Source organism: Manis pentadactyla, chromosome 15 (assembly GCF_030020395.1).
Source record: "Manis pentadactyla isolate mManPen7 chromosome 15, mManPen7.hap1, whole genome shotgun sequence".
Lineage (NCBI taxonomy): Eukaryota > Metazoa > Chordata > Mammalia > Pholidota > Manidae > Manis > Manis pentadactyla.
This window is the reverse complement of record NC_080033.1, coordinates 37,321,054-37,465,232: the sequence shown is the minus strand read 5'-3', so window position 1 is coordinate 37,465,232 and position 144,179 is coordinate 37,321,054. Positions and strand designations below refer to the sequence as shown.

The 144,179-nt window shown below is 49.5% G+C and overlaps 1 protein-coding gene across 2 annotated transcripts; it reads right to left on the bottom strand.

The window, feature by feature from the left end:
* Window positions 1-22,765: 22,765 nt before the first annotated feature.
* Window positions 22,766-103,770, bottom strand: NKD1 (NKD inhibitor of WNT signaling pathway 1). Of its 2 annotated transcripts, XM_036881005.2 has the most exons (10): window positions 103,563-103,770; window positions 103,401-103,433; window positions 102,574-102,707; window positions 49,495-49,561; window positions 35,700-35,806; window positions 32,218-32,313; window positions 26,970-27,117; window positions 26,377-26,461; window positions 25,007-25,134; window positions 22,766-24,319 (listed from the first exon to the last, which is right to left on the bottom strand). In XM_036881005.2, the coding sequence occupies exons 1-10, from the start codon at window positions 103,585-103,587 to the stop codon at window positions 23,733-23,735; spliced, it is 1,410 nt and encodes a 469-aa protein (XP_036736900.2). In that variant the 5' UTR covers window positions 103,588-103,770; the 3' UTR covers window positions 22,766-23,732. The 2 variants fall into 2 exon arrangements, with proteins under 2 accessions (XP_036736900.2, XP_057348645.1); XM_057492662.1 differs by lacking the exons at window positions 102,574-102,707; window positions 103,401-103,433; window positions 103,563-103,770 and adding an exon at window positions 58,034-58,109.
* Between the last annotated feature and the right edge of the window lie 40,409 nt (window positions 103,771-144,179).

Sequence of the window (144,179 nt, the reverse complement as noted above, 5' to 3'; positions counted from 1 at the left end):
GCCACTAGAATAGAATTGTTCGGGCATCAAATTTCAGCACCCAATTTATTGCTTTGTCATAGTTAACTTTGGGTCCATTGGGACCCTGGACCCTCCTGGACATTTTTTCCTGAGATAATCTCCCTTGACTCCTTTCCCCTCACCTCACTGCACAGTCCTTGTGTAGCCAGCTCCCTGCAGAGCAGCTGCTCCCTAGTGAAGCGTTTCCTGGTATCTTCACAACCTCCTCTACCTCCTGGGGTGGTGTATGGGCTGCAGGTGTCTGCAGAAGTGAGAAAATGCTCCAGAACATTCCCCAGGTCCAGGAGGAACCAGAGAGGCCAGGAAAGGAGCTGTGAGTCATGCCCTGGGTGGTTCTGGGTTTCACCTGCCTGGCTCCTGGAAACAGCCTCTGGCTATCGTCCTTTGGGGAGCCACCTTCCCTGATCCCCATCCATGTCGTTTGGATGGACTAGAGCACTGGCTGCCCTGGGGACAGCTCCTCCATTTATTGGGTCTCAGTTTCTTGCTCGTAAGTTGTATTCATTTCCTAGGGATGTTGTACAAATAACCACAAACTGAGTAGTTCAAACAACAGAAATTTATTGCCTTACAGTTCTGGAGGCCAGAAGTCTGAAATCAAAGTGTCAGCAGGACCATGCTCCCTCTGAGGTTCTAGAGAAGAGCCTGCACCATGCCTCTCTCCCTCAGGCTTCTGGAGGCTTCTTCAATTCTTAGCATTCCTTAGTTCATAGATGCATCAGTCCAGTCACTGCCTCTGTCTTCACATGGCCTTCTCCTCTTTGTGTGTGTCTGTGTCCAAATTTCCCTCTTCTTACAAGGACATTAGTCATTGGATTGGGGCTCATCCCAACAATATGACATCATCTTAACTTGATCACATCTGCAAAGACCCTATTTCCAAATAAGGTCACATGCACATGACCAAGGGTTAAGATTTGGACATACCTTTTCATGGGACACAATTCAACATAATAGATTGGTGTGCATAGTGGGTAGTGTGCAAGGTGCATGGCCACATGATATCCTGGGATTTTGTAAAATAAATGGTCTCAAGGATTGAACTACATGATAGTTTATCCAGTTTCATCCCTTCTAGGCCTAAGGTCAAGTTCCAGCCTCTCACAGGACCCAATAGCAAGCTGTGTGGGCCACCTGGAAAGTGTGGTTTCTACATCCTTCCTGGTATTCGATGAGGGTGGGTCTATTTCACCCTTATGTCATCCTGGGCACCTGGGTCCACACCTTGGGGGGAAGTGAGCAGACACCAGACCTTGTGTCCATCTCTGAATCCTTGTGTTCAACCTCCAAATATGCCCAGGCCCCCCTGCCCCATCCCCACTCTGCCCCCACTTCCAGCCTGGCCCCAGCACCCTGAGTTCTCCCCTTGACAACTCTAACACCTCCTTCACTGCTGTCCCCGCCTTCTGACTTGCCTCGTCCAGGGCTTTCTCCACACAGTTGCCAGAGACCTTTCGAGACAGTGGCTGGATCTCCTCACTCCCCAGATCAAAGCTCCCAGAGTATCCAGCTGCTTCTTAGTGGAAAATCCACACTCCTCTCCTTTCCCTGCACACCCAGCCTGTACAGCCCCACACCCTTCTCCCACCTCATTTTTGCCCTCTCTCCTCCACCGCTCCAGCCCCCTTGATCCGCAGAAGCACCCACATCTTTCTTGCATCTTTCTTTGCTCCTGCTGGGCCCTCTGCTTGGAGGGCTCTCCCCCCAGCCAGGCCCTCAGGAGGTGCTCCCTGATGCCTCTCTATCTCATGGGCTTGCCTCTTTAATAGCCCATATCCACAGGGAATCCCCCTGGAGTCAGCTCACGGTCTCACTCCCTCTATGACAGGGAGTCCCCTTGGGGCACAGCTTACCAGGCACCTGCCTTTGGTACCTAGAATAGTGTCTGGCAGGCTGGGGTAGGATGGGGGCTTGATGTCTGCAGTCACACAGGGCCCAGGCTTGGTTTAGTGCTCTACTGTCACAGTCTTGGAATTCTCAATACTTTCTGAACAAGGGTTCCACATTTTCATTTTGAACCAGACCATGTAAATTATGTGGCCTGTCCTGGTGCCTGGCAGATAGAAACACGAGACAGAGGGCACTCAATGCATAAACATTGAATGGTGCCACAGCATCCCTTGCAGAGGCAAACCCTGTACCCTGCCTCCCCCCCATATCATCTGATGGGCTGGGCCAGGATCCCAGCCAAGCCCAAGTAGAGAAGCAGAAAGGGGGAGAGTACAGGGCAGGGTGGGCTGGGTGTGAGGAAGGAGACCAGGCCCACCTGCCTTTGTCCCTGGGTCCCTGAAGATACTCAGAAGCAGTAGCAGCAGAGCCTGGGGCCAGGAGGTGCTGAGGGGCCAAGGGGAGAAAGAGACAGGCTGCAGGAACATCCCTGCTCCTCCCTCAACTCAGGACCTGATGTGATGAACTCACCGACTCCTTGGGGCCCACCTGAATGGCCAGGTGCACACCTGGGAGGGGGCTTTAGCTCATCGGGTCCAGTCTATCCCCCAGTAGGGGTACAGCGCACCCAGTGAGCTCATCCCTTAAACTGCCCATCCCAGAGTAAGGCATCAATCCTTTTTCTCTTCTAATTGTGGCCAGAAGAAAGACTCCCCCACTGCCCCCGGGTACCCAGGACACCGCTCTTAACAGTCTCTGAGTTTAACCAAGAGGGAGATGGTCTCTTCTTGCTGCTTCTGGTGGCAAAGAACGTTCTCAGGCTAGAATGTTGCTTTTCACTGTATTTATTTTGGGGGTATTTTTCTTAGTATGGATCTGATATTGCTTCATTTTTTCCCATTTATGCTGTTGACACAAATGTTCCTTATTCAATCGAATGCATTTAGGTTAGGACAGGGGAATCTTTGTGAATAATGGCCAGGTAATGGTGGATATGGCAGAAATTTTAGGGGGTCCTGAGGGAAAGGGGAAGGGAATTTCAAACTCTGTTCTAGGCCCTGAGGCAGAATGGGAGCTGAGCCTCTAAGCGTGAAGGGGATGTGTGTGGAGTCCCTTGGGGCCGGTGGTGATACCACTTCCACAGACTCCCAGCCCGGCGCTCTGCTCCAGCTGACCATTTGGCCTTAATGGTCTGTGATTCATGATGAATCGAAGGCTGAGACGCAGTTTCCCTCCCAGAAATCCCCTTCTACCAAGTCCCTCGGGGACGTCCTCCCAACTTCAGGGTTCCTTGGCCCATTTAAAAACTCAAGCTCCTCCTTAATGGTCCTCAGACAAGCCAAGTCTGGATACTGAAATAATGTTTCTGCTTTGAAAACTGCCACTGATTGCCTTTCCCACCTTCTGCTCAGCAAATCTTCACAGGCTGTGTTTTAAATACTCTTCCTTCTTTTGCTGTGATCAAAGGACTTGCTTATTCCCCTGATAGGTGACAAAAGATATAAGAGAGACTAATGAGAGACTGTGGCCGCCACCCTCCTCCTTTCTCCTGGAGGAAGGAGGATCACAGGGCAGGGTGTCCAAGCCTGGGTGGCCTTTCAGACTGGGGGAGGGGTGCAGAGATCAGGGTGGAGTCTGTAGGCAGGGATCGAGGAGGGGACTTCAGGCAGAAAGGCTGCTAATTTGGTGTCAGAGAGCGACATCAGTTAGGTGAGCGTCCCAGCATGCATTTCCCTTCTTCTGGGCAGAGCATCCCAGTTTTGCTTTAGGATAACTACCCTTCCTTCAATTTCATCTGGTTCTGCAGGTGTTGTCTCCAGCTCCAGCTGTGGGCTGTGTGTGTGTGAGTCAGACCTGGCCGGGGAAACTTTGTATTCTCCTGGGCCCAGTGACTGGTTTGGAGGTGAGCATGCGAGCCAATCAGAACCAAGGAGAAGTAATCTTGGGGCTCTGATTGGACTAGGCACTAGGAGAATGGACAGCTCTTCTAGCTGGTGTCGTTGGGGTAGGAATGTAAGCCTGGAGCTGCCAGGGAGTTTGTCTCTAAGGAAATAGAGCCAAAAAATGGAGGGAGTAATGGACAGACACTGAGTCATGACGATCTTAAGCTCCTAGATCAAATTGCACCTGAATATGGAAGCCATAAATTCCCTCTATCACTTAACCTGTTGAGGTTTTTCTCTCAGTGTGACAAAAGGCATCCATTTCATGATCATCTTTTGTCACCTGAACATGTCTTCAGGCCCCTCACTTCCTACAGTGACTTGTTCCTATTCCCACAGACCTGCCAAATATAATTTCCTCCATTTGTCACATTTCTAGGCACAATTCCAGGCTTCTCCCAGGCTCATCACACACCAACACTGGAAGAATCTGTTGAGGGCACAAGTCCAGATGGGGAAACTGAGGCTCACTCAAGTGGGGCGCCACTTGGAGAATTCCTGGGAGGGGTCACACCTCTGGCGTTGTCTCCGCCTCGGTATCTTCCCATCCAGGAGATAGCTCAGAGGAATGGATCAAAAGCCCTCACAGCCCTGTGACTCCCTCAACCTCTAGCGCTATCACTCTCCTTGAACTTGATAGTCCTATTTTACAGGCTCAGGGACCAAGGCAGCAGGACAGGGGCCACCTAACACTCCTACTCGCATCTCCTCAGCCTAACAAACACTCAGCACTTAAAATTCACCCCCCTTGCAGCTAGGAGAGAGGAAGACTCAGTGCTGACAACATTGATTGTGCTCCTGGATCCAGCCATACCTGAAGGCCCAAGATCTATCTCTTGGATCTTTTAAGAGCCAATAAATCTTTTAGTTCTAAGCCAAGTTGAGTTGGGATTCTGTCGCTTGCAACCAAAAGAATCCTGATTATATAGCTGCCTTCAAATCTCTGAGGGGCCAGCCAGGGGAACAGCTCTACCCAGCCAGCCCCAGAGGTCATGAAGACCTGTCACAGGAAGCTCAGGCATTTCATGGACCTCCCCAGTTATTTAATGGGGTTAGAGTCCCTGGAAGCAGTGGGAGGAAGGCTGGCAGTGTGGGGACATGGTGGAGACCAGCATACATAGAATGGACACAAATGCCAGGATGTCCCAGGGAGCCCCAGAGGGGCTTGTCTTCCAAACACTGAGGCTATAAATGCCGCAGACCAATGGCTTTCAAATTGTTATGTCCAGACTGGCAATTAGTGTTACTTGGGAACTTGTTAGAAATGCAGGATCTCAGGCCCTGCCTCAGATCTACTGAATCGAAAACTGGGTATGGGGCCAGCAACCTGTAGTTAACAAGACTTCCAGGTGATTCTGATGCTGAATAAAACTTTAAATATGCTCAGTGACAGGAGGAAATTATTTGCTATTGAGAAGAGATGTGGGAAGCTCAGAGCCTAGCTGTTGAGATTTCCTACAGCTATCTCAGGGACCCTCAGCAGCTACAGACGCTGATACAGTGACCCCTCTGCCTCCTCCATGGCCCCACACCAAGCAAGGGGGCAGGGCAGGGGATGGCCACCACGTCTAAGACCCTCCAAGTCCATTTGCCTCAGCCTCCTCCTGAGGGCCTCCTCCACCGAGGAGACCACTATGCCACAGCCCCCAGGCCTGGCATACAGCAGGCAGCGAATGGCCACAGGGTGTGAGTGTCAGCCAGGGGTTGACCTGATGACATTTAGCCCAGCAAGTGAGGATCATATGCCAGCCAGATCCCTGACATGCAGCCCTGTCCATGGCTCAAGTTCAGTATGAGGCTGGGTTATGGAGTGGTAACAAAATCCCTGACATCTGAGCGGCTTACTACAGCACATGGTACTTTCTTGTTCTACGAAGTCCAGAGCAGGTTGGGTGACTTTCCAGGACATTTTTCTTCCATGCAGTGTCTCAGCAAACCAGGCTGCTCTGCTCTTACAGCTCTGCCATCGTAACACAAGGCTTCCAGGGCAGGGAGAACCAGAAGGACATGCACAGGCTCTTAAATCCTCCTACCAGGTCATCTCACTTGCAACCCACCAGCCAGAACTAGCCTTGTGCCCCCAAGAAGCTTCAAAGGGGCTGGGACACATGGGGAGCACATGGAGAGCTGGTGTCAATAGAAATTTCTGCTAGGTACCTGTTGGACACCTCCAGCTGCCACCGCCATGGGATCACCCATTCCCTCCCCAAACACCTACTGGGACCGACTCAGAGCCAGGCATCACGAGCAGCTCTGGGACTACCACTATAACAGGACAGGAACAATCACAGTCCTTAAGGAGCTCATGGGGGGGTGGGGCGGTGGAAGATCAAGCACATCCTCACCAAATTCCCCAGGCCCCCATTTCTGTGCACCATCCCCCACTTTGTTACAGCATTACCATCCTTCCTGACCCACCAGCTAAGTTTAGCCAGGCCTCAACCCCAGACTGAAGCTTGGTTTTCTCATCTGTACAATGGGGATAATAAGAGACTAACAGAAGTCAACCAATAATAATGAGAAAAGTTAGTGTCAGATGGGTGAGGCCTCACAGCCGTGGGCAGGGGAACCAGGATTCAAATGCTGTCAGTCAGATTCGATGATTCAGGTCTCTTCAGTGGCCCTTCCTCTTTCTCCTCGGGTAAGTAGCTGCGGCAGTTTCCCTCAATCTTTTAAGGTTTCTATAAAAAGGAGGGGTTCTGAGAACCCAGCCACCCAGCCAGAGCCACAGTTAGCCACTCTCGGCCTTGAGCAGGTTTGGTCTCCTGAAGGCAACTTGAGCCCCACCTGCCCTCAGGGCAGCCCTGCAGTCCGCTCTGGCCCAGGCCATCCCAGGAAGGCCACAGCAGCAGACCCCCACACGGCCAGCGCTAAGCCCCTCACCCCCACCGCCCTTTCTCCAGACTTAGATGTGGTTGAAAAGCTTACCACGGGACCAGCGAGGCCACCACCGCCACCATTAGAAACCTGATCCCACTTCGCTGATTAAAACCAGGAGGGGGTTTTAATCAGCCAGGGCCATATGCTATTTAACTGAAGATGAAAGTACAAATGATAAGCATCATCTCGAAAAGGATGTCGTTAAAGGAAGAGCAGAACAGCAAGTGGCATCTTTTATCATTACAGCAGCCCCTCGCAAAGCTCTCGTTAGGGGCTTCGAGGACCATCTGGGCCCTGTCTTCATTATGCAGCGCTTACAGTGTCATTGTGTTTGACGAGGGCTCCCAAGCCGACGCCTCGCTAAACTTCTAAATATACAATTAATGCCTATTAATTATAGTTTTCAAACCAGCAAAATGATCCTTCATTAACTTAATCGCCTCTTCTATTTTATCAGGAAATTGTACTCTCTCTTTTCATAATTCCTGCATCTGAAGCCACCCGTTGGCAGGAGGCACATGATGCTTGGCTGTTTATGGGAAGGCCTGCCTGTCCTCCAGCCATCTCGACCATCCCCACCCCACCCCACCTCACCCCACCCGCACCCCGCCTTCTACCATGGGACTGGAAGCCCCTGTGGGCCTCTGGAGCACTCCACCGGGTTGTCTGAGCAGGCATGGGGGCCTGCAGGGAAGCAGAAGTGAGGCGGGGCAGCCATCATCTGTGGAACCCAGTCAAGAGGGGCCCCACATCAGATAAAACTGGATTTAAATCAATGTGTGCGGGGAGGGAGGTAGAGAGGAAACTAGGGTCCTCCCCTTGGCTCACTCTCAGCTGTGTGCGCCCCCTCCTCACTGTCGGCAGCCTTGGAGGCCACCCTTCCAGTCGCCTAGCCTGCAACTTACGGTATTATTAACCATAATAAAATATGCAATTGCAGAGATGGGAAAACTAAGACTCACAAAGGAGAAATGATTTTCTCAAGACTGCAAAGCAAATCGGCAGCCAAGCTAGGACTTACTCAGTTTGTCTAACTACCAAGAGTGGGCATCACCCTGAGTTTGCCCATGTAATAGATGGCATTTTTGCCCAGCAGATTTTCATGTCCCTCACCCCCCTTAGAGGAGGGGTGTTTTCCTGCCTTTGGGCTTGGCCATGTGACTTGTTTTGACCAATGGGATGGGAGCTGATCTGATGCCCACCACAGCCCCTGCTTCATGGTGATTGGGAGATGATGCTGGGGAGGGAAGCGGGGAGGGACGTGGGGAGAGGGAGAGAGAGAGAGAATGCCACGGGGTGTGAGCTTTGAAACCTGACTGGGTCAAATGCCTAAGAAATTATACAACCTTTCAGCCTTACCTTTCTCATCTATAAAATGGATGTGATAGAAAACCTGCCCCCCAAAGTTGCCATGAGGATAAATGTGTAGCACTTTGCCTAAAGGGTCGCTTTGCCTTCAGTGAGACTCTGGAACCACGGCATCTCAGAGGGCTGTTTCCTCACGCCGACTGCATGGGTTCTCAAGCCCGTCCAAACTCCGTTAAAGCCCTATTACAGCTTTCTATAAACCTAAAGCATCTCTACATTCTTCTCCCTCTGCTGCAACTTTGTTTCCACAGCCTTACTTAAACCCCATCATCTTCTCTCCTTTGTGCCTTAAAGTAGTTTACAGACAAGCAGGGGAGACAGACAAGCAGTTGTGGTGTGGGGGTGTGAGAGAGGACCAGGAGGGGGGTCAAGGAGGACTTCCTGGAGGAGCTGTTCTCAAAGTAAGAGTGGGGCAGATGTGGTGCAGACCCAGGGCCACCTGCAATTTCAGCTGTGGCTGCAGGGACAGTCCAGCAAACACAGCCTCACCTTGCCTTAGCAGGATCACAACCCACGCCGTCCCTTGTCTTCCTGCAAATTCCCAGGGCCTGCCCCAGCCCTGCAGGAGCCAGCTTGCAAGCACACAGCCTAGAAGTGAGGAGATGCCAACATCTCTGGAAAAGTCCCTCTGAGACACAGGCAGTGACCAGGAACAGGCTCCATCCAGCCTTTTGTCCTGCAGGTAGACACTTGGAGAACATTCTGGACACACCCCCGAGGTCCACTGCCTCCAGCGGCAACCTTGTGCCGACTTGTCCAGCTCACTCTCTGGCCTCCCCCATCCTGGCATCACTCCACCAAAATACCATCTGCCCTCACATCCTTGTCTTAGGCTCCGCCTAGGGGAAACCAGGGCAAGAACAGGCTCTGCCAGGAAAGGCGGCCACCCTGGGAGACAGAGGGGAAGCAGATGTCTCCATTGTTCAAGGCCCATGAGGAGGTACATCACGACAGGGCTGAGAGGGAAGGTAGGAGGTGTCGGGAGGCGAGGCGGGAGGTGGGCAGAGGCAGCCCCCTGAGGGCCCAGTCTGCAGGGCTGTGAGTTGGGCCCTTGTCCTGATGGCGGGGGTGGGTGTGCAGCAGGGAAGCAGCATGGTCAGACTGGTGTTGGAAAAAGTGCTTTCTGTCTGCAGTGTGGGAACTGACAGGAAGGGCAAGGCTGGAAGAGGGGCTGCCTGGGCCAGGGGACAGCTGACAGGGCCCTCTCCCCGGGCTCGGTGCAGCTAGGATGGAGGGCTATGGAGAGGTGAAATATCTTTAGGAGGCAGAACCAAAAGGTCTCAGGTTTGGGCTTCTGGCTTGGGCTACTTGGGGGGTTGTCTTGTCATTTACCCAGCGCAGAACAAGTTTTGGGGTAGGATGGGAAGTTTGTTTGGAACTCCTTGCCAACAGCCTAGAGATGGTCATCAAGGCCATTGTAGTGGAGGAATCTCAGGAAGTGAGTCTGTGAAGACAAGGGGGCCGGGACTGAGATCAGAGCAACACTGCCATTTAAAAATTTCTTTTTATTTTGTAACACTTACAAATTCTGCAAAGATAGTACAGAGGTCCCATGCACTATCCAATTTCAATGCTGCAATTTTTAAGGAGGATTAAGCAGAGCTGACTGCTAAAAGTGCTCCAGAGAGACTAGAGAAAATCCAACAGGACTTGTTATTAGGAAAGTGACTTCACTGAGGATTTAGTTTGGCTGCAAGTGAGAGCAGTTTAAACAAGTGAGAAGTTGATTTCTTCCTCATTTAATAGTCCAAATGAAGGTGTCCAGATCTGGAATAGAAGCCCTCTTCCTCTAAGCCCTCAGGAACACAGGCTTCTCCCAGCCACTCCATCATCTTTAGGGTATTGCCCTTGTCCTCATGGTCCAAAATGGTGGCTAGAATTCCAGCCATTTCACTCACATCTGCTTTCCATGGAGCAGAATAGAAGCAGGGATGGAGAAGAAAAGGGACAACAGGAACAAACAAGCTGTCTCTTAAGGAAGAGTCTCAGGAGCTGCCACATGATACTTCCTGCTGACTAGAATTTAGTTACAAAATTTAGTTGCAAAAGAATCTGCGAACTGTAGTCTTTATTCTTGAACTCAAAATCAGAGGCTCTATTATCAAGAAGAAAGGAAGAGTGGAAACAGAGGAGCAACTAGCAGCCTATGCACAGAATCCAAGGGCAGAGAGTGTTCTGAAAGGGAGAATATGGTCACCATTATGAAATACAGCCAAGGGGTCAAGAAAGGTAGCTACTGAGACACCCACTGGATTTAGGGACAAAAAAAGTCAGTAGCAACTTGGTGGGATTAATGACAGCAGTTCTTCTGACTCCAGAGCCCTTGATCCTGAGTGCTGTATTTTTTCCAGAGTTGGCTTCTGTCAGATGGGTGGGGCAGAAAAGACAGAGGTGATAGTGTTGAGGATATTGGACAGAGAATGGTGGAAATCCAGATCAGGGCTACTGTAGAACAAGCAGAAAGTGGAGATGAGGGAGGGAAAGAAAGTTGATGGGAAGAACCACGAGGGACTATGAGGACAGGGAAGTGACACTTTTTGTGGCTTCCAAGGTGAGGCGCTTCTGGGTCCACAGTGGGTCCAGGAGCAGATGGCTAAAGAAAAGAGAAAAAGGAGGGATTTGATGGTGATGGTGGGGAGGGTTTACAAAATGGAGAGACTGGCCAGGTGAGAGCTGAAATCCCCTGCAATGCTGGCAGGATGTCAGGTAGACAGGATGCTGAGCTTCCTTAGAGTAATCCCAGGTACCTCCAACCACTCTACACTCTTTAATGTTCTCACGCTCATCATGAGGACGCCTGCCCAAAACCTTCAATGGCTCCCCATGGATTCCCAGGAAAATGTCCAAACCCCTGACCTTTTCCTTCAGTCCATCAACCAAAACCTGGCCTGGATTAGGATGCCTTCAGCATCAGAAAATCCAAGGAGCAAACGATGCCAGGTCTTTGAGTCCCCTGCATGAAGCACTTCTGAATGCCAGGCCATTTTCCACATGCCAGTGCCTAAAGCTCTGTGGAAGGCTCTGGCCATCAGGCCTTGCTCTGCCTGTGGGTGGGAGCAGCCTTTGGCCAATGACTGACATGAATGGGTGGGATTCAAGCTCTCTTGCCCTGTGGGTGGGTTCCCAGGGTTCCCAGCAGGAATAAGCTCTAGTTGCCCATGGTTGCTTCCCTTCCATCTCACTTCAAAATAACAACTTTCTCTCAGATCCTCATCTCAGGATCTTCTCTTGAGAAAAGTCAAACCACTGCACAGCAGATGCTAACAAGCTGTCAGGTACTACAGGAGCCGTAGCTCAGTGACATCCTCCAGGACCCGGGCTCTCTCGTTCGGTGCTCTGTGATCTCAGACTGGTGGCGAGATGGCTGCCACAATGACGTCTTACAAGCCCCTCAACAGACTTTCCCTTCAGATCTCATTGGCCAGAATAGGTCACATGACCTTTCCTGACCCAGTCATGGAGATGGCTTTGCCAAGACTGATTTAGACAAAATTAATAGAGACTGCTTCTGCTTCTGTGAATTTGCTGAAAGAGGAAGAAGTGTAGAAGGTGAAAGAGAGTGGACAGAGAGAGAGAGAAGAAGAGAAAAAGAACCCACATTTATAATGCAAATAAAAACAACTTTACAAGCTCAAAAATTCATGTTGTATATTTGAAAACCAAACTATAATAATAAAAAAAAAAGAACTGGCCTAGACTGCTCACCTAGGGGCAGAAAGGACAATGGGGTCAACCATAAGGACTGAAACCCACCCCCTCTTCCCTTCCAGCCTGAATTTTCCACCACAGACATGTGAAATGATGAAAAGAAGGGGCTGGTTGCCCCTGCATGCCATTCATTCATTCATTCCTTCCACAAGTATATATACTGAGTGTTTACTATGCTGGGGGTGGGGGTGGGGTGGGGGAGAAGAGCATAGAAGGCTGACTGTTGGGGGGACTGCATGGCAGAAACATAACCAGGGGAGTTCCCTGATTCAGCTGTTTCACCAGCTAGAATGCCCTCCAACCTCCCAGTATGGTGCCTACCCCTAAAGCCACTCTCCCCCAGGAAGCCTTTCCTGATTTCCCCAGGCCTGCAGGCTCCACCCTGCCCATGAGCTCCTTGGACCTCAGATGGACCAGGGCTGACACTGCCTTGGCTGGCTCTGAAATGTCTGTGTCCGTTCGTCTTGGCTTCCCCACTAAGGGTGAGGAGCCCTAGAGAGAGGAGACTGTGTCCCTGCGGCTGACCTGCCAGGCTGCGATCCCAGCCCCCGTGCCTGCCTCGTGTACTCCTCCTTCTCTCCCTGTCTCCCAGCAATTTCTTATTTCATAAAAATCAATTTCTGTTCCCCTTTTGCCGTGTACATAAAAGACTGTGGCATCAATTAGCCTTCGTTTTCTCTCTCTCTCCATCTCTCTTTTCTTGGTCTTTTTTGGAAACCTCTTTGTAGGGAAAATCTCATATTTCAGCAATTTGCATTATCCACACACTCAGCTTTGAAGTTCTAAGTTATGGTTAAGAAAAGGACCCACTTATCTGCCCATAAAAAATGTTCAAAGCTTATAAATTCCCTGAAACAGATGTACATTATCATTGGATTTGCCTTTCTTTTTGCTAGAGCATGCCTAATAGAGTTTCGGCCGCCCCTTGGCCCCCTTCCCCCGCCTCTGTTAGCATCTTGTCTCCACAGAAGCCCGCTCCCCACTGGGCCAGACTGACTTCAAAGGTCCCAGGCTGTCTGTTAGAAGCAAAGCACAAAGTGGGAACATAGGGGCCTTTTAAATCCCCCACGTTTAAGTCAATATCATGCCTCTCTTCTTTCCCCTCTCCTGGCAGAGGGACCTAAGTCAGCCATTCCTTTCCTGCCTTCACGGGTGCCAATTCAGCAAGTACCAGAGAGAGGAAATCAAGTCCTCTTTCTCTCAGTCTCTGTCTTTGCCCTCTCTTTTTCTCCAAGTTTATTTTTTGTTCCTTCCCCTACTTAAGATGTTGTCAACAGCAAGGAAGGTATTGCTGATCTGCAGTGCAGACAAGTGGATCCTTAGCACTTTTATATGTAAGACTGTCATAGGTAACTTCTATCCTATGATGAGAGAGCCCCCTCTCCAGTCTGCTGTTTCTAATCCTTTCTCCACTAAGTGCCAGATGGTCACATCCTGTCCCATACTCCCTGCTGACCCTCCTTCTAAATGTGTCCTCAGGGTAATGAGCAAACTCCCCACCTTGGCCCCCCAGGCCCTGTCCACCCTTGGCCTCCCCCTTGCTGTCTGTACTCGGCCACACTGGCTTCCATCAGTTCATCCAATGGACTGCCCTCTCTCCCACCCCGGGGCATTTACACAAGCTATTTCCTCTAAATTTTCACTTGGCTAATTCCTCCTCATCCTTGAAGTGGCCACCTAAATGTGTCTTCCTGGAGAGGCCCTGTCCAATCCCCAAAGTCAAACATGTCCCTTCTGTTCTTCCCTCACAGGTCTCCCCATAAGTTATCACAGTTGGTAACAGCACAGTGTTTGTGTGACAGCTGTCCCTACTGGACTGAAAGCTCTGTGAAGAGAGGGAGGTGTCTGTTTTATTCAGTGCTGAGCATGCCTGACACATAGTAGTTATCAGTTAATATTTGAAAGTATGGATGCATAGAGGAATCTGGAGATGAACTTGGGACAGGTGTGGTCCAGGCAAAGGCCAGCTGACCCTGAGAAATACCTCTCCAACAGTGAGTATCAAGTTTGGGTCACCCTTTTCCCTGCCTAAGCCTTGACCAAGCTTGATTTTGGCAGCTCCCTGTCACTAGGAAATGGTCAGACACCAGAAACTGACTTGCAGTAGCTAAACTGCACAGTAAAGCCGAGTGAGATATGTAAATACTGAACTCTTTCTCCACCATGAAAGAAGGAGGCAGGTAGGGAGGAAGGAGGTTAAAAAAAAGGTCACATGGACCACACAATTCTGGCTAGGAATTTCTGAACAAATCACAATCAGATGCTGCTTTTTGAGGATGGAGTCAGAGGAAATGGAATCAGGTAAACTTGGCTAAAATAGCCAGGGGCCCCTCTCCATCTGAAGAAGATCTGGCCAGGGAACTGAGCCACTCAAGGTCAACCAGGACCTGTGTACCTGGACTGTGTGAGAGCCCACAGACCAAGCCCCTGCCTCTGCACTATGCAGAGCCTCCCCAGTACATTCCTGGTCTTCAGTCTGTCCAAACGCTGCTGTTCTTCCCTGGCTGCAAAATCAACACGTTAATGAGCTGAGCAGACCCTGAGAGAGGAGATACTCCCTTCCCGTCTGTCTTTATGGATCCAATCAACAGACATGTGTTAAGTGCCGAAAGAAGGCCATATGCTAGGTCTGGCTTGGGGCCCTGTGGGGAGGCCAGAAAGGCACTGTCGTTCAGTTACGCCGCAGATATCTCACAAACTCCTATGGTTGGTGGGCCTTTGGAATTACAAAATAACCTTTGGTGAACAAGGTAGTGCTTTAGTGGGAACGGATGTTAACCAAATAATCAGAGGCACAAACACGTATACACAGTTGATCTGATTATTCACAGATTCTTTATTTATGGATTCATCTACTCACTAACATTTACTTGTAACCCCAAAAAATCAATACTAACGGCACTTTCACAGTCATGCGCAGAGCAGCAAAAAATTTGAGCCACTAGACAGATGTGTGTGTTCCCAGCTGACCTAAAAGCAACACTTTGCCGCCTGGTTTCAGTTCTCATTTTACAAACAGGTGTTCTTTTTTGTAGTCTACTTAGTGCCATGCTTTTTGCATTTTTGCACTTTGTGTTGGTGATTTCACTGTTTAAAATGCCACCCCCCCACCCCAGCACAGTGTGGCAGTGCCGTCCAGTGTTCCTAAGTGCAAGAGGCTATGATGTGCATTACGGAGAAAATACATGTTAGATTCGCTTCATCCAGGCTTGTTATACTACCACTGGCCATGAGTTCAATGTTAATGAATCATTATCCTATAGTAAATCAGGTATCTTTAAACAGAAACACAAACAAAACCAGGTTATGTATTGACTGGTTGGTGAATATGTTGTTACTAGAGGCTCAAAGGAACCTAACCATGTATTTCCTCCAGGAGCAATGGTTTGGTATTCACTGATTCAGTGTTAGCGGTGACTTCATAGAACATAGTGAGATTCGACTGTAGTTACAAGTGTGACTGGCACTGTGCGTGAAGGGGGCCAGCAGGACACCGTCTTGCTGCACCAGCGCCTCGGGCTATGCCAGCAGCCCCACCTCGTGGCATTTCCTTCACTCACATTTCCCAGGACTTGGCTGGGTGATGGTAGAAGAAGGTGTAGGATGGTTAATCTTTTTCTTTTCCCAATCTTTGTCAATGTCCAAAGGCTCCTGGGAAGGGAAGGTCAAGTGGCTAACAGCTTGTCCCCATGGACAGGAGTCACGCTGTGTTTAACACCACGACAAATTAACCATGGCCTTGGAAAGTCATTTAGCTGAACTGTAACAGTTTCCTTTCATTTCCTCACAAGGCTGTTCTAAGGATGTCCAAAAATGCATGCTGAGCATACAGTAGGTGCTCCATAATGGAAGATAAGGCAATTTAGACACCTCAGTAATCCTAGGGCTCACAGCCTGGTGCCAGATTCCTTGAGGACAAGGAGAGTCCCAGATTCAGGGCAGCCAAGAACTGTCCAGAGGCTCCCCCTGCCCCCCCACAGGGTGGGGGAAGGAGCCTCTGGACATGGCTTTTAGGGTACCGGTCCCACCATGGCCCCACCATTTTAGGGCACAGAACTGCCACCCCAAGGCCTAGCTTGTCAGAGCCACCGGCAATCTCATTAAGCCAAAACTGGATTTAAGACCCAGAGAGGGTGAGCCTGCCAAGTTCACACTGCGAGTCAGGTCCGGAAGGAATGGAGCGAACCTGGCGAGTGTGGAAGAGGAAAGCAGCCGGGCAGGTAGCGTGGCCCTTAAGCATGCAGTAGTGGTATGCCACAAGAGCTGACCCACGGGGCTCTGCCGCTGGGATGGCAAGAGGGCACCCTGAAGGACTGCACCTCCTTCTCCACGAGCCCTGTGGGGTCAGTCTCCTCCTAACAACAGCTACCTACTCTGGACTTACACTGCTTCAGGCTCTGACCTAAACACTACACGTCCTTTGGATCATTTAATCTGATTCTCACAACAGCCCAGTGAGGTGGGCACTCTGATTAGCCCATGTTACAGAGAAGGAATCAGAAGCAGAGAGGTCAGGTACTTGTCCAAGGTCACACAGCTAGGAAGTAGCAGAATCTGGACTCAGTTAGGGTCTGCCTGACTCCAAAGTTCATACTCTCCACCACAAGCCAGTCCGCCCTCTGAGCCAAACCCCCAAGCCTGCATTCTGTGACCTGGCTGATAGTTCCCAACACCTCCTCAAAATCCATCCCCCAAACTAGACATGCAGGATCCAGGACATCAGGCAGGTCCAGAGATTTTGGAGTCACATTCTCCTGGATGTGCAGATGGGAAAGGGCCAAATTCTCACCTGAATGGCAGCCAGGAGAGGCAGGAGTCACAGCCAGAGCCAGGCCTGGACAGGGTAGTGCTGGGCTTCCCCACGTGCCCACCCTGAGATCCCTCCACATCAGCAGCCTTTCGGCTCCCCTGCCCAAGAGAGCTGGGGGTGGGGGGGTTTGTTCAGGGAATTTGATGTGTAAGAATCTCCTCTTGGCATTTCTTGCCTTGCTTACATCTCCAAAGACCTCAGAGCTGAAGCAAAGCAGGCCCCATTGGGCCCACTTTATAGAAAAGCACATGGAGCCAGCAGCTCAGTCGCAGAGCCAGACGGGATCCAGCCTGAGTCTTTTGAGTTGGGGCTCCTTCCAGCCAATCTACCTCTTTAAGGGGTGACAGGCAAAGTCTCACCGCCCCCGTCCGCCCACATTTCATTAGCAACCTTCTCTGTTAAATTCTGCCTTGAACAGGCCCAGGTTTTAATTGGTATTGCTGCCCCCCGGAAGGGCTTGAGCATCTTTGCGGTCATAAGTTGAGATGCTGGGGGGGTAAGCCAAGGAAAGCATGTGGGCCCTGGAGAACATGAGCCATCCAAGGGGCCGGACCCTATTCTCTCCCACAGAATGCTGCCACGTGGGAGCACCTTTTTTTATTTTTATGAGGAAAGTTAAAAATCTAGACAGGTGAAACCTTTGGATTTGGGAAATTTAAAAGTTTTGAAACCCCAGATGGGTCAAACATGACACGTTGGTGGGCCGTGCCAGGTAAGGTCCTAGGGATCAGAGGAGCTCTTGGAGGCTCAGAGTGGACGGGGAGTGGGGGAGGGCAGGAGTTTACAGGGAGTGTGGCTCTGAGTCCCACACAACCCGTCTGCCACACACCGGGAGGCACCACACTTGGACAGTGGCCGGACTGGCTGTGACAGGCCTGGAACACTGTGGCTGCAGCTGAGCCCTGATGACACAAGCAGGGCCACCACCATGGTCCCTGCAGAGTCGCTGGCCAGTGACTGAAGCCATGGAAACCCCCCCACCACCAGACATCATAGATGCCAGCCTGTCCCGTGTCCTCTGGCAGGCAGCTAAGGCCACAGACTGGACAAGGGACCTCGGCTTTTGGAAGAAGTGTCTCAGTTCGGCCTCAGCTCTCCGGTCTCTAAAATGGGGAGAGTGAGTCCTGCCCTACCACACCTGATTGTTCAGGAGCACAGCAAACATTTGGCCAGATTTTCACTGGTTTTCAAGGGGGTGAAGAAGACAACACAGTGAGGTTTTTTTCTTTTTAAATAAAGCTAAATCATATCCTTTGTTTTTTTTGTGTTTTTTTTTAAACAGTAAGAGACTGCAGTTTTTTTCTTTTTTACCTTCTTATTTAGCAAAATTAAAAGTTGGTGATGCTATTTTTTTCTTCCCCAGATTCTTTTTTGAAATGTTACTGCTTTGTAAACCTCCACAGCCAAGGCCTCACAGGAGTATGTCATAGACCCTCCTGATGAGTAAAGGAAGCGAAATTCTCAGTCCTCTACCTCACACCCTCCTTAATCTCACATTCCTTCTTTTCCATTTGTTGAGCACCTACTGTGTGCAGCCCTAGGAAACAGCAATACAGAAGCCACTGCCTGTGCACTCTGAAGTTAGGTATTTCCCTTAAAGGGCTCCACTGAGATTCCCTGAGGGAAGCACAAAGCTCTGGGTTCTCAGCCTAGCTGCAAACAGTCACCTGGGCGCTTGAAACATCTTGATGCCTGGCCACACCCCAGACCAACAAATCAGCATCATGGAGGTGTGGCCCAGGCACTGGTATTTTTAAAAATCTTCCCAGAAGCACTTGTAGGATGAGAACTACTGGGTGTGAGCATTCCACCCTGCCCTCCACCACCCTCTGCCAGCAGGTTGGTCTATGCCAAAGTCATTTCTAGAAGGTCTCAAGTCAAAGTAGAAACCCTCCTATCCGTGAGGCTCATGGACCGAATGTGCCAGGATTCTTCCACTTAGTGGGCAGAAAGTAGAGGGGGGAGGAAACCCATGGGTCAGTCACAGGAGATGGGGAGTCTAGGCCAGGATGTTGGCCATTTTCTCTTCAAGGTCACATTCTGGTACTAGAAAATGGGTCTTGCACCCATTCCCCCTTCTCATGCTAAAGGTTGGTGCTGGATACAGAAAATGTAATGGACATACATTAATCAGTAAGGCCTTTAAAGAATGTGGGCCCCTGAGAAGAGAGGTCAGGTTCAGAGGTCTGCTGGTTTAGGAGGTGACAAGACCAAAAATCAGATCAGAGCCCCAAACAGGGGGTGTGACTAGGAAGTGATAAAACGTTAACGATAGGAGAAAGGTGCTCTTGGCACAGCTTTAGGAGTCCATACACGTTTGGCTGAACCATATTGGCTTTGCAAAACAGCCCTGTGCATCTTAGGAGAAGGGGTGAGGCTAGGGCTGTGCCCCATGGCTTTGGGGAGCAAAGGCAGGGCTGGGAGGCCATGCTGGGCCCTGGACAAGAGCAAGGCCGCCTTGGGGTCCTCTGGGGCATGCTGTCTCCAAGTGGATTCTGGGTGAAGCCCTACCTTCAATGAGGAGGTGAAGGCGGGGAGGAGACTGTCACAGCCTGCTGGCACCAGGCACCTCTCAGGGGTCCCTTCCCATTCCGAGGGTGCTGACAGGCCTCACAGAAGCTGGGGTTATTAGTGCCGGTGTCTGACAGAAATGGCACTTGGGGTGCAGGCAGCCTTGCCCCGCCTCCTGCCACCTCCAAGGCTGCCTTCCCTCTGGCTCAGTAATGAGCTGACATCTAAAGGCCCAGGAAAAGGCATAGGGAAGCAAATGAAATTGCTCCTGGCTGTCTCCGCTGCCGAAAAGTGTAATTGGCACAGCCGGGAGTGACGTGCACAGCCCCCCAGGCGCAGGGCCCCGCACTCCCCGGGGATGAGAGCAGGCACAGCAGCTTCCAGCCTCACCTCGGCAGGCCACTGCCTAACACACTGGACTCCTCGGGGCCCAGTGACAGGTCAGCAGGAAACCGGCATCCTGGCCACCAGCGAGTGCTTGTGCACACCTGCACGTGAGGCCGGCAAACCTCTCCACACCCCAGGGGGGCCCGGGGCCCAGAGCTCCGGGTCCCGGGGAAGCTGCATCAGCTCCTCTGCAATGGGTGTTATGACTGGCAAACAAGACAAAACGTGCCCACATCAGCCTGCCGGGAAATGTGCCCCGAGCCCCACCAAGAAGCATGGCTGACCCCTTCTAGTTTGCTTTTCCTTCCCTCCCTCCCTCCTTCTCTCCTCCCCTTCCTTCCCTCATTTCACCCTCGGTTCTTCCTTCCCTCCTCCTACCCCCACTTCCTTTCCCTTTTCTCTCCCTTCCTTCAACTCTCAATTCTTCCGTACAACTGCTTTTAGAGGTCATTTACAATCACATTAAAATTGCAATCACACATGCTCTTGAACTCAGCCACTCCACACTGGCACCATCACTGGGGCTCCGGTGGTGGGCGCGGAGATGAGTCACCCACAAGGGTCCTCAGGGCAGCGTGTCTGCCATGGCCGAGGACCCAAGGCCCACGGGCCTGCCAGGAGGGGACGGGGCAAGTCCGTGTCAGAGCCGCCACCCCGCAGAAGAAGGCTGAGCAGCTGTTAGAACAGAGGGGCCAGAGCTCTGTGACCAAAGAGGGAGATCTCCAAATACACTGGGTCACCAGGAAAAGGGGCCTAAGTATGAATACTATGCTACTCATCGGGTAAAAATAAGAGCGGGGTGGGAAGGGGATTAAGTGGTCAAGTACAGTGTTTTCTTTCTTAAAAATAGATCTGAAAGAAATATTGCAAAATGTCAGCATTTGTAAAATCTGGGTGGCAGTTGGCAGTTACTGATACAATTTTGTTTCAAACTTTGAAATATTTTTAAAAAATAACAAAACTGAGGATGGGGGAGAGAGGAACAGATAGATCCCCGAGGAATTTTAGGGCAGTGAAACTACTCTGTATGTTATCATGGTGGGTATTTGTCATTACACACTTGTCCATAAGATGGAATGTACGCCATCAGGAATGAACCCCCAGGCAAACGCTGGACTTCGGGTGATTATGATGTGTCACTGTAGGATCCCCTTTGCAAAAAACTGTGCCCTTCTGGTAAGTGATAATTGATAATGGGGGAGGCTGTGCATGCGCAGGGCCGGGGGTATGTGGGAAATCTCTGTACTTCCTCTCAATTTTGTTATAAACCTAAAACTGCTCTGCAAAATATTGTCTTTTTAAAAAATTAACAAAATTTAAATGGGAAGGTATCTCATATAAATGGATTTATTCTCGTAAATAATACAGCTAACGCTTTCATATTTCATAGCACTCCAATGGGCCAATTTTAACTTGCTGAATTCTTCCAATAACCCTTGGGATAGGCTCGTATGATCCCCCTTAGTAAAGGGGAAAGTGAGGCTGGAGAGGTCCAGCCTATCACATGAAGCACAAAGCACTGAGAGGAAGGCAGGCAGCCTGACGCCACAGTCTGTGCTCACAACCACCACCCCACACTGAACAGCCCTAGAAGGCGCCCAGGCTGGGGGAGTCAGGGATGCTGCAGCGAAGTGTACTTCTGATTGTAAACCTTTTGGGACTATTTAAACCTTTACATGTCCACATGTTATTATTTTACAAAATTATTTTTTAAATAAATCCCACTTACCAAGAAATAATAGAATCCTACATGCATGAGCTGGGGAAGACAGCTCGGAACCTTCTGGCAGAGGCTGACGAATTACTCTAAATTCTGTGTGAACCCAGTGCTTGGTCTGTTTCCATGGCAGCAGCAATATTCGCGGCCTGGGGCACCATTAGTCCCATCAGCTCAGGGCCCTCCTCTCCTTCCCCTTGCTGCAGGTTGGACAGGTGACCTCATGTGGGCCATGGCGATTGGTCCAGTGAGGGATACCTAGTGGAGGATCTTTTTTCTCTCTGGTTGGGCAACACAGAGTGCCAGCAGCCCACACATCAAGACAAAGCCTGTTGAGGTAGAAGTATAAATCCAGGGACGGGGCAGGCAAGAACTAGGGAATATCAGCTTCATTCACACTATGGATCCTGACACCTCAGAGCCAGTCCTCTCTCTGCTTTACTTATATTCCCATCTGTTTGATTTGGATGCTGACAAAAGCCCACAGCTCAAAACAAGGGAAACCCAAACCCAGAGAGTAGGTAGGCCCTTCAGTGGTTAAGGGATCATGGGAAAAACTAGAATGCTAGCTCTGCCACCTGCCGTGTGACCCCAAGCAAGTTATTTAACCTCTGGGCCTGATGTTCTCTCTGGGCTCCCATTGGCTGCTTTAGGATTGTCCCGAGGATTATTAAGCCAGTCGCAGGCACTCCAGTATCTAAAACAATTACTAATTTGGTGACAACTAAGCTCCCTTGTTCAAAAATAACTCCTTACCAACCACATTAAACCAAAACCAGAGGCTCTAGAAAATGGGATGCCAGCAAGAAGACCAAACAGCAGAAAGGCAGGAAGCTGAAGTCAGTCTTTCTTCCTGTGTTCCCTCCATACTCACTCTCCACTCCTCTGCCCTGGAAGTATGCCTGTGTGATCCTCATCAGCAGCTCCCTTGCCCTCTGGCTCCCAGTGGCTTTAGCCAATGGGGCCTCCACAGGATGCTGGGCCAGCAAGAGAGTGAGGCCAGAATATCAATTTCCCTGTAGGGTCCCCACAGGCTGGCTCCTTCAGGTGACCACCTAGCCCCACCCGTCTGCTGAGATGCATCCCTCCCTCCCCCTCCACCGCAAGGCGGGAGCAGCACCACACAGTGCTAGCCCAGACTTTTCTTTCAGGCAGCTTTGCCTACACTTCATAAATACTTCCTTTATTAAACTCCTCAATTTACCCAGTTTGAATGTCATCTCTTTTTCGCAAGGTCCCCAACTGGTTGAGTATCCTTTTCCTGGTCTCCCCAAGCCCTCATTCAACAAAATCCTGCTCTTCCGAGGAAATGCCTCCAGGGTCCCAACTCTGGCCACAGACCCCATTTTCTTCCAAGCTCCTGTATCCCAGCAGGCCTTTCTAAATCTGTCAGACCCCAACACCGAGGAAGGACCCCTGATGTAAGAGGCTGTTTGCATCTGATGGGCAGTGGCCCCAATGGGAGGCACCCGGGGTCATGTATGGGCTCAGGAAATGTCTAGAGAAGCAAACTATTGATTTCTGCACACCAGAAAAGGTACCTGAGAGTGTATATTTATAGAAAGATACATAGAAATGGACAGGTGGCATCGAGCTATAGATACAGAAAGTTCTGTTAGAGAACCATGTAAGTATGTATATATTTGCCAATGGTAAAACATGAGGTTTCCACATCTTCGGTCACAACCAGCACACAATTGCCTGATCCTGGGAAACCACGCTTGTTTATGTGGTTGGTGCCCTCTCTGGAGGTTTCCAAAACGAGAAGGCTGGTTTCAGGGCCAGTCTTTCGATATGTGTGTGTTATCTTTCTAAAGAAGAGAAAAGGAGGGGAAGGAAGAGAAGTGTATTTCCATGTTGTGCACGGCAAAAAGGTGGGACTGGTTTTGGGCAAGGGCGCGATCCCACTGGGAAGGCATGAACAACAACTCCAGAAAGATGGTAAAGTTTCTAGGTTGGGACATAAAAACACAATGGCCAGGAAGGTCGGGCGTCTGCAGTCCGCGAAAATCCCTTGTAGCACATTACAATCAGTTAAGGGCAAAATAAAGTCAGAATAATACTAAGAGGTAGCAGCTGTTTATCTTCTCGGAGATTTCGAGGGTCTCTGGAAGCCGGGCCAGGTAAGGGTGCTCTCCTGGAAGACTGGGGTGGGGCAGAGTCCTGGCCGAGGGCTCCCCAGGGCTGGGAAGGGTGTGAGCCAGCCTGCGTGGAAATGCTGCTCTGGAGCCCAAGGGAGCCTCCGCCATCTACAGGCCGCTTCCAAACCCAGAGTCATTTCTTGGGTAAGTTATGCAGTCCCCACAACATATAAATAAAAGTTTAGATCTGTGTTTCCATATATCTTCTACATGGAGGCTAGCTGAATATTAGTGGAGTAACAATAATAATTAATAACAATAATCGTCATAATAACAATAATTAATAGAATAATAATGCCTTGGGGGCGGGGAGAGGAGGGTCCTTCATATGGCGGGGATGGGGGCCCTGGGGAGGGGCTCTATGTCTGGTAAAAGTGGTGGTAATGGTGGTGGTGTTCGTGGTGGTGGTGATGCTCATGTCTTTGGACCGCCTGGCCAGCCTGGCTCTCGTACACCACAACGGCGGGCAGCTCCCTCACGTGGTCCCGCCCCATGACGCTGCCCATGGCCAGAGGCGCCTGCAGGCCCCGGCACGCCTGCTGGCTCTCCTTGGCTCGGTGCTTGTGCTTCTTGTGCCCAAGGGGCGCCAGCGTGGGGAAGAGGGCTGGGCTGGCGGCCAGGTGGGTGGACGGGGACACCACAGGGACAGCAGGTCCCAGAGGGGGTTTGCTTCTTGCCCCTCTAGCCACATGGCCCACACCCACACTCTTGCCCTGGGGCTTGGGGGACCTCACAAAGTGCTTGCTCCCGTCCTGCGTGCCCCGGAGCCGCTGTTGGACCTCTGAGACCTTGGCGAATGGGGTGTCAAGGAAGTGGAAGGAGCCCGGGTCCACGCCTTGGGGCTTGCGGTGTGGGACGTGGATGGCTTCTGGCTCATGGGAGCGAGATCGAGTGGGGTTGGAGGTGCGGGGGGGCAGTTCTGACTTCTGGGCCACTGATGGGGAGCCTAGGAACCAATTCAAGATATTTAATGAGCACCTACTGTGTGCTGGTGCTGCACTGTGCCCCAGAAATCACCCCCATCCCAGTTCTCCAAGACCGTTATGGGCCAAATGTTCTTTATGAGAGCTCCCGCCCCACCCTGATTTAATTATTAATTAAAATAATTAATTCTGCTTCCAAAAGAGAGCTGAGAAAGAAATAGAGGCACTTTGGTAATTGTCTGAGGTCATGGGAGCATGAAGGAAATCTCTAGGCATATTCTTTAACATACAAAGGTAACCCAGTGAGGAATTAAACATAGTAGGAGGAAGAGGAGAAGATAGTCGGTGGGGGGAGTGGTGAAATGAAGTGGGCAGCATCTTCATTTATCGTAGCAAGAGGTCAAGAGCTGATAAAGAGAGAGCTGCACACTTTGCTTATAGAACCAGGCAACAGGGTGGGGTGGGGCACGGAACTCTTGTTTTTGTTGTATTATAGGCCCTCAGATATGATTTTACTTTGTTCAACTTTGCACATGTATTACTTCAATTTTTTAAATGTTTTTAATGTGGTCTCCTCCAAGAAGACTCTTTAACCTATCCGATAAAAGCTCCGCCGTCCCCCAGCCCAAGGGGAACAGTGAATGACATCTGGCCTGGCAGCCCAGCCATGCCCTCCCTTCCCCTGCCTCGCAGGTGCAGAGCTGCCTTACCGGGCCCAAACTGGGACGTGTAGTTTTCTATCCCCGCGAGATCTAAGTAGTGGTTTCTCCTCTCAATGTTCTCATCCACACAATGGTGGTAGCAGCCAGACTGCTCCAGATGGCTGTCACCCTGGAACCTATGGCAGGAAGAAGAATGAGCAGGTGGGCACTGGCCCCCAGGTGGAAGCAACCCTACAGTCTCTGTTTTCTTCCCTGCCAATGGAGATTCAGACCCCTGCCCAATTCCTTGAGCCTTCTGGGAGGACTGGATAGGGACTTTGTTTTGAACAGGCCCAGAGTAAAGGTGAGGGGTTACTGGCTAAAACTATAGGATGCCCCAAAGTCAGGCTTCAAACCACATGTACCCACAGCAGAGAGCAGGCCTATCTCCTGGCCTGGTTCCCAGGGGATGTGGGCAGAGAAGCCCCCAATCCATTAGAAACGAGGCTGGTTGATGTAACATATCCAAAGGCCAGAACAGGCCTTCCAGTGTGTGTGTAAGGAAGGGGCAGAGAAGAGAGGTGCCACCAGATGCCACCATGTTCCCACTGTAGGACCCCGGGCTCATTTCTCCCTCCCTTCAAAGACCTCTGTGATCTGCCCACCCCCACCTCCCCATCCTCACCACAGCCCCCCATCTGCAGCTAGCCTGGATACCTCCAATTCTTAGCCCTTTCCCCCACCCAATGCTGTGTCCCCTGCCTTCTCATTTTCTCCCAAATGCTAGTGCTTCTCAAACTCCAGTCATTTCCTTTCCATTTTCACAGTAGGTACTAACATCTCTCACTTGACTTCTGGGCCCCAATGCCTCCTATATTACTGTTACTTTGTATTAATTACTCAATGCTTTTCTTTAAACAGTCTCTCTCTTTTCTTCCCTTTCTCTCTTCCTTCCTGCCTTTCTTGCAATTAAAGAAATAACAGGTGAAAGATAATTGCAGCCTTATAATCCCTTATCCACAATTCAGAAATCCAAAAAGCCTGAAAAGAAAGATTTTTCATAACCCATTTGGCAGCCAAGCGTACCCTACATGCATGTGATGGTAGCGATAGTCTTTATCTCAGTGTGAATATTCCTATGACTCCCTGCAGAAATATCAGTGTGTTAAATCCTGAAGTGCTGCCCAGACACCAAATCTAATACAGGAGAAGAAAATATATCTGGCCCAAAGCATTTTGGATAAAGCAATGTGGACCTACAGTTAGTTATTTTAAGAAAATGCATTTGGTTTGTGAGCCTGTCCTCTGAAATCACTGACTCCTGAAGAGAGAAGAGCCTGGAGCCTCCTATTCAGAATCCCTCAGATGCAGGTACACAGCTGGTGCTTGATGTGTGCTCAGGTACACTGGGCTGCTGCCTCCACCCGCAGCCACCGTACCTGAGGGGGGCTCGCTGCTTCTTCTCCCAGCTGCGCAGCTCCTCCGCAGGCTTGGTCTCTGCTCTGGGCCTCGCGCTCTGCAGGTCTGAGCACCGCCCGAGAAACATCCCAGTGAGGAGCTTGCTCCTGCCAGCAGCCTCCTGGCGCTGCCCAGGTCTTCTAAGCTGCCTGGCATGCAGCCCTAGGAAACTGGCCACAGCAGCTCACAGTGGTTCTGTGGGGAGGGTTCTCCAAGCCAGGACTAGATAGCCGATCTCCCTGTGACCTGTCCTGCTTGCCACCTCCTCCAGACTCCCCACCTCCCCAGACTCCTTAGCTGGCCTGCGAGGCCCTGCCCCACCTGCACTCACAGCACAGGCCTTTACTACTGCTGCCTGCCCTACCTGGGCCCACCGCCGTTGCTTGCTCCCACCTGCAAACCCTTCCCTACAAATCCTACTCCTTCAAGGACCTGCTGAAATCCCACCTGTCCAAAGTGGCTCCCAGTGAAAGCCCCCCCCAACTCCCTCCACTCCTCCCAGGCAGGGATCTGATCCATCCTGAGAGTTGGGAGTGGCCTGGCCCTGTGTCCAGGATGGCCCTCCGGCCCTCACCGGGGTGATTGAGAAGAATGCTCTTCTTGCTCTGGCTCCCATCAGGGGCCACGGTGAGCTTCACCCGCAGAGTCTTGCTCGATGTCGGGGAGTGGTTGACGGAGGAATCAACCACCTCATAGATGGTGTGCAGCAGGCTGGTGATGTCCTGTATGGGGAGGGGAGCAGAAATCCACATGTGGCTCCTGCCACGGTGCACTTAAAATGGGAATCAGAGGGCCTGGTGAAATCTGAAGCTCTGAAACCCCTCTGGTTCCCCCAAGCTGAGCTTAAGGCAAAAATTTGGACATAAGAGATTCATTTAGGAGGGGGGTCCTAGGAAGCAGAAGTAAGGGAGCAGGGAGAGTGAATGACCTGAATGAGCCAGTTCAGCTGTTGGCAACTGGGTTCCATGGCCCTCAGGCCCTCACAGGCACCTTATGGAAGCCGGCTGGGAGAACTCTTATCCCTTGCTGGTTGGGAGTGGCCCCAGGGGACACTACATTCCCAACTTCCCTGCTGCCCTGCAGGTCCCAGGCAAAGGTTCTATGGTGGGCACTGTCCACCCTACAACAGGTGGACTTAGGGGTGGGCCAGGGAATGCTGGGGAGTTGGCATCGATAGCATCTGCTTCACGGCAGATGAGGACGTTCTTAATGAAAAATGGAAAAGCAGATGTGTCCCTCAGGTAAACTATCTATGAGATCATGACCCAATCTCCTCCCCTCTCTGAGCTGAGCTACCACCCACCCTCCCCACCAGAACAGCGGTGCAATCTGTGCTCCCTGAGGCACCTCAAAGACTTCTGACTGGGGGCTGAAGGGGTGGACCAGGTCCCCGTCACTAGCTCTCTCTTTATTTGGAACATCTGCTAAGGTCACTTTTCTGAGGGGAGGCTTCTGGATTTTAAATGACGTTGGATGAAATCTATGTTCCTATGAAACCTCTGGAAAAGGTATTTGCTCTCTATACGTCAGGCCCAAAATAGCCAATTAGCTGCCCTGTGACTCCTCATGAAACAGACAGACTCGGCCCGCCCTTTATCCCCCACCTGTCAGCCCTGTAGGCAGAGGTGACACCAAGCACTGCCAAGGAGGCAGGTAAGTGAAGGGGTGACTGGGAGTGGGGGGCACCTAGTGGGGGACTCCCTCCCAACAGGAGGTGGCAGCCGCTCAGCTCAGCTGACCTGTCCTGTGGCAGTGCAGGCTGAAGTGAGAGCCATCTCAGAGAAGCCAGAAATCCAGAATCTCCTGTTAAATCTTCGGAATCTTTAATACCGGCAACTCATTTAATTTTTTTTCAACTCCCCATTCCCCCATCTCGCCAGCTCCTGGCAACCACCATTCTACTTTCTGTCTCTATGAATTTGACTTCTCTGGCACCTCACATAAGTGGGATCATACTGTATTTGTCCTTTTGTGAATGGCTTGTTTCACTTAGCATAATGTCAAGGTTCATCCACGTTATAGCATGTCTCTAAACTTCCTTCCTTTCTGAGGCTGAGTAATGCCCCACCGTATGCATATGTTTACCCACTCATCTGTCAGTGGACACTTGGGTTGCTTTTAGTCGTTGTGGAGAATTTGCTATGAACATAGGTATTGCAAATATTTCTTTAAGACCTTGCTTTCAGTTCCTCTGGGTATATACCCAGAAGTGAAACTGCTGGATCATATGGTAATGTTTCATTTTTGAGAAACTGTCATTCTGACTTCCACAGCAGCTGCACAAATTTCCATTCCCACCAACAGTGCACAAGGGTTCCAATTTTGCTACTTCTTGGCAACATTTGTTCTGTTGTTTTGTTTTGTTTTTTATAGTAACCATTTTAATGACTATAAAATGGTATCTCATTATGGTTTTGAATTGCATTTCCCTGATGGTTAATGTGTTGAGCATCTTTTCACGTACTTATTGGCCATTTGTGTATCTTCTTTGGAGAAATGTCTATTGTGTTCTTTGCCCGTTTTTTAATTGGGTTGTTTTGTTGTTGAGTTGTAGGAGTTCTTTATATATTCTGCATATTAATCCCTTATCAGATATATGATCTGCAAATATTTTTTCCCATTCTCCCATAGGTTGCCTTTCATTCTGTTGACTTTGTCCTTAAATGCATATAATTGTTTTAATTTTGATGTAGTCCAATATATCTATTTTTACTTTTGTTGCCTGTGCTAATTTAAATTTTAACAAATGAACTCCTGGGGGCTAGAATGGGATTGTAGAGGCCACCTGTTTGGGACACAGGCTCTGACTACTCACTTGCTGTATCACTTGGTGATCTCAGCTCTTCTGTGAGGCCCAAAGAGGACTCCTCTTCTCGCCTTTGCCTTTCTCTGAGTTAGTCTGCACAACCACATGTGTCCACTCCCCCTCATCCTCTTAGGATACCCATGAATGTAGCACTTTTGCCTCCATTTTACAGATGAGGAAAGTAAGACCCCCCAACACCACCCCCCAAGGGTCATACACCAGCCTAGAGCCCTGATGTGTGATTGCAGTAGGGTACAGTGATTCAGGGTCTAGGAACAAGCATGCTTTGGCAGTGCCAGCTGGGATTGCTTGCCCAGGGCCTATAAACAGGAGGAGGGGCCCATGAACATCCACTGCATAAATGAATGTCTGAAGGATGAACAGGTACTTTCTTCTGAGCTGGGAAGTGGGCCCAGACTCAGCCCTCAGCAGCAGTTACAGTTAGGTGGGAGCCCATCTGCCCCAGCACACAGGAACATGGAGGCCCACAGCCAGAGTGTGGAGGGGAATGGTATTTATAGCCAGATTTTAGGAGTGGCTTTGACACTAAAAATAGACCAGGGGAAACACTAGTCTGGGTCCTCCTTGGACTGCAAGCCAGCCTCCTCGCTGCTCCCTCAGCGGGAGGAAGACATGATCCAGTGAACTTCTCCGGGCTCAGGCTGGGCCATCCTCCTTGGATACCCTCACGTGCTTACTGTTTCTCTCCTTACCAAGGGTAAAGCAGGGCAGGATGCAGAATCAGAAAACAGCGTATCTCTGCAGGCTCTGCAAGACCACCGATGTGGAGGCAAACCCTTTAGGGTCAGCACATGAGGCTCGTAAGCATTTCTGAGCCCGGAAGGAATGAAGAAGGGAGCTTCTGGGGCTGCAGCGTCTTTGCTTTTGCACATATCAGAGAGGCTGATGTCACCACACCCTAGAAAGCCCAGCCGGGCTGCCCACGTGGCCTGAAATCACCAGGCCACTCCAATTCAGCTCAGTTCACCAGGCTTCAAGCTGCAGTGTGTGAAGATGATTACACCACAGACGCCATTCCCAAACAGGACTGGGGAGGAGAGCAGTTCTTCTGGAAAACCAATATATCCTCACACAAAGCCTCGCAGCTAGAGGGTACCTGGGGATGTCATCCCTTGCCTCCAAGGGGACCCAAATGAGCAAGGATCTCCACAGCTTCCCAAGCACCCAGGGCTTTCTGGGGGCTTGGCCTGCCCAGAGTCTTCCTCCCCTAGTAACAGTATCTTGATTTGATTTTGTCAGCCAGATCCACCCCTCTTCCCACTTTCAGTCTAAGTGACTTATATATCAAATAACTTTCTCCCAGCCCCCAAATGAGCACAAGACCCAGAATCAACCATTTAATGCATCACAAACACATGGCAAAAATGACTAGTTTGAGGCCAGATGTGACTCAATCAGGGCCAGTGAGATTCGGTTCTGGAACTTCTGAGTTGGGAGGGTTGCTGCCTGGATCCAGACAGAACTCTGGACTGAATATCAGTTATATGAGTCAATATATTACTCCTCTTCGTTATGTATTTTGTTGGCTGGGATTCTGTCACTTACATCCCAGAGTCCTGAACGATTACAGGTTACTCACAGCTCCTTCCTCCGCTGTGTCCTAACACCCTCTGAACCACAGCCTGAGGAGGGGGCAGACTTCTGTCACTCAGGTCCCCCCTCTGGCAGCTTCTCCTGCACTAACCACAGAGAAGAAAGTACTCAGCCCTGAACCAGGATGGCGAGGTAAGACAGCAAAGCTTCAGTGCTCTGTGGGAACAGCCCTGAAGCCCTCATGTGCCCATGAGGGCAGGTGTGGAGCCTGTGGGCTAATCTCAGACTTCTCGGAAGATCTGCAGGGCGGACATCTGAAAGCCAGGCCTTCTGGGGAGGGAGAGGATGCCAAAGAGAAATGGGAGGAAAGAAATGAGGGGGCAGACAGGACGACACCAAGGCTCAAGGCAGAAAGGAGGCAGAGACTCTATAATAAGGCAGAGCAGGTCACGCCCCCGCTTAGACTGATCCCCTGTGGCTTCCCTGACCACATGGAATCAAAGCCAGGCTGCTGCCAGGGCCTCCAAGGCCCTGCCTGGCCTACTGTGCCAGCGCCAGGCCACCACACCATTCTCCTCCAGCTCCTTACACACCCTGAGGGCTCCTGCCCTGCCGTGCCCAGGACTCTCTCCCTGGCTCTGCACACTACACTGCCCAGCTCCGCTCCCATGGTACCTCCTCCAGGCGGCTTCCCAGGAAGCTGCTGCCCATCCTGTTGCTCCACTCTGTTTACTTCCTTCACTGAACACGTCATAGCTTACAACTATCCTCTAATCGTCTGGCATCTGCCTCCCTCTTCGGACTGTCAGAACGACAAGGTTAGGAGCTATCTTTGTTGTGCCCCCTGCCATGTTCTCATACCTAATGCTCAGTAGAGGCACACCGCAGGTGCTCAGTGTGATGGAGAAAGGGTGAGAGGGGCACAGGGAGGAGATGCGTGTGGGGGGAGGGCTGAGTGGAGAGAGACAGCCTGCAAAGGGAGAAGGGAGAGGGAGAACAGGCTGGCAACAAGGCCGTGACCAGAGCCTGGGGCAGTGCCCCAAGGCTGGGAGCTCATTCCCGTGTCAGGAGGGAGGTGCTGCCTGGCCTCAGCTCCTGGGCAGACTGGCTGAGGTGGGAGGTGGCCTGAGGTGGTCCAGCCCCAGCTCACAGCTCTGGAACCATCTGGACCTTTTGGAACTCAGGGACCCCTTTGGGGAGCCCTCGGGGCTCTGTGCCCGCCTCCTGTCCCTTACCCAGCAGGAGTAGTGGAAGGCGACTGCACGGGGGCCTGCTGCCCCTTCCTCCTGTCACCTGCCCCCACTCACTGGGCTCTGGGATGCCCCTCCACATCTCCCCAAAGCTGCAGCAGCCTCGCTCCCCTCCCCACCCCTCACTGCTGCCTGTGAGCCTGCCCTTAGGAGTGGGACTGGCTCAGGAGATGGGGGGCAGGAGTGGCGGGAGGTCAAAGAGGCCCACTCACCTCACGGGTGACCTTGCCATTGTTGTCAAAGTCATACAGGGTGAAGGTCCACTCCTGCCGGCTATCCTCCTCCACAGACACGTCACACTGCAGCTCCTGGACACAAAGGGACAACAGGCAAGCAGGGCTGGTCACCCAGCAGCTGGTCATGGGACTGCCACCTCCCCGCTGCCCTCCCCAACCCTGAGTGAAGGGAGAGCACAATGACCAAGACATGACAGGCCATGGCGTGAGGCCAGGCCATGAAGGGGAAGGTTGGCCTAGGGAGCAATGCCTGTGGGTTGCCAGACAGTCCCTGGGTCTTCAAGGGGCAGGGGCTGGGGTCTGAGAGGAGGCTATGTTGCCTCAGGAAGACTGAACTTGAACCAAAGGATGGAAGTTTCTGGAAGACACAAGGAACAGTAACATGGAAAGCTAGGGCAGGAACCTTAGGGTAGCCACCTGACCTGGAAGGCAGGAGAAGGTGAACATTAATAGTTAAATGCCATGTCTGCCCTAGACACCACCCTTGCTTGGCCCTCCACATGTGTGATCCTGGGCATGGCCTCTCAGTGCCTCAGTTTCCCTATATACACAGCATGGAAAATAACAGTACTGATCTCACAAGGCAATAGGGAGCATTAGCTGCCCACCCCACGTCCATGGGGTTCCTCTGCCACTGTGGTGGGCAGTTCCTGACCACACAGCTCAAGCACCCAGCTTCTGTGTCTGAGGGCAGCACTGAAGAGCCAGGGACTGAATACCCAGGGGCAGCCGAACAAGGGAGCAACTGAGCCTTCAGCTAATACCCCAAACTCCTCCACCCTCTGGGAGCCAAATCTGAGGCATTCTGTATGGCTCTCAGAGGGTCCGCAGCACGGTTCTCAGAGGGTGCCCAGGAACCCTGAGCACCAGCCTTCTCACGGTGATCCACACATTAACCCACCCTTGGTGGCTTCTCTCCTTCCAGGGGTCACCTCCCAAGGCTTTGAGGTCTGCTTTGGGGAAACTGGAAACAAACATGGAAACTGCTTCACACACAGAGAAGTCCAAGGAATAGGTAGTCACTGCTATTGCCTTCGCTATAATAATTAATACAACGACTCCCTCAATCACTGTGCACACAGCCTGGAGTGGCTAAAACAATGACTCTACACTGGAAGTGGTGAGCTACTCTGCTGGTGGAATGCATGCAGCAGCTGGCTGAACACCCAGAGTGTTCTAGAAAGGAGGGCCATTTTGGGAAAGAGATTCCACAAACGGCCTTTAAGATCCACAAAATTCTATTAAAAAAAAAGATGCTCCCAGATCATTCTATTCCACGTCTTGCCTCAGTCCACCTCTCCTTCTGCAAGAGAACAGGCTCTGCGCCCCCAAGAAGGGTGGTACCTGGCCTCTTAAAGGCAGGAGTGTGTCGAGCATGGCGTCCCTGCCCCCAGCTTCTGCAGCTCGAAGCCAGTTCCCTCCAGCAGTTCTTGGGCAGCCCACGCTGAGTTCAAAGTCGGCCTTCCCTCAGTTGTGACATGCCCGTCTGATACCTGCCAAGTGCCCGCTCTGCACTCAGAGGCACCGTTTCATGTGGCACAGCACTTGCCCCACACATACTGACACACACACACACACGTGCACGCACGCACACACACACACACATACACACACACACACACACACACACACACACACACCACTGGTCACCTGATTCCCTCTCCCGGGCCCTTCCATTTGGCTCCAGAGGAAGCTCAGGTTTGAAGTTTAGAAATGGGCTGGGTAACTATACCCCCAACCCCAGTTTTGTCATGTGTGTCTTCTTGGCCCAACACCTGGACTTCTCAAGTGAGTCCTCCTCCATGGATGAGTCTCAGACAGTTAGCTGGCCCCTTCCAGAAACACACCCACTTGGGCTCCAAGGGAAGGGACATCGGGGTCTGGGCCTTCCCTTGTGGCTGCTGTGCTCAGCCCTCAGCTTTGCCAAACACCCCCAGAAGACCTGCAGGGACCTGGTTGGACTCTAGGAAGAAACCAGCAATCCCAGCTCCTCAACTAAATGCTGCCTGCCCTCCTCAGCTCCTGCATTCAGGGCCCACGGTGACCCATCTTAACCCCTTTCCTGTGCCATCTTCCCCTACACCCCACCATCCCTAAGCAAGCCACTTATCCCCACTCAACATGCTAGCCCTGGCAAGCTTCCAGGCCTTTGCTCCTGCTGTCCCCTCTGCCAGGTGTCTCCTTTACCCCAAAGGCTCCTCTGTGCACCCCCACTCCCATCTCCCATTCATGTGCTCAGAGGCTCAACTCAGATGCTCCCACCCAATCCAACCTCTGCTTGCAGCCCCTGCTTCCTCCTCTGGATGCCACACAGAGTCTGGGATTGCCAAAGTGTCCAGCACTCTGCATCCCTCTGGCCTGACTTAGGTGAATAGCCCCTGCCCCGTGCTCCCAGATCCCCGTCACATCACCAGTTGTGCAGTTACTGGGTCTGGGTCACTCATCTAACCCCCTCACCTGTTCACCCCCACCACACACACATTCACACACGCACACGCACACACACTGCTGCTTGAGGACAGGAACCACACCCAGCTCCCTGCTGGGTCCCCTGGTAACCAGCACGTATCAGTCAGCATTGGTTGGAAGTTAGAAGGAAATTGCTTACTCTGCACTGGAAACCCTTTCAGCTTTACATGTATTAACTCATCCTGCTGTTTGAAACATTCTGATAAGATGGACGTTGCTACCACTTCACAGGTGACGCAAGTGAGGCAGCACCAGAGGCAGGATTTGAACCCAGCCTGCTGGCTCCAGAGCTATGCCCTAATGGTCTCAAGGAAGAAAACAGAGAAGATGGAGGGAGGGAAAAAGCAAAGTGAAGAAAAGTCAGTAATCTCCACGCAGGCAGGCCTGGGTCTCGCTCTCAGCACCTGGTGCTGCACTTGGTAGACACAGAAGGAGCTTAATATACTGTTTGTGGGGCTAGGGCAGGACTGTGAGCTCCGGAAGGGCATGTCCCTTCCATTGTTAACCACACAGGAAAACTGAGTCCCAGAGAGAGTCGGGGACCTGCCTAAGGCATCCTGCTTCCTGGTCACCCAGCCCACCTGGCAGCCCCTGTGTGTTCCACAGAACAGCCTCAGGAGCTGGGAAGAAAGTTTTCTTTCATGGGAGGAAACTGAGGCCCAGAGAGGAAGGCGACTAGTCACCTAGCATAGTAACAGTAACACCAGGGCCGGAGTGCCCTTGTCCACTCTCATGTCCCAGCCCCAGCCCTGCAGGACCCTCAGGCCTCCACCCAGTGTTGAGGCTAGGGGCTGCGGCTGAGAGGGGTGGCAGTGGTGAGTGCTTGGGGCTGGCATGGGCTGAGGTAGTACTGGGCCCAGAGGGCAGCTGTTCATGCAGGAGGTGAGGGGTCCCCACATGTGGGCAGGGCTCAGCTTCCCTCTTCAAAAAGCTCCGCTGGGAAAAGAAAACCCTTCTCTCCAGGCTCAGTGCCAAAAAAGGAAACTTACTTCAAATTTCAGCTGCTTCTTAGAGCCCGGGCAAGATTCACTCGCCTTCTCCATCCTCTTCTCATCTCCACTGGCCACCCCATCAGTCTTCTCAGGAGGCAGGGCCACTGTGGGGAGAGGCGAGTGAGAAAGTATGAGGAGGGGAGCGCCTCGCCCCCTCATGCCCAGGCTATGGGGTTGCCCTCACTGGGGCTTTGTTCTGGGGCCTGTGTTGAGGACCGCCAGGGCGCTGGGGCCCCTTCCTGCCCTGCCATTTGATGGAGTTAAAATCACTTTGCTCTCTGGCCTCTGGTAATGCCTGGGGCTGCCCCAGGGGAGACCCCACCCAAGACACATCCCCACACCACTCAGGCTTTGCCCATGTGCCTCTCAAGCCTCTGTGCCCTGCCTGACTCTACAGCCCAGATAGGCAGCCTGAAGCCACCCCGGGCAGTCAGGCCAAAAGGGCAGGTGGGCGAGGGCTGAGAGGTGCTTCTGGAGCCCCTAGAGGGGGCTCGCGGAACATGGCCATTTCTGCACCATCTCGCTGCTTTCCATGCTGACATACTGGCCTCCTCAAAGATGCCACCTGCTTGGGCCCAGCATGCAGCCATGGGCACTGGTCAGGAGCAGGGAAAGAGACCTGAGACAGTGCCCCTCCACACCCCCACCCAGAAAGCGGTGGGGGGTGTTAGTGTCTGCTTGGATTCTGACCCTTTCTATACTGTGTATCGCCCGTAATAGGTCATGTAACTTCTCTAGGCATCTCAGTTTCCCCAACTGTAAAATGGGGATGATAGCAGTTCCCTCCCCCAGAGGATTCTTTTGTGCAATCAACAAGGTATGTCCCAGCACACAGGGTCCCAGCCATTAGTAGTAACAGGGAATGATGTCCCTTCCCCATTTAGTCTTTTAGGAACAAGCACAGGTGACAGTTAAGTTTTCTCAAAACTGAGGCTATTAGAGTACAAAAGGGCACAAGGAACCGTTTCAAATACAGGTCATCCACGGTGGGGGCAGGACAGGGTGGGAGTCGCTGAAGCAAAGGACGCTCCCAGTCACCAGTCCAGACAGGCAGGGACAAGGAGGCCATGGTGGCAACTGACTGCCCCAGCTCCATCTACAGCCCACACTGTGCCCATGGCAAGGCAGCACCTCCCTAGAGCTGCAGGGAGCTCTGGCTAGAGACCTCGCCTCACTGAGCACCCAGCCACCTCCTGGTGCTTTCACAGACGAGGCCAGTGAAGACAAACCTAGAAAAGACCTGGCTCCTCAGAGGCCTCTGTGGGTGGGAGCACTTGGCATCCTCACCAATGGGCTGGGTTGTCAGGGCACTGTCACTGTTGCTGACCACTTCATACAATGGATAAAACCAAGTCCTGCTTCCCTGCTCCCCCACAGCAGAACACCTCAACGGCCAGGAGGCGTCCTACCCCACTGCAATGCCAGCCCAGGGGAAGCCACGCGGGCAGTCAGCCAGTGACCCGAAGACAGCCAAGCATAGAGCCTGGGCCACTCTGAGTCCTCCATCCCCATCTACTGGTGTCCTGCTGGGCCAGAGCTGTCACCATCAAGGGAGCAGACAGGTACCCTGCACAGCCTCTCTACCAGACCACAAAGCAGTAGGCGCTCCTGTCACTCCCATTTAAAAGAAGGCAAAAAGGTCAACTAGAGGCTTCTCGGAGTGAGTCAGGGAGCCAGGTCTCTCCCTATTGCCAGCACCAAGTGAAACCCTCAGCTCTAGAAGCCCCCAGCATCTCCAATGGGCGCAGCTGAGCTCAGTGGGAATGTCCCTGTTGGGAGAGCACATCTGGACTCCTCCTAGGTTCATATTCTGACTCTGCCACTGATTGACCTGGACAACCTTGGCTGGGTGTGTGGCTTCTCATCTGTAAAATGGGGATGATTGGTCTCTCCCTCACATGGCTTTTGGGACAGGGCCATGAGAAAAGTGCCTACTTCGCAGAGTGGCTTGCATACAGTAAGTGCTCAGTAAATGCTGGCTTTGCAAAAGATGTAGATGAGCCATGGTCCCGGCTGGTAGCCCAGATCCAGATGATCCTCCTCACCCCAAAACCACCCCACCAGAGAAACCATAGTGCTGTCATGGCCTGCAACATCCTCACCAGCCCGAGGAGTGGGGAGAGGAGAGAAGAAAGAAAAACAAAGGCCAGCTCCATCTTCAAAGCTGCTGCCTTGCTCCACAGAGGTCCTGGCTGGAGATGTAAGCCGGCCAGGCTTATCGAAAGCAAACTTTAAGTTCAAAGGGAAGTTATCAGAAAACCACCTTCAGGTTCAATGTTGCCTTTCAAGTTCCACTTGATAAAATCCAAAGAAAAGAAACCTCTGCCTCTGCTCTCCCCTTCTCCAGAGCACCCTCCTCCTGCACACGAACAGCCCATCCTCCCTCAGGTCTTGCCCTGCCTCCCTTCCTTCCTCTCCCAGAGAGGCGCAGAATGTCCCCTTGGCCCCTCACCCTCTTCATGTATCTTCTCCAAAGACCAGCATGGCCTGAAGAGTCCTCTCTTCACCAGCTGGTCCCTCATCCCATCCCAGCTCAGAAAATCACCTAAACACCCCCCAATGACCCCCTTCCCAGCATGGCGCCCCAGTGAGGACAGCAGTACCCACTGCCCCCACCAAAGAAGGCCTTTCACCTTCTCACTATCTCCTGCCCAGTGGCCAGAGGTGGTGTCAGAGAACTGATCAGAGAGCCTCACAGATTCGATGCCAGAGGCAGGGCCTGGGACTCAGAGGTCCTGCTTCTATATCCATCCACAAAGGAGCCCTCTGCAACTGGCATCTGCCCCCAGCCATTTGTCCCCATGCGGAACAAATCGGCCTCCATCCGTCCACCATCGGGCTCAGGAACAGGCCAGAGAAGGGTGAATGGTGCTCGCTGCAGGCCAACCAGCCAGGAGAACAATACTTCTGTCGAGACAGACTTTGGCAGCAGATTCACTCCATTCTCTGTCTCTTACTCTTGTTTAGCCCAGTGATTATTTTCCTCAGAGATGACTTTTGGGGGGGCCATAATTTCAGGAGAACTCTGAGCACTCTTCAAAATTACAAGTCACAGTAACTATAGGAAATGCTGCTGATTTAAAAGAAGAAAGGAAAGTAGTGGAAAAGTGGGTGAAAAGGGAAAGGAAGGGACAGATGAGGAGGAAAGCAAAACCTTGCACTTGCCTAAGAAGTCTCTTTGTGGGACTTGAGCAGAAGTTGGCAAACTTTGCCCCCTGAGCCAACCCCAGTCTACCACCTGTTTGTGTAAATAAAGTTTTATTGGAACATAATTACACTCATATGCACTGCATATGGCTGCTTCACTCTGCAATGGCAGAGTTGAGTAGTTGCAACAGAGATGATGTGGCCCACAAAACCTAAAATATATACTTTGCTGGCCCTTCACAGAAAAGTTTGTGAATTGTGCTTTATGTAAATGCACATGGTACCTTGATAAGCAGGGTGCAAGATGGGTTTCACCTGCTGCTCACCTATTTGACTGGAAACTTGTGCAATACACAACCTGCCCAGCCATACACAGTAGCCATGGAAGAAAAAAAAAATGTCAGTTATACTTTCTTAAAGCCAATTCTCAGCTTAAATGGGTCTGGCAGCAGTGTATGGAGCTCCTCTTGGGAAGCTGCTGCCGGTCCCTCCTCATACCACAGGCAAGGGGCCGGCTGGCTGTTTACCAGATGATGGCTCTCTCCCACATTAGCTCCCAACCTGGCATCTTTCCACCCCCAGCAACTGCCAGATTAAATGCATTACTTGACCATCTTCACCCGGCTCCCTTTGATGTTCCCTTCTCAAGCTTCAAAATACCTTTTGGAGGGAGATCAGACAGCATTAAACAGAATTACTAATTAATTAAGCAAAGTTAAATTTTAAACACTGTTTGTTGTGTTAGCCAAAAGCCTGAACAGAACAGACTTTTTTTCCTCTGCTGAGATCAAAGACAGTCTCTTTCCTCTCCCCTCCCCCAGTTAAAAAACAAGGAGGATGGAGGGTCGGGGAGGAAGAGAGAAGGAAGAAAGTGCTGAGGAACACTGGTGAGAGTAGGAAATACCTGAGCGGTGGCAACTGATCACAGCCTACACTCCCAGCCCTCCGCCCCCACCCACAGGCCCAGAGGGAATACCAGTGGCTCTTGTGGGCCACGTCACTGCTTCCCCTAGCAAGCAGCAGCAACCCAGGGGCAGGATGCGCAGCCCATCGAACCCGAGCTGCTGACAGCTGGCACCCAGCACCCAAACAGCAGAGGAGGAGGCTAGGAATGAAAACAGACCAGCCCTCCTGCAGTCCCACCCTCTGAGCACTCAGGTGGGGCCAGCACCCCAGGGCTCTCCCTCTGGGTATGAAGTCATTTGGGGTCACCAAGAGCTTGGCTCTGAGAAGCGGGCTATGAATTGTACAAGTCTAGGGGGCACCATTCACATGCTGGACACCATAGGTTTGTGTATTGCTCATGACATTTTACTGACAGAGGCAGAGAGGTGTCTTGAGAAGGGGACCTTTTTTGTAATTTGCACAAATGCATTTGTTGCTACGAGTCCTGTCTATCCCCATTCAGCCCAGTGCTTCATTCTGGACAGTCCTATCTGGGACCTTTGGATGGCTTCACAGAGCCCGCCACATCCTCACAGTCAGACTAAGTTTCTTGAGAGCTGGGGCTCTTCTGGCTACTCCCCCTGGGTTATCCACGGTGTCTATAGCATGTACCACATACACAGAGAGCAGACATCCCATCAGACTGTGCTAAACTGCACCAAATCCCACAGGTAGACATCAGGAAGGCTACATGACAAACACACCATAAATTCTGGCTTGACTGAGATAGGGAACTGGCATGGGAAAAGGGATAGTTGAAAAGGGGTAGGCCTATTCCTTAATCCCATATGTAGGCGAAAATCCAAACCCTGGATGATATCAGCAAGTGCCATCTCATTTTAACACAATCCAGAAAGGCCTGGATGATATTAAACTTTGGAAAAAGAGACAAATTTGAAACACAGTTATGACTACATCAGCCCCACCAAAGACCAGAAATTACTAACAGTCAAATGCATGGCGGACACCTCTCAGCCCAGTTACCTAGCAAGTTCTCCGTTGAAGCAATGTAAAATTTAACACAAGCCAGAGCTTCCTTGCTGGAGTTTGGATGCCTGCCCTAACATATACTACAGGCCTTTCTCAATTGTCCACATACAGATTATCAGCTACAAATATTTTAGTCTCAGGATGGTTTGCCAGGATGTTCCTGACTTCCCAACCCTTGGACAGCAGCTGTTAGAGGGAATGCAGATGAATTTTAATATTAGCCTATGCCAAATATAATTAGGCGGGTAAATCTGCTGCCAGTAAAAAGAGAAAGATATCATATGTGCATTCCAGGCCAAATGGTTTCTTGCATTATCTGCATGAGGCTCTCCTTAGGGAATAAGGGTCCTTGAGATACACAAATATGACAGTGAACACAGCAGGGAGTTATACTGGGGATGCTGGAGAAGTTAGTGGGTACACACATTGATCTGTCTGATGCTGCCTCTCAGCCTGTCTCCACAGACCCACTTTTCCTTAACTGGCTGTGCTCTCACGCTATTACCCCCGCCAAGAACAATCTGTCTCTCCAACTCCTGCTCATCCTTCTTCAGGTCTTCACTTCAAGCCTCTCTAGAGGGATGCCCTCATGCCTCCAGGGACTAGGTTAGGTTTCCCTGCTTGGTGAGCCTGTATCATGCCATTATTCTCATTAATCAGGTCATGGAATCCCCCTGCTGTAGCCCCAATACAAAGCACAGTGCCTGTCAGACTATATACAGCTACATCATCATCACCATCATCAAAATGAAACAGAATCAGGATTTGAACCCAGAAGATGTAGAAATGGAAGAACTACAATCCTAGTTTCCTGACTCCAGGGCCATTGGTCTTTCTGCTCTATACGTGACAGTTGACACCCATTTCTGCCTGTCTAGCAGCCAATCTCCTTCTGATAATAGCATCTGGGTCTCCTCTGGTGGACCATCCCACCCCCACCTCCATCCACACGGTTCACGGAGGGCCAACCCCACTCCAGCCTCTGGGATGTTCCCAGTACGAGGCCGGACAGCTCATTTCATCACGGTGGCCACTGTGGCTGGCCCTAGGTCACTTCAAGGGAGGGTTTATCCCGAGGCTGCTGAAGCTATGCTTCCAGGCCCCTCACTTGCACGAGCCCCTTCCAAGCTAGAATGGGTCCCAGCAATGTGGTCACATGATTGTTTGTTTTGATGACATTTTCAAGATTAGATATTTTATCCTCAATCAGTTAAGACCACTATCTCTTCCCATTCTGACTTTCCATACTTTCCCTTGTGTTATGTGATGTAGGAGTGAACACAGGCATTTCTGGAATCAAGCTAAGGGGAAGCTGAGTCAGGATATACTTATTTAGGTTAGTGAGTTTTATATATATATATATATATATATGTATGTATGTATGTATATGTGTGTGACTCATCACTATTATAAAAGAATCATGCATTCTTTTCTTAAAGAAGACTTCCCCGCAAAATTGGATAAGCTTCAGGTCCCACAATACCTAGACCTACCCTGGCCAGTAAAGTGAGAATCAAACTTTTACAAGAAATATTGAGACTTCGGAGTGGTCTTTCACCTGTGATGGCTGAGTTCATAGGATACGAGCACTGGCACTGAGGAGTCACCCTTGCCACCTTAGCGGGAGGGACTAAAAGAAGGGCAGGGGGAGGGGGAGGGGTGGGCATGAGGGCACGTGTGTGTTGATAACATGGTTTGAGCCCCTGGATGCAGCCAGCCCTCTTTAGCCAAATCTACCCTAGGACTTTTCAATTTCAGGAGCCAAAGCTTAAGCAAATTCGGGTTGAGTACCCAAAGAACCGAAAGAATCCTAGCTTCACTCTCCATCACGTTGAGCCCTGCTTTTCAGGAAAAACAACCATCCCCATCAAAACAGCCGTTGACCCAACACAGCACGAAGGTGGTTTCCGGCAATTTCCACCAGCAGGGTCTACCCGTTCCAGAGACCAGAAATGCCACCCAGGCTCTTTTTCTCCACAGTCCTGCTGCCCTAGGCTGCATTTTACTGTAAGTAGATTTTATTTAAGGACCAGTTGTGACTGAGGGGAAAGAGGAAAGGGGAAAAACCTTCTTAACAAATAGCATTCTGGCCTTTTTCCTCGTGGGGGCACAAGGTTGATGGCCACTCTGCTTTGAGGTTTGAACAGGACGTTCAGGGATGGAGAGGGCCATGCCAGGAGAGGGGGAAAGCCTTCCTTAGGCTAAAAATAACATTTCCCTTCCACTGCCCCACATCCCCACCGACGCTAAAACATGATGAAATCTAACTTTTAAAATCTAACTCCGAGCTACTTGAAACTATTGGAGCCTCCTCGGTATCTGATCCAAGTCAGTATTTCCACCGTTCAAGCTGAGCTCTCATGAAGAGCAGACCTGAGAGAAGCTGCTGTCCCCGCTGAGACCCCGCTGAGAGCCAGGCTCCTCGGGGGACTGCAGCGGAGTGCAGCCAGCCTGACGGACACTTGCTGCAGGACAGGCTCCGAACTGACGGAGAAAAGCCAGCGGGCTGTGGCCTGCCTGTCCCTTCCATCCAGGGGACCTGCTGCTCGGCAGCGAGCTCCCCCTCCTCCCAGGCTTCCAGGGGACCACGAGCCAGCCTGCCTGGGAGACACAGGGAGCCGTCTGGGAGAGGCCCCTGTCCCCACACCCCAACTGCTCCTAAACTCCAGGCTCAGTGTCCAACTGTCCAGGTAAACCTCTACTTGGATGGCAAACAGGCACCTTGAACCCAACATGTCCAGACACAAAAGCCTTGACTGTCAGCTGCCAGAACTCCACCTCAGAAGAGACACCACCATTTCCTTAGTTCCTTAAGCCGAAGCCTCAGGCAATCCGGGACCCCCTCCTGCCTTCCATCTCCTCCCCACCCCACCTCCCATCTCCCACTCCCACTTCTCTGCAGCCCCACAGCTCCCAGGCGAGGACCACACCATCGCCTCTCCTGCACAACGGCAGCACCTCCCATTTTCCTTGCCTCCTTCCTCCCTCCACATAACCCATCCTCCCCAAAAGCCACAATTAGCTTGTGAAAACGGACGTCAGAATTGGGCACTCACCTACTGAAAACTTTCTAACAGTTTCTATTCAAAAGCAGCACAAAACCCAAGCATGTAGTCCCACCCTCGCACTGGCCCACCATCATCCCCAGAGTCTCCTCCTGCCACACAGCCTCCTTTCTGTTTTCCCTAAACCCCAAGTTCCTTCAGCCGTAGGGATCTGCTCGCTCCTCCTGGCCGCTCTCCCTCCCTGTCCAACATGGCTGGCTGCTTCCTGGCATCAGCACCTCAGCTGGAATGTCACCTCCTCAGAGAGGCCTTGCCAGACTCTACCCTTCCCTGGGTTTTACCTCCTCACAGGGCACCACTGTCAGAAGCTTGCATGCTCACTCTCTGGATTATTTCTTTACTACTTTGCCTCCCCCACGTGAACACCCTGACCGCAGGGCCCCACACCTGCAGCAGGTACTCAGTGAATACCTGCAGAAAGAGGAAGAGTTAGAGGCCTGCGTTCTGTTCTCAGTCTGCTGTGCGACCTTGGATAGGTCACTTACCCTCTCTGGGCCTCAGTTTTCCAACTATACAATGAAGGGGACTAAAGGTCTCCCAAGGGTTCCTCAGCTCTGTGAATGGGTGACATCCCACACCGGGAGCCTGGATGGACTGGCCTGGGCCCTGAGGTAGGTACACAGGACCTGCTTCAGCAGTTGGACAGAGGGAGTTGCCGGACTTCACTGACTTCAAGGGTTGACTTCATTCTTTGAATGAGTACTTACTGAGTGCTTACAGTATGCCAGACTACGTCACACACTGGGAGTAGAAGGAGACATTTAGAGGCTCTAATAGGATTAAAGCAGCTTTGAAAATAGGCCTCCTTTGATCTGAACTAGTAAATAATTATAAACACTGGATGGCCCCTCTTCATGGGAGATGGACCCATGAAACAACAAAAACCTCAACAGCTCACATTATTGGGCATTTACTCTGTACAGAGCTGTTCTCTGGGCTTACGTACATGACCTCACTGTCTTCATGGGAGCCCTGAAGAAGTGCTATGACTGCCCCAGTGAGGAAACCAAAGCACAGAGAAGTTCAGCGACTCACCCAAGGTCACACAGTGAGTTATAGTAAAGCCAGGCTGGATCTAGGTTCTGACTTGCAAATTTTCAAAGTCAGAACAAAGGGAGGAGGGCACCTCTAATGGACTCTGACGGAGGTGGGGAGACAAAGTTCAGGGCCATGCAGATACGGACAGGCCCTGAGCTCACCACAGTGGGGCTGCTCAACCCCCAGCTCCCAGGCCCAACTGCCCTGCCTGGCAAGACCAGGCACATTCAGAGAAGCAGAGACCCCACAGGCCCTGCCAGACCAAACCCAAGCTGGGCCAAAGTGACACCTGCTAGGCAGCAGTCCTGGGAGCCTGGAGGAAGAGCCTGGGCCCCAGGAGGGAGCGCCACCTGACTTCAGTGGCTTTGGAGAGTAGGACCAGTGGGTCGGACTGGGTTCTGTGGAGTCAGCTTTCTATAGAAGATGCCAAGCAGACCACGCACCCCCTACTTTCACCCGCAAGCAAAGAGGTCAGAAGACAAGAAATTGACACAACGTTAAGGATCAGTGGGAAGAGGTCAGAGGGTAAGAGGCAGCAGTGAGCAAGAGGCTGGGCAGGGGTGGGGACAGTGCCAGATGGGAAGGAAAAGGGGACAGGAGGAGAAGAGGCCTGTGACCACTTGTAGGTCTTACCCTTCCGATGGGCACAGAGCAGACACTGCTGCCTGAGCTGCATGGGGAGGACACTCAAGCACAGTGCTTCCCGGAGGGCACTCGGGGTGTCAGTCTGCCAAACAGGCCTGGCACCAGTTTCTGCCTCAGGCCATATACCACAGGCTGCCACCACCTGTCACCCTGCCCAACTGGGGCGGCAGAGAATTCAGGTGGGCATTGGAGTGAAATGTGGGGTCAACCCTCCCATGTTCTTAGACCCCTGCTGGTCAGCAGAGGGAGGGTCCCTCTCCCTTTCTCCCACTAAAGCTGCATGTCCCGCCCCCGCCACACCCAGCCAGCTCTCAGAGCTTGGGATCTTTGATGTTTACTTTGTTCTTTCCTCAGTTCAAAAGGAGCTCACAGCCCTTGCACCAAGCCCAGCCTTAATCTCCCATCCAGCAGCTCCCAGCTGGCCAGTTAAGGCAGTTAAGATGCTGGATTAGGGCCGGCTTTACATAACAACGCAGGAGCTAAAGCCATCCTCTCCTGGGATGGCTAAAAGACTTCTTTTTATCTTCATGCCTCAGATGGCCTTTTTTCTCCCTTAAACAGCCCTCCAGCCCGCCAAGAGGCAATGAACTTGGCCAACAGGAAAACAAAGAAGAGATTCAGGATTCGGCTTGCCCTCCCTTGGCCAGTAGCACAGAGGGATGCCCACAGTCCCAGCTCAAGGCCAGGTGGATGCTTCTCCATGGCCAGGACGCGGCAGCACCCGCTCTCACCAGGCTGAGCTGTGCAGTGGCAATGCCATCCACAGTGATGTCCCCATCCTGGGGTGGACAGCCTCAAACTGGGTGCCAAGGGTGGCCAGAGAACCAAGCCCATCACTGGGCCCAGCATCCCTCCAGGGAGTCTTGGAGCCAGGCAGGCCCAGGTGCAAACCAGAGAAGCTCCCCTTGCAGCTGTATTTACTTATTGCTTTCACTCTTTAATTCTGTTGTTAGCCTTTGAATATATTATATACCTCTTGTAGAAGTTAAAACATTAATTACAGTTACTACTACAGTCTTCTTTGACCACTCTTTCTAAGTTTAGTCTCCTCCTCCCATATCCAGGAGTTACTGTTTTTGTCTGTCTAGGCCTCTAGCTACACAATAATATACACTTGTGATATATACTCCCATATATGAGGAAATACACAGTATTGTCTGGTGCCCTTCTTACACCAAAGATAATATTCTGTCAACAACTTACTGCATCATTTTGTAACGTGGTTTCACATTTTGTGCTTCCATGTAAGCTTTTGTTTGAAAAAAAGGGCTGAAAAAGTTTGACCACCAACAACCTAGTCCAACCTCTAATTGGGAAACTGAGGGAGGCTAGTGGCTCCCAACCCCCTCCCTCATCAGTGGTAGCACCAATGTTCCTGGACACCATCAGCAACTGATGGGGCACCCAGGCTGCCCTCAGAGCCCAATATGTAGTTAGTGGGTCAGGGGGTCACATTAATGCCACCAACCTCACACCCTTTCCTCTACAGAAGCTGGGACCCCCAGGCACCTCATTTCTCCCCCACCCATCAGCCAGTGTTGGTAAGTGCTACCCCCAATACAGTTCGTCCTCCCTACAAGGTGTCCACATCCTCTGGGCACCCACCGAGTCCAGTTCTATGTCCCCACTCATCCTGTTACAATGGGTGAGGGGCCCAGAGAGGGAAGGACCTGGTCAAGATCCACAGCAAGTCACAGTCAGAGCTGGAAAAGCAGCCAGGTCTATGGGCCCCTCAGCCAATGTTCCTTCCACCACATTACAACAGGGCTCATGCTCCAAATACAGACACTGAACAAAGTGGCCCTCCGTTTCACAGGGAGGTGGATTCCATGGGCAGGCCATTTCATGTCTGTTTACTGGGAAAGTCATCTCATTTGAAATCAATTACATGATTTAAGACTGAGCCTCAGTGAACTAGAGAAATGTCACATTTTGGGCAGTAACCTGGGACTCATAAATGATGGACAGATAGAAAGGCAGATGGAAAGATAGATGGATGATAGTTGGAGGATGGTTAAATGGATTCAGGGATGAGTGACAGATAATATATAGATGGGCAGAGGATGGATTGATTATAAGTGGCTAGCTGATGGATGAGTGACAGAAGAGTAGGTAGATGAATGAATGGGCGATGGATGGAAGGATGGATGGGTGAGAAGTGGACCAACCAATGGACAGATGAGCACTGAATGGGTGGGTCATGGATTAGTAGGTGGGCGATGGGAAGGTGATGAGTGATGGGTAGATGCATGGATGGATAGGTGAGTGGACAGGCAGGTGGTTGGATGCAGAGTGAACGGGTATTGGAAGGAACAGATGGACGGATGGATGAACAAGAGAATGAGCTTGCTAACAACTTACCATGTGAATGAGCAAATGAATAGATAAATGGACTGAGTATAGAAGCCCATGTAATTAATGGCTTTGGTCACCTCAGTTCCCAGGACCTGTATTCTGCAGACCTTTACCTGACCCCCTGGATCTTCCATAGGCACCAGGTTCTGGCATCTCTCCACAGAGCCAAGGGTGATAGCTGAGGCTTTTAGGAGCTGGGGCCCTGAGTGCAGCCACCAGGTCCTCAGGCAAACTCACTCAAGGGAAATACCCCACAGCCTAGACAAAGCCATCTATCCAAGGGACTCCACCTTGATTCAAGACCTGCTCATATTTGAGCAAAGTCTGATAAACACCTGGGTCCCCAGCCTGCCTCCAACTACTGCACAACTGAGTGAATCTCTTAAGACAGTGCTTCTCAAAGTGCAATGTGTCACCTGCGGAGCCTATTAAAATGCCGACTGGATTCAGCAAGCCTGTGATGGAGCCAGATTCTACATTTGTAACAGCTCTCAGGGTGGATGTGGCCACAGGCCTCAGGTCTGGCCCAGGCTCCCCTCAAGAACTTCTTGGCACTGGCTGCTCTCCTCTTAAGGCCCTACAGGACATTCAAGGCCTAGATCACCCCCACCCAGAGATGGCCCCCAGCTCTCCTGCCAGCTGCCTGCCCTCACCATAGCAGAGAAGTCCTTACTCTCCTCAGGCTGCCCCAGTTCAGCGATTTTCTTCTCTAATTCTGAGTATTAAATGAAAACACTACCCCACTTAGCTTTCAGATGACATCTGCTCCTTGTACCAACTCAGGGAGTCAAGCAGTGAGAACGCCCTCGTTCCCATTCTACAAGTGTGGAAACTAAGGCTCAGAAAGGCAACGGGGTGACTTGCCCAGTGAGGTTCGCACATGAGGGGCCAGCCAGTCCTCCACCCAAGTGTCCTAATTCTCCATCAGAGTGCCTCCCCTTGCAGAAAGAGAGAGAGCTGCAGAGGAGAGAGGCGAGGGGCTGGCAGGGGCATGTGTGTGCACACTCATGCTGCCGGTGAGTGATACGAGTGGAGAAGTGGGAACCATAACAGATACTTGATGTAATGCTTACTACATGTCTAACTCAGATTCAGGGGCCTGCGAGTGGCTACTATGATCACCCCCCAATGGGGAAGTTGAGGTAAAACAATCTTCTCAAGGTTCCACAGCAAATACAGAGCAGGGCCAGGATGTGGACCTAGGTGGTCAGGCTCCACTCTGGGCTTGGGCCTCTGAAGCACTACACTTCCCTGCTGCTCCTCACCCCCACCCCTCCCCACCCCCCAGTTCAGCAATTTTCTTCTCGAATTCTGAGTATAAAATGAAAACACTACCCCACTTAGCTTGCAGATGACATCTGTTCCTTGCACTAACTCAGGGAGTCCAGCGGTGAGAACACCCTCGTTACCATTCTACAAGTGTGGAAACTAAGGCTCAGAAAGGTGACGGGGTGACTTGCCCAGTTAGGTTAGCACCCCACCAAGAGGCAGAGTCCTCTCTTCCACCTGGCCTGCAGACTTTCTGGACAGTACACTGGGCATGTGGTAGACCAGATGGCCCCGTCCCCACCTCATTGCCCCCTGGAAAGAGCAATGGATTATAGTACCTTCTAGCCGAAAGTCTTCCTCTTCCTCCTCACTAAGCGTCTCTCTGAAGACTTCACCCACGAGCTCCTAGAGGAAGACAAAGCAAAAACATTGAGGAAGTACCAGGGACAGGCAGGAACCCCGGATCAGGATGGTAAAAGTGGCATCATGAACATGTACCTGGCTGGTCACATGGAAGCAGGGAAAATCCCTGTTCTGATTCATCTGATGGGAATTCAGTTCAACTGAGATGGACCTTGTCATACTTGGAAAGTGAATTATCTCAGTGCTTTTCTGGAAGTAACTTTTTCTTAGGCTATTGCTCACCATGAAACACTACACAGGACTATACTTCTCCCTCAGAAAACTTCCACCATCCACCCTGGAAAAAGACAGACGAGATCAGAAAATATCCCTCATTTCTCCCTTTGAGCCAACTTCATGGACTTAGGACCAACTAACCTTCCCTGTAGGCCCTGGAAAGGATCCCAATTTGGATCCTTTCTCCAAAACAGGTAGGCTGTCTCTGTGGGTTTATGAAGAGGGCCTGGTGTATACCGGGGGGTCCCTACTGCCCTTAACATAAACCCAGATTCTTCAGCCCAACGTTCAGAAGCCTGCATGCTCTGGCTCCAACTGATCTTCAGACATGCCTCCTACATCTCCCAGAAACCAGCCTTATCCTTGCCCATGCCATGCTGGTCTCCACATGTGAGTTAAAGTTGTTCAGTAGCTTGTCCCATATGGCAGAGCTGCTCCCAACCAGCCTAGCGAGGATGCCACTCAGGTGCCGTCTGGTTGCCAAGGGGAGTTTGGTTGGTTTACAGGCTGGGAAATGCTTGGGATGTCAACACAGGTACCATCTATCTGACTCCGCCCTAGGATGATGACTGTAGATATGGAAGAGGCTAGACCAGCTCTTATCAAACTATCTTCTGTATTTGTTGGTATTCTGCCAAGAAGAGTTCTGTGACCAAAAATGATTGTTTTAAACAAAGTTAAATGCGATCCCTTACTACGGGACTTACTATGGTAATGGACACTTATCCCAATAGCAGCTTTTGCTGCATTTCTCAAATCTCTGTCAACTGTGGAGTTTTGTTTTTCAAAAGTGTCACACGGGATTAGTGCTCCAAAGAACCCACTTTGGGAAAAACTTCTCTTTTGGGGGAGAGATGAGCTTGGGAGATTACACCGCCTTCTCTCTCTCTTGATGCCTACAGTGACACTATAGCGATGTTTTTTGAGTCACAAAATGACAAGCAATAAAAAAGCCCAAACGCAGCAGCTGTCACCAACTTCTCTTTTTGGGAAAAAATGAAAAGAAAAAGAAAATGCATCCTCTCCTTGAGAAATTAGAAGAAAAAAAAATATCCTGCACCTCAGATACTTAAAAGAAAAACCAGGGCTCCTCTTGATGAGCAAAAGAAAAACAATGCTTTGTAAAGCTGATCTTATCAACTGGACACAACTTGTTTTGTTATGTTTTTAAAGATAAACAGTGAACATTTTATGGATTAGGGCTGGTCTTCTCTGTTCTCTTTTTTCTTTCAAATCATTCTGGGGCATGACACACTCTTTCTTAAAGGTTGTTCAAATGTGGTCATTCAGACTCCTGGTGTCCCATTGACTTCAAAACCAGACTACTCTATTCCTGGAGTCATGACGGCTTCTCTCTCCTCCACCGCCAATTATTATAATCACCAAACATTTCCTGGGCTTGTAAACTGGCTGTTTGTGTTAACAGAGCTGGAGTTGACAGGGGAGCTGGGAGATGGTGACAGGAAGGGGATGCACTCAGGTGGCATCATTAGATGACTGGGATGCCCCAGCAGCCAATTAAAGCCCATCTTTCATGCTGGAGGAAGACAGATGCCTCTTCCCCCAACAGGCTGGCAGGCAGCACTTCCTCACAGGGCAGATGACTGTTTTCAAGAGAACCAACAGCCTTTTCATGCTGAGGTCTTCTGGAGAGCAGGAGCTTGATGCTGACCTCAGCCCACTACCCTGACTGCCCCAGCAAAACTGACAGGAACTGCCAGACGGGTACTTATGAGCACTGGCATCTTTTTACTGGCACACTTGGTTGGAGTTTAAAAACTCCAAACGTTGCCACCAATGGAGCAGCCGCCTGGAACTCCTATAATGATGCTTCGTGGTGTGTGTAACACACCCACAGTCACCACTCTGATGGCAGCTTCAGTGCTGAGAACTGCCTACTGAGAGGACCAAGCTCCCTGACGTATAAAAGACATGTCTCTGCATACTAAAGCAGAATTCTGGCAAGTGCTGAGGTCAGCCTCTTCCCATTAAACCATACCCTGCTCTGTTTAACATTTCAAAAACTCCTCCACACCATGGTCTGCTAATTCTAATACTATGTAATGCAAATGCTCAGCTATGGCTAAGAAATATTTCACCTAGTGGGCCACAGAGCCCAGAGCCTGTAGAGAACAATCACTAGCCAAGGCAATACAGGATCACTTCCTGGCTCCATCACCTCCCTCACCCTTGGGCTTGGGGGCAGCCACTGTCTTCTTGGAACCTCAGTTTACTTTTCTATAAGATGGGCACAGTGATCAACCACAATGACAAGACAGCTGACACTTACTGTGCATTTGCATTTCCTATGTGCCACATACCATGCTAGGCATTTTATATATGTATTCTCTCCCTTAATCATCACAACAACCCTGCTCTTCCCATCTCTCAAGGAATAAATGCTCATAAAAATGATTTGCAAACTATAAAGTAAGAGGAATAATTGTTATTATTTTCTACAAAGAAAGTGCCCCTAACCCTCAAGGAACATATGAGACAGGAAAATAAATGTTTACAAGTGCTCATGGTATATGAAGCACTGAACAACGGAATCCTCACGAGAACCTCCAGGAATGAGGTTCCCAAGGGCCCTGTGTTTAAATGGGGAGGAGGCCCCAAGAGGCCAGGCGACCTGCTCCGGGTCATCGGCAGAACCGACATTTGAGCCTGCTCCTTTGGATGCCCAGCCTGAGCTTGTACAGTGGACATGGGGACACACGTGGCCAAGAGTCCTATCACTGGCCAGAGACCACAGATCATACTTGAAGAAGTGCAAGGAAAACAGCTCAGCCAGCAGCTCCAGTCAGTGGCCAAGTACTCCTCTCTGTCATGTGGAACTCAGAGGCCCCACAGTTCTTCCCCACTAGTTTTGGGATTTGGCCAAGCCGTGGCCAGGAGCTTTGCATGCCAGGTTTGGGGCCAGGCCCACAGGACCATCCTGCAGAAAGGCACTCGGAGCTTGACAGCCACAAACCCCACTGGGTAGTGCAGAGGGTAAAGGAGGGCAGGGAACTGGAGTAGGTCAGACCTTGGTTCAATCCCAACTTCAGCTCCAACGTGCATCAGTATCCCCATTTGTACACAGACACAGCACTCATGGTGTCTCAGGGCGGGTGTGAGAACTGAGTAAGCCACCGCATGTAGAGTGCTTAGCATTCTACCTGATACCAGGACTGAGGCTTAATACATCAGTAGTTATTGTTTATTATTTTTTCTCCTGTATTGTCTGGTGGTACTAGAATATTGCTGGAAGAAACTGAAAGGCTCACCAGACCCAAGATGCCCTCAGAGACCCTGAGAGACATGCTCCTAGCCTAGCTGGCACACTGCATTTAATCCTCACGGCAGTCCTCCTCTGAGGTAGTATCATCATTATTCCCATTTACAGATGAGAAAACTGAAGCACACATAGATTAAGTGATTTGCCGGAGGTCATACAGCTAGTAAGTGTCAGAGCCAGGACTGAAGGCAGGCCACCTGGCTCCCGAACCCACATCCTTCACCACTGCCCTGTAAGAAGCCAAGTGTGGGGCCCGGTATGCAGTGACTTCCCTTCATTGCTCCCTCTGTCTGCTCAGCCCCAGTCCTAGGCCCCTCTCCTCTAGCTTGCAGCATAGTCAGCCTCAGCCTCTGCTCCTAGTTCTGATCAGAGACCTTCCTGGATCAACAGACCTCCTAACCCACCCAGCCTGGTGCCAAGCTGTCCTCTCCCCAGTGGCCAGGCTTGGTGGCCTCTCAGGCCACAGGACCCAGACCCACCTTACTCCTGAGTCCCAGCACTGCCCCTTCTCTGCCCCAAACTGGGCCCCAGAAGGAGAGGCCAGCTCGTCCAGGCGCTGAGTGTGCAGCCAGCACCAGCCCAGAGACCAGAACTGCAGGCACAATGCCTTATAAGGCCTCCGGGGACAGGAAACCACATCAAAGCAGGGCCTTGGGGAGCAGGCTAGAGTTCGGCTAGGGTTTTTCCTCTTTGTCTTTGAGACTTCATACTCCTGAGCTTAATACGTTCCCCCACCGCCTGCCCCAGCAGTTCTTTGTCAATCTTTCTGTTCTCTAAGAGCTAACAGATGTTGGTGCCACGGGATTTCAAAGGAAACTCCTGGTGCCCACAGAACACAGCACAACTTACAGATTCTAAGAAAGCACAGGGATGGGACCTGCCTGGGGAAGTAAAGGCTGGGAAGCAGGACCAGCCACCCTGTAACCTGTAGAGCAATTCGCCCTCTAACTGCCCCAGGAAATTCCTGGCAAGGTCTCTCTTAGAGGCACACTGTACGGATGCAGCCCGCTGGGCGTTCCTGGGGAGCAGCTGCATCAGGGAAGCAGGCGGGCGCTGGCTTACAGGGCAGGATGCTGCATTCCCAGAACCTGGCTGGCCCTGGTAGTCAGGGCGACCCCTACCCACCCTCAGCAGCTGAGTAACAACAGATGTCTTACTTAACAACCCCGGTGGCCCTCATTTTGCTCTTCTGTCAAATGGGGTTTAGATGTTAAAGAGGAGTCAGTGAGAAAACATAGACAAAATGCCTAGGATGGTGTCTAGTGCCAGTACTTTTCTCCTCCTTCTGGTCTACTCTACTTCTGTCACATACAAAACATTCTCACATTTTATCCTAAAGCCCAGTGCCTTAATGTGGCAGTGTCCACCCTGGGACAACACTCACACATGTGCACCAGGGATACTGCCTGCTGAATGCTCATCAAAGGAAACTGCTGGATCTACACAGTGGAATACTGTGCAGCAACTCAAAAGAACCGGGAAGATCTGTAAATACTGACGCACAGAGCACCACACCACATGGGAGACACACAGAGTAAGAGGCTACTTGCACATCTAGGAAAAGACCAAACACACACAGGTACCATGAGATCACCCACATGTTCACGATACCTATAGTTATCCCAAGGGAGGGGAAGGAGAAGAGAGATGGAGGAAGAATGGGAGATAAGAAATTTGAACTTTATCAGAATTGTTCTGGTTTTTAAGATGAGTAAATTCTTGTATCACTTGGGATATTGAAACCTAATTTAACAAAACTCCATACAATAACCCACTTTACAAAAGAGGGACCTGAGGCTTAGCCAGGGGATTAAGTGACTGACTGGTCCAAGGTCACTTAAGGACAGTGGCAGAGCTGGGTCAAAATCCCCTAGGCCCTGGACTCCTCGTCTCTAGAATGGGGTGATGGGCCTGGATGAGGATCATGGTCCCCTTGAGAACAGACCTTCAGGGGCTCCAGCCCCCTACCCAGCCCCTTCTGTAGGGCTACAACCAGGAATCCAAAGGGAGAGAAAACTGGGGCCATCCACTTTGTGGGCCTCCCTGTCCCCATCTCCTGCATGCACTTGACATGTGGACCTCTGTGACTGCTGCCCCCAAGACATTTCCCTGGCCTCCAAAGCATCCTCTACCCATAAGGACTGCAGGCCAAGGGGGGAACTACCCACCCCACCCCAACCTACGCCACACACAAGCCGGCCTGCAAGGTAATCATTGGCAAGGGGGAGGGGGAGAAAGAAAAGAGGGCACTGTGGTCAGGGAGGGTTTCTGAGAGCCCTGGCTCCAGTACCAGGCCATGAAGGGCCTGGGGATTCCCTCCTCCCTGGGAGGGGAGGGAAACAGACTCACTTCTCTCAATGACAGCAGAACCCAGGCTTCAAGAGGCTGCTTCCAAAGAGAAAGGGCACTTCTCCTCAGATGAGCGAAATGTGGGGCAAAGCCCCTAACCCCTCCCCCGAGGACACTGCAGCCTCCCATGGCCACAGGCTGCCTACTGGGGGCTACAGATTCCGCCTGCCCGGCACCTGCCCCCAGCCTCAGCTAAGCCAACTGGAGCTGCCCCCAGGACCCTTCTCACAGGAGCTGGCAGGTGCCCACACGGCATCTGATCTCACCTCCAGCTGCCAGACAGCTTATACCAGGAGAAAGCTCACACAGGCTCAGACACAGAGGCCAGGATCTGGGAGAGGATGCTTGTTCGAAGCCTCAGCCTTGTCTCAGCCAGTTACCTCTAGAAATAGGCTCCCCAAGCACAGGGATCTGGGTCTGTTTTGCTCTAGCACAGTCCTGATACTTAGCAGGCACTCATGAAACACCTGTTGCATGAACCTCGGGACCAGGTCCACCCTTACCTGGCTTTCCTGGGGCTGGAACAGTTACAGAAACCACTAAATTGCCTGCATTTCTTGCAACAATTCAGGTTGGGCTTCCAATACTTGGAACTGGAAGCTTTAACTCCCACAGCCCCAGGACTAAGCCTAAAACCAAGTTTCCTAAAACCAAGCCAGATTCCCAGCGAAGTTTGGAACAGTGGGAGAAAACTGCTGCCACCAGCTATGCAGTGGCACCTCCACAAGTGACCCATACCCCAGCTCCACTCTGAGAGTCCAGTGAGCAGAGTGCAGAAGGAGAAAGAGGCTCCAAGGGCTGTGGTTTGCAGAGCTTGCCTGTGTGTTTGACCTATGAGGACCGGGCCGCTAAACCTCCAAGGATGTGTGGCTTTAATTAAAATTCCTGGATTTCTCTGTTTTTATCTGGTTGAGATGTGATAATCCCTGTGCTCCTAACGTCTCGGGGACTCCAGCCTGAGCTTGCTTTCTGGATTTGAGGGATTGCTTACCAGGAAGATGGGTGGTGGGCAGGGAGTGGAATACAGAGCTTAGCAGGAAAGACTTCCTGGGGCCCGACTCTGGAACCCAAGCACCAGACCCTACAGGGTTCAGTTAAGCCCCAAAGATGGGTTTGCCCGGACCTGGAGCCACGGCCAGCCACAGGCAGCAATAGGGCCAGGAAATCTCCTTCCTGGGCTGTCACACCAGCAAGCTGCCAGCATCTACACACTGCCATGCCAACTGCCCCCAAAACTGGGCCCACCTGGGCTATCATGAGTACAGGGCACTTTTCTTTAAATTGGTGTTCTCTTTGCACTCTCTCTCTCTTTAAAACTAGACTTGCAAATAGGATCACTGGAATCATGGGTTCAATGCTTCAGTTACAGCTAGGGTTTTCAAAAATATAATTCATATCAAATACAGAACAATTAAAATACAAGATGTTCACCACTTAGCTCAAGTCCCATCCCCCTGGTAGAATATAGATCATGCTTTGGGAACTACAAGGTCTAAAGAGTCCACAGTTGAAGTCCTCTGCCCCCGCCCCCACCCTGAGCAAGCTGGTTGGTTCTGACAGGTGGAAAGGGTCAGGGGGTGAGGGGGAAAGACAGCAGGTAAGGTGAACACCTGGTGAGGATTGATGAAAAATTGGCCCAACTGACACTTCTCCCACCTGACTACAGGCCCTCTCTAGGGCTCATGTTTTTGGAGGGTGATTTCCAGTCATGGAGAAAAATGACTGATGCCAACAGAACACATCAAAGTTTGGCATTACCCAGAATCTGCCCTAATCTCCAACCTTTGGGATTTCAGAGCTCTGAAGAGAATAACCCAAGGCAAGGCAGACTGTGCAAGGCTGGGCAGGGCCTGGAGCTTTTAAGAGTTCACTGCTGGTGTGACCGGAATTTTCCTACTAGATAGTATTCAAAGGAGTTTCTACAGTGGAAACCAAGATCCGACGGCCTTGTCAGGGCGTGGGCGTAACCAAGGTCACAAATATAAAGGACTCAATGATAATAATAACCAGTATTTCTTTCTTAAGTGCCCGCCATGTGCCAAATGCTCTGCTCAGCATGTTAGGTGCATTGCTAAACACTCCGAGCAACCCTTTGAGCCAGTGCTACTGTCACCCCACTCTAGCCACAAGGGAACTGAGGCTTAGAGAAGCTAAATGACCCACTCGAGGGTCTGATTTTGAGCCCTGGTTCCTCCACTTTATACTGTGTGACCTCAACACCACCAAGCAGTCAGCGTATCATGCACACAGCTATCACTTCTTTCTGGGCCCCCAACTCATTCCCTGCCTTCCCATCCTCTCCTCTACCCCACTGGCTCCAGGGACGTCTTCCTGCTGATCAAAGCCAGGCCCCGCAGTGCCTCAGCCACCCCACCAGCAGCTCCCACAGGCAACCACACTCTGCACTTCTCAGAATCTCTGCCCTCTTGCCTGGCCACCCATCAGCTATGTGATTGCCAGCCCCACTGCTGACCCCACCACACCACCGATCCCATCACACCACTAACCCTGCCACACCACCGACCCCATCACACCACTAACCCCACCACACCACCAACCCCATCACACCACTAACCCCACCACACCACTGACCCCATCACACCACAGACCTGCCACACCGCTGACCCCGCCACACCGCACAGCCAAGTGCTGATAACAGGAGAGGCCAAAGGAGCTGTGGTGAGCCTCTGATCATTGAGCAGCTGTGGCAGCCTCTGCCAGCAGCTTCTGGCCCTGGGACAGGCTCTGGGTCTGCTGCCAGGGCCCAGAGGGTGTGCTCTTCCGAGCAGGGTGGCTGTGAGCCAGGCTGCTTATGACACCAGCACTGTCATCTGTTGACCAGAGAACAGTGCTCCACAGACCACAGGCCACCTCACTGTGGAAAAATGATGTGCAGCCCTGCCAGGGGCAGAGGCTGGCCCAGTCAGGAACCCCCGCGGCCTGGGGACTCAGGAAAGAGTGGTATTTCTCTCAGCTTTGGGAGGGAGGGATTTGAACTTAAACAGATGGAATAATATCCTCTCATTTCATACATCCAAGGAGTCCTTATTTTCATGACAGAAGAGAATGGACACACACACACACACACACACACTCCATCCCAGTTAGCCCTTGAGCTCTTGCAGAAGTCATCTTCCTGCCAGGCCACACCAGGCCTCCCTTCCTCTTTCCTCATCCCCTTCTCCCTGTCCCCCAGTTCAACTTCCAGGACCTCTCACAGGCTGCACCACCTGCCTCAGGGCCTCCAAACACCTGCCTGTGCTCTTTCCCCTGCTACAAGACCCTCTCCCCTGACTGCAGGGTGAAGTCTCGTCCCTCCCCTGCACCAGTGTGACCTCTGACTCCCAATGGCCCCACCTTGTCAAATTTGGGCAGAATTTAGGGTCACACCTCAGGCCTCCCAGAGGACTCAGTTCATTCGAGATCTTAGCTGCTTATGCATCACCAGATCTGTGCCTGTAGGTCTCAGTGTCCACATCTGTAAAATGGGCCTGTGATACAGGAGTGCCTTGAGGGTCACATAAGAAAGTGAACGTGGAAGAACAGAAGAGTAAAGTGCCATTCAGGAACAAGGGCTCCCGGCTGGGCCGTGCTGTCAGGTAAGAGCTGGTGAGGAATGGCCTAGAGGCCGACCCCAGGGTGTTCAAAAACACAAGGGGCATGTTCTCCAGAACATTTCCGGAAGGACCCGCTACACGTCAGTAACAGTGGGAGCAGGGGTGGGAGCTTAAGGAGCTGCCCCCTCAGCTGCCCAGCTTCTGGGACTCTTTGGATTTGGGCTGTTGTTCCACTTCTCTTTTTTAACTGAGAACATGCAATTGTTTTATACCGAAAAGAAATGAAGCTTTTCAAAGAGGCTGTTCCATTTAAAAGAAGGATGCAGCTCCACTGTCCACAAGACACATACACCAAACTGCTCAACAGGCTCCTCAGACCGTGCATGCCCGACCTGCCCCCTGACAGCCAAAACCCGTCCTCCCTGATTTCTTCCCCCTATCGAGCCAGGGCCACTGCCACCTTCCTGTTACCAGGCCAGCAACCCCAAGTCATCCTGCTGCTTCTCTTTCAAGCCTTCTGTTCAATCCACAGTATATCCTGTTGGCTGTACCTTCAAAATGCACCCTGAAACCAAGTCAGCGCCTCCACACCTACCACATGCTTAAGGCCACGGACAGACCGTCCTCTCTCACCAGGATGATGGTGATCATTTTCCATTCTCTGCCATTGCCCCCCACCCCATCCTCCAAAGTCCTACTGATGTCCTACAAAGCCCCACCCAATCTGTTTGCCCCCTCACCTCCCTTACCTAGCCTGCTACTCCTGTTCACTCACTCTGCCACCCTCACCACCTGGTGCAAACAGGCTTGGCATGCTCCCACCTCAGGGCCTTTGCACAAGCTATTCCCTCTGCCTGAAGTTCTTTCTTCAGATAGCCTTTCCTCCCACCCCTCCTTCAGATTTGGGCTCACTGCCACCTCAGCACCTGGGCAAGGGCTTCCAAACCCCTCAATCTAAAATCTCAGGCCCTCCCCCCATACTCCTTCCCTCCTTCTCTGCCTTAGTTTTCTCTGAGGCACTTACCACCATCTGATAGCCCATATATCAATGCCTAACAGAGGAGGCAATCAATGAATGTGTGTTGAATGACTAAACAGGGCTCTGTATTCACTAATTCTGAAAAACAATCCCTACATCTTGAAATGGAAAAGCAGTTGCCATAGAGAGAATCTGACTGCATCTGCTAAAATTATCTGCATGTGTTTCCATGCAATGTAGTCCAAGAGGCCCATCAGGAGAAATGGCACCAAAATGTTCCCACAGATTGAGCCTGGGCGCTGGATTCAAGGTCATCAAATTGTTTTCCACAAACATGCATGATTACTTCTGTGAGCAGAAATAACAGCAAAGCATTCTGAAGATAACACGTTAAAGCAAACAGAAATGGGCACCCCAGTTGGCTCTAGGAGGACTCATACACAGAAGTCTGCCAGAAGGGTCTTGGCCCTAACAGGCAGTGAAGTTTGCAACTTGCCAGTGAAATGCATGGGTTTCTTATTTCAGCTGGGAGGGAAGGTGGAGGCAGTGAGCTTCTGTGCACCTCAGACCCCACTGCCCCCTCCCACAGCCACACTGTGCCCAAAGACCATGAAGAGACCTCTGCCAAAAACCCACCTGCTTCTCATTGCTCCCAGCTACATCCACACAGAAGGTGGGGGTTGGCAAGACCCTTTGTGGTGGTGGCAGCTCTCTTTTCCCCACTGCAACTCCTGCACATCAAATTCTACTATGTCCATTCTCAGGCAAGCAAAGATCTTCAAAATAAAAGGTTGTGGGGGATCTAGAGGGCAGCTACCTGCTCCTGCAGGTCAGTGGCCCATGCCAGGGACCCCTGCTGCTACACAGTGTCTCCTGGGAAGCTCACCCATGGAGTTCTGGGAGATGCCGCGTGGCCAGCATCCAAGGTCTGAGTACGTACTTGGTGGGCCTGGGGGCCAGGAGGCATTCACAGCATTGACCAGCCATCACATATGTTCCTTATTCCACTGCAGTCCTCGGGTTATCTGAGTCATCCAACAACCCTAAGAGGTCAACAGGGAGCTATCACACCGCTTTACAGATAAGGAAACCAAGGCTCTGAAAGGAGAGGAAAGAACACAGTACAGCTGGGAGAGACAAAAGTCCCCTCAGACAAAGGCAAGGACTCTTGGGATAGGACACCTGGTATGTTCCTGGATGTCAAAGAGAGGTCTGCAGCATATACACACATAGCCTCTCAGACAACAGGCATCAGGGCCAGACCAGAGCCCTCATTCAGAGGTTCAGACCTGCAGGAAGGCTGAAACCCCTCTGAGAATGTCCCCCCAGAAAACTGCCACACAAATAAAATTGCACCTTGAGCCTTTTCAAGAACTTAGGTTTGGAACCCGTCAGAGTACAGATGGGGAAACTAAGGCCTTAAAAGGCACAGGACTTGCCTAGGGTTACAGAGCCACAGGCAGAAACCAGAACATCCAAAGCAGGCAGCAAAAGAGCCACCCCACAGAGACCAGAAATAAAGATAGAGCCCCTCACCTCCCCCAGAAGCCAGGAAGCAAGTGCTCGGAGTCAGCAAGCCCACACCCTCAGGCCAGTGTCCCCATGAGCAGGGTTCTCTGGTCCATGGAGCTTGGGAATGTCTGTGTTGCAGGATGTCACAATCTTTAGGGACAATTTGCCTCGGGACCCCCTTGGGGTGCTCACATGTGAATTTCCCCCACTTTTCTAGGCCCTTTCACTGTGGATTACCCCTCAGTCTCCTTTAACATTTCTGCCTGCCCCCAGCCTCACCTTCACTGCCCTTTCCCCTGCCCCCAGCAGCCAGTACCTGTGAGGTTTCTTCAGAGGACTGCCCTAGGGCCCTGTCTGCAGGTTCAGAGAACTAAGCCTCCCCAGCCCCACCCTCAACCACATGGCCCTGGGCCAGTGACTACCTGGAGGAGAATGAAAGCCCAGCTTCCTCACCTCCAGTGAGGACCAACTCAGAGGTTCAAGTCATGTTCCAGAGCTCCCTTCAGGACCAGACTGAAGCTAGACTCTGCCTAGAATTATACCTTGCTTGCTTTCCTCCCTTTCTCTTCCCTGCTTCCTCCCCTCCCTTACTGGTCTGACCTAGGAGAACATCCTTCATGAATCACTTCCACACAACCCTTGTCTCAGGCTCTGCTTCTGTGGGACCTGATGGCACTCCACTGAACTACCTGAGTAGCTGAAGGAATCCTGACACATTTGGTGAATTCACAGGGAGCAGACAGGCTGATGGACAGTGAGCTAGTTTAGTCTCGCACAAAGGCACTGGTCACTCCGTGGCCAGCCCAGTTAGATGAGGGGCCAGAGGCCCCAATCCCAGGGCTCAGGCCTTACTGGCAGGCAGGAAGAGATGGACATTTTCCCCCACTCATGACTCACCCCAACCCCCATTTCAAGAGTACCTCTCCCTATCTTTGGACCGTAATTCAAGTACAGGAAGTCCTTTATGAGCACCTCATCCCCTAGGGGCTTCTCTCACCGAATATCCATAGCAATGAAGGCTGACTTCTAGGAGGAATCCAAGACTGAAGCAAAGCTCCTTGATCCTCTCTCTGCCTCTGCAGTAGGTACCTGTAATTTGAACAAAGCACCCCTCTTCCCACCCCAAAGCATCCATTCCTCTTTCTTCAGGCAATACTTTAATTTTCCTTGGAGAGCCACCCCTCCTTAGGCTTACCACACTTTACAAAAAAAAACACGGGACACTCAGTTAAATTAGAATCTCAGATTCAATTATTGTTTAGTATATATGTATGTCCCACACAGTATTCTGGATAGACTTATATTCTAAAAAACTATGTGCTATTTATCTGAAATTATCAAATTGAACTGGGTGTCCTGTATTTTAGCTAGACACCATACTACCTTTACCACCTTTATCCATGAGGCATGGACAGGGCTGATTTCTCTCCCTAATTACAAGGACGGACACCTGTCCTAGGCCTGACCAATGAGAACTCTGCACATTCCTGGCTCTAGGGATTGGTCAAGGCTGGGCCCAAGAGATGCAATCCTAGGACATCTGCTCTCTTTCTGCTGACATTAATGAGATGTCAGGGTAGGAATGTGACACTGAGGAGAACACTTTACTGCTATACAAGGAGGTTCTGTCTAAGAAAAAAGCCAACACAGAGGAAAATAGATCTAGGAGGTGATGCAACAGAAAATGGGGCCCTAACAACATTACCTGAACACCTGGATCAAACTATGACTGAAGCTAGTGCTTTCTCTAGACTTTTCAATTACATAAACGACTAGATCATCCCTTTTTGTTTAGATCAGTTTTCTGTCATGGGCCACTGAATGAGACTGGCTCAATCCAGCCTCCTTCACCCTACCCACCCCTCGTGCAATGCTGGGCACAGAGTCACATTCAGAGAATATTTAAGTTTCTTGTGTCTATAACTTTACATTTCACTATGGGAAGTAGCATGGGATTATAGGAAAGCCTGGGCTTTCAAGTCAAACAGGCTCTGTTCCCATCCCAACTCTGTCCCATCCTCACTCCGGAGTCTTGCACAACTAACTCAAGTCTCTACGAGCCTCAGTTTCCTCATCTGTAAACCAAGGATGCTAGTACTTATATCTGGGGTGCCCATATAATCTTTCTACCCAAACTGGGACACTTTTGAGAATGAAAGGAGCTGCTGTTAATAACCAGGCCAGGACAACAGGAGTGACTGGAACTGTCATGGGTGCACAGGCCAGTGGTAGTCCTACCTACAGCTGACCTTGCCCACCTCCACCTGCTCCCATGTTCAATGCCTTCCATCCTGTTGACTCTCTCCTCTCCGCATCGCTGCCCTCTGCCAGGGCCACTCCCCAACTCTCTCCTTCTTAACTGCCTCCTAATTCCTTCTCCCAGCTTCAGCTTTAATGTTCCCTGTTGGAGAAGCCATCCCAGGATCCCCAGATGAAGTATGGTCCCCCAATCTATATCCCCTGGCCACCTGTGATGTCCCCAGTGTAGACCTTAGTGCTCAGCATGACTATGCCAGTGGATTGCCAGTGTCCTCACTTGGCTAGATGAATTCACTGAGGACAGGCCCAGTACATTCCTTCCTCACTGCTGAAGGTCCTACAAACCTGGCAGAGTGTCTGGAACACACAAAACAGCAGCCAAAAGAATAAACAGCTGACCCTCCTTCTCTTCTCCACAGGTCCTGTATTTTCTGTGTGTTGACAAACTCATCCTGGGTGAGATGTCAAGCAGGGACGATGAGACTATGAATCACAGGGTGCAGAGGGTGTGGGTCAGGGTAGGGCCCACCCCTGGCAGGCCAGGACATGCTGATAATGTTCTCAGAGCCAGTGACTCTGGGGACAGAGGCCCTAGGAGACCCCACCCAGCTCAGCAGCTCCCAGGCAGTGGCGGCAGCATTGCTCTGGCCCTGCGACAGCTTTCATTGATCTGGGGCCAACGTAGACTGGACCTGGGCCAGTTGCCTATTCCAGAATCCAGCCCTGGCTCCCGCTCAAAACACAGACCCAGCATCTCCCTGCAGCCTCAGCCAGCTCTGTCCTCAGTGGCATCCAAGTCATTGCCCAGAATGCAAACTGGACAGGTGCAAAGGGCCTCTCCAACCTGAGACCAAGGTCGTGACAGCCCACACACAGCTGGGTTGTTCCACGCATGAGCAGACAGCATCCCCTTGGGTTACTTGGACCCTTCCCACATAACTCCCCTGAGCAGCCTCCCTGTCTGACTTCTTGGTTCAGCGAGGCTCCCAGCCTGAAGTCAGCTACCTAGAGCACACTTCACCACACCAGCTCCTCAGTTCACACCCCAGTCCAGATGGACCACTGCTTATTTTCACAGAGGCCTGCTCTGCAGCCCTCAGTGGCTCCCTATTTCCAAACCCTCTGTAGTTTTTCCCTACCTTCCCAGTCCTGCTCACTGGGAGACAAATTGTAATGGTGGGGAGAAAAAAAGCTAGCTTGGGAACCTCATATTCTGCCTCAGTTTCCCCATTTGTACAAAGGGAGAGGGCAGGGCAAGAGGGTGACTCCAGAGGCTATCCTGCTACAACAGCTCATGATAGGGTAAATTTAGGCAGGTCCTAACTTCCATTCTTCCTCTGCTGCCTTCAGGCCATCTTGAAGGCCATCGCCCACTCACAAAGTCACCAGTCAGTGTGGCTGACTGTGTGCAGGACAGAACACAGGGCTGCCTGAGTCAGGAGCACAGGTGTTATGCCAGAAAAAAAAAGAGATTTATGGGATTTTAATGCATCCTTCAATCAGATTCTGGATGAGGCCAGCAGGTAGCTCTCACAGCCCCAAACATCCTGCCTGGGCACTGCAGTGGCCACAGACAGCAGGAGACATGCACCTCACAGACTGAGAAACAGCAAACAGCCTCCACAAACACCTCAGCAGGAACCCCAGCAGCCTCAGCCTGACAATGTGCACCTCAAAAAATAATACTTAACAAGTTAATATTACAATAGGTTGAGTCCTAATGGCTATGAACTCATAATGGTGCCACAAGGAGGCAACAGTGTCTCAAAGTGGGGTTAGGTCGGTATTCTGCCCCAGAGTACCTGGGATCTGGGTATTTGCTCCAATACCTTCCAGCCAAGTGTTCTGGGCATGTTGTTAACTTCCCTGTGCTTCAGTTCCTCCTTTGTACCACAGGAAAGTAACATCTACCTCAGGGTGTTGTGATGATTAAATTAGGTAATATTTGTAAAGCACTTAGTACAGTATCTGGCTCATCAGAGACTCTAAATAAATGTTCACTCAATAAATAAAAATAAAGGCTAACAGATGTAATACTAAAGAAGGATGATCCCTTCCTGCAAAAAAGATGGCTGTGACTATGCTTAGCATTTACTGGTTTGCATGTGTAAGAGGGTATGAATGTGGGTATTTTTGCTTCCTCAATTGGGCATATGCCAGTCTTATATGAGGTACTGATCTGTTCTTGTGTTATCTGTACAAGCACAGAAGGATCAATATTGGGAGATGAGTTGAGTCCAACATTCCTACAAAGGCTTGGGCCTCTTCCAAAAACTAGGAAGGCTGGACTGGCAGGAGAGGTTACCTAGAATGTCAAGGTAAAGAGGGCTCAATAAAGGGCCCCCACATGATCCACTGGCCCAATCCTTTTACAGGGGAAAGGGAACTGTCCAGACTTGAGCCACTCCCTCCTAGGAGACAAACCCTGAAGGTAGTCCCTCTGATTATAGGACGGTACTAACAAGGCACAGCCCTGTCTTAATAGAGCCCCCAATGAGGCTGATAATTCACCAGGCCAGGAGAGTGCCCACACAGGGCTTCCACACAGCGTATGCTGGACTGCAGAAATACAAAACCAAATGAAAACCTACACACGAGTTTCCTGCAGATGGCACATAAGTGGGTCATGCATTTTTTCTCCTTTCAGCTACTCTGTCTTTTGATTAGGGAGTTAAATCCATTTACAAAAGGATTTGTTATCAAATTTTTTCATTTTCTGTTAGTCTTAGACTTCTTCTGCCATCTTCTCTTGCTGTCTTCTCTGTGTTCTGCTGATTTTTTGTATTGATTTGAATCCTTTGATTGATTGATGATTGCTTTGATTCCTTTCCCTCTTTCTCTTTCTACATTTCTTTTTTGTGGGTATCATGGGGCTTACATAAAATATCTCATAACAGTCTGTTTTAAACTGCTGAGAGATTAAGTTCAATTGTATATAAAAACTCAACTTACTTCTCCTCCCTGCCATCTTTGTTACTATTGTCACAATTTATATCTATTTATATTCTGTATCTATTAACATATTTTTAATATTTTGTCTTACAACATTTATAGGATTTAAAGTGATTTACTAACTGCCATTATAGTATTTGTCTATAAATTTACCTTTACCAATGAGTTTTATGCCTTCTTATACTATTGTGTTGCTATTGAGCACAACCTGAAAACTCCATTAGCATTTCTTGTAAGGCAAGTCTGGTGGCCTCCTTCAGCTATTGTTTGGGAAGAAATTTCTCTCTCCTTCAAGGATAGTTTTGCTAGGAATAGCATTATTGGTTGGCAGGGTTTTTTTCCTTTTAGCATTTGGACTATATCAGGATATTGAAGATATCTTAGCACTCTCATGTTCACTGCAGCACTATTCACAACAGGCAAGATGTAGAAACAACCTAAATTTGCACTGGTAGATGGATGGATAAAGAAAATATGGTAGATGCATGCAATGGACTATATTTAGCCTTGAAAAGAAAGGAGATTCTGCAATACGCAATATGGATGAAACTTGAGGACACTATGCTAAGTGAAATAAGCCAAACACAGAAAATACTACATGATTCCCCTTATATATCTAAAATAGGTGAATTATAAGATCAAAGAGTATAACAGTGGTTGCAAAATGCTGGGGGAGGGGGTTTAGGGACTTGCTAATCAATTGGCACAAAGCTTCAGTTTAAATAAGATGAACAAGTTCTAGAAATATGCTGAACAACATTGTACTATGGTCAACAGTAATGTACACTGAGAGATGTGTTAAGAGAGTAGATCTCATATGAAGTGTTCTTACCACAATAAAACAAAAATTAAAGAATTTTTTAGAGGATAATTAAATAAATAATAAAATTAAAGAGGGTTGCACAGGCTTAAAAAGCTCTGTTATACTGCAAGTGAACTGTAACACTTAAAAAGGAAGTCAAGAAAGTCAACTGTCATATTTGGTTGATTTATTCAAGGGGTATCCATTTCCATATTCTCTCTATTTTTCAGTATGATTGAAATTTTCTATAGTAACTACTGTTTAAAAGAGGGAAGATGGGCAGGTTAGCCAAAAGAACAAGAGATTGACTTTGAATCATCTTGGGATAAGCAGCCAGGTTCAAGGTTCACCAGCATAAAGCTAGCTGACAAGCAGGATCCTGTGATATCAGGTTCCAAGAGATGTTAGATTTCTTATTGCTACAATCACAGCAAAACAGGAGGGGGCCAAATAATTGTGTGCTACTGACCAGACACCATCTCAAACACTAGTATTTATTAACCATCTGACCATTTACAGCAAGCATGAGGTAGACATGGGTATTTCCCCACACTCTACAGATAAGGAAACTGAGGTACAGAACAGTTAGGAAATGACCAAATGGCTAGAAAGTGACAGCCCTGGGGATCCAGACCCAGGCCACCTGGTACAAGAGGCTGTGCTCTAACCACCACACTGAACTGCCATTCCATTTCAAACCAGAGCAGACTGCAGCCCAGCGGGGTCAGCTATAGGAACAACAAAACAATGGGTTAGAGCTATAGCTTCACCACAGCTTTGGAACAGGCTGACTTGTAAGTACACTGCTAAGTTGAAAACTATTATATGTACTGTTAGGGTATTTGATTATTACCTAAACTTGTATTCTCAGTGTCACTTGTTTATGGGAATTCCACTTGAAATTAGTATTTACTTAAGAAAAATTGGTTTCTCTATTAGACATGTACATTGAACAAGCAGTAGAAGTACTAATGAGTGTAGGTACTCTTCCCATGCACAGACATCACCTGGAAATTAGGGAATCCCTTCAGCTGACCCATCTTCCACACCAGCCCCGTTTCATTCACTACCTGCCTGTGTTTGTGTCGGCCACTCCTGCCCTGAGGAAATCTGCTCTGCAGAACCCTCTGGGACTCCCTTTACTGAGCGGTGTGTTTAGTCACATGATACATGAGTCACATGATCCATAACAGAGGAAGTCCAGAGGCAAGTCATGTCTCTCAGAGACCCTTGGGTTCTTTCAGATCCATTGAGAATATAAGCAAACTGCAGGACAATTTTTTCATAAATCACTGGTGCAGACTCAGAAGACAGAGTTGATAGAGGTTACCTTGCTATCCAAGATAATACCCCCCACCCCCAGGTAATACAATGTTAGGTTGCATTAATAGAAGTATTACATCTATATCATGGGAGATGATGATTCTATTATCACTGGAAGAGGATAGACCTCACCTAGAAAATGTTTCCTACGTAAAGAAAAACTTAGATATACCAGTCCTGCTATTCAAAAGGTAGAATGAGGGCTGGCAGTCTCCACATAGTCTAAGAAGTTGTTAGAAATGCAGAGTCTCAGGTCCCACCTGACCTACTAAATTAGAATCTGCATCTTTCCATGACCCCGACGTAATTCACATACACATTTAGATTTGGGAAGCCCTGATCTGACGACCAGAAAGGGGACTCCATAATTAGAACTGGTCTTTATTTACTTAGTATGTACCAAACCCTATTTCAGGTACTTTACATGTATTAACTGACTCAATCCTCACAGGAAGCCTGAGATAGGGACTACTGCTATCCCCATTTTACAGATACAGAAACTAAGGCTCAGAGAAGCTAGGGAACTTACCTCAGGGCATACAGCTTCAAAGTGGTAGAGCTGATAGCACAGTGGGGAAGGGATGGGAGCTCAAGGAACAGCTAAGGACCCTAGATGACTGGTAAGAGAGGGTTGAAGAGGCTGGCTTCCTGTCTTCATACCCTTCAGCAGAGGGAGAAGGCCAATTCCGTGTACCTCTTGAAGGGAGAGCAGGAAACAGCAGGAAGGGATGAAATTGTCTATCCAAGGAACTGGAGCTAGAGAACAAGGGAAGTGAGCTCCCCATCGCAGGAGGTATTCAAGCAGAGGCTGGGTGCCCTTCTGTACAGCATGCACTGGAGAGGATTCCTACCTCATGAAGGAGGAAGATTTGATGGCTGGGACTTTCTTCTTTAATCCCAAGTCCAGGAAGATGATTCCTGCATCCGCCAGGATGACCAGAAAGTGAGTATGCCCCTCTTCCCCACAAAGGGCTGGCTATGGATAACAATGGCCAGTGGAAGCCTAGGAAGTCACTATTGCTGAAAGAGTCTAAACACATGATGGGGCCTATTTTTAACCCTCCATGAGGCCTAAATACCTTCTTCACCGTGGATACCAGACATGTGACACACACGGTCCTCGGAGAACAAGTATCGCTAACTGATCCCTAGCTGGGGATGGGTGGGGAGTTGAGAAGACATCCCTCACTTCCTCTGAAGCAAGGAGATACCCCTGGCTCAGGGATCCAAGCTTTCACACACAGGGAAAACCCCTTAAAGAGTCCCCCATTGGCTCACCCAGGGCCAACGCCTTGAATAACCACACCCACTCGCTGGCATCTGGAAGTAACCGCAATTTGTGCTCAGCTTGCACAACAAGGTGAAAACGGAAAACCCTGATGGGAATTTGTCTTCTACATTGTCAGACACAGAAATCTTTCAGCGGGAGGCAGCATGACCCATCGGCCATAACTGAAACCACACCTCCATGTACGAACTGACCACCCTGTGCCTCAGATTCTTGTCTGGAACATGAGGATGGTAACAACTCCCACCTCATGAAACATACTTAGAATAATGCCAGGCACATAGTAAGCACTGCATCTGATGAATAAACACACAAAAGACAAAACCATCCTCGTAATACAAAAGGGTGAGCTTGACTGGTTATGTTCATTAAGCAACGCAGAGACTCACTAAAATGAACACAGAGCACTGGGCATGTCTGGCACTCAAAAGCCTCTGAATAAACGGTAGCTGCTATCACTGTTGATTCTGTTGTTATCATTTTATTACTATTACCAGATTCTAACTGCAGCGAAGAGAAAATTTTAACACACATCACAGTGTTCAGGCTGGGGTTTGAGGCACACTGAGCGAGCAAGGGTTGTGGGACTCTGATGCCTGAAGAGGGCCACACTGGGGATGAGAGGAATGCTCTGCCTGGGTAAAAGCGTGGCGGCTGGATCTTGGAGGCAGTGAGGTCTCTGGAGGGCCAGCTCCACAAGCCTTAGAAGTCAGGCCAGCTTTCAGTTCCCGGCATTCTGGCCCCAAGTCCCTAATCGGGCCTGCTGCCCAAGGCACTCAGATTCTTCCAGGGCCTGGGATGTGCTTCCAAAGCAGCCTCATCTCAGACTCGGGCCCAGAATTCCTTGGTCAGCAGGGACTCCATCTCCACAAAGCTGACATAGCCCAGCTGCTGGGGCGCCTTCTCCTGCACTCCCACCAAGGCCCTGTTCAGCTCCTGAGTATACAAATCTGCCCCAGCCACGTTTGGTGCAAACGCCAGTGAGGGGCTTTGGCCACCCCTCTTGGTCCCTTGGTGCCCAAATGGTGGCAGGCACTGAATAGTCAAAATCTTAATCTAATGATAGGTTTCCTCACCCTGGAACAAAAATCCCATGAAAGGCCAAGATTTGGGGAAAAATAATCAAAAGAGAGCCCTCTCTGTTCTCCAGAGCAGCATATCCTGGATCTAGCAGCATCCTTGACTCTTCCAGGGAGCCAGGGAAAATGCCACAGCCTGGGCTCCCCAGCAGGTCCCTTCATCAGGAGGCACCGTGGGGTCAGCCCGTGGTCACCCAGGCCCACATCTGGGACCCTTCATCTCAGGGTCTGGGACTTGTTGCCATCTACAGATGACAGCTCAGAGCCCTTGGGGACATAGGTGTTACAGGATGGGGGCTAGCATGTCACAAGGCCCCTGCTGTCCAGTCAGGGACAGATGAGCTCAGCAGGGGCCACGCTAGATGGGTATCTGTGGAGGCCAAAGAAGGGAAACCAACCACCCCCATCAGCTACCAATTACCACGTGCTTGTGACCCAGGGTCACTTATAAGGTGGCTGATAATTATAAAAATTGCTGATATTTTCCAAGTGTTTACTGTATACCATTGTGCCACACGCTTTCTATGTATCTTCTTATTAAACCCTTGCAACATCCCTTTTATTATGCCCATTTTACAGATTAGAAAACTGACACTGGCTGACTAATAAAAAAGCTACGTATTTGAGAAGTAGCAACTCCTGGACCTTTGGACAGGAAAAATACCTCTTAGTCCAAGTGTTGGCAGACCAACTGCATTGAGGGCTTCCCTGCACACACAACCCTTTGTTGTTGTCTTCCCACACTGCTCTGGGCTTAGCCACGTGACTTGCCCTAGCCAATGACACTGCAGTAAATGTAAGGCAAGCAGAGACTTGGTAAGGCACTCAGGGTCTCCCCTTCCCTTAGACATCTGTCACTGTGGTAGGAGATGCGGGCACTTACCTGCTGGAGGAATGTGAAATGCATGTGAAGGAGAGTCAACTTGCCCCAGTCAATTCTTTTCTAGACCAGCCAGCTGTTCACGGACCTGCCAACTATACTCAGAAGCATCAGCAAGCCCAAACCACACCAGCCCAGCCCAGCCCACATCAACAAAACTGCTCCAACCAGTCTGTAGATGTATAAGGAATAACCAATGGTTGTTTTAAGTCACTAAGTCTTAGCGCAGTTTCTTATGCAGCAACAGCTATCTACATTAACTATAATAATCAATATATAAAAATGATATCATAAAATCATAACTATTATTATAGCATATATATATGTATATATAATCTATATAGTTATCTATGTTAATCTCTTCTGATATTAAATGGGCAAGTAGTGATATTATTCTGAATGAGAAACCCATTTAAATCAAGGGGTTTGTTTTAAATGAGGGCTTGTCAATGAGTTTCTATATTTACATTAGGCTTTGAGTCTTTGAACTCTTGACAGCACCCAAGAAGGGATCAAGCTACATCTGCAAGTCTTGACACTAGTCACTCTGTCACCCCATGCACTGTGTCCCTTAAGTGGACCCATTTATTGCTGTGTCCCTGCTCTCTTCTACACTTATGAAGCTATGCTCTACGACTTGCCATGGGACACATTGTCTTTCTTCTGTGCAAGCTGACATAAGCTACACCTGTTTTGTTTATCTATTGTTGTGTCACAAACCACCCCCAAATTTAGCAGCTTAAAGCCACCACTTTATAATCTCTCATGGTGTTATAGATGGACAGGGCTCAGCTGGGCAGCTCTGCTGGTTGCATCTGAGTCTCACATGTGGTCGCAGTCACTGGGAGCTCTGCAGAGCTGGAACACCCAAACGGTTCACTCCAGGTCTGAAACCTTGGCAGTCAGGGCTAAAAGGCCAGGCTCAGCTGAGACAGTGGGATAGCTGGGCCTCTCTCTCTTGCTGCATTCTGCCCCAGAACCTCCCTTTCTCCATGTGACCTCTCCATGTGGTTTCTCCAAGTAGTTAGAGTTCTTATTTAACAGCTGGGGGCTCTCAAAAGCACAAAAGCAGAAGCTGTCAGGCCTTCTTAGGTGTTCCTTCCCATGCCTTTACTGGGTAAAGCAGTTACAAGGCCTGCACAAATTCAAGGTAGGGGAATAAATGCTATGTCTCAACAGGAAAGTGACAAAGAGGTCACAGCCACTTTAATCTACCACAACCTCTTACCTCCTACACACAGCCCACTCAGCCTGACACTACAGTCAGTAGCAGCACACATCCTGAACTACAGCAGGAATGCATTTTATACCTTAACCCACACTTGGCAGCAGGCCTGGGATGGGTCTGCAGCTTATGCCTTAATAAGCAAATGGCACATTCCCACCAGAACCAGAGACAGTTTGGAGATGAACACCAAGATGAAGGCAGCAGCCTTTGGCCCCCAGAATCCCTGCTTCCCAAATGAATGTGTGAAATGACCAGTGAATGGTGCTTTTCCCATCCCTTCACATTCACAGGAACATCTGCAAGGTGTGAGGCTACCATGCTCCTTGCAAAACCTGTGTCTGGAAATGAGCACCTGCAAGATCTAGCCTCCCTTGGACCTGGGAAGGAGCAGGTGTCTCCCAGGACAGAAAAGAATCTCATCTTGGTGAAAGCTCTAGGCAGATGCCTGAGGCCCATTATAGGGAGGGTATCCCTGGGAGAGCCCTTAATCATTTAACTAAACTCACATTCAAGGCATAATTAGCAGACAGCTCCAAATTCATGATCTGAGGCCCATCGGCTCTAATGGACTAATTAATTGAGACATTCTTGGGCAGGCAACATGCTCTGGCTGTCTCAGAAACATCCCAGGGAGCTCAGCAGATCAAGGCTGGCATCTGGTCCATGAGCTACCTTACTATGGCTGGGCAAAGAGACAAAAGCATTACTGGGCAAGGAACACACCTTATAGCACACACAGCTCAGGGAGACCAACCAGGCAATTTCCCACGATTGCACCTTCCCAGATCTCATTCCTTGAGCCCTTGTAGGCTTACATCAACTAAGAGCTGTTGCAAAACAGCCCAACAACATCCTGGATCAGAAGTCACCAGTTCTGTGGAAGCCCACAAAGTGCTCAGAGCCACAAATCAACCACAGACAGCAGGCACTGGCTGTTCAGCCAGCTCTCTCCATCCAAGCTCCTTCTGAGCAAGCAGCAGGGGCCCCACACAGCAAGAAGGACTCAGACTCAGAGGCAGAAAACAAGTCTTAGAAAAGCTAAAGTCTGTGTCTTTGCAGGGAGTCTCTCAATACATCTGGCCTAAGAAATGGTACATGCAGAGGATTCAGTACACAGGCAGAATTCGAGAGCTGACACCCAGGAGAGCAAGGGTACTCAAACCCTACAACTGTTTCCCAAAGGGCTGTCTGGCCAGAGAAGACTGGGAAACTGGCCACTAAACTGAAGGAACACTGAGTTATACTAAAACCCCATATTCGAGATTCACCGTGCACCTTAGCATAGTAAAGGCTCTGAGAAGCCCTGCGTCAAAGAAATTGACTTAATTGGTTGTTAGATCTATTGGTTTCCAAACTTACTTTAACATAGAATCTTCTTCCCCCCAGAATTCTTAGTGGGATACCACATTCGGTAAATTCTTCCCTATGGGAAGCAATACATTAGCGTAAGGCAGATGTCACGAGCTCCAGTCCTGGAGGAGCCAGGTTATTTAAATAAGTCAAGTGGGCCAGGTATAATATTTGCATAGGAAACAGAAACTTTCATCTCTATGAAGAAATATACTGTCTCTCATTTTCTTAACGCAAAGGACCATCTTGGTTCATCTTTTTCCCAAATCCCTAATAGCAATTTTATTTTCTTTGACAGAAATAGAGAAAATGTATTAAGAAGAGACATATCTTTATAAGAAGACATGCAGAAACAATGATGAAGGGCCGCACAGAGAGAACCGATTGGTGCACCCTGTGGGACTCTGGGGGGCACGCACCACAGCCAGAGGCACAGCCACACTCAGCTCCAGCTGAACATTGCCAAGCCAAGAAGTTGGTGCCAATATGACCAGCTTTTCCAATTTTTAAAACAGTCAGAACTCTGGACTTCTAAGTGAAATCTTCCACTCGTAAATGTTGGTACAATTTTTTTAATGATTGAGCGGGTCAAATAAAACATTCCTGGGGACAAGATTTGGACCACCAATTTGCAATCTCTGCCAATAGGTAGAGAGTAAAATGCTCATTAAACTGGTGCTGTCACCTGTTTCCCAAACTTCTCTGGCCAGGGAACCCTTGGGAAACAGAGCTGTAGGTTCGAGTGCTCTCGCTTCTCTGGGCACCAGCTGTTGCATGCACCCAGCATGTATACTATATCCCCTGTGTGTATCTGCTCTTGTGCAGAAGACCTCACCCCAAGCCCTGTGTCCTCTCCTCTTCTTGGACTTGCCACATACAGCACATGTCGGAAGAGGGGAGCTATGAGCCCAGCACAGACTGACAGCCCAGAGTGACCAGGCCCCCATGGGAACCCATCATGGTGGCAACATGATGGTCTCTCTGAAAATGGGGTCTGTTCTCAAACCAAAAATAAAAACCAAAAACCTACCTGGAGAGACCTGCAAAGGACAGGCATAGCCCAAGGAGCTGCCCCCCAACACAGCATGCATGTGTTTGCAGGTTAGCCTGCAGGAGTTTTTGCACAATGGTGGACTCATTAGAGCCTCACAATGGCCATGTTGTAAGCAGCCAGGGCTTTATTTGAATGTTTACTCATTTTTACAGATGAGGTCCACGGGCATAAAGTGACTTCTCCAGGATGGCACAGCAACACTTGCATTCGCAGACAAAAGCTGCCCCTGATGAGCTAAAGCACCGCAAAAGCAGTGACCTAGACACAGTCTGTTCCTGCAGCCCGGCCAGCTCCCACGCTGCCTAGGAGGACCAGACGCCTGCAGGAAACCTCCTGGGCATTTGCAGAGAACCATGAGGGATGGTCCTCAGAATCGGATGGACCGGTCACAACAATGCAAGAAATGTATGCAGTGCGAGCACCCACTCGGAACCTGAGTGTGAATCTGATGGCAGAGTACTAGCAGCTCCCCCAAGGACACCACCACTCTACGTGGGGAGAGCAGAAGCTTCTAAAGCATGGAGCTAGCACAGCCGGCTGAAGAAGTCAGCAGAAAGGAGGCCCAGGCACCTACAGCCCCAGCAAAGGGCAAAAGGACTCAAGCTGTGGCAGAGATAGATACCTGCCCCCCAAAAGATTCATGCTCCCCCTTCCACAGTGTGGGCTTGTTCCTGGGAGGTGGCTGCATTTCCCAGCACCCCCTGCATCAGGATGGTACCATGTGATCACATGCTGCTGCTATCTCACAGCCAGGAATCTTAAGAAGTAGATAGAGTTTTTTCACTCTTTCATTCCCCTTTTACCAACTGGAAGCACAGAATTCAGAGAACCTGGCAGACAAATGAAGCCACAAGTTGGAAAGAGCCTGGGACACTAAATCACTGAGTGGGCAAGAGTCACCTTCCTACCAAGATACCTGTCTTGGACTAGTACATGAGTTATATAAATAAAATGTGAATGTGTTGAGGCACTGCAATTGGCTACAACTAGGGTCACCCCATTGAAAGAGGGTGAGGATAAAAAGAGAAATGCCATGGGTTGAGAAAACAAATCGTACTACTTCAATCAAGAATGACTTATGAAAACTTGGTATGGAAAAAAAATATTTAGTGAGTGTATTCTGTCTACCCAACAACCTGTTGGAAAGGTATTCTTACTATTTCCATGGACAAATGAGGGCCACAGGACTGAGAGATTCAGTGACTCTCCAAAGTCCTGCAGCAAGGAGAGGCAGAGCTAGGTTTTAACCTAAGCCCGTTTCTTCCACCAACCCTTCCTGCTCTGGAGTATTTTACCTCTTTTCCCACAAATCGCTGTCTGCACCTCCGCTATGCTGGATACCTCCTGAAGGGAGTGCTTGTGCTGACACGGTCCCTCCTGCAGCCCCACAATCCCCACTGGGGGCCCCTTAACACTCACTACACGGAGTCACACACAAGCAAACAAACAGCCTCTCCCAGGCCACTCTGTTGTTTCTTGGGTCTGTCTACTCGGGAGGCTCACGCCCAGATCTAGCTCTCTGGCCCAGCTCTCTCCACAAAGGACAATCAGAAATGTTAACAATGGATACACACTGCTTCCATCCAGTTCTCCACTTGATCACTGACATCAATCTAGCTGTGACTAGTTGGTAATCTTATTAACCAGTTACTGGTATTAAACCAGGGATCATTACCACCCGGGGGTGTGCATTTTCTGTGCTGCCTGGGGAAGAGAAGGAGAGGGGGGAGGCAAGGGCCTTCCTTGAGCTGACTTGGTGGTCGGGACAGCTCCTCCCAGCTCTCTGCTGGGGCTTGCTTAGCAACACCTCCATCTGCCAGCCACTGAACATCCATCTGCCCAGGGCCTAGGCAGGGGCCGGGGAGGAATGAGGGCAACTTAGCATACAGTCCCAACTTTGAACATGGCAGGAATAAGCCGAGAAGCTGGTGACCAATCACAGAAGCTCAGAATCTTTGAGAGGCCCGGGGCTCTGCAACCAAGTAGAACCAGATGCTCCCCTACAGCAGGGTTTCCCAACCTTGGCACTACTGGGGCTGTATAACTCCTTGTTGTAGGGACTGTCCTCAGTCCTGTAGGCTGTTTAGCAGCACCCCTGGCCTCTACCCACCAAATGCCAGTAGCACCCCACCCCACCCACCACTGAGATTACCAAGAATGTCTCCCCACATTGTCAAATGTCCCCTGCTCCAGGGTACAACCAATGGTGGCCATACCAAAATTTAGGCCTGGGATTTTCAGATCATCCACCCTCTTATATCCAGATTTGCATATGAAATATCCCAATTTTTAGATTTTGGCAACAAATTAATTTAAAATAATTGTTTTATGCTGTGAGAGCCAAAAGACACATGTGTGGCAGGGGGGTGGGGGAAGGGGTGGTGTCACCAGCCACGCATCTGCGAAGTCCAGAGAGAAAACAGAAAAAACAGCATCGCCTCCCCAGTGCCAGAGCTTCTGAGCTCCCTAAAAGCCAAACTCAGACCCCACAGCCCTGGGACGACCCTCTGATGTGAGATTTACACAACAAAGGCAGGGACAGATAAGGAATCCATCTTACTTTTCAAGGTACACTGTCACAACATCACTGGCTCTTCAAATACCCTCTCCCAGGATCATGGACCGACAAATGTGTCCCCAGAAGCTGAGATTGGATTCCTTTTGCAGGAACTTGAAGAGATTTTCCTCGCCAACATCCCCACCCCCTCTCTGTCCCTTCTCCCCAAAATACAATTACCCTCCTGCTGATGTTCCTACAGCCCAGGCCCTGAGCAGTTCTGGTCTGTGAAGCCAACACTTGTGAACCATCCGCCTATAAAACAGCAGGCCTCTGGGCACTGGTGAATCTTTTAGTGCCAACATTCCCCCAGAGGACTGGTCTCCGCATCTTCCAGCCCCTAGTTAAAGAACTTGTTCTGAACAAGTTTCCTTTACTTGGAGCAAAAATCTGGGTTACTAGAGGGAGGGCAGTGAAGAATCTAATAAATCTTAGAATACACTTCTTGGCTAAAGGCAAAAAAAAAAAAAAAAAAAAACCCTACTTACTGGTGTCATGAAACAACTTTCCAGTTCTCTCTGAAGAGAGCAGGGTTCAGAAGTTACTATTGTATTCAAGCTGTATTAAATCAAGCTGTGAGCAGCACCAGGGTTATGCTTTTAAAGAATGCCCTGAGCCAATTCCGATGTTTAAAGGGAAAAAGAAAAGTTTCCAAGGCTTCCATAAATTCCAATGAGAGGAAGTTTCAAACTTGGGTGTTCACAGTCCGTGGCCCCCACATGGAAACAGCTTGGTTTCATGTATTTGGTTTTACTGTTGAAACTTCAGGGTCTTTTAACTTTTTATTTTTACAGGGCTCAGAAGAAAAGGGAGAGGGAGCCATTTGCTCAGCAAGTGCCAAAGAAAACCCCCAAGCCTCCCTCAGAGGGCCTCGGCCTGAGGTAGCAAGGAGGTAGGGGTGTGGGAAAGGACCCCCTGGCTTCAGGCACACCCCAGGCACAGCTCCTCCTGCCCACTGGAGGCCAGGCCTGCAGGGCCAGCTGTTAATTAACTGAGAAAATCAATCCAGGCCAGAGCTCGCGAGCACAGACCAGGCAGGACAGTCATTTGGCTGTGGCTGGGCTTCGGCCGCCCACAGGCAGCAGGAGGAACAAAATGGAGACTTTCCAAAAACAAGACAAGGCCCAGCCAAAAGCCGAGGAATCCTAAATTTAGTCCCTGGGGGAAGACGGCTGTGTCTGCTCAGCCAGGGCACCAGTGAGGCCCAGCATCCCTCAGAAATGTCAACCAAACCAAACAGGCCCTCCCAGGACACCTCCACCCCAAGCCCTGACTTCAAGGAGCTCGCCCTCAGCTGGGAGGGGTGACCCACACACATCCGTTTCCAATCCCCAGCCCCACTCTCCATGGCTATCTACTCAGGAGGTAGTGGAGGCCATCCACGAAGCAGGAAAACCACATCTCAGGAGCGGAGTGGTGAGGCAGAATGAGCACAGGCAGTCCTGAGTTTGGATCTAATACCAAGTTCCAACACTTGATGCCCATATGACTCCAGAAGAAGGTACCTTGTCACTCAGAGCCTGTTTTACCACCTGTAAAATGGGAGTGAGAATGCTTCCTTCAAAAAATCATAAGGCACAAATAAAATTGAGAAATGTACAGGTACATATACACATGTATTATATACATATATATGTGTGTGTGTTAAAAAGAGACTCCTGAGCTGCACCCCAGACATACACAGTCAGCAGCTATCATTCATGCAGCCGTACGCCTCCCCCATCTGTGGTAGCAACACCCTGACCCTTGGGTCACCACCCCTCCCCTCCCTCCCTCCCGTGGCTGAGGCAGACTTCTTTCCACAGGGTTCTCAGACACCTACTGCATCAGAATTGCCAAGGGTTGAACCCTCAAGTTATTTGTCTGTTTAATTTTCCCAGGTTATTCTGATACACAAAAAGGCACTCTTAGGAACTGCTACCAGGAGACCTCAAAAGGGCCCAAGGGCTGCTCTCAGAGAGAGTGTTAATCCCCCCAAGGAAGCTGCACATCTGAAAGGGTCTCAGCTTCCAAAGGCCTGTAAGCTCAGGACCCTCTCCCAGCGCTGAGCCAAGATGCAAGTCCAGGAGGGCAGGGGCAGGGACTTGGGGGGCAGGGACCCAGGGGCAGGGACCCCACAGAACTCTGATCTGGCTCCAGAAAGCACTCACTGGTTTTCTCCCCAACAGCACCTACCTTTGCACTGCCGTGCAGATCGAGGGGAGGATGGGTGTCCAGAATCTCCAAACCAAGCCTCCCCTTGTCCCCTTACCCTGACAGTAGCCTCTGGGCCAAAGGCAGGCATCACAGGACATCCACTCACCTTTAAGGCAATTTCAGCATAAGGAAGTCCCAAAGCAGTCCTTCAGCTAGAGTCACTAAAGAGTTACCTGGTGACCAGAAAGGGTGCGGGGGGCGCAATGCAAGGATGGGGAGAGGGTGGTACTAAAGGGTAAGGGTAGGGGTTTCCAAGCAAGGAAGGAATAACAAAGACCTTCCCATGGCGGGGGGTGGAGGGGAGAGGGGAGAAATGTCTAGAAAAACTTTTCCTTCTTCTATGTCCTTCTCTGTCCAGAAGCAATCTTGAAAGGAATAAGTATTAGTCAAACAGCAGTGTTCCTGAGTACCTTATCTGTGCCAAGCCACACAAGTTCACATGCAGTATCTTGCTGAATTCATACACCAACCCCTAGAGGGAGACTCAACTGGCAGACCCATTTTACAGATAGGGAGATTGAGGCCTCAGAAAGATTAGGGAAGTTGCCTAAGATCACATAACTTGTAGGGAGCAGGCCCAGAATTCAAACTCATCTGATTCCAGAGCCCACCCTATTGGCCTCTTCTGCATGGGCAGGCCAGTATCCCTCAACTCAACATTCTCTGGGCTCAGCAGAGCCTGGCTTTGGATCCAGCTCTGCCTGACTTAGAGGCACATGCAAGCCCCATGCTGCCTCTACGCTGGTTAAGAAGAGGGACCAGGGAGGTGGTGAGCACCTATTTTTTGGGATGGGCTAGTTGGTGCACAGAAGTTCACAGTTTTCCAGGGTCCCAGAGCAGACTCTCTGAGCCCTAGCTGGGCTACAGCACAATGGAGTGGGGTGGGCACATCACTGCATCACCTACTTTCCAGCCAGCTCCAAGCTTCAATATGGTATTGAAGAAAAAGCATTGGTTAATTCCAAAAAATATCCAAAATGGAAGCAACTTGAAAGGGACTGAGCCCAACTACCCCCACCCCTATTCACAGACAGGCCTGCTGTAGTCCAGAGGGGAAGGAACTTGTCCAAAGCAAAACAGTAGAGCTATTTCATTCTGCAAGTATTAGTGATGCCTACTATGTGTCAGGCACTGTGCTAGGTATGGAACTCCAGGAATGACTAAGAGCAAACTGTCCCAGAATACCAGAGTCAATGTCCCCTGTGGGAGGTTAGCAGCACTCATTTACTACATGAATAAATGACCAAAGGTGATAAGCACCCTGCAAAGTGGAAGGAAGAGGGTGTTATGAGAAGAATGCAGTGACGAAGGAAACTGGGTGCTGAGTGGGGCCTCAGGGAGGGCAGTGATATGGAAGTGGAGCCCTGAAGGGTAAGCTGGGGAGAACCAGGCAGAGCATGGGGAAGAGCATCTCAAGCAGAGGGAACAGCATATGCAAAGGCCCTGAAGTGAGAGCATGATGGACTACAGTGGCTAGGACAGAGAGTGAGGAGTAGTCAGTAGGGGTTGAGAGGTGGGAATGGGGCAAATCATGCTCAGTCTTGTAGACAGTGGGAAAGGCTTTAGGCAGTCCTCTAAATGTGGGAAGGCATGGTAGGGATTTAAGGAAAAGTATGATTCTGTAAAATCCCATTGTGTACTGTAAGATCAACTTGGCTGAAATACAGAAGATAAAATCAAGAGGCTATTGGAATCTTCCAGGTGAGATATAACAGTAGCTTAGACCAGGATGGGGGCAGGGATGAATAGTAGATACATTTGAGATTCATTTAGTCATAAAAGTGACAAAAGGTGTCCTCCGATGGCTATTCCATTGAGGGAGGAGAAGAGGAGTCAGGAATGACCCCCAGGTTCTGACCTGAGTAACAGGTGAATGGAAGGCCAGTTACTGGGCAGGGAGGCCTGGTGAGCTCACAGGTATCACAGGAAAATGAGGGCAGTTTTGACAGTAATGTTTGGGTGTGCAAGCAACTCTGAGGGGAAGTGCCAAGCTGTGGGTAGGTTTCCAGACCACCTGAAACCCCAAGACCCCCACCCTTGGGGTGCATAAACCTCGGGTCCACCAGGCTGTGCAGCCAGCAGGCCTCCTCACCCTCATTGCGAGGCTGGCCGGTCTCCCTCCATCACCTCCTCCCACAAAAGGCAGGCAGGGCCTCGGCAGCTGTGCCTCTCAAACTGTGACCTCAGAAGAGGGAATCTGGTTTTGTTCCTGAAAGGCTGGAGTCCCCAGGCCATCACATCACTAAAAATTCCCAAGACCTCAAAAGGGACCATTAGTCCAGTTGTCCTTGCAGGGCAGCCAACAGGCAGCCCTCCCCCAGCCTCTACCTTCCTCCCGGCTCTCCCACTGGGAAGCCCTAGGGAGGAGGTGCCCAGCACAGCCCAGGCCCAGCCCTCACAGCTGGCCACCCACACAGCCAGGAGGGTCTGCCTTGAGCCCAGGAGGGGCACTGATGACGGACCCTCAGTGAAGGAACCTTGCAGTGCCTGACATGATGCTGACGTGGTTGGGTAGGGGCGCAAATCACTAAATACCCATCAGCCACATTCCACGCACAGCACCAAGTGCTGCACAGATATCACAGTCCCCCTGATGACACATTTCCAGAAGGAAAACCGAGGCTAACAGACATTATGGTCACTCTGTAAATTCTGGAAGGGGAAGTCCCACCCTATTCTGCCTTCAGAGGCCTTGCTTATTCCATCTGAGCAACAATAAAAATTCTTATTTATCACCTGTGCCAGGTTCTGAGCAAAGTGTTTTACACTTAATCTACACAACAGCTCTATGGCATAAGCACCATTTCTCCTCGCATTTTACAGATGAGGAAACAGAGGCACAGAAGGTTAAGGAACTTACCCAAGGTTACACAGCTAATAAGTGGCAAAGCAGACAGATGAATCAGGTCTGGTTGTCTCTGTAACAGTGTTTCTCATTCGTCAATATCTGCCCCCTGCCCCTGACAGAACCTATTTAGACTTTTTTCCCTAATCACCCAACCATGAATATCACAGATATTTTGTATACCTGTTTATGTAGATCTGTGCTTATGTGCTTTATACTTAAAAATAATAAGATTTTTTTTTGTTCCCCACCAAAGAACAAATTTTTGCCTCCATTGGGGGGGTAATATCATCATCATTGAGAATGATCTAGAATCTAGGTAATTGCCCCTCAAATAGGATAGAATGCAAGCTATATGTGTAATTTTACATTTTCCAGTAGCTCCATTTTTTAAAAAGGAAACTGATGAAATAATGTATCTAAAATGTTGCCATTTCAAAATATTATCATTATATGTATCAATATAAAAATTATTAATGAAAAATTCTACATTCTTTATTTTCCTTTGAAATCTGCCATGTATTTAACAATCCAGTCCCAGCCACATTTCAAATGCTCAATAGCTATGAGAGGCTAGGGGCCACCACAATGGACAGTAGTCTACCTGTCCTCAGTACTCAGCTAAAGCAATATTGTTTTCTTCCCCAAAGCCTTGAAAATCAAGCTCTGAGACTTTCTCTGAGAGTCACAACCACTTCCAACCAGTGGGTTCCACTTAGTATATTCTCAGGGCCTACTATGGACAAGACACTGACCTAACATGCTCTCAAGGAGATACAAAGATGAATAAGAATTGGCCTTTACCCTCGAGCAACTTATACTTTCAGGCAAGGGGTGGAAAGTGAAATATTTACCAAACCCTACTACATGCCAGGCCCTGAGGTTTCCCATCTGTCACTTCCATCCTCACACTCACCCTCAAACGGAGGGCTCTATTATTTCCATCTCATTTTATTGATGAGGAAACTGAGGCTTCAGAGAACATGAATCTAATCCACAGCCAACCTAATACGACTTGGCCAGCCCAGGTCAGGACACAGGAAGTGCCAGTAAAGAGATGTGAAAGCTTTTAGGAACGAGGTGGGCAGTCTTGGGGAAGGCTTCAGGGATGGAGTGGTAAATGAATGATGGAGATTGCATGAGAAGGAATAAGGACGCAAGGGTGCCAAGGAGGAAGAAAGGCCATACGTATTTGCATGGAGTGATGAAGCAATGTGTGGATTCCTGGCAGAAGGCACAGCACAGGCAGACCCTTAAGAGGTAGGAATTCTGGACGCTAAGCTGCCTGAGCATGTAACCATGTGCAAGACATTGTCCGAGAAGAGTCTGAGTCTGATCACCTAGTCACAGAAAAGCACCCACTGCCCAGCCCATGGGCCATAATGCCAGTGGAATCCAACTTCCCAAAATATTTACGAGAGGCCTCTGGGCACCAGACCCCATACTGTAAACTTGGACACCATTCCAAAGCTGAAACGATAGCTCTCCTGGAGAACAAGATAAACTCTCCCTCACGTTCTAAATAATGAAAGGGAGGTGAGGAAGAGAATGAAATAAATCAACCCTCTCCAACCGTACAACTTAAAAGGGATTACGGTCAGAAGCAAGAAGGGGGCAAGGATGCTGTCTCCTTATCAGGCACATGACTGCCCAAGACACAAACAAAGCTCTTGGCAGTCATCCTTCTTCCTGAACTGGGGAGGTGGAGAACAAAGTCAACCCACAAAGGTCACATCAATTCTCCTTGAGTACAATCAAGCTTGTATTATTTCCCCTCATTTCCAGGAGAGAACAGTCCCTTCCATGAACTGACGTACTGACTGGAGCTCAAGGAATGAGGCCCATAAATCCCCACCTTGCTTGGGCAGCACAGATTTCAAGTCCCCCACTGCGTTATCAGACCAGAAGTCTTCATCCGGGAGTCAGGAAATATGCCCACTGCACTCGAAGGCACCAGAAAAGGAAGCGGCAGGAGGAGTTGGTTCCGGAATGTGGATGAAGGAAGGCCCATCTCCCTGCCTCCAACAATTGCCATGGACTTCAAGGATTGAGCAAACGAGTAAGTGACCGTTTGACATGGATGACCTCATTTAATTCTCTCAACAAGCTAACTGTTGTGTGAGCCCCAATTTACACATGGAACAATGAGGCTCAGATTGCTGAAGAAAATGACAGAGCCAGCTCTGACCCCAGGTTGCTATCTCTCTAGCTGGGGACCTCACAAACTGGCATGCCACCCCAGTTTCTTCCTTTCTCTGCCATGCATCCCTAGGTCAAAGCACAGCTCTAACCACCTGCCTTCCCTGCTCTACAACCTTAGGGCTCCCTTCTGCCTGCATAACAAGTTCCAAATCCTCAGGGCAGGATAAAAGAAAGTGGGCACATGCCCCAGAGCCTAGAGGGTCCCATGCCATCTCCTGTCACCCACTCCCAACTCCAGAATGCAGCCCAGCCTCTCACACAACCCGTTCAAGAAGCGGGCTTCCTAACATAACATTTTCCTCCCACAGAACATGAGAATAAAGGGCTCTTTGCTTGTCTCCTGAAATAACTGGCTCCTGCCATAAAACAATCTTCTGCCCAGTAAAAATATTTCTGTAAAACTTGGTAACTCTATCTGCGGTTCCTTTTCTGAAAGTCAAAAATCTTGGAGAGTGAAACATGGCTGGGGCTGACTTTATGACAAGCCCATGAAGTCATGTCTACCCAGACATTCCCTCCTTAGCACTGTAATTAATTTGCTGTTAACCACAGGGACTTTGTGTCTTAATACTCTCAAAGCAAAGAGCCAGTACACATTTCTATAGAACAATACCCACTGCCCCAGACTGGTGCCCAGCCAGGCAGGCAGCAGAGCAAGGGGCCAGAAAGGACTCCACTGAGATTGGGGTCCCCTCCAAGGAACCATAATGCACAGGCAAGCTATTACCTGTGACCTATCCTTGGCCAGGCAGGAGGCACAGTTTATAAAATAAGTGAGGAGTGCCCTAAGATCAGAATGTAAAGGTACTCACAAATAACCCAAACTACCCCCAAGACACTGGATAAGTCAATGAAATCTCCTAGATCTTAGTTTTCCCATCTGGAAATGGAGAATCATCAACCCAGGGAACTCCTGAGGGAACAAAGATATTCTCTCTGAACTTCTTCATCCATCAAACAGCATCCAAGCCCCTTTTAGGGGCTCTCTTGGACCCCAGAGAGATGGAGGTGGTTTACTGGGGATCTTCAGAACATATCAGCAGCTCTAGAGGTCTTACCAGGCCATTGAGTATGTTTACTGAGTTCTTACTGTATGCTAAGCCTTAAATCACTTTGCACATCATTTCATTTAATCCTGGATATGACTCCAAAAGGTAGGTACTTTTTTCCTCACTTTACAGTTCCATATAAACCCAGATCCAAAGTCAAGGTCCAAAGCTCTGTGTCCCCTAGAATTGGGAAAAGTCACACGTAGGGAAAAAAAAACTTAAATAATGAGGTAAAATAGAAAAATAGCCCTACAAACTAAGGCAGAAGTTCTTAACCTGGGGCTATGAGTACCCTGAAACTGGAGTTAAGGCATAAGAGCATTTATTTGATAGAAAGACACCATCAGATTTAGCAGATTCCCAAAAGGATCTTGTTACCCGCCCCTTAAGGGTTAATAATCACTGAACTGTGATCATCACTGGAGCAGCTAGGAGCTGGAAAGGATGTGACTGACCCACGTGGGCTGAACGGAGGAGGTGACAAACCATCCAGGCTGTTCCAAGATCCAGTGGCAAGTGTGGTTCTCCCCAAATAGTAAGCTAATTATCAGGCAGCCCTGCCCCCACCCATGCTCGCCAGCTGCTGACAGTGAGAGGTGAGTCTTACTCCCGGGAGGCCAGTACACAGATGCGGGCTCCATTCTGTAGCTTTCTGCTCACAGGTGGTTTTCTAGAGGCAACCACCCATCCCCCGCCTCTCAATCCTTGCAGTTTGGGGTGGAGGGGCTAGTCCCAACCCCCATTCCTGGAGGCCATGTGACCCAGAACCACCAGAGACACAGGGATTGGTTGTGGGATGGGCATGTGACCCAAGCCAAAACACAGGAGCTCAGCTTGGGCTTTGACTAGAACTCAATTCTCTGTTCTAGAGGGAGATGGCAGCCCAGACCGCCCGGGCCAAAGTGCCGCGACCTGGGGACGGTCTGCCCAAGAATGAAGCCAACCCGGAAGAAACCAGAGCTGAAGGCGCAGACGGCTGATGGGGCGGAGTTGGCTCTCTAGATGCAGCTGTACCTGAATCCAATTTCCCTCCGACCTTCCCAGTTACACATGCCAACGACATGCCTTTGTAGAGGAAACAGCTGAAACGGGCTTAAAACCCAAAGGGCTCCTAACTAATCCACACAGAGAAAGGTTACTTAACCATAACCCCCCCGAAGCTGCTGCCCTGTTAGATTTTGAAGACTCTGGCTTGGGGAAACTCTGGCTTTGCCGGAAAAGGAGTAGAGCCACACCTAGCGATCAGGGTGCGCAGTGTATGTGTATCAGGGGCGGGACTGAGGGTAGGAGGTTGTTTTACAGAACCATAGCTACAGAAATGCACTCAGAAACAGACTGTAAGACTAAAGCAGATTCTAGGCACAAGCCTATAAACAACCTAGATGTCTAACAATAGGGGATAGATGCAATAAATTACATTCTATCCTTACAATGGAAGGCTTGACAGCCATGCAGAGCAATAAGGTTATATGTACTGTTATGAATGACTTCCAAGACGGACTGTTAAGTCAAAAAAGCAAAATGCAGAATGATTATAACACACAACTCAAATTAAAAGAAAATAAAGTGTCATTTTTCTATGAATTCCCACCTTAATTAACCTATAAATACCAAAGCTTCCCAGTGTTCTTGCCAAAAGGGCATGTACCATCTGTGAAGGGAGAGGGGTGCACTGCAGAGCATGGTGAGTAGGGCCTCGAGGAACTGGAGACAGAAGGCATCTCAGAAGGGGTGGCTGGCTGGGAGGCCAGTGGCAGAGGTGGGAAGGAGGCTTCCTTTTTATTACATACTCTTTAATACTGTTTTGAATTTTTTTCTTTTTCTTTTCTTTTTTATCATGTCCATAACTTCATTCACCAAAAGAAAAAAAGTAAGAGCCCTTCCTGAGGGGCAAAAGAAAGAAACAAGCAGAGGCTTTATTCAAAGGCTCAGAGAAGCATGGTTCTCTGAAAAGAGGTGGGGATTTGGAGGAACAGTACCTGAATTCCTGCCCCTCTGAGCTATGTGACTCTTGGCCGAACTACTGGGCTCCCCTGAGCCTCATCTACCCAGCAAATGTTCCTTGAGCATCTACTTGTGCCAAGAGGTGCGAAAGACCCTGAAGATAGTGGTGAGCTACACACAACCTACTCCACAGACTTGCCAATCTGGCCTCCATTTTCCCATAGTACTAATACTTAATACTGACCTGGCCAGGTCTGCGAATATCGAACAACTGGCAGATCACCATGAGAAAGGCATTGCAAACCATAAATCTCTGGATAAATTCTAGATCTTACTACTGGAGAAAATCTGGTCCCACTCAGTGCTGCTCTCCCCAGCCCCAGGAGAGGGTTTTGCCTCCCAGCTCCCCAGACCAGAGCCAAAGGGATGAGTCCTCACCCAAGAATCCCAGACAAAGATGCCAAGCAGGCCCCCCAAGGTTAAGAAGGCTAGGAAGGATTTATGACACCACAAGAAGGTGCTCCAACCCACCCACCAGGAAGGACCCCACAGTCCTTCCCAGCACTAACCACAGCAGGGGCCAGCGGGACTGCCTCCCTCCAAGCCTGACGGAAGCCATGCCTCCAAAGAGCAGGGTCTGAAAGACCCCAAGGAAGGTTTCACCAGTGCTTCCCGGGAGCAGAGCTCTCTTCCCACCACCACCTGCTGCAAATAACTCCCTCGACACCCCTCAGGAGGGGTTGGCCTGATGTGCTGCAATGCTGGAGCTTCACCACATGCTGTCCATGTGGAAGCCACTAGCTTCCCATGACTATTTAAAATTATACTTAAATTAATTCAAATACAAATATTTAAAATTCAGTTCCCCAGTCACAGGTGCCATGTTCCAAGAGCTCAATAGCCACAGGTGGCTAATGGTCCCTACACCGAACGGTGCACACAGAGCATTTCCCTCATCACAGAAAGTTCTATCAGACAGCATTAAGCAAGAGGCCCTTTTAACATCTCCTTCCTTCTAGTTATAAAAGGAGGGACCTGGCAGGTCTTAAAAGAGAGGCCAGATATCAAGAGTTGTCAGGAAAGTTCTAAATCCACTTGTAGGCTTAAGGAGTCACCACCATGGAAAAGTGTGCAGAAGGAGAAAGAACCATTGACAGCTTGTCATGAGCCAGCTTCTCCAGGTGGCCTCACCATGTGGTTAGCTTGGGCTTCCTCATAGTATGGTGGTCCCAGGGTGATGACTTCTTACATGGTGGCTGGCTTCCTCCATAGGGCCACTCACTTGATCCCTACAATCCACAGATGAGGAGTACCACCCCCACCATAGCCTTCCCTTCCTGCACCCTGACCCATCACCTTTCCTCCAAGCCCAGTCAGTGCAGATGTCACCCAAGACAGATAGATACCCTGATTCAGAGTGCACAGGGAGAGGGGGACCCAAGGTCTCCACAGGTTGAACAGCACTCAGGAAGTTCAGAAGTAGGTGGTCCTGAGGCCATACCCTGAGTCCTTCCCAAGCCCATATCCCCCTCTAGCTATTGTCTCCTCTCTCCACCCTTTCCAGTAAAGCTTCTCCATAAGGTCACTTGCATATGCTGTTTCTCATCTCTCATTCTCTTTTAAAATGTGTTGGTTTTCTCAAAAATATAAAATAGTACATGCTCATTGGGGGAAAAAAGTCAAACAATGTAGAAATGTATAATGTGAAAGTGAAATTCCTTCTTTCCTCATGACCTCCCACCACTCGATGCCTCAGAGAAATAGCCTTTGACATTGTATCCTTCCAGATCTTTCTCTGTGTACCTGCATATATATAGAGATGTATGACTAAATAGACTTTTGTACACTGTAAAAACAGGACCACATTATACATGTTTTGCTCTTGCTTTGCTCATTCAACAGTATTTCAGGGCCTCCTTCCTGTCAACCTGTAGTTCTCACTCACATTGGCTTTACCAACTGCAGAAAGATCCATGAAGTGACCATACCACTGTTTGTCAGCCTTTTTCATAGTGATGGCTACCTGAGTTGTTACAAATTTTTCATTCTTCCAAATAAGCATGTGGCCACAGATGTTTCTGCAAGTATGTACTTCTGCTCCTGTGCAAGTATTCCTCAGTGCCTTCATGACCCCACCAGTTTTGTCTCTGCTGTCATTCTACCTACACCGAACGGTGCACACAGAGCATTTCCATTATCACAGAAAGTTCTATCAGACAGCATTAAGCAAGAGGTCCTTTTAACACCTCCTTCCTTCCAGTTATAAAAGGAGGGACCTGGCAGGACTTAAAAGAGAGGCCAGATATCAAGAGTAGTCACCTGAGTTGTTACAAATTTTTCAAAACCCAACTGTGAGCACCAGGTCCTAAATCCAATGGATACCATTCAGTCCTTTTTCTTACTCAGCAACTTAGCAGTTTCTTTCCAGACCACATCCTCTCTGACAGACTCTTTTGATGGCCTCCAGTGAATCCCACTCCCAGTATTTATGCCCCTGTATAGTTCCTTCCCCTACACCTGGGCTGGACCTATGGCTTGCTTTAACAAAGAGAATGTGGCATTGCCAATTCTAGGCCTACACCTTAAGAAGCCCTGGCAGTTTCCACTTTTGCCCTCTTGGAAAGCCAGCTACCATGTAAGAAGACTGATTACCCTGAGACTGACAAACTATGAGGAAGCTCAAGCTAACCATGTGGTGAGGCTACCTGGAAGAGAACTGAGGCCCCAGACATACAACCCAAGTGGAGCTGTTGCAGTTGGCCTCTCAGTTTGAGCTATACCAACTACACTACATGGAGTCATAGCCATGTTGCCCCTGCCAGGCCCTGACCAAATTAGATAATCTTAAGCAAGTCATAAAATGATTAAGTCACTAAGTTTTGGAATAATCTGTCACACAGCAAAAGATAACCCAAACACCCTCTTCTTCTTCACTACATTCTGAGAGTCAGAAGCCAAAGCCAGGAGACATCACAACAGATACCTAATAGCTAAGCTGAGACCATCCCCAGGCTCAGGATTCCCAGCAATATGTTCAATCCAGTCCCAAAAGATTCTGTCACATGTTCTTCCAGGGATGCAGCAGTTGCTGTTTATGCTAAAGACACTGACTTCTCAGGTAAAAGGACATGGGGGTTCCCAAAAGACTCTTCATGCCCTAAGCCAAGGGAGGGAGGGAGCAAGAAAACACCCACACTAATTGTGGGAGAATTTGTTCTGGCCAAAAAAATCAACGAACCAAAAACTCTGAAGCCAAGAAAGAAAACTCTGGCACAGAGCGGTTAAGAAACTTGCCCATAGCCACACAGCTAGTGAGAAGAAGAGCTAAGACTTGAAGCCAGGCATTCAGGCTCAGAGCCTGCACAATGACCAAACACCAGCGTTTTCCAACATTCTGATCATGACCCATAGTAAGAATTAGGTTTTATAATGGGCCTCTGTATATATGGGTTTGGGTATAGATGTGTATATAGATATATACAGATCTAGATTGATCTATCTACCTATCCTATCTATCATCTATAGACATGGATGCCTGTAAACCAAACAAAAAGTTACACAAAGCAGTATTTACTCTAACTATATGGGACGGTCTTTCATATTTTCTTATTTTTTTAAATTCGGGTCACTAAATTGACTTCATCAGCCATGAATAGGGTTATAACATACAGTTAAAGAAAGGAAAAAAATCTATACTGATTTGAGACAACCCTAAAACCAGACTGACCTGAATTTGAATCTTGCTGGAACAAGATTCCACTTTTAAGTCAAGTGACTTTGGGCAACAATGTAGACTTCATTAATACCTCAGTTTCCCCATCAGTACAACAGGGGTAGTAATAGTACCTGCCTCATCATGCTGTTTCAAGCACTGAGGGGTAAGGACAGAGCTTGGCCCAGGGCCTGGCATACAGCAGGTATAAATGCTGCACCACAGCTCAGCACGGGGCACAACTCACAGTGGGCACTTGAAAGCCACACTGAAGCTGCAGCCACAGAACACCAGGCAAGGAGGCACATACCCAGGCTGACCGAGCCAGTCGGTTCCTTTGGGCTCCCAGGGCAGCCAGGCAAGAACAGGGCCCTCATGCCCCCAGCAGAGGCAACTTCCTTCCTGGTTTGTAGTAGTTTGCTTATATCAACTTTTGCTTTTGAAGTCTATCTAGATCACTGGAGAAAGGATAATAAAACAATGGAGACAAGCTCAAAAAATAAAATTCCCCCTGAAATCCAGCATTGAGTGGGCGTGGCACCCCTATGCAGCACCCCCAAACCCACTCCGTGGAGCTGCCACAAGTCAAAGCCTCTGTTCAAGGGGTCAGCCAGCCCCCATGGCCTTCTGTAGTTCAAAAATATCCTTGGGCCTGAGCCCATTTGGAAGGGTCTGGTCTTCCCCAGCCCTCACCTGTGGCCTGTGGTGGACAGGCCCATCCTGCTCACAGGGGCCCTTGATGCTCTGCCCCACCCTCCCAAGGGTCCCAGCTCTGTATTTAAGGCCAAGGGGCTTGTGCAAACACAAAAGGCCAGCAAATCAGCTCAGGTTGATACTACTTTTATGGCTTCCCATGCCACCAGAAAGAAGAGAAGCTGGAGTGAACAGACATTGATAAAAAATATATAATCACGGAAGATTTGCAGTGGATGAACAAGGGTTCACAATGGGTTGCAACATCACATAGTCCTCCAGGCACTACCCACCCACTCTACTGGACCACATATTTCTGTCCTAACATCTTAGAGACTAGAGTCTGATCTAGAAGTGGGCTGAAGTGTTTTCTCTCCACACAAATAGTGCCCCAAGGCCTTTGCACTTCCCAAACCCTTTTTCTGAGATGCTTTTACCAAACCTTTCATCACCTGGACGTTTATTCTTTGAGTCTCAACAATTTACATGTCATTCCCTAATCCAAAGTAGAGTCCTCTCCTCTTTCTCACCATACCCTATTCTTTCCCTTTATCACACCTTGTATCTGAATGACCATTAATAAACTACACTGGAAAGCTGCAAGAGGAGTGATGACATCTGTTTATTCTCCTTGATGTACCAAAATGACCTCATTTCACTCTTAATACAACTCCATGGGGCACAACTACCCATTCCACAGATGTGAAAACTGAGGATCACAGATGAGCCATCACGTGGTCCAAGGTCACCTAGCTGGATGAGACTTGGACCCAGGAAGTCTGATTCTGAAACTCGAGCCACACCTCTGACACCTACTATATGCACATGCTGGGCCTCAGTGTAAAGTGGCCCAAATGACATCTTTACTGGGCTTACCCCACTTCCCATCCCACACTGCTTTTCCACCAAATCAGGGTACTACAGGCCAAATCTAGTTGTCTGGGTCCACCCAAAGAAAGTATTTTCTAAACATTTTATTTGGTTGACAACAATTTTTTTAATTAGAAAGATTTCACATGAAAATCCAGACAGCTGGATTCTCTTAATGATCATAAGATGTGGCAACATCAGGGCCAAATTCCCACATGGCAACAGTTGGCCAACACTAAGTGGCACTGCCCCCTTGAGACAGGACATGTGCTCCGCAGGGCACTCCAGACCTTACCCCTCCCACATGTCTCCCACTCAGCCCACTGCATAATTATTATTTCTCTGGCCCCCGTAGTTCCTTAGATTCTGACCCCTGGTCTCAGTCTTAACACCCAGCATTTCCTCCCCTGGTCCCTTTTACCCTGAGGGCAATAATAGTTCCCCACTGTTACCAGGGACTAATCAGTCCCTGGGTGCCTCAACATCCTGCTAAGGCTCCCTTAACCCTGCCCATACCTCCAGAAGCTTGCTTCATTTAAACGATCTTGGACACCTAACTCCCACCAGACCCCTGGCTGACAGAGAGGTTCAATGCTATGTCCAACATAATGTGGTGCCTCCAGGATTGGAACCCAGGACATTGGGCTCTAGAGTCCTTGCTCTTGAACACCACCCCACACTGCTTTATGTCCTATTCTATTTCTCCTGGTCCTTCACCTGCCTGTGGCCCCCTCAATGGCTCCCTGGAGGACCTCTGAGAACCAAGCACTGTGCCTGAACCAATGCAGACATTTCAGCATCTTTTTCTGAGCCCACAGAATACAGTCACCTGATTCCTCTTTATGCTCCAAAGTAATTTTACAACTGAAAACCCACCCCCACCTTCCTTCTTCCTCTGCACAGGAGCTCCCCCAGACCACAAGGGCTCACCTCTCTCCTGCTGGCCCCTCATACAGGGCCTGCCATTTGTCTTCTCTCTGGACAAAGACCAAGCTCCATAATATGGCTGAGAAGGCACCCGGGCCCAGGCCATGACCCCTCTTCAGCCAAATGAACTTCAATCGGCATCTCAAGCAAACTGCCCTCTTCACTACAGGGCTTTCTCACATGCTGCTGGTCCATTTAGCAGACATTCACACTGCTATTATATTCCCCTCCCGTTGCTTCACTCACCACGATCTCTCTCCCCATTCACCTTTGGGCTTAGATCACAGCTCCTCCTAGAACACCTCAGACCCAAGAACAGTTAGTACTCTTTGCTATGGACTCTCAGAGCTCCCAGAGTGTTCTTCTAACACTCCCTTAACATTGTATCCATTGTGTATCTACCTTCCCAAACTAACATGAGTATCAATGCAAAACTCCAAAGTAAAATATTAGCAAATCAAATACAGCAACATTTCTTAACAGCCTCTATCATGACAAAAAGGATTTAGTTTAGGAGTGCAAGGAAAGTTCAATATTAGGGAATCCAGTGATGTAAATTATGCACACAAATCATACATTAGCAAAGAATGATCAGCTCCAGCAACACTCCAACAGTATTTGGTAAAATTCAATAATTATTCCTAAAATCTTGGCAAGCCAGGACTTGAAGAAAACTTTCTTAGCTAGATAAACAACAAACATCATACTTAATGGTTATTAAACAATATAGGAGATTCTAACCAATGCAATAAGATAAGAAAAATAGATGAAAGTTTAGTTCCACCAAACTCTAAGTTCTGTGAGTCAGGATCTCTCACAGATTCCACAACATCCTAAGCACTCTCAAATATCTGTGGAATGAACAGCCTCCCAGATAAGGTCTGATCCCTATTAAATGTTCTCAAAGCACCTAGTGCTTCTCCTTTGATGCACATATCACAGTTTAGATTGAATAATTTGTTTTTAAAAATACTTATTTTTCATACTAGAATGTAAACTCCATGAAAACAAGCACCATGCTCTACTTGCAGAGAAAATGTATACCTGGCCTAAAGCAGGTACACAGTATCTATTGAACAGATGCATAAATGACTTGAATAGAATGCATTCAATACATAGTTGCTAGATTATAATAAACAATGTTATTCTACTTCTCAGCTGGATAATCTGAGGCCCAGAGAAATGAAGGACTCTTCCGCTGAAGCCACACACCACTGTGAAGTGTGCCTAGTACCCTGGGGCCCATCTGAAAGGCATCAGCCACCCACAGGGCCACAGCCCACATGGCTCAACAAATAAGGAAAGGGAAGCCCAGACCAATTCCTCAGAACTCTCAAAACACACACAGACCCAGGGCACACGCCAGTGGGCAGAGCTGCCTGGTGAGAGCTTGGGGGTGCCACCTTCCTGAGTTAAGGATGACTTCAGTGGAGGGACCTGAGGCTTTACTCGCAAAGCCCTGTGACTGGTATCCACATGGATAAACAGCCCCCTCTGCTTTCCTGGGAAGTTATCAAAGAATTACTTATGTCTCTGTAAATGCTTGTTTGGAAAAGGTTCTCGGCCCCACCTGGGCTTGGCAGGAGCAGCATAGCCAGGCCTGCCCTTTGGGGAGTGATCGGGCTTTTCCTCCAGCCCCTGAAGGAACTCGGCCATTCTTCATGCGGAGAGACTGAAGCAGGCCATAAAGAAGCAGGCAGCTTCCCAGGATAAACGGAGCACGGTGACATCAAAGACCGCCTTCCAGATTAAACAACCGAGGCCTTCAGCTCTCTCTGGCGTTTCTTCCAGGATATTCTGGGCTCCTGCCTCAGTTCTCCCTCAGATGGAATGGCAGATATTTTGTTTGTGAGAGTCTGAATTTTTCCCTTCCTTGGGGAGAGGGGGAGAGAGGAGAGGGTATGGGAGGGGAGAGCGAGAGCAAGAATATCTGTCAGACAAGAGCCACAAAAAGAATATGTGTGACTGAAAAGGAGAGAAAGCAGTCGGGAAGGCAGCCGGAAGTGCCTGCTTTGGAATCCAACAAGCAACCCAAAAATTCCAAAGTTTCTAAACCAAAGCACACTGTGAAACTACACCCAGTGAGTGAGGCTAAAGAACCCCAAAGCTAGGATTGTGGGGTACCTGGCTCACCAGTGCCAAAAACACATCTCCTCATGGACCCTGCACTAGCTCCTTGACCAAGGGTCACTTTGCACTCCCCTTTCTCAGACACATCCAGTAAACCAAGGCAAGAGGGCCTCTCCCCTTAGGCACACGCTCACAGCACGTCTGGGCAGGATGGGATCTCTGGGATTGACTTGCCACTGCCTCTTGTCCCCTGGTCCTTTGGGGGCTTCCCTCTGCCTGTAAGCAGCCAATCCTATCCCTCAGGGCCCCCAAATCTCACCACACTGGGCTTCTAGCCTACAGCTGGCCCTTCCCCCCCACAGGACAGCATGAGCCACCAATCCATCCCAACAGCTGGATGTCCCCAAGGCCCTGTGTGGGACAATCCACACTAACTGGCCCCAAGGCGTGTGCTCGCCAGTGGCTGGGGCAGCATGCTGACTGCTCACTCGGCTCCACCACACACCTCTCCAGAGGATCAGACCATCGAAACGTGCCAAGAGCCGCACGTGCAGGGCTTCCAAAAAGACTGGGAACCACGGGAGATTTCTAGTCCCCACGGGCTACAGAGCTACTTGGCGTCCACAGTCCCTTCTCAACTGCCCAACCCAACTGCCACCCATTCTCAAGGATCAATAGTGGGCCTGGGGCCTCACCCTGCTCTCCCTGCACAAATATCATTCCTCCTTCCCACACCTTCTTCCTCACTTTCGGGTCTTGGCTAAATGCTGCCTTCACACAGCTTCTCAAAGTGCTATTGTCTGTTATTCTTTGTCTCCATTATTAGACTGGAAGCTACAAGAGGACAGGGACCACATCTCTTCTATTTACTAAGGTATCCTTACTGCCTGGCACAGCTAGGGAATAATTAATGAAAATTCATTACTTATAATAACTATTGACAGCTGAGTGCCTAAAAGGCCTAATTCCACTCTTCCACTTATCCCTGCTTCCAGTTCCACCTGGCTGGGAAGAGTGTCTCGGGGAGGAGGCAGGGACAGCGGCCTAACCTATATTCTGTTCACTCATTTATTTAGCAAATATTTGTGAGTGCCCCCTACATGCACTGGGGCTGCATGTATTACTGAGAAAGTGACTCTTCCATTGCTGACAGTTCCACACTGCTGCTTTAAGTCTTCAAGGGGACAATCTGGTCCCTGAGCCTGGTGCCTGAGCCTCCTGGTACAAGGGGGAATACTCTGTCCATCCATCCATCGCCCACCCTCTCCCTCACTTCTGCCATCCCCTCGAGCATGGGTGAGGGGATGAAACATTCCAAGCCCGAGGACCTCGTGGGGTATGCCAGGGTTGCCTCCTGCTTAGCTTCTCCCTGGGCTTATTAGAGTTGGTACAAAACATAAATGTGGAGGGACTGTTCCTGAATTCCAGGCAACAGAATATGTATATAGCCTGACTCAGGGGAAACCAGCATCCTTCTCAAAAAAGAAACACCTCTAAGGGAAGATAAGACCCTCCTCAACGTCATCCAGGAACCAAATCAGAGAGGAGCATTGACAGCACTCAGGATATGACACCCTTGCCCACCGCACACCATCCTGAGGGACCCACACCTACTGGAGACCAACATCTCCACCTGGCACTTTGCCCAGCTCAAGTTTCCCCCATCTCTCCTTCCCATTCCTCAGGGGTGAAGAACGCTACCAGGTGGGGCTATGAAGCTGGCCCTGGGCATCATAGGCAGAGGAGACCCTCTGTGGAAGACTCAAAGATGCCAGCGAGTAAAGGCCCAAATACCTCCGCCAGCCTCAAAGCAAATCATCTTTTAATTCTGAAACACCAAATATTTAATTTATGCTTTACCTCAAATGTCAAGTCCACCTCCCGGCACATAGCTTTGAAACCACGTAAGGAGGCCTAACACTTTCCATATGGTGAAGACATGGAGCCTTTTAATTGTGCCAACTGGTATCATTCAAGGGTAATTCCCCTGGAATCCAGCACTCGGGCAGCAGCTGGGCCAAAAGCCAGCCTCCAAACTCATCACCCAGCCTTACATATCCCCACAGGACTGCACCCTCCCAATCTTCCCCAAATATCAGAGTGCACTAGGTGCCCCCTAATCAAATTACCAACTGCTGGCAGCCACGTTTGATCCAGAGGCAGGCTTGCCTGCAGAGCAGCTCTTTAGCTTGTTTCTTCAGGCAGCTCTGCCATAAAAGAACAGAGGGGCCAAACAGTGGGTTGGGAGGGAACTGTCTTCAATCTGCATGTACATGTGCATATATGCACACACATGTACACACTGTCTGAGCATAGAGGCACACAGGTCCTGCTTCTCCAAGTGTTTTCCTATCAGTATGCTTGTCCATTATGCTATTCTATCCATCTAGTAAGCATCTTTATTTTACCCATCGTATTTTATTTTCCAAACTAATTTTTCCAATTGGTTTTCTTTGGTAACTGCCTGTTGCTGCTTCATGTTTCCAATATCCTCCTTTATCTCTTTGAGATTATTATGCTTCTTTTAATTTCTAATTGTTTAGCACATGGTTGTCTGCATAGAAGTTGTTCACTTTATTGTTCTTCTTCTGTAGTATTTATACACCTCTCATTCCTCATTATTTTTCTTCTCTGAGCTCTTATTTTCTTGGAGTTCATCATGTACCCACAGAAAGGGCAAAGGCCCTGACCTTTTTGAACTCTTTTTAAGTTCACAATCTGCCAGGGGTGAGATTGTTATTACACCCATTTTACTGATGAGCTAATTAAGGTATACAGAGGTAAATGGCTTATACAAGGTGACAAGTGACATGGCAGAGCCTGAGTTCATTTATTTTTGTATTCGGGAGGGTAGGCTTAGGGGGGTGCCAGCAAGGTCACCCTCTGATACCCTAGGACCTTGCATGCAACGAGGACCCACCCTGAATACTTACTAAGCTGCTCAGACCCTATCAGGGAGGAAGAGAGCAAGCAGAGGCCCCTCCTGCTTCTGCCTGCCCCACACCCTGCCTCAACCCAGAGTACTGGGCAGCTGGCCAGCATGGCACCTCTCTGGGAATTAGGGAGTATGGCATGCTTGAGGCAGATGCTCTGCACAGTGCTTTGCCACACATGGCCTCCATTGTCCTAGAAAGTACAACAGAAAGGGAGAAAAAAGGAGTTCACACCAGCTGCCTAGTAACTTTACAGGGTTATGGGGAGGATTAAGATAATGTAAGCAAAGTGCTTGACACATACAGGCACTTAATAAATAGTAGCTATCGTTGCAATAATAATAATAATGCTAGTTGGATAAGCCACTAATGTGACCCAGCCACTTTAGTGAGAGGCCGGGTGAAGGAATGGACACAGAACAATCCTGAGCAGGTCTGGGGCTGGTGGGGGGACCTCTGCCTTTGCACCCAGCAGACTTTGGAGCCCACACCCTCCTACATCCTGGTGATAGAATGGAAGAACCCACAGCCACCCTTCCGTGCCATTAGGAATCACAGAAATTCAACAGGACAGAGAGTTGCCCACAGCTGTCCTGTTCAGCATCTTGATGGTTCCCAAACTTTGAGTATCCCATTCCCACATTCACAAGTTTGACCACATAACATTTTTCTCAGAACCGACTTTCGGCTATCTTTTTCAACTTAGCTTCATCCTAAGCAACAATATCCATGAAATCATGGTTTGATGTCCTATTTTTTTCTCCTGGTAAAAGAAATATGTAACTACAAAGATAAAAAATATTCCTCCAGGCACCACCTGAAATCACTCCACATGCCTCCACAGTGCTGCCCCACCCCTTAGGCTCACTCCAACCTCTCCTGGGGTGGACTTGCCACCCCACCTCTGCAGACTCAGTAGCTGAGTCAGGGCTGGTGGGAAGCCAGGCATCCGGATACCAGTCACCGAGCACAGCTCTCAAGGAAGCAGAGGTTCCCTCCCCTTTGTATCTTGGATGGCAAGGCCACCCTCCACCAGCCAACATGTGCCACGCTGATGGCTCTGTGTCTCACATCTTCAAAAGTGCTTTGAACAAATATTAATGACCCCTCAGCATTTCTCTAAAACAGGGGGCGAGGAAGGGAGGGGGCAAGCACCATCCCATGCTTTCCTCAGCTGGGGAAGAAACCAGGCAACAAAATTCCGTGACTTCACCAAAGCCACAGACTTAAGCTGGGCCCCCTCCCCACCCTCCCTCATTTCCCCCAATGGCAACTTTTACTGGCTCACATTCCTCTTGCTGGAAACACTACTATTTAATTAAAAACGACAGACTTTTGTTTTCCTCTCCTTCCTTCCTCCTCCCTCCCATCCTCCAGGACTGGATGCCAAGGAGACCCACCAAAAACATGCGGGTAACATTTGTTATGGCTTTGAAGATAAAAGTCAATTGAAGTAAGCCCTCGCTGTATTTCAAGTTTCCCCTAAAGCATGGAGCAAGCTGCCTGGCAGTTTAGGAAAGAAAAAAAAAAACTGACTGCAAATAAATGTCATTCTACAGGAATACTTTGTAAAAATAAACAGGCTGAAAAAACCCAAAACTTGATTAATGGAAATCCACTCAATTGGCCTCTGTCTTGAGCTGCAAATGCATTTGTTCATATGGCTAAATCAGATCATTTTCATTGGGCTTAATTAAGTAGATTAAAAACTAGAAACAGTTGGGGAAGAAAAGTAAGTTTGTAGTTGTTTTTAAAGGGTCCCAAGTGCAATGTCCCCCACCCACCAAGTTTTGCCCTTTACCAGAGGACAGTAGCTTTAATTCCAATCCAGCCAACAATGAAAAGAAATGAGAGGAGAAAGCCCCCAACTAAGCAGTGGTGATGGAGGAGAAGGGAGTTTCTCCCAGCCGCAGAAGTTATTTCGTACGAGCACAAGAGTCGACCTCACCCACAGGCTCACCTCCCAACACTGGCCCCTGGAACTGAGCTGCAATCAGTCCAGCTCTCACCATCCAAATACACACACACACATCTGAAAACCCCACTGGCTCCTCCCCAGCCCATGGGCAAGACGAAAGAACTAACCAGACCTGAGACTCAGTATGTTCCCCTCTAAGTTAAAGAAAAAAAAAATTAAATGTCACATCAAAAAGTTGATTCATCCTTTGATCCTTGGCTTGCTCGAGTTCCACGCAGACCGTCTGAAAGCCCAGTGCAGAGTTCTGGAGCTCATAGGACATCTGTGAACACCAATCCCAGGCCAGGAGCTGGGGCTAGACTCACTCTCCTGCCGCATCTACTGCTCCAACCCTGGGGACCCACTGGGTGAAGGCTCAGGTGGGCCCAGGCTACAGCAGAATGAGGGCCTCTCTCTCCTTGCGGCCAAGCTAAGGGTCTATCTGGTCTTGGTGCCACCCAGCTCGGAGCCTGGTCTACTGGGGTTCCTGAGCTGATGGGATTGACGACTGCCACAGATACTTGGAACATTCTGAGGCCAGCACAGTCCTGCCCCCCACCCAGACATCCTGAGATGCCTTCCTTCAGTGCCTAGTCTCACCTCCAAACCCATCTTTGAATGCTGGCAGCAGAAACAAGGTAAAAGTCAGAGTAGGGCCCCAAATCCCTGGACAACTGGACTGCACCATTGCCTCACCTAAGGCCTTTCTCCAGGGGGCGGCCCTCTGCCTCCAGCTGGACAGGAGGCTGCCACCTGTGTCACCTTTAAGGTTCCCCAAGGCATGGAGGTATAGGGTCATGGTGGTGGAGCAGGGCCAGCTGAGATGGGATTTCTGGACTTAGAAGCTGTGTCAAGAAGGTGTAAAAGTTGGTGGGGTGGAGGGTATGGAGACCCATCTCTGAGGATGAAAGGGGGTAGGTGGAGATCGTACCCGGGTCCCTCTGCCAACGATGCCTGCCGCCCGCAGCTGCCGGGGTCCAGAGCTGCCGCCCGGACAGCGCTGCCTCCCGATCCACTCCTCGATGCCTTTCCGAGCCCAGGCGGCGCTCACGGCGAAGCTGTCACCTGGGGCGGGGACGACACGAAGTCCCTGAGTTTGGACCCTGGGCTGAAAGTTACCCGAGAGAGGAGGAAAGGAGCGGCGCGGCAGAGGCGGCGGGGACCGGGAGGGGTTGAGAGCGGGAACACAATCCGAGAGAGGGAAGCAGTAATCAGGGGACGGGGTTCTGCGAGGCCCCAAGGGCAGTGACCCAGGGGGGTTGCAGTGCCCGGGGAGAAAGGATCTGAGATCAGAAGAGCGAGCGCCGGAGGCCCAGACTCCGGAGGAGAGGTGTAAGAGTCGGGAGAGGGGCACAGGAGCACGGGCGAAGGGAAGGGGGGAAGTAAGGGTCAGGAGAGGGAACTAGTGGGCGCAGAAGTCAAGATCTTGGGAGAGGGGGCTGCGGATCAGAAAGAGAGGGGCAGGATCTTGTGGGGAGGGGCTAGGGAGCCTTAAGAGGGGGCGCAGTGGGTGTGGAGGGCGGGGACCGCGAGATGGGGGGTTGGGGGTCAGAAGAGAGAGCACCGGACGGCGGGAAGGGGGTAGGTGGGACAGAGGAAGGGACACGAAGGCTGCTCCGGGAGCGGGTTTATGAGACTGATGACCGGAGCTGGGGGTGGGGGTGGCTCTGGTAATAAGATCCCGCGGGCTAGGCCATCCCGCCGCGGACCGCGGTGCTTCCCCGTCCATCCCCGGGTCCGTGTCCCGCGCGCCCCTACCTTCTGGGCTCTCCCTGCGCTTGCACACGGCGGCTGCAGGCACATCGCGCGCGGCGGCGGCGGGGACAGGAGCCGGAAAGAAACCAGAGGCAGAGAGTTAGCAATCGCGGGGGCGAGGGCGGCCGGGGCCCAGGGGGCCGGCGCGCGGGCGGGGACACTGACCCGGCTTAGAGTGAAGTTTCCCCATGCTGGGGGCGCAGCGGGCGGGGCCGTCCTTAAGCCATGCGTCCAGCCCGCGGGCCCTGCGTCTTGCCGCGCCTCGCTCTCCTCGTCCCGGCGCAACCCCTGAGCAGAGCCGAGCCCGAGGCTGCGCCTAGACGCGCTCCTGCCGCCGTCGCCGCGGCCCGACTGACGCCGGGGCAAGCCGAGCCCTCAGCCCGCCGCCGCGGCCCGCGCCTCCCCGCGCGCCCATTGGCCGGGCGCGGCGCATCAAAGGCGAGGCGGGCGGCGGAGGGGGCGGGGCGCGGCTGCGGGCGGGGTGGGGCAGGCGCTGCCCAGCGCGACACAGCGCCCCCCTCCAGGCTGCAGTCTCCGGCCGGGCTGGAGACCCGAGACTGGGGACAGAGGAGTGGCGGAGCTCTGGCCAGTAGGCTTATTGGGTTAGACACACGCTTGGGTCCTACCCTCTCCAGAACAACCGCTCCTCTCGCTAACAGTACTGTGTTTTCTCCCCCTCTCCCCCCGCCCACTCTATTTTTCATCGAAGCGGGCATAGCTGGACTCAGATGCTCCAATTTACAGGTGATGAAACTGAGGTGGGGAGAGGAGATGCAGTCTGAGTGCTGTCATCTGCTGCGCGCCTGCTGCTTTGCCCCCCCGCCCCACACCCACCCCCCGAGTCTTCCCAAGACCTGACTTTTGCCAAAAGTGTTAACTTATTACAGGCCCCATGCGCCCCCACCCCACTTCCCCGCTCCTCTAGGTTTTGATTTGGAAATCCAGGAGAAGCCCTTGCCGTGCCTCTGGCCAGTTATGGGCCTAGCCCACTCGTGGTGGCTACAAGTGTCCGAAAGTCAGGAGCTGCCATCCAGTCGCTCGGATCCCCCCATCCCAGGAGCCCGTGGGTGCTCGCCAGGGTCGGGGCGCGCTGCCAGCAGCGCTCACGGAAGGGGGTAACCGCTGGGTCTTTGATCTTCCTTGGTTTCCGCTCCCGCTGCAGTTCGCTAGACCCAAGGGCTTGTTTGTTTTGTCTGGGGAGGTCTCTGCGGAGGGGAGGGCGACATCAAGGGGTTCCACCCCACCTCTGTGGTTCTCAGAGAGAATGCCTGCTCTCCTGGGGACACCATGGGCATCTTAAGTTCGTCCTTGTAGCCGACAGCCTGAGCATGAGAAAATTCTAATACTGGGATAGAGGAGACCAGTTCAGCCCCTTAGACCTAACTCTGTGTGAGCCTCTGTTTTATGATCTGTAAAATGGAGATTCAATTCTGCCCCTTTTGCCTTGCTTTAGGGCCCCAGTAGAAAGATAATGTGATTAATACATATGTCTGGTAGCCACTTTTTTTTAGTAAAGAAGAAACAGATTAATTTTAATAACATATTTTATTTAATCCAATATACCAAAAATACTATGATTTCAACATATGATGAGGTATTTTTCATTCTTTATTTTCCATATTTAAAATCTGCTGTGTATTTTACTTTTATAGCACATCTCAACCCAGACTAGCCACACTATAAGTGATTAGTAGCCGGCTGTGGCTGGTGGCTACTGTCCTGGACATCACAGCTCTGGAGCATCTACATGTATCAAAAGGACATTGGGGAACTGCATGCCCAGCCAGAGGCATAAATCACTTCAACAGTGTCTTGCTTCCATCCTCCAAATGTCCTTTTTGACCCATGCTTTTTGGTGGAAATGAAGATGAAAAATCAGGTACATTAATGCTGCTAGCAGGCTAGTTTCATTTGAGGGGTGCTAGGAGCCCCCACAATATTGTTACTGTCCATTTTATATTGCCATTCTTTATCCAACCCTATTACATGCCTCTCATTGTCCAAAGTCATGGATAGCCCTCACAACCACTGTCTGATGCAGGCTCTTAAATATTCTGCAAAAGAGGGAACCTACTAGGCTCAGAGAGGTGAAGCCACTTGCCCAAGGTCACACAGCTAGTCAGTGACCTGGTGAAGAACTGAATCCAAGCCTGTTGATTCCATTGCCTATGCTGTTTGCACCACCACATCAGGCCATCCCAACACAATCCAAACTTCACATTCCACCATTATAGAGAGTCCCCCATGTGGAAACAAAGATTGATGAAGGGCCAGCTTTGTGACAAACACTGTTTAAGGCACGTAGGATATATCAGTGTCCAAAACAGACAATTCCCACTCTCATAGAGCTCACACTCTACTGGGAGGAAGACAGACAAGAAACAATAAATACAATGAATGAGCAAATAGTGTGGTAGGTTAGAAGGCAACACCAAATATAGCAGTGGTTCTCACCTGAGGGCAATTTGCCCCTCCAGGGCACATTTGGCTGTGTCAGAGGGCATCCAGCAAGTACAGGCCAGGGTTGCTGCTAAACTCCATACACTACCCAGGACAGCCACCACCATCCGACACCAACCAAGGAATTATCCAGCCCAAAATGTTAATATGTAAGAAAATGAAAAAGCAGAGCAGGAGTAGGACAGAGGGGGTGCTTTTGAGTGTTTGCATAGAGTGGGAGCGTACCTGCAGACGCCTCCGAAAGAAATGGAATTTGGTGAACGTTGCTGTTTGTCTCTACTCACACCTCCCCCACCCATGCCAGGGTGCATCTCAGTCAAAGCAAACCTCTGAGCGTTCTTTCTCACAGCACCCAGAAAGTTGGTTACTTCTTAAACTGGCCATGGCTTTCTCCTTTCATGAGAAAGAAGTATCCCCTCTTCCCCTTGGGAATTTCTTTTTACAGTTCAAAAACAGATAAAAGCAAAAACTAACACTCTGCAGTTCCCAGTTTGAGTCTTGGGGGAAGTAAATCCCAAATGTCCAGCCCAGACACATAGGGCCCCTCCACCCACAGCCTGGCCCTTCCCAGCCCAGCAGGCACCAGGGACTTCATGGCTGTCGGAATCTTGACACCCGCGGCCCATCCCCACCAACTTGGACCTGGGGCAAGGAGCCAGAGAGGTGGGCCTCGTGGTGAAATCTTAGCCTGTCCAGGGCTCTGAGGAGGGGCTCCCCAGGGGCCACCAGCCCACCATCCACCTGGGGTGGCACTTCGGCCTCCACTGGCTTCCTGTCCCACAACTCACTGTCTTTTTATGTGTTTTAATAATTTATCTGGCCCACTTTTGGGCTGAATACTTAACAGTGAAACATCTTTTTCTTTGAAGATTTCCCATCCTTTGGGGGAGGAGAATGGGAAAGGAAGGCAAAGAAGAGATAAGAGAGAGAGATTATAACAAACGGGTTTCATGGGGCTTGAGATTTAGCAAGGCAGGCTTAGGTGAAATCTGTTAGACGTAGAGCTGGGAAGGTTTTTTCTGTTTCGTTTTGTTTTTTTAAACACATCACCCTGGTTGGCCACCCCCACACTTGTCCCAAAGTTAAGCCATCTGATCTGGCCCCCTTCAAATGCCACTTCCCAGGAGAAGTCCTCCTTGACCTTCCAACCTGAGGAGCTCTGACCTCTCTGCGTAGCCAAGGTCCCCACTTAGCACTCCTTATGTTTTGATGATGGGGCAAAATTTTCCTCCTAGATTCTGGGGCTCCTTGAGGTAGGGGTCTTGCCTGACTCACATTGCTTTATGCAGTACTCAGGTGCTCTATGTGGAATGAGAGGAACCCACCCAGCCCCACCTCCACCTGGGTTGTGTTGTAGCCCAAAGACAGGGGAAGGGCTGCCAAGAATATGGTCTGGGACATCCTAAAGAAAAAATTAATATCCAAGTCTCTTCTGGCTGCCCTAGGACCCTGGAATGGCTTCATCCCACACTTCCCTGGTGAGTTTTGGCATTGCTAAGTGTCCTGCAAGCCTTGTTTGGGTGAGCAATGGCGAGCTAAATTATTCTGTATGAGAAAATCACAGGAATTTTGGAGATGGCAACCACGAAAGGAAAGAAAAGGGTGGCAGGGAAAATAGAGAGAATGAGAAGAAAGAGATAAATAAGGGCCTAAGAAGGGGCAATCAGTGAGGTGGAGGGCAGCCAATTACTTTTCAGGATAATATGCAATTGGCAGTTGACACCTGTTCAGCTGTATGCTGGAATCACCCTCTGTTATTCCAAACCTTAGCAAAATCATAACCATGTCCCTGGGTTAGTGACACAGGACAGAATGAAGGAATCAGAAAGGCCCAACACAGATCATCTGTAGGACTGGCTTCATCATGATGCTCCCTGTGAGGTCTTGCTATCCTCCAGGCCCTGCCTCTCTGCCCTCTGGCCAGCTCATCTGTGAAGCCCTTCCAGTCATGGCTCTTTTACAAAAGGGAGAAATAAATTCCCATCTTTTCAAGCCCTTGTTTTTTCAGTTACATGCAGTCAAACTGTAATCTCCACATTCAATCTGCACCTTGAGAAAATGAAAGGGTCAATCAGCATTCCCCAGAATGGGTTCCACAGAACACCGGAGTTGCTAGATGCTGTTACTATGTGAAAGAAAGGGCTTTGAGGAAACTTTGGGCAACCCTGGCTTAGCCAAAGAGAGACAAGTTCCTTTTCTACAGGACTTGTCAGAACTTTCGGTGAGCATCCAAGCTGTGTGATTCTCCAAGGGGAGGGCATCCTAAGCAGAGTTTTTCAAACTCACTGGACCAGGGAAGCCATTTTAGGTTGTTCAAATGATAACGAATGTTCAGCGAACACACTTTGAGTGCTAGATTGATGGCTTCTAAGGATCCTTCCAATCTGAGAGGCTGAGTAGCAGTAAATCCAGGGACCTAGCAAAGCAGGGTGGCAGGAAGGAAAGTGCAGTGAGGACAGAGCCAGCGTGGGAAATCTCCCTGGAGTAGTACACCCACGTGTACCTGTGGTGTGCACTTAACATGTCTCAGGGTATATTCGTGCATCTCTAGGCCTCTGAGCAATTGGACACCTACTCTGCACAAGGTCCTTAAGGCCACAGGCTTCTTAAAGCCACAGCTCCAGGCAAGAAGGAACAGCATCACTGTAGCTCACAGTTTGCCCACCTCACCTGCCTGATTTGCCCATCTCACCTGCCTTGCCTTCTAGCTTAGCTGCCTCCGCCTCCTTCTCCACCCCTGTCTCTGCCGCTGCTACCACCTCTTCCTTCCATCCTACAGAATACAGCTTCAGAGTGGCCCTGCTGCCATGTTGGTATCACGTGACCCCTTCATTCCTTAGTTACAACTGATGGGATGCTTGACCCATGAGCCTAACCAGTCAGGATCCCCATTGCAGAACTTGAATTGAGAGGCCCGGGGCCTAGGGTTCACTTGCTGGTGGTCTCTGAAGCTGAAGGGCTCCCTAGTCCCAGGGGCTGGAATAGCTGTTTGGGGTCCATATGGGCTGATGAACACACAGAAAGAAGCAGGAGTAGGAGAAGTCACGGAGAAGTAGAGAGAGCAAACCAGCCAGAGAGACACACAGCCAGACAGACTATTTTGGCTCCTGATCCTGCCTGTTCCCAGCCCCTGGCTTCATTAGTTCTGCCTCTGAGTCCTGACCTTGGGCCCCTGAGAAAGCCTTGGCCTCCCTTTCTTGGGCCAGGGTCTCATAGCCTACATGAGGGTCCCTTGGAATCTAATGTGCATGTGAACCCACTGGGATCATTTTAAAAGGCAATCCAGAGTAGTATCTGAGAACCTGCATTGCTGGTCTATAGACCAGATTTGAGGCTCTAGAAAGTTAAGCCTTCTCAATAGCTACTCTCATTATATAACTTACCTCTTCATTAAGTAGCAATACTGGGGAAGCAGGAGGGACCAGAGAAATAAAAGTGTTTTCTCTTTTACTAATTAAGTCATTCAAACAAGATTTTTGAAGGTGTAATTTACACAAGGATCTTATGTTAACAGAACAGACAAAAATAAATCAGTGAAATGTATAGTGTGTCTGTGGGAAAAATCAAGTGGGAATCAGAAAAGCAATAACCAGGGAGGGATTACAATTTTATGTGGAGGTTGTCAGAGGATAACCTTTGAGCAAAGACTTAAAAATGAGGGCAAGAACCATAAGGATGCCAGGGGAAAGCAGCTCCACATAGAGGGGACAGCAAGTACAAAGGCCCTGAGGTGGGAGCATACTATGAATGCTTTGGGAATAAGGAGGCCAGTGGCTTTGAAGCACAGATTGGGGGAATGTGTGTGAAAGAGAGAGGCAGATGAGGCTGAAAGGTGATGATGAGGCAAGATCATGAGGTCTTGGCCAGGGCTTCACCTTTACTCAAGGGAAATGGGAGCCATTAGAGAATTGTGATCTGGTATGACTGGCTGCTGTATTGAGTAGAGTGTGGATTAGGGGTGGTGGCAGATGTGGGGAAAATGGAAGTTGTTATGGCCAGGATCCTCACTTGACCCTGAAGTACTTGATGATGTAATTGGCCTACTGCCAGGCTAATGCTTCCACACCTGTAGGCAATGAGCTATTAGTGACTGAGTCACAATATAAAGAACTTCACTCACTGTTCTGGGCAGAGTCAGAGACAGAGGTGGATTATGGACCTGCAGGCTGCTGGATACAGATGTGATTATAGTGACCTGAGAATAAAGCTGTGTATAACCCCTTCTGCCCCAAAATGTTCCGTTGCCATTTCTCAGTCTCACAGAATCCATGGTGAACTTGCCCAGGGCTAAAATCCTCAGGCAAGACAGCAAGATACCAGTAAGAAGCAAGGAGACTGACAAAGAAGTGATTGCAGCAACACTGGCATGACATGATGGTGGCTTAGACCAGGGCAATAGCAGTGGATGAGGTAATAAGCAGATGCTGAATATACTGGTAAGTTATTTAATGTACTGGATGTGGGGTGTAGGAGAAAGAGGAGGGAAGGAGATGCCAAAGGCTTTGGCCTGAGCTACTAGAAAGAGGGAGCTGCTATTCACTGAGATGAGGAAGTTTGTGGGTGGACTGTCTGCAGAGCAGGGAAGCTCAGAGGCTCTGTTTGAAGACGCTATTTTGAGAGGCCTGCTGCATATACAAGCAGTGAGATCAAGTAGGCAGTCAGATCTATGAGCCTAGAGTTCAGAAGCAAGCTGGGGGCTGGCGAGACATACCTGAGTGTCATAAGCCTATAGATGGAATTTAAAGCCTGACATCAGAGGAGATCCACAGGGACTGAATGTAGCTGGATAACAGCAGAGGGCCAAGGATAGAGCCCTGGGTGGGGCCCTGCCATGTTTAGGGGTCAGCAGGTCCTCAGAACCTCAGCACCACTGTAACCTCCTGACCTCCATTCAGTCCTCACGGTTCCCTCATAGAGAACCCCCTTCTCAGGAAATCCTTTTCATACCTGCTCACCAACCCCCTACCCCCACCCCCGCATGCCTCCCCCCACAGCAAGCAGGATTCCTGGCTCAGCGTCTGAACTCTCAAAGCACTCCTTTGTTCGAACTAGCCCTAGAGATAAATGAGACAATGTGTGTGAACCTCTCAGGGCATCCAGCACAGGACCAGCCATTGCCAACTCTCTGTGATGAGGCGGTTAGGGCAGAGCACCCCTCCCTGCTCCTGTCCTCACCCCGAGTTAGCCATGTCAGAACCTGCTTCACAGCACTCTGTGTCTGACACACAGTTGGGGCTCTAGAAATGTTTGCTGTAGGCAGGAAGGACTGAGCAAATGGGTCCATCTGACCAGAGGTAACACTGTCCTCAGGGAATCATCTGGCCTTCTCCAAGCACCCTCCCACATCATTTTTGTTTCTGCTGACTCTGTGCCCAACAGAAGGGCTCTGCCACCGTATTGCTCCAAGCAGATTTTACCCATATCACACCCTCCCCGATCCAGGGCAGGAAGGTAAAGGAGGCTACTGCTCATGAAACCCAGCCACAATTGTCCCTTCCCTCTGAAACCAGTTTTCTTCACCATTGAACTGAAAATTCCCCATTTGCATCTTCCAACAGCGAGCTGGGATGCATCCTCCACCTGGCACCTCTTTTACCATCATCGTCTGTGGACTTCTTTGGGTGACAAGTACCTTTGTACTGAGCCTCCTTCCCCAGCCCCTCCCTCCCTCCCTGGGTTCTAACTCTCCAGCAGGCATCGGTGTGCACAAAGGGACCATTGAGAGGCAGGCGGTGGGATGCCGCCTTTGATCTGGGTTCTAATAACGTGTGTATGTTTGCAGCCCAAAACAAAGCAGCAGCCTTGCTGGGAGGATGGAGGCAGGAAGGCTCCAGTGGAGGCTTGGCCACGCATTGGCAAGCTGGGCAGCACCTTTCGAGAGTGTTGCACAGATTCTCATTATACTCACTCATTATACTGACAAAGGCCCTGCCACAGCCATGGCTTGCCAAACGGAGACCTGAGAGGTCACAGGGGCTGCCCAGGAGCTCCATAGAGCCAGGAGCTGCAGGTTCACCAGGGAATGGGCAGGCAACACAGGGAGGAGCCTGGACCAGGGAGGCCTGGTGGCATATGCCCAGCCTGAAAGGACAGCTGCAGCTCAATGCCCACTACCACCCAAGAACCCAGAGCTGCTAGATCTCTTAATTTTTCAAAAATAGCTAGAAATCCAGGTTTCTGCACGAAATCTCCAGATTTTAAAATATTGGCAACTAATTTTAAATATTTTAAGTCATGGTGCAGGCCAAATGAAGCATGGGTACTTGAAGGAAGCCAGCACATGGTTACCAGTTTCACCCTCCGCTTGTAAACTCATCCAGAGAGAATGTACAATGGAGACAGGAAAGGTAGTGAGAGGGCAATAATTCAGACCAGGCCCCCAGGCTCTCTCCAAAGGGGAAAAAGAGTGGTGGTGGCACCAGACTGGTGCCTGCTGCCCCAGTGCCTCCCAAATACACTCAAATGCCCCCAGCATCATTCCCCTAGTCCCTTGGCAAATGAGTACCAAGTCCCTCCAATGTACCAGGACTACACTGGGCACAGGGGATGCAGGAATAAATCAGATAAGGTGCCTGCCTGAACTCAAGTCCCGGGGGACAGAAGTGTGAGAAGCTGAATGATACTGAGGGTCCACTATTGTTAGGCTCTGTGTTAAGGGCCACATGCGCTTTTTTCCTCACATAATCCTCACAACCCCTGGGGAGAAGGAATTATGATTACTATCTTCACTTTACAGGTGAGGTAATGGGCTCACAGAGAATAATGGCGCTCTCAACAAAATTGCAAGGTTAAATTCGCTACTGCCTACCATCCAAGCCCTGCAAGCAGCCACTGCTATACACTGTCTAGTAGGCTGCAAGATGGGTCACTCAGGTTTATGCCACATAACTCTTGGAGGGTGGAGTAATCTATGCCACCCCTGTGACGAAACAGACAAATTACAACAAATTAAGTGTTGGTTAAGATACCAGCATACCTCAGAGATATTACAGGTTCAGCTTCAGACCACCACAAAAAGGCAAGTATCAAAATAAAGCGAGTCAAATGAATTTTTTGGTTTCCCAGTACAGATAAAAACTATGTTTACACTGCACTGTATATTTAAATATTTAAATATTTTAAGTCATGGTGCAGGCCAAATGCACCATGTCTATTAAGTGTGCAATAGAATTATGCCTAAAAAAACGAAGTATACACCTTAGTTAAAAACTACTTTATTGTTAAAAAATGTTGACTGTCACCTGAGCTTTCAGCGAATCATAATCACTGCTCACAGATCACCATTAACAAATATAATAACAAGGAAAAATTTGAAATATTGTAAGAATCACCAAAACGTGACACAGAGACATGCAGTGAGCAAACATCATTGGAAAAATGGCACCTATAAACTTGTTCAACGCAGCATGGCCACAAACGTTCAATTAGTAAAAAATCATGCAAAGCCCGATAAAGCAAAAGTTCGATAAAACAGGGTGTGGTGCCTGTATATATACAGCCCTGGGGACCAGCCCAGGAATGGTGGGACTCAGGCCTCCCCTGAGGTCCTTCTTCCCAGCACAAATCCTGCTTCCAATGAAGAACCAAGTTCTTCCTTTGCCCAGACCTTCTGCCTTCCACAGGTACCTGGGAGAAACTAAGGTTATCCAGAAGGTTAATGCTTCCTGGCTCCAATACTTGCCCTGTTTTCTCATCTGTAAATGGGGATAGTAGCTAGGAAATGAATCTAACATAACTGAAGCAATTGGAGAGGGATTCTAGGCTAAATGAAGTTGCCCTGCGTTCCTCACCTGCCAGCTGGGTGACTCTGGCCAGCTACCTACCCTCACTTCCCCGACCTGTAAAATGGTATACAGTGTCCAGCTCAGGGTGGGCTCTCAGCAGGCAGTAGCCAGCATTAATATTGCCATGTCATTATCATCATCTCTATGAATTCCCACCACTTGAGCCATGCTCGGGAGGGGCCTTGCCCCACTCCTGCCTACAGCCTTCCATGGCTCCAGCATTCATCAGGCATTGGGCCAGCTCCTTCTAAGAACTCACTGGGCTATGCTGTTAGCCACCTAAGAGCACAGGGGTGGAGCTCCCTCACCATGTGAAGTGAGACGGGTCCACACTGCCTGTTCCCCTCCATCCTTGGATGCTGTTCCCCTAAGCAAGGCGGGGTCCAAAGACAAGAACCCAAACTCCTCCATCCACTGCCTTGAATCTCCCCAGGGAGGGCATTGGGGAGGAGGGTCTGCTCACAACAGGTTATCCAAGCTTGGCAGGGCAGACCCTGAGAGATTGGAGCTGGCCTCAGAAAGAAAAGAGGAGAGGAGGGAAGAGCTGAAAATCCGAGCCTAAGAGCCCGTGCCCCCTCTGCTCCATGCTCCTCCCCTAGATCTTAACCTTACTCTTTGTAGAAGGATGCTATCAGAGGCCCAAATGGCTCAAGGGGACATAAAAGGACTAGCAAACCTTCGAGGAACAACTCAGCCTCACTAAAAATCTGGAAATGGGAACTAAACAGCAATAAGGTACCTTGAGAGGGTTTAAACAGAGAAGAGCTGCTGTCCCTCGGACAACCAGTGCCCCCTCCATTCAAGTCAATGTTTTAATCCACGTGCAATATTCTAGATTTCTCCAACTCCAGATGAAAATAACTCCAGTTTTCATGCCAGTAAAAATGCCAGTTTTTCTGTTCTTAAAATTGAGCAGCATGTGCTGGCATACAGAAGCCATTGTTGGGATGTCCGTTCTCCCCTCATCTCGCACCCAGGCCTCCTTGAGCTCCACCATCTGGCCAGATCCATGGATGCCCAGTGAACCCCTGAGTCTTTGTCCTCTGCTGTTCTGCTCACCGCTCTCTGCACCCCAGCTCCTGCTCATCTGCCAGTCCCAGCATAAATGTCGCTTCTTCCTCCCCAAGCCAGCCATCCAGCCCCCAATTTAACCCCCAGCTGGAGCCCTGAGGAGGTCTTACTTTCAGCCCAAGCAGCTTAGCAGACACAGACAGTTCCTCACCACCCCCAGAAGGCATCTTAAGTCAGCTGTCAACATACTATAGAAAAGGAGGAGCACAGGCTTGGGTTTTCAGGAGGAGCAGGAGTGGGGTCCTTCCCACTTCTAGGCAGCCATACCCTGAAGATCAGTCCCCAGCCAAACTCTGGCCAGAGGACCAACTCCATGTGGAAGCCATGTGATGACAGGCTGTTGGCACTGACCACCCTGCTCACCTCAATGGAATACTAAGTCCAAGGTGACACACTGAGGGGCTGTCATCAGACTGACCCACACTCAGGGCAGAACCAAGCTGGGTACTCTTTCCAGTGGTGACACAAACCCAAAACCAATGTCAGGAAGATTAGGTGCAGTGGGGAGTGTCACTGTGCATACAAATAACCAAGACCAAGGGGAAGCATGAGCTAATATGTGGAAGCGCTTGACACAGAGCCTGACAAATAGAATACATGCAATAAAAGGGACTTTCATTAGTACAATGATGAAAGCACCAAAAAGCAATGTTTCCTTTAGGACTTTTTGGTTGTAAGTGACAATGACAGAATCCAGTTGAAACTAGCTCAAACGAAAAGGAACTTTACGGGCTCACATAACCCAGATACTGGGAGGACAGATCACAGGTAGCTTCAGACTTATAACCTGATAACTTTGTGCTGAGAGTAAAAAGAGAATTATTCTTCCCTAGCTCTGCTGAGAAAAATCCTGGGAAAGGACCTTGATTGGTCTAGCTTGGGTCATGTGCACATTGCTGAACCAATCACTGCAGGAATTTGGTCCAACTTGAGTCAGTTGGCCACCCTGGCCAAATGGAGCTGAATGGCAGCCCCATCCCAGCCATGGTATTGGATAGGAAGGTACAAATGCTCCAAAGGAAAAGGAGAAACGGGGTCATTGTCACCTGAGGAAGAAAGAATGTCTTTATAACTCCATCCTCCAGTACACAGAATCTAGGACCCATCAGAGAAGTATTAGCCCCACTTTACAGATGGGAAAAGTGAGTCTCAAATCTGTGAAACAGCTTGCCCAAGGTCACACAATCTATAAGTAGTGGCTCTGGGTGGTCTGGAAGAGTCTGCCTCCATAGTTTTTCTTCCATTTAATCCCTGTGAGCCTAGCATTAGAAGGAGGAGAAGATTGACCATACACAGACACTAACATTTCCCTGGCTAAGTTGGGCTCCCTACCTAGGCCAGTCCTGCCATGTCCAGAACCAAGTCTGGTCTTTGGAGATGTCTTCAAATCAATGAACCTTATGCCTTGAGATTGGCCCCTGGGAAAAGGAAAGGCAAGACAGTAGAGACACAAGAATAAGAGATTGAAGCCTCAGATCTGAAGGAAAGCTGGCTTGGGGAGGTAGATAGAGGGGAAGAAAAAAATGTATCATACTCTGACCCAGGACAGCCCTCCAAGGCCTCCTCTCTGTACAGGAAGATGTTTTTTGGATTCTCTCCAGTTGAGTGGAACTGTAAGACCTCCTTCTCCAGATGGCCCTGGGCTTCCAAGAATAGAGGGAAACCATGAGGGGGCTGTTGCCATCAAGACTGACCAGCTGGATCAACTGACAGCACTGGGAAGAGGCCTTGAGAGGGAATAATTCAGTCTCTGACAACACGTGCAAGAACATACTCTTCAGAGTGATCAGAGCCCAGTTTCTGTCCACCACATTGACCTGCTCATACTATGTCCTACTGTGGCTTCCACAACCCTCTCCTCCTGGGAGCATCCAGAATTTTTCCTTTTCCACCTCCATGCTATCCAAACCTACGTGTGCTGTGTCCTCTTCATTTCATGCTCTGTGAGAAGCCAGCTAATCTAACTCATGCCTGCTGGAGTGATTTTGGTATCCTGGGTAAAGGGGCCAATCACCTTCTCCCCACAGAGAACACATTTAATATATGACAGGTGGGCCATTCCACGTTAGAATCCCATGGTAACTCTAGGGCTTGGTCACCCTGACAAACCCTCAGGGGCAGGCTTTCGGGGCGTCTCAATTCTTCCTTCCATGGCCACTATGGTGCCACATTCTAGAAGTCCATTCTTCCTAAATCTCTCTTAGATCTGCATCCCCTCCCTGCCAACCTCCTGACTGGTTGGAGATGGCCACACATTATATGTCACTCTTCCTATGAAGCAGAGGTGTGTTTTCCCCCTTGAGTCTGGGCCACCCCTGTGACTGCTGGACCCACAGAGTATAGTGAAAGGCAGGTTGCACAAAGGCCAGACCTGGTCTCTCAGAGGAAAGACAGCTTTTGTTTTCTCCCACTTGGAGTGCTCACATCTGGAACATTTCCTCTCAGAACCCAGCTGCAATACTGGAAGCCCAAGCCACATGGACAGGTCATGTATGTGTGCCAGTCGGGAGCCCCCACTGAGCTTCCAGCAGACAGCCGACAATGCCTGCCGGCCATGGGAGTGTGCCTTCTTGGATGTCTGATATGAGAGTCCCCAGAAGACTGCAGTCCCAGCACATGGAGCAGAAGCACTACCCTGCCCCACCGTTTCAGCTCAGTCAATCCCCCAAATTGCAAGAGATAATAAGATTGTGGGTGTTTTAAGCCACTGAGCTTCATGGTGTTTTCTTACACAGGAATAGATACCTGAACATCGGACTCAAGCCTTCGTTATCTCTTCTGGTTCAGTTTCAGCCATTTGCTAACTAACTGATCTCCCAGCCTCCACATCCATCTATTTCCCAAGGCTATTTTTGAAGTGCAGAACTGATCATGTCATTCTGCTCAGAAACCTTCAGTGGCTTCTTATTGTCCATAACAGTAGTAGTCCTTATCGCATGGGAGTACACATCAGAATTACCACCGCAACATTTTCAAAATACAGATTTTTCCCTCAAAGGCTGAGAATCAGGGCATCCAACTGTGCAAACACCACCCTTGATGTGATAGGTTAAATTAGGTGTCCACAATTCTTCCTTGTCTATCTCTACCATGAGTCATGGTGAGCAGAGGGTACTCTTCCACACCCAAGCTGTTCAACTTGGCCATGTGATTTATTTCGCCCACTTGAATATGGGCAGGAGTGACACTGTGCCAAGCCAAGGCCTTAAGAGGCATTGCATATCTCCACTCCTACTTCTTACACTTCTGCTATTCAACATGAAAGAGTTTGCCTCAGATAGCCACTTCCCTTTCAGCCTGGGCCCCCAAATGAGAGACATACTGAACAGATATGAACGCAACCCCTAGCCTGGCTCAGCCAATTCTAGTCAAATTCATCAGTCACCCCAGCTGATTTCCAGACATGTAGTGAGAAAAATAAATCTTTGTTTTTATATGCCTTGGGGGGGTCACTTGTTATGCAGCATTGTTACAGTAATAGCTAACTGATACATCAGGTGGTTCTGAAGCACCTCCCTGACTAAGAACCACTGGCCCACAGGATAAAGTCACAAAGGCTTAGCCTGGCATTCAAGACCTTCTTCAGTCAGGCTCACATTTCTCCATCTGACCTAATCTCCAAGCTTCCTCTTCTGAACCAGTCCAGACTCTGGGTGCTAAAACAGAATCCAACCCTCATTAGCAGAAAAGCGACTTAGAGGTAGCTGTAAAATTAGACTGAGAAAGATGGAAAGAAAGCAAGAAAAGTCAGAGAGCTGGGGCCAGGGCCAGAGAAGGCATAGTTGAGTACCACTCATTACCTGAACTCTGGGCACTTGGACCCTTAGCTGCTGCCTGAAGGGAGGAAATCTTCAGCTCCCCTTGCTTCCTTGGAGAGGGCAGCAGCCCACTGGAGCAGCCACACCCTAGCCCCCAGTGGAGAAAGAGGAAGGGATCAGATTCTAGGCAGCCAAAATACCACAAACATCCCTTGAATCTTCACGGTCCCTACAAATACAAAATGAGTTCCCACTGGTAAAGCTCTTGAACTCGTCCTAGCACATAGTTAGTGCCACATGAATGTTTCTCAGATAAATATAAAAATATATTCTTCCAGGCCATAGGCTAAATAAGGCTCTTTGGTTGCCCTTTCCCAATTCCATAAGTTCAGATCCTTTCAAGGCTAGGGAGAAAGCCACCCCTTCCCTAAGGCCGTCTCTAATCTCCAGGTGGGAAGTGACATCTCTTTCCTCAGCACTCCAACACTCTGATCTGCCTGTCCTTTCTGATGCTGAGCAGGGCCTGGAGTCCTCTGGGACCTTGTGAGGTATGAGGTCTTTCCTAGTGCCTTATAGGTGCTCAGGAAGTGCTTGGAGAATACCTGAGAAGAGGGCTTTTTACCAGCTGTACAATCCCAGACTGCCTCTAAATTCTCAAAATGTGAGCAGAGGGAATGTCACTTGAGCTTGGACTAGTACATATATGCAGCCTGGCCCAGCCCAGGGCCTGCTGGTGAAATGCCATGGTGCAAAAGGTCTCTGGGTTGGAGTCCCTAATTCCTCAGGCTGGGATTTCAAACAAACACTCCCAGCTTTTGGGCCAAGCACATCATTCTCCTATTTGGAAATGCTTTGCAAATTGGCAGCTCCAAGAGGAGAGTCCTGGAGCCAGAGTGGGTGAGCTCTGACCCAGAGGAGGGAGGCTGCTGGCCTCACCCCCATGCCTTCTCTAGCCCTGGCCCCTTCATTAAAATCGTTTCCAGCTGCAAGTCTCTGTGTGAATGCAAGATTGCTGCTCAAGACAGGAGATCCACCCATGTCTCCTTGGACCCCTTGACCCCAGGCATGCTTTGACTCCCAATGACCAGCACCTGCATCTCATTATTGGTAGGATGCTTTCAGGCAATGAGACCTCAGCCAATGCCCAGGAGTGTCAGAGAATCACTACCCCAGTTCCCTGGTTCCCTGCTCATGCAACTGTGAGGCATAACTCATATGTCTCCCAAGCATCCCTGTGGGAGCAAGCCCAAATTACCCTTTGCAAGACTTTGCTTGAAGTTATATCCTTGCTTTTCTTGATATCACATCCTTGCTTGGTATCTGTGCCAACTGATACCTTCCCTTCCTGGTCCTCCTTTACCACTACCTGCATTTCCTTGTCTTGGATTATGCTTCTGAAAACCCAACATAAGAGAGTAGAAAAGGAAGGAGATTACAATGATGAAGGTAGCCATGCCCAAGGTTATATAGTTAATAAGTATTGAGCCAGGATTTTCTAACTACTGTATGTACTGCCTTCCGTTAGAAAGATGCCATCAATAAGATCTATACCAATCTCCTTAAGTTAAAACTTGAGAATAAAAGCCATTATCAATCCATTAAACAAACATGGATAATGGCAGTGTGCATCTAGGGAGACACTGAAGGTGTGTTAATGTTGTTTTCATCTGTCAGGCATGTCTCCCCTCTTTCACCCCGTTTTTTTCTAGTATCATATAGGGTGGGCCTGCAATCAAAACTTCTTTCCCCAGACCCGGCCCCTGAACTCAGGAGTGGAAGGTAACTGCAACAGAAACATCAGGTGACAGACCCCTTATTGCAATATCCTCTGAAATGTAACTTCCAGATCCCACTGTTCAGCCCTTTCTTCAGTCCTCTGAGCTACCCCACAATTATTCCAATACAAGCCCAAAATGCCTGGGTTAGTCAGAGCCCACTGCTGCTGCTTGTCAACAAGACACCTCAAGGGATGTAGAAACTGGTACCAGTTGTGGGATATTGAAAGTGACCTATCCTAAAAATATGGAATGGGTGAGTATATGAGCCAACAAATCCCCCTTACTTATGTAGCCAAAATACCACAAATGTAAGCAGGTTTGAGTGAGATTTTTGCCCCTGTATTGGAAGGATCTTGAGTGATATAGGAATGAAAAAGAATGGAAAACCCCTCCCTGGATGATCTTCCTTCGGCTACATCTCTCTGCTTATTCTTTTTGTGCTGCAAGTTTGCTTCATTCCTTTCCTATTTAAAATATGTCAGTGCTCTTCAAGTCACACAGGATAAGGAACTGGGTGGTCAGCTCAGGTAGGGGGTCCCCTGGTGAGTCCAGGAGGAAGCAGGCCCTATGCGCCTTGACAGAGAGTTGTGCGGCCCTGTAGGAAGGCCATGGCTGGGGAAGGAGAGCTTGTTCTGCTGTTTCCCAGATTGCTGTGTGTCACTGGGTAAAGGTCCTCCCTCTCTGAGGTTCAGCCCCTTTTATAGAATGAGGAAGCATCTCGAAGGTCCCTCTAGATCTAACAGGTTCAGATGTTTGGAGAAATGTGAGGGTATGAGTACAGACTGATGAGGTGAGAAGAGGTAGCCAGTAATGCTGAGTCAACATAGTCCTCTCTGAGTTTTCTCCTAAGAATCTCTGTGAAGCTGAAAACCTATCAATGCCACATTTTTCTACTCCCACATTTTTCTCTCCTGACCCTACACCACTCCTATTGTAATAGAAACAGTTATCTGTGCCCTATTATCTCTCTTCTGATTCATTTTAGTAACAGAATGGACACACAGCTGTAGGGACTCCCCTTTCCAGCCTCCCTTGCAGCTAAGTATGGCCATGTATGAAGGGAATGAGCAGAAGAGTGTGCTTGCCCTTCACATCATCCTTCCCACTTTTTGCAAGTTCAAGCCAGACATGCTGCAGAGATCCGGCTTCAAACGTGGGGCCAGGCAGAGAATGCAGTAAATGTCACCTGGGCCCCTGAACCACTTGATAAGTCAAATTCTCCTCCACTCCTAGACTACCTCCTAGAAATAACCTTTTGTCTTGTTGAAGTTGCTGTTTTTGGGCAAACTGTTCTTAACAGCAACATAAGCTGTGCCCTGACACCTCCTTCTGCAGCTCCCACTTCATTCTCAGAGACTTTGCAGCCAGTGCTGAGGAGCTAATCTCCACCAAGAAGAGAGAGAAGAAGAGAAATGGGAATGGGAGGGGTAAGGGAAGGATAGCATTTATCAGACAACTCATTCTGTTCCTGACATTTATCACCATTATCTTGAAAGCTTGAATCTTATCATTGGCAACAAGTACTCTCCATTATTTTCCTTGAAGTGGCAGGCACATTTCATTCATTTTCAAGAAAATGTCTGCCAATACTGAAGTCTGAATAACCATAATTTCTGTTAGTCTTTTTTTTTCAAGTAAAAATGGTATTCAGCTAGGTCAGCTCAAATCTCAGACAATTGCACAAGTACTTTTCCTTAAAACAGCTCTTGTATTTCCATCTGCAGCAGAAATACTTTATGCATTTGGCCACACAGAATATTAAAACAGCTGTACTCAAGAGTCAATAAATTAACCAGTTAATAAATTTCCTGCTTCAAGGGCATTTTTAAGTGATACCATGTCTCTGTTATCTCACTGTAGTGCAACCCAGCAGAATTCGTGCTCTCACACTAGCAGGTTACCCACCATTACTCTTCCCATCAGTGCAAATGTCCACACAGCAAAAAGGGCAATAACATCTCAGTATTACTATGAAAATAGTTCTGATCCTGCAGTGCTCCTAAAAGGGTCTCAGGGACCTTCAGGCATTCTCAAGCCACACTTTGACATGCACTGCCTTTCACCATAAGCATACAAACATGTGCACACGTGTGCATACACACACACAGTGTTTATCATTTGATTTTTAAAAGGGCATTTGAATATTAAAAGGAAGAAGGACGTCATCTCAGAAGAAAGGGTAGTCCACTAAAGGGATGCATTTAGACTTATGAACAACTCACTGCATTGTCCTGACTTTTCTGGTTCTGCCAAGGCCACAGGGCAGATGTTGGCATGGAAGGCTGATGTTTAGAAACTGCCTCCGGCCTGACACACCCCTTCCTGTACAGATGAAAGAAATGGTAGCCCGAAGGGCTGAGCACACAGCCAGAAATTGTTCCAGGGGAGCTGACGCTTTGCTTTGCCTCCTGACAGGGTACCAAATGGCAGGAGGACCCTGCATGGGTTTTAACACCCACCGCTGCCCCTCCCAGGATTGCTGGGAGCCAAACAGGCCGCTGCAAGCCCTCAGTGAGGTGTGGGTGAAAGTGGGCTGAGTCTGAAGGGGTGGAGCTCTCACTCCCTCAGTGAGGATCCTAAGAATGGGTTTTATTCATGAACTAACCCATCTGCTTGGCCCCCTGCCCAACTCCTTTGCCCCCACCCCCAATCCAGTCTCCACTGCCTTGGGTCATTTTGTAGGAGTCACACAAACTCACATACCTACTCAGGTGCCCAGAACACACTGGTCTATCACACACCCACAGCTCACTCATGTACCTCCCACCCACCATCCCAACCACATTACTTACACCCTCCCTGCCCATCATGCCTACAACCCTCTCCTCCCTCCTCACTGCCACTACCCCTTGGGAACACTCAGGAAGACGAGGGCCCAAGGGGCAGGGCAGCCACCTCAGGCACGTCCTTCCAGCTTCCATGGGCCTCGGCTTGCTAGCACTAAGGAGGAGAGGACTGGAGAAGAAGCTCTGTCTCTGGAGATGCTGCTAGTTCCTACATCCTATGGGTATGGCAAAATTTGGGCATTAAAGGCCACCCCAGCAGTCTGAGCAGAATGGGGGAGGCAGGTGAGAAGGTATCAGCCGTGAGGTGCAAGCAGCTGGGACCACCCAGGATTGAACGTAAGGGTGAGGGGGAAAATTTGGAGGCAGCAGGCATGAGGCATGGGTAGGGAGAGCACAACAACTCAGGGGTGTGCGTGGGGTTGTAGTTTAGGGGGCACCAAGGACTTGTCAGCAAGGATATTGAAGCTGGAATACAGGCAGACATCCTAGAAAATCCGTACCCTGGATACAGATGTCCAGATATTTGGTCAAACATTATCCTGGGTGTGTCTGTGAGGGTGTTTCTGGATGAGATTAACATTTGAATGGGTGGACTGAGTAAAACAGATCGCCCTTCCTAAAGTGGGTGGGAAGGCCAGCGGAAATTTGCCTACAAAGGAGCCTTAAAGGGCCCAGGCCCTCTTCAAGGTGCCTCAGGTCCCTTTGGATTTACACTTGCCAAGGTGATTGGCCTGACAGGTATGACTTCATGAACCTAACTCAAAAGTTTGATGAATTTTAAGTCTGTGGTCAATAAGGAGAAAAACACAATGTGCCTCTATGCGGTCTCCAGAGCGGTCCCCTGGATTTGTGGGTCCTTGCCTTGCTCAGAGGGGAATTGGCTCCACCTCCCAGGCTCAGTGATCTCCTTTGTTTGGAGCTAAATCATAGTCACAGGTCCAGAACAACCTTCATTGGATTCCTCGTCCTCTTCCACTGCCAGGAGATGGGAGGAGTCCTTGGGTCTTCTTTAAAAATCACTTCTCATGTCACCAAATAGACAGGAACAAAGCTAATGTTCCCATTACATCCACTCACTGGAAATCAGAAGTAACAGATGTCAAGTCATACCAAACCAGTTGAAGCTAATAATTAGAAACAAAAGATAAAATTGAAGCTGGAAGAATTCCATGTCCAGGGAAGGACTGCCTTCTAGTTTATGTATTATTGAGAAATCCAGACTGTGCTGGGGCAGTTTCCCCAGAAGCAGGACCCCCTTGCAGGGAGGGAAGGGAGCGGGCACAGTATTCCACTGCCTCGGCGTGGAGCAGGAGGAGGTGCACTGGATGGCGTGGTCACCAAGAGGGAAGAAGACCCATCGCCCCAGGAAGTTCCTGCTCAGGGATGCCTGACCAGCTGAAAGGGACAAATATGGTCAAGGACAGAATAAATATTCTCCCCCAGGCTTTCTCAGGTGCATGGAACCACCAGTTAAAAGTGGTTTTTTAAACCCACATCAGACCAAATAGCCAGAAATGAGGTAAAAATGATGACAACATAATGTAGTGGTCAACATCGTGGGCTTTGAAGGCCCAGCATCTTGAGCTCAAACACCCCTAACTCTGCTTACTAAATGCCCTTGGGGAGGTTACTTTGAGGCCCCTCCTCACTTGTAAAATGGAAATGATAATCATTGTAACCACCTCCTCGGGATGTGAAAGGATTCAATGGGTTAATATACACAGAGCTCTAGAACAGTGTCCACTAAATACCCGTCCCAGGCCATCACCTTCAGTGTCATATCCTGATGTAGTAACGTAAGGGCTTTGAGGGCCAGCAGGATCCACATTCCCAGCTTAGTCATCTTGTTTGGGGGATATCATTCAACCCCTCCAAGCCTGTTTCCTCACTTGAAAACCAAAATGACTGCTGTGCAGCATTATCATGAAGAAAAATGGAATTATGGAAACAGTCACTCCCTAGACTGTCAATGTATCCCCTAGGGTTGTGCAGTGCACAACCTAAGCAGCCATATGTAGCAGCCTGGTATGTTGTGTGCTCCCTTAGTGAGCACAGAGAATGCCAACACTCAGGAAGACCTGCCATCCCCAATCTGCAAGGGTTTCTGTCCTGAAAGAACCAAAGTTTCTGGCAGGAAACACCCCAAGCTCTGCTGTAATGCAGGACAAAACCTCATGGGTCAGGCTCCAGAGAGCAAAGTAGCCCACAGAGCAGGGTGAGGGGGACAGAGGCTGGGGCAGCAGGGGCTTCTTCCCCTCAGGAGGTCCTGGGGAAGGTCTTGACTCACTTGCCTTGAATGAAGAAGGGTGCCATTTCCACTGAGTGGAAGTGGCAGTGTCTACAAAGGTGATGAGGCGGATGCTTCAGAAAAATAGGTCATGCTGTCTCTTCTGATGGCACCCAGGGGTGCCCACCATGCCCCAGACTAGGGATGAGGGCGAAGGCTGGGAGAGACTTGGGGACTGGCCCCTTGTCCCTTTCCTGCACCAGTTGGTTAATCTACTTCAAATGGGATGCTCAGGGAGAACCCCAAGTGGTACTATTTTTCTATTGCCCTTCATTACCACCACTTAGATCTTTTATTTTATTACAAACATTCTTTAGCCCAGTCACGGGCTGATCTCCTAATTGGAGCTGCTGCCTCCACCCCCACCCAGATCAAAGCCACCCTGTCTGTTTGTGGAGGACGGAGGATGAACTGTCCTGCCGGCCTTTGAACATGAAGGCCCCTTTGTCTTCCAGCTGAAGTCAACCCTGGCATCCGTCGGGAAGGAGGTTGGGGCTGGGGGTGAAGGGGGTGGTTGTAGCCTGGCCAGAGGTTTGGACCAGGGCTTGAGCAGTGGACAGCTTTCAGAGCGAGACCCCAAACCTTCCTGCCTGCCTCGGCAGAAGAGGCAAACCCGTGGCACCAGGGAATGTCTTACTTGATCCCCATGACGGCTTTTGATTTAAATATTAATTCAAATATTAAAAGATTTTTTAAGTATATCAGATTGTTAAATAATGCTTAAAGAAATGGAGCATTTTCTTTCTAATTTCCCTTTACATCAGAATATCTGACAATACCGAGCCTCTGCAGAGGAAGTAACCAGTTTTCTGAAGGTTTTTTTCCTCATCCATGGAGCATTTGAGCTTTCAACTCTGTTTAGGTACCTTTTTTTTAACTGTTGCTGTAAACTATTATTTCTCCGAAAGTTCCTGCTTTTATTTCCCCAGGCTAACCAAAACTTCAACCCTGCCATTGAAGATGGTAGCAGGAAGTAGGGAAATGGTCATGCCCATTTTACAGATGGGGAAACTGAGGCCCTCTGGCATTCAAATAATGGATGTGAGGTCACACAGAGGTTAATGATAGATTCAAGAGGTGAGAATTACAAGACAAACGGGATTCACACTTATTTGTCCTCTCTAGTTTGATATTACAGACAATATGACCATTTTGGAAAAGAAAAGCATAAGGAATGCCTTCCATACTGTTGGAAGCTTGATGTTAATGCTAGGAGTCTATTATGTGCCAGGGGCTTAGTAGACATTACCTACTTGTCACAACAATCTTAAGAGGTGGGTTATAGTCTTTACATCTCACACTTGAGAAAACCAAGGGTTTGGAGGCTCAAGAACTTGCATAAGGTTACACGGTAGGGCCAAGAGGTCGACCCCAGGTCTGCCTGGCTCAAAACCCAGGCAAGCGATTCCATTCTGGGTTCATCAAGAGCTGGGTGATTACTTCTCATAGCCTCAGGTTTTCCTGCACAACAGCGAGGCCCCTTTCTCAGAGGACGCCCCTTTCCCCAGGGGTTGGCATCCTCCGCCCCTGACACCTCAGCCTAATTGATCTTCCCGCCTCCCCACCACGCCCTCCTTTGAAACAGCCAATTGGACCAGTGATGGCCACCTCACCCACACTGGGCCAATCAGATCCTTCCTCCTGAGAGTGGGGGTTGGGTTCTCGTCTATAACCCGGCTGGTGATCACCAAAGCCGGACCAGCGGCACGCGGAATGATGGAGTGTCCGGAAGGAAAGGAAGATGAAGCTGATACGCACAAAGAAACAAAGACGCGCGGGCCAGACGGCCCCAGAGAGCAGGGAGGAGCCTCAGCCCTTTGCGCCCAGGCCTGCCTGAGGTCCGGCTCTGCCCCCAGCCCTTGCCCTTTGACTTTACCCTGTATCCTTGATGCAGAGCACCATTTTAAATTTAAGGTGATTTGAGAGATTACCTGTTCTTACAGCCATATAATCTTCCCTGGAAACAGAGTAAGACAGATCCGAGTTCCAGACCAGTCTTTGCCCCTGGCTGTGTGCTTTTGGACAGAGTGCCTTTATTAAAGTCAGTTTCTCCTATTTGTATGGTGGGCACAACAAATTCCTACCCCATAAGGCTTTAGGAGATTTAAACTAAATAATGTAACTAGATATCCTTGCAGATAGTACCTGATACAGTAATTCATCAGCACCTAACTAGTGCTTTTATCATCAGTTATTAGTAGTGACAGGGAGAACAAGCAATAATGTCAACCAACTAACTCTTAACTGTTCTACTTTGCAGATTATCCACACATGAATTCTATTGTCTCTGACTTCTCTCCCACCGTCAGCTTCTGGATGGTCAGGAAAGACAGAATTATCATTGGTTAACCCCTGTGATTGTGAAGACAGAGGTGCATACAACTCAAACCATGTATAACAGAAATGAGTTTTACTCCATGATCTTAGATGTGTTTTTTTTAAAAAGTCCTTATTTTATTTTTCTAAAATCAAATTAAACATGACTCCAAGGGCCCTCCCAAGCAGCCTGACTAGAAATTTGTTCCTTGTCCCTGTTGACAGGTTCCCATCCCAAGGCTGAGCTGGACAACTGCACAGGGTCCCTCAGAGGCTGCAGCTCAGAAGCCTCCAGCTACACGTGGGCATGGGGCCTTTGTTGAGGCCTGAGATATCAGGCCAGCCACCCCAGGTATAGCCATTTCCCTCTGAGGGGCTACCACACCCCTCTCCCCAGATTCTGTCCCATTACTTTAGGGATCTGAGAATTCCACACACCCCTTTGCTCTCTCAGGGAATTTATTTTTCCTCTCATCACCTCCCCTCCCTAAATCAGTCTCCCCCATTTAGAATCACTCTCCTCCCTCTCTTTCTGTCTGGATGATCCAGGACAGTGGTTCACAGAGCATGGCCCTGGACCAGCTACAGCATCTGCACTACCTGAGAATGGGTTAGAAATGCAAATTCCCAGGCCCAACTCCAGACCTACTGAATCAGATACTTGGAGGGGAGCTTGGCAATCAGTGGTTCAGCAAGCCTTCCAACTGATTCTCATCCATCCTGTGGTTTGAGAACCACTGGTCTAGTATAATCCTCACAATGAATTTATAAATTTGAAACCAAAAACCAAGAAGGTGGGGTGGTCTTGAGACAAATTGAAGTTCTGGTCTCTGCTATATTAGCATCCTCCTACCTGGTGAGCAAGCAATAAACACCGGAGCCCTGGGGTAGGGAGAAACAAAGGACTGGGCTAGCATGTACAGCTGTGTAGGGTGTGCACTGCACAACTCCAGGGGGCACCATCCACATAAACTACTGAGTGCATGGCACAACCATGATCAGATGGGGAACATCAAGGAAGCAAGGGGTATAAGGAAGAGTGTTACGGTCATTTGAATAAGTGGGTTTTGGGGATTCAGTCCCAGGTAAGGGGTGGTTGGGAAGTTAGGAGGATAATTGCAAAACCTGAACTCAGCCCCAGGGGGCGCTGTCTATGTGGCCAACACACATCACAGGGCAAACATAGGAAAGCATTATTCAGAGGGTCTCAAACTCAAACGCGCACAGGAGACAGGCTGGCATATAAAGAGGTAGGAGGCTGGAGGATACAGCCCATGTAAAGATGCAGCATACTGCAACATAAGATACTGGGCTCAGCTTTACCAGATCTCCCAGGTTTTTTTTAAACCAGCAATCCAACTATTACATAAAATCTCTTAGAATATCATTAATTATATGAGCAGATTCTGATTTTTTTAAGTTTATATTGTATAGAGTATATAAATTATTCTCAAAACATAGTTAAAAACAAAAGATTTGATCACTTCACCAAGGAAGATATAGAGCTGACAAACACATGAAAAGATGTTCAACATCATCATTAGTCATTAGGCAAATGCAAATTAAAACCACAATAAGATAGCACTGCACCTATTAGAATGGTTAAAGTAAAAGGAAAAAACTGACAATACCAAGTGCTGATGAATATGCAAAAACGCAGAGCAACTAGAACTCTCTTATATTGCTGGGGGGAATGCAAAATGGTGCCACTACAATTGGAAACAATTTGACAGTTTCATATAAAGTTAAACATACACTTACTATGCAATCCAGAAATCCCACTCTTAGGTATTACACAGGAGAAATAAAAAGTTATGTCCACACAAAAATTTCTAAGTGTATGCTTATAACAGTTTTATCTGTAATCGCCAAAAATTGGAAACAAGCCAAATGTCTCCCACATAGGTAATGGAGAAACAAATGGTGGTATATCCACGTAATGGAATACTAGTAAGCAAAAAAGGGAATGAACAGTGGACACATGCACCAAAATTGCTGAATCTCATATGCATCCTGCCTGAGGTTAAAGAGTTGGCTCAAAAGACTCCATGGTGTCGGATTACATTTCTATAACATTCTGGAAAAGGCAAAACTATAGAGACACAAAACAGATCAGCAGTTGCAAAGGTCAGGGATGGAGGCAGGGAGAGACTAAAAGGAGTATGCAGAATATTGTAGGGAGTGGTGGAGATGATCTACATGGTGTTTATGGTGGTGGTTTGTCAAAATTCACAGAACTGTGTACAAGAAAGGGTGACTGTGTAAATCATATAATAAAATTATACCTTGTAAAAAATTATACCTTAATAAAAACATGAAAAAAATTTAAAGGCCAAACAAAGCAGCAGTTAGGAGTGGAATCCAACCAGTGGCCTGGCCTGCACTGGGCATCATGGAGGGTAAAGGGAAGTTTGGAAGACCCAGCCCCCACCCTCAAGAAGCAGAGAAGCAGAGAGGAGATACCTCAAACTATGCTCCTCAGTGATAGCCCTTTTCTCTGTTTTCTACTTGCAGTTACATTTAAGATGTCAAAAAAAAGATTCCTTATCTAAAAAGTTGTGGAAGCTATCAGTGTCTTGGAAATAGAGGCAGACCCAAACGTAAACACCCCAGTGTGAGCCCACCTCTGCCTCCTATCCCCCGTGTGACCTTGGGTCCTTCCTGGGTCTTGAAGTCCATTTCTTTAAAATGGGAAATGGACTGCTTCTTGCTCCTGGTCTCCTGAGGCCCCTAGTAGACTAGTGAGACAAGGAGACGCAAGGGCTTTGACTTTGTGAGGGACAAAGTAGGCAGAGTGTGGGGAGAAAATCATGGGGTGTGGGCATGCCACAGGGTAATCAGCATCCAAAAAGATGCCCATCCTCAGGGCTAAACAGGGCAATGCCAGTTAAACAGCAAGAAGAGACTGGTTTTTATCCATGAGATTGCAGAAATGAAAATAGTACTGAGAGTTGGCTATGGGAGTAGTGCCAATGTGACGCAGCACAGGTGCTTTCCATTCTGTCCTCAACTCTAGCAGCACTCTGGAATCTCCTGGGAAGCTGCCAATAACCCTAAACCCAAGTGAGATCCAACCACTTAAACAGAATCTCAGGGTATCACCAGAAGCAGAATTTTAAAGTAATTTTTAAGGGGGTGTTTTTAAAATGAAGCAAACATGTATATACACATCAATAGTGAGAGAAATTAAGGGAGACTCATTTGATTGCTGGTTATCAGAATTCCTCCTTCTTCTTCATTAACATTTTGTTCAGATCCAAGCTTACGGGTTACAGAGGGAGTCTGAACTCCAACCCTGGGATGAACCCTGACTAGTCGAACCCATCATGGGAATTGTATTCCTCCCACCAATAACTGGGATAGAACAAGCCTAGCATCAGTTCTGGCTAGCGAGAGGTAAGGGGTGGGCTAGGGCTGCTTCTAGGAGACGGACTAGTTCTCTCAAAGAGACACATGAGAGAAAGCGAGCCATTTCCTGAGCCTTGGATGGTGACACATGAACGAGTGATGTTTAGAGGTGCTGCAGCCATCTTGAGGCCATGAGGTTGGCCATCCCAAGATGCTGAGGATGGCAGAGAGAATGAAAGGACTGGACTAGGTTTCCAAGACACTGCAGAACCAACATGGAGCTACCCAGTCACTGGGCTTCTCTTACATGATAGAATGACCTAGTGTTCAAAGTCACTACTTGTTGGGTTCTCTATTCCTTAAAGCTGACAGCACCTCCATGACATTCTTAGAGAGCATTCCAGGAAAGCTGAGTAGCTATACTGTGGCAGAGAGCAAGCTGCTTTGGGTGCCTGGCTGAGTAGGACTTCCCAGCCCTTTATAGAACTGGCTTGGTCTGATAGTTTCCAGGGCTCAGGGTCTCTGGTTGCTCAAAGCTCTGTATGTCAAGCTCAATTAGAACTGTACCATTAGGGAAATGGATGAATGTACAGAGTCAGGGTCTTCTGGGAACTCACACCTGAGGGAAGCCCCAGAGCTCTCCAAGGCCTTAACCTCTTAAAGGTGAGGCAACAATGGTTTATGTTTCCTCTGACTTCACAGACCTGGCAGAGAGGTAGGAAACACCGAGGGGTGATTTGAAAGCCTAGGCTCTTTAAGGAAACTGAGGGCGGCCTAGGTTGAGAGCAGAGTTGGTATGTAAACACCAGTAAAACACCTCAGCTGTGGCACCTTCGCTCTTCTGGGCCCCAGGCCTCTACATGCTCAGAAGGCCAGAGTGTGTAGCAAGGAGATGCCCTGGCCTCCTGGTTCCCTCCTACCTGGGACCCCACAAAGCTGGCAGCAGCCACATGCCTGCTCAGTGGCACCCAGGCCATGCCCCTAAAGTGCCCAGTGAAACACAAGACAGGGTCCTGGCTCCAGGCCTAGAGGTTTTAGGCTTGATGGATGCAGAACATCCAAAGGAAAGTGATTCTGGCAAATTGGACCTCAGTTTCCTCATTTGTAAAATGGCTGTAGATAACATCACAGGCCTGCCATGATGTTTAAATGACTAAGTTGTGTCAAGCACATGGTTTGGTGCAGAGATGCTGGTCTCCTTGCAGAGACTCCCCGTACTCTCAGCAGCCATTAACCCAGGTGACAGGTGACCCAGATCTCTGGGAAGTCATGTGCCTTCCCTCCTTAGCCCACCAGCCACGCCCAGAGCAGGAAGAAAAGCCTGTGTCCCAGTCACATGTTCTGAAGGGCACTCACAGGAATGGAACTGAGAATGGGGAACTGGGTTTATCTCCACTGGGAAATGGGGGTCCAAACACTGAGAACAGGGAAAGAGCAAGTGCCCCTGAGAAGCTTACTGGAGAGCCAGGAGGAGGAAAGAGGTGGATGTGAGGCTCCTTGAATGTCCAGCAGAAGCATGGAAACTAGATTGGGAGTCATTTGTAACTAGCAAACTAAAAAGTGCCTTTGCACACATTAGCCCTGGGTCCCACATCAGCTTCTTGGAGTACTGTATTTATCTCCAGTTTTCAGATGGAGAAGCTGAGGCCCCAGGGCTCACACACACATCTAAAAAGCAACTGACCTGGGACTCAAACCAGATCTCCAGATTCTCCTGGGCTAAGGTCCCAGCTCTGCTGCCTGCCAACCTGTTAAGGGAGCTCAGGAAAGTCCTTGCTCCTCTCTGGAACTGGTTTCCCCACATTGTTAATGAGTGGAAGTCCTCTCAGGCCCTTTAGCTCCAGGTCCCAGAACTGCATGGTGGGCCAGTACCAGCACCTCCTCCACTCTGGGACTGGCCACTTCTGCGGGGAACCCCCAGCCATGCTTTGGCACTGGTCTGCAGACCATCCAGCCCTGGGCAAACAGCAGCCGAGACCCCCTGCCCCTGGGAACCCCCCAGCTCTGAGCACTCAGCTTTCTGGAAGAGTGACCCCTTTCTTCTCACCCACTGTTGTCTCCAGCTACCCCAGGCCACTGCCTCCTCCCTGCCCTTGCAGACACTGCCCCAAGCCGGGCTGGACCCCCTGCTCCCTGCCCAGCCCTCCCCTGCACCACAGTGCACATACACTAACTCCCACCAGGCCTTTGGCATCAGGCATCTGCTCCCTTCTAGAATCTGTGTCAGGCAAAGCAGGGGTGGACAGGCCTCCAGCCCCAGGGGCCCAGGGCCCCCACATGCCCTCTGAACTCCCCAGAGTTTGCCCAGATTGCTTGGGGAACCATTTCAGGTCATTTGAGATCATTAAGAGTCTTAGCTCAGTTTTGAGCTAAACAACCTGAAGAAACAAGCCTGTCTGCCCTGGTCCAAGGCACAGAGCTCTCCTGGGGGCCTGGCCAAGGCGGCCTCTTCTTTCAGCCCCAGGAACATTTATCAGGAGAGCTCCTACTGGCTGGCATCCCTGAGGAGGCTGATGGGGATTGGCGGGCCATGCAAAAGAGAGAGGAACCCAAGAGGGAGCTGACTTAGTCTCTGCCCCAGGGTCCTCTCAAAGCAAAGGTGTTGGACATCTGGCCACAGGGTGCTCCACAGAGCAGCAGTCATGTCCTTTTTTCCTGCGTGGTCCTATAGATGGAAAGGAAGGACCCAAAATGCTGGCCATCATTTTCTCATGGGAGGGAGACATTCTCATTGTCCTTCCCTTAGTGTTCCAATGTGGTGCCATGAGCAATTATTACTTTTTAAATTGTAGGTGGCTGTAAAAGGTTTTCTGCTTGTTGTAAAAATTCAGACAATGGTAGGAATAGCAAAGAAAGCAAAAGTATCTCCCATAATCTCTGACTGGGCAGGAAAAACCTTGTCCTTCTTTCTCTGACCCACAGTGATATAAGGTCTTCAGCAGTAGAGTGACTAGGGCTTGACCATGAACTCCCTCCCACAGCGTATCTCTGGGTTCACAGGCAGGCTCGGGCCTGGGCCAGTGACGGCCACAAGCATCGGCTTCCCTAAGCCAGCACTCCTCCAAACCGCACTCCAAGGGAGGTAGGGAGCTCCCCATCAGGGGAGAAATTTAGCAAATGCTGATCTGCACCTTCACAGGATGCTGGGAAGGAAGCGGATGTTCCCAGATATCACCTATCATGCAACAGTCACTCTCCCCCAGATTTGGCTTATCAATTTGATACTACCAAGTTTTAAAAATCTGTGCCTTATGCCATGCAAGGACATTCAAAAAGGAAATCAGCAATTATTCATTAAAACCAGGATTTCATAAAAGAATGGACATTTAAACCCCCAAATAAGAAGGACTGAACTTTCAGAATAAAAGGTCTTTTGAAAAACCCAGTAACCGTGCTTGCTTGCCTCATGTTGCTGTGGGAATTCAAGCCCTAGATGAAGGGCTGCAGTTCAGAGCCAGGCTGCGAGATATGGGTTCTATCCTCTCTCTGGGCCTCAGTTTCTCCATTTGTCTAGGATTCTTCTTGCTTAAAGATTCTAAGTTCTCTTCACTTTCCTTACCATTTTTCTCTCTCTCTTTTTTTTTTTTTCAGTGATAAACAGGTTTGTCCCAAGGATCACCTTCCAACATCCCATACTTAGCTGCAGGGCAGTGAGGCTGGCAGGGTGGGGAGGCAATGCCTGAGAGGCAGGCAGAGTTAGCGAGGGAAGTGGCAGGGAGCAGAGAGAAGGTGATGAGCAGAGGGCGAGGCCAAGACCGCGGGGTTGAGTGTCTCTACAGTGTTCCATCAAGGGGCATGCAGTGTATGTAGAAGGGGTCATGAGCACATTTCCAGAGGTTTGGATCATCTCGTTCAATCATTCCTCAGTGCACAGAGGGGAAACTGAGGCCTGAGGAATGACACCATCCATGTCAACAAATTAGTGCCCTAGCTGAAACAATGACACTCATTCTATCATCATAATAATAACAAATGTTTATTGAGTTCCAGTCTCCTATGTCTCACCCAGGATTTAAGCTAGAAGAATAGATACTGGAGCTGATAGATTTCAGACCCTGTGGTTTGAGATCGGGAAGCATCTGGGGAGAGAGGAGTCGCCCAGGTGCCTCTTGGGTCACCCCACATGGGCACCATATTGTACCCGTGACGTCTGCTGGGTGCAGTCTGAGGTTCTCCCAATGTGGACATTTTTAAGCAGTTAGATTTTCTCATCTTCCCAGCCCCTCAACCTCACCCCCACTCCTCCCAACAAATGGATAACAGGAAACAGCCAAAGCTTCTTAACTTTTCTTTAATCTTCCCCTCTCTGGCAAACTGAAAAATCAAACGATAATTGTCTGGGTGATCTCATTATTGTCAACAAAATCCAAGCCTTGAAGTCAGAATCCACTGAAACGCTGACACATTAGACACAAAAGGAAACTGTGCTTGCATGTTGTTCAATAAATAAATAAGGCTGGCGGGAGCTTGACTCAGGCCTGGCACGCGGAGGGGCCAGGCTGTCGGAAATGCTGGGACTTTAAGAGACAACCGTGGGACCTGGGAACTGTGGCCTCTGGGAAAGAGTAGTCCAGGGTGTCCACATCCCATCCTTCCTGTTTGTATCAGTCCGAGTCCCAGCAGGAAACAGGTGGCATCTTCTGAAAGGAAAGTGAGAGGAGTTCATGATGAGGCTATTTACAGGGAAAGGGAACCAGAAGGATGTGGGAGAACCAGGGGGAACCATTACCAGCCCTAGGCCTGAAAGGACAAGGAGACAGAGTAGGTACCAGAACCCAGAAAGGGTGACCTCTGGAGAGGCCACCGCGTAGGTGCTGTGGCCAAGCAGGGAGAGAAGCTGGATGAACCATGTGACTGCTCTCTCCTGCTGCCCTCTGATCTCCTGGCCGTGCTTCCAGTTGGCCAAACCCACACAAAAGCCTGAGGGAGATACAGACAGAGGGCTAAAGCCACCTGGAGCACGGAGAGGGATTTGAAGGGACATCCCATCCACTGAGATACCGCAACACCCCCAGGGATGGGAGGCCCACCCTCAGCTCCACCCGCACGCAGCCTACCCATGTTAGAACACTCCAAATCCCAGTTCCTGGCAAAATGGAGTTCTGGGTTTGGGAAGCAGGTCACATATATACTAGGGAGCAGGCTCTACCTTAATGTCAAGAGGGGGAGTTTGGGGCGAGCCAGGGTGAAGCTAGGCCTACTTCACTGGGGCATTGGTTGGTAAACACAGAAAAAAAGGTATCCCCCATTTGATCACCTTTTTATGCCTCTTGGTCTTGACTTTTGGGCTATCTTATCAGAATCCTAACAAATGCCATGACAACATATTACTAATTACCCTTATGGAAAGTGGCACACGTTAGGGGACTGAAGTGTGGTGGAGTGTCACTTCCCCAGCTCCCTTTCTGTCCATAATGGTGGAGGCTTGCAGGGACAGACCAGGCTGGAGTGGAGGCCGGGGGTGGGGGGAGAGCGCTGCCTGCACAAAGGGCTTGGTGGGAGCTGCATCCACTTTGTGCTCACAGACCGCCCCTTTAACCCTGCCCGGGGGCAGCAATGGAGGGGGCGGTGGGACAGACAGGCAACTCGAGATCTCACCTGCCTCTGCCACTTCCTTGTTGTGTAACCCCAACTAAACCCTTCCCTTCCCCATCTTCCAAGGAAAGGAGACTGATTCTGATCTCAGCCAGCCAACATGGAGAAGAGCCCCGTTCCTCACTCTGCAGGATGCCTCCCTCCCCAGCTCTCTTCTCTCCAAAAGGGCCAGCTGGCTGCTTCTACACTGAAAAATTAAATCTTATTTTTTATTTCTGAGAAAGTCCTGTGGGCACCCTGGATTTCTGCAAAGGGCCTCTCATGTATGGTCACATTTTGCAGACAGCTCCCTCTGTTTGGCCTGTTCAGCCAGAACATAAGCAGAAGGGATGGTGGGGAGGACTCAGGCATCCCTGACACACTCCTCAAGCCAGAGACTGTCCCAATCCCCCCTCCTCCCTCACTCCAGGTGCTGTCGCTGCATGACTTTGAGAGGATAGTTCACCTTTCTGAGCCTCAGTTTCCTCATCCATAAAATCAGGGTGCTAGTCATAACCACATGAGTGACAGCACATGCAGCATTTGGCTGGATGCCTGGCATATGGCCCACCCTCCATCCTGCCCACAAAGAAGTGCCAAGGCTTTAGCCTCGTGTTCTGCCCTCCTTGGAGGCTTGGTGCAGTTGGGTTGCCTCTGCAAAGCCAGATGGTTCTGACACTTGCCTGTCCAATCACTGCTAGGTTCCCAGCATTTTGTTCCCTGTCTTCTCTTCATACACCAGCAGGAAAAATCCTCCCCAGGAGACTATGGAAATGAGGCTGAAAAAGCCTTCTACAAAATGCAAAGGACTGCATGCTTCTAAGGAACTAAGAAAATATGTTTATCTTTTCATCTATGTATGCCTTGTCACATTGAACAGGTTCTAAATTCTTTGAGGGTAGAAAATAAAGGCAGGAAATGAATGTTGACTGAACTCTGTGGGAGACATTACAACTGCTCCCCAATATCTGTTCTCTTTTCCTTCCTGACATATAGAAAATGTACAGCCCAACACCCTTGCTGTTAGATGGAATCATGTGACTAGTTCTGGTCAATTAATTGAAAGCAAAAGTGCTCTCACCAATTCTTTACTTAATCTCATCCTTTGTTACAGTGAACATGGGGACTTCTTATTGAAATGGTAGAACAGAAATTTAATCTTCTGGATCATGTCACAGGTGGAGGAAAACTGCCCTAGGGAGTGACCTGGACCTATAGCAAACTTTGTAAGAGTGAAAAATGAATTTCTGTTGTGTTAAGCCTCTGAGCTTTGGGGGATGTTTGTTACTGCAGCATGGCTTCACCTGACCTCATGGTTGCAAACACTTGCACAAGTATTTTCATATGGGTTATTCTCTCATTGATCCTCACCACAGCTGTTGAGATAGATATTACTATTATCTCCATTTCCCAGGTGAGGAGACAGACTCAGACATGTCAGGTAATTGGCTCAAAGTCAATAAGAGGTAGACCCATGGTAGAATCAGGTTTATTTGCCTCCTGAGCTCTAGGTCTTAAGTAGATAGGTTCCACCACCCTGAAAGGAGAAATTTGGAGGGCAGACATGTAAATGGTCAACTCAACACAGAAATGCCCCTGGTCAGTTTGGGGTCTTTGCTGAGTAAATTGTAATCCTTCAAGTGTGGCCTTCCAGAGTCTGGGAAAAAATGTTCCCAGCTAAAAGTAGCTACATTGGAAGGTCCCAGCCAAAGTCCAACTCTAGGGCTGGCAGACTTCTCAGATGGCTTGGAATTCCTTCTGGCCAGGGTTCCACTGGCATGGAAGTGTTTACACTCGCCTCAAACTAGTTCTCCCACGCCTTCCAGAGCCCTAGCCCATATTTGGGATGGAAAAGGGAAAATAATTCCCAGTGGGGATTCAAAAGCACCAGAAAAATTCCACAGGGGCCACAGCCTCTCTCCACATGGACCAGCACTTTGTGAAGTCACATCTCCTGGTCCCTTACACCTGAACCTTGTGCCCAGCAGGGCAGCCAGGCCAGAGGGACATGAAACCCCTCACACACTAACTCAGAAGGAAGACATTTCTGAAAGGACCTTTATGAGGGCCAATATACCTCCACAGCCAAATGAAGTGCAAGAAACAAGAAGAGAAGATCTAACTTTTGTTTCTTGTCAGTTGAAAGTGGGCTTTTCTTTCTCCCTTCAAGAAGGTGCTATGTAATTGGATTGCTTTCAGATGTGAGAAGCAGAGACTCCCCCCCCCAGATAAAGTGTCTTCCTGGAAAGAAAAATTCCCAGAGGACCATGCAGTGCATACCCTCTTTATGATGCTCAAAAAGCAGGCAAAACAAAGCAGTATGTTGTTTGGACGTATATTTATATGTGACAAAACTACATGCACACACAAGGGAGTCATAAACATAGAATTCAGGGGGGCAGTTCAAGAGAAACACATGTGAAAGAGTAACAACAAATGACAATATTCTAGTTCTTGTGTTTTGAGCTGAGTGATGGGTTTACAGGTGTTTGTTATTTTAATATACCAGCGGCATGTCATGAGCCAAAGCTTATGACTAATTTAATTCTACCTATTAACTTAGATCTATTCTTAAAAGGGGCCACACTTATATACCATTTCCTGAGCATCAGGGACTGTTAGAAGCCCTTCACATACACAACACATTTACACCTCACAACAGCCTTATGAGGTGGATCTTATGTCCATTTTACAGATGAGGAAAGTGAGGCAAGAGAGGTTATGCATCTTCCTCAGGGTCACACTACTGGTAAATGTTAGGTAATCGGGCTTCAGAGACCTCAGTCTCAGCTGTACACCAATAAGGATGCTAATACCTCGTGTAACTATAAACCCGGAGCCAGAGCTGTTGTAGGGTGGGTTAGTTCTGTGGCTCAGCAACGGCAGCAAAGATGCTGTTCTCACCACTTCCACCGCGTCTTGCCGCCCCCTCTGTCACCTGCAGTATTTTCAGAGAACCACCCGCAATTCTGCAAAAAGAGGCATTTCCTCTCATGTGCTATGTTTCATTGATGAAGAAATCCTTTTCCAAATCTAACTTTTGAAACTTCCCCTCGGTGCCATTGACCAAGCTGAGTATAGCCATGTCCAGACCCAAACCAATCTTGTGCCACCATAATGGGTTTAGAACGATCACAGTTCCCCCTAAGACTGCAAGGGTAGGTGGGAACGGCTGATGCAGGAACAGCCAAGAGTGTTCGCCTCTGCCACTGTTTGGGGTTCCTATGTATGGGTCTGAGAGGAAAAGGTGGGTGACCCCACTTGGACTGTGAGCTCCCTGGGCAGAAGCCATGCCTAAGCTCTCCTGTTCTCCCTGCGCCCCCTCCCTAGTCAGGGCCCACCAAATTGTAGGCAGCCAGTTGTAATGGACGGGTCAGTCCTGGGGCCTATCGTGCTCACTGTCCCCTGCTAAGTAAGAGGGGACAGATTGTCCCTGGAGCCCAGGTGGCTGATGTCTGTTTCATCCTACCTCTGACCAGAGATGACTGGTCAAGAGTTGATCACCTGACCGAAGAGACGTTATGTCATAGGCTGGCCAATAGCTCACGATACATCTCAATACACAGGTGCCTCCACCCCCGCTCCTCTGACCCCCACAGGAATGGTGGTGTTTTAGTGGGTGTCTTAACCTAGATTCCCCAGAAAGCAAAGCCTGGGTCAAAACTTGCCTCCTATTGCTTTGTTGATAGATACAATCCCAGGGAAGCTAGAATGAGGGGGAAAGGGAAATGAGACAGGGAGGAAGGTCTTAGCGGATCCCCCTTCAGAAGTGAGAACTTATTTCCCCAGCTACTGAGAGTGCTGCTGGCGGGTGGCCCCAGCTGTCAGCCCTCTTTAGAATTGTTTTCACTAAGTCACCTGGCCCCAGGTCAGGCCCCCTTCCTGGAGTAGCCCATCGAATGGCTGAGAAGCACAGGGGCATAAAGGCCAACCTCTCACCGCAACTCAGGACAGCTCTGAGGAGCCATGCCAGCTTACCTAATCACAACTCACTTCTCCCTCTGCCCAGTGCTGCCTCCATCCCGCCCTCCACAGGCAGTGACCCCAGACCCCCCAGTAAGCCTCCTGCTCCCTAAGCTCCATCTCAGGTGCCGCTTCCAGGGAAGCCAGACAGACAGAGGGAAAGCCCAATCCAAGTGTGAGCGTGACCTGGCCAGCTGCAGCTTCCATAGGAAATCCAGCCGGTTGACCAGCCTTATGCAGATGTGACCACCTCCCCAGAGAACACACAAAAGCATCAGGTCACAGAAGAGCTGTCGGAAGGAAGAGGGGAGAAGCTTTCAGCTCCCGGCGCTGTTGTTCAGTTTGCCTTGCAGGGTGGCCACTCTTCTTCCACATGGTACTCCAGCCCCTCCAGGCAACTGCCAGAGCCTCTGGGGGCCCCATCGGATCAATCCCAAAGGCTGGTGCTGGTTCCTCTCCCACCTGGGCAGGTGCAGTGGAGGTCGCACCAAAGCCCCCCACCTTGTCCCCAGGGGAGCTGAGACCACCCACAATTCTAAGAGAAGAGGTGGCAGCCAGGGCTTTACAACCACAGGAGCAGCACAAACCATGTCTGGGGCCACTCTGGCTAGGGACAGGGCAAGGAGCTGAGGGCCAGGGGTAGATGGGGGCATGTGGATCTGGTTAAGGTCTAGTACGCTGAGTCAAGCTGATTCTCCTCCTCTGGCCTGGGAAGAATGAGAGAAAGGCTGTGAAGAGCAGGAGCAGACACAGAGAGGTGTAAGGGAGAAGGAATCACAGGGCCCATGAGGGCTGAGGCCTTGGGTGGACAGAAGTGAGGTGGAGAGAACCCCGTAGAGCAGTGAGGACCCCAGCTGGCAGCAGGAGAGCTACCTTCAGGATACTTCCTCTGAGTTGGGGCCTGAGCTCCACGCTGAGGAGCCCTGGGAGGACAGCTGTCTACACTCTGAACACCGTCCAGTCTCGGGGTACTCAGCATAGCAGTGACCCTATTCTTAGAGTCTCTGACTTTTTCATCAGAGAACCTGGAGGGGCTCTGTTTCCTGTGGCCAGAGGAACAGCCTCACGCAAGGAGGAGTGGGGTCCCGAGGCTCACCCACTGCTCCTAGATGAGTCCAGTGACAACCAGGCCTCCAATTTAGGTTGAACAGTTGGGGAAAGAGACTCTTGCCCTGGAGAGTGTGGTGTGAGGCTGCTCATCCAAGTGCCGCTCCCTCTCTTTTGGTAACACCAGAGGAAGCCCTGGAGCAACTGGGGTCAGGTAGGAGTGGAGACCACTGTAAGCCCAAGGATGAAGCCAACACCGTGATAGGAAGAATGAATAAAATGAATTCAGACAGAGAGAATCCAGGCCTAGGATGTTGCTTCAGCCTTGAGCCTTTTCATCTGTGTCCCTTCTTCCATCAAAAATTACCCTTCTAACCCTGTGCACTGTTAGTGGGAATGTAAATTGGTGTAGCCACTATGGAAAACAGTTACTCAAGAAATTAAAAATAGAAATACCGTATGATCCAGAAGTTCACTTGTGGGTATTTATCACATTGTTGTACATTTTTGTGGTTGTTGAGAACACTTAAGATCTACTTTCCTAGCAAATTTCAAGTATATAATACAGTATTAGCACTAGAGTCACCATGCTATACATCAGAATCTCAGAACTTAATCATTTGTAACTGAAAGTTTGTACCCTTTGACCAACCTCCCCCATTTCACGTCCTCCCAATCCTAGTTGCCACCATTCTACTTTCTGTTCCTATGAATTTGCCTTTTTTTAATATTCTACATCTAAGTGATACCATGCTGCTGTTGCAAAAGACAGAATTTCCTTCTTTTAAAATGCTGAATAATATTTCATTTTATGTATATGTAATCTTCTCCTTATCCGTTCATCCACTGACTGACACTTAGGTTGTTTCCATGTCTTGGCTCCTGTGAATAATGCTGCAATGAACAAGGGGGAGCAGATATCTCTTTAAGATAGGGATTTCATTTCCTTCTGAACAGAAATGGTTGTTTCCAGGGGCTGAGGGAACAGGTGGAGGCAGGGGAGGTAAGAATTGAGAGTTAGTGTTTAATGGGTAGAGTTTCAGCTGGGAAAGAGGAAAAGTTCTGGACATGCATGCTGGTAATAGTTGTACAACAATGTGAATATATTTAATTCCACAGAACTGTACACTTAAAAATGGTTGAAGTGGTAAATTTTATGTTATGTGTATTTTACTACACGAACAAAAAAAAACTAGACTATTTGGCTGGTTAGGGGTAAGACTGTAGGAGCCCATGAGACACTGGCATCCCCATTCACTGTGCAGATGAGGCTCACTGGAGAATGTGGCTTCTTCTGGTTACACAGCAGTGACGCAGAGGTAGGAGTACTCGGGTGTCCTGACCCTCAGGCCTCCATCACTAGCCCTTCCACTCAAGCCTCTGTACTCTGTGACCAGAACCCAGACACATCTCTCCACGCAAGGCCCGGCTCTTTCAAGGTCTTGAGATCCACCACAAGGACCACTGACCCAAATCCTCTCAAGCACAGCAACAGGCCTCACGGCTCAGGGCCTAGGCAGGGCTGCAGAGACATCTCCCAACGTTCATTGTAAGATTCCTTAAAATGGAAAACCCTGGAAATTCCCATTTTGTAATCCTGACCACCAACTCCTCATGGCATCCTGATGGCAGTTCATCAAGGGGCTTCATGAATTACATGCCTCCCTCAGCAAACCTGTCCTTCACCTTCTCTATCTAACCAAAACATTCCAAAGCCCTCCCAAAGAGCCTCTGATGTATAGGCAAGGATGACAAAAACTTGGCATATGTACTACTGTGCCCCCTCCAGTGCCCACAGTATGCATCAATAATCGATCAAGAGTCTGTTCCCCACTGAGTGAAATAAAGTCCTCAGAATCATACCACAGCCTCCATCTGTCCAATCATTCAGTATTAGCCCTTGAGGTAAGATCTGTCTGCCAGCTATCACCTACACTCATCTAACACACTCTCACATCTTGCAGAGATCACTTCTCTTTTGGCTTCAGTTTCTTCACCTAGAGTATTAAATGATTTTTATGTCTCTGCCAGCTCTGTGATTCAATGAATTCTATAATAGTAGACTGGACAATTCTATATTGTGGATAGTAGAAATTCTGTTGGTTTCAAAAGAAATTCTATGGTGTTTTTAATATTTTTTGGCAGTAGATTTTCTCTCCCTATTTTATTTGCACCAGGGTGGGTCATGAAGCCAGACATCAGGAGCTGATTATGCTCCTGGCCAGCCAGGTCACCAGTGCCCTCTAGGAGCCATTTCCCACTTCCTGGAAATCCCCAGAGCCAAGATAGTCCTAAGAATTCTCTCCCAAGTGGGATACTCCGATGCCACCTACCACCTACCAGAAGGAAAGAGCCAGGATCAACATTTTTGCCCCTCACACTGCTCCCAACTTGCCCTCTCTGCTGTCCTGGAAAAGCAGCTATGTCCCTCCCGTGGGGCCTAGACAGCCTTTCTTATTTGCCTGCCAGCCAGCCAGGCTGCCCTCTCCACCCAGGCCTTGGCCAGCCAGACGGGATGCATCGGAGGGAGGGGAGAGGACAGGGCCGCCCACTTACCACCAAGCACTATAAAACAGAGGGCATTAAATCTTGGCCTCCACCAGGGAACTG

Bases quoted from the DNA above. Each gene is read 5' to 3' on its own strand.
- NKD1 (XM_036881005.2), bottom strand. From the start codon at position 103,587: ATGGGGAAACTTCACTCTAAGCCGG. The intron at 35,807-49,494 runs GTACTATAATCC...CTCTCCCCACAG, and splicing joins GGAAGACTTTCGGCTAGAAG to TGGCCCTGCCTCCTGAGAAG. The intron at 27,118-32,217 runs GTGAGTGGGCCT...CTCCCCATACAG, and splicing joins ATGGCAAGGTCACCCGTGAG to GACATCACCAGCCTGCTGCA.